At 56.0% G+C, this 137,290-nt stretch overlaps 8 protein-coding genes across 16 annotated transcripts; 5 read left to right on the top strand and 3 right to left on the bottom strand.

Moving 5' to 3' along the window:
- Positions 1-43,905: 43,905 nt before the first annotated feature.
- On the top strand, positions 43,906-46,010 carry LOC117654397. Its single transcript, XM_034401005.1, has 4 exons — positions 43,906-44,400; positions 44,484-44,630; positions 45,734-45,853; positions 45,912-46,010. Exons 1-4 carry the CDS (start codon positions 43,906-43,908, stop codon positions 46,008-46,010), a joined length of 861 nt encoding a protein of 286 aa, XP_034256896.1.
- A 2,169-nt stretch (positions 46,011-48,179) lies between these two features.
- LOC117638939 (sorting nexin-27) lies at positions 48,180-54,647 on the bottom strand. Its single transcript, XM_034374172.1, has 9 exons — positions 54,256-54,647; positions 53,273-53,504; positions 53,054-53,187; positions 52,824-52,953; positions 51,098-51,275; positions 50,774-51,024; positions 50,556-50,705; positions 50,356-50,484; positions 48,180-50,240 (listed from the first exon to the last, which is right to left on the bottom strand). Exons 1-9 carry the CDS (start codon positions 54,507-54,509, stop codon positions 50,172-50,174), a joined length of 1,527 nt encoding a protein of 508 aa, XP_034230063.1. The 5' UTR covers positions 54,510-54,647; the 3' UTR covers positions 48,180-50,171.
- A 33-nt stretch (positions 54,648-54,680) lies between these two features.
- LOC117638942 (MOB kinase activator 1B-like) lies at positions 54,681-57,316 on the top strand. 2 transcript variants are annotated; one of them, XM_034374174.1, is made up of 7 exons: positions 54,681-54,894; positions 55,013-55,154; positions 55,552-55,581; positions 55,670-55,836; positions 55,918-56,145; positions 56,227-56,390; positions 56,475-57,316. In XM_034374174.1, the coding sequence occupies exons 1-7, from the start codon at positions 54,837-54,839 to the stop codon at positions 56,550-56,552; spliced, it is 867 nt and encodes a 288-aa protein (XP_034230065.1). In that variant the 5' UTR covers positions 54,681-54,836; the 3' UTR covers positions 56,553-57,316. The 2 variants fall into 2 exon arrangements, with proteins under 2 accessions (XP_034230065.1, XP_034230066.1); XM_034374175.1 differs by having other exon boundaries at positions 54,888-54,935.
- Positions 57,317-57,673: 357 nt separating this feature from the next.
- On the top strand, positions 57,674-79,953 carry LOC117638938 (serine/arginine repetitive matrix protein 1). 3 transcript variants are annotated; one of them, XM_034374170.1, is made up of 14 exons: positions 57,674-57,864; positions 71,009-71,098; positions 73,808-73,912; positions 74,056-74,351; positions 74,430-74,526; positions 74,645-74,785; positions 75,023-75,050; positions 75,120-75,274; positions 75,546-75,675; positions 75,752-76,028; positions 77,442-77,693; positions 78,088-78,228; positions 78,580-78,789; positions 79,232-79,953. In XM_034374170.1, the coding sequence occupies exons 4-14, from the start codon at positions 74,145-74,147 to the stop codon at positions 79,370-79,372; spliced, it is 1,779 nt and encodes a 592-aa protein (XP_034230061.1). In that variant the 5' UTR covers positions 57,674-57,864; positions 71,009-71,098; positions 73,808-73,912; positions 74,056-74,144; the 3' UTR covers positions 79,373-79,953. The 3 variants fall into 3 exon arrangements, with proteins under 3 accessions (XP_034230061.1, XP_034230060.1, XP_034230062.1); XM_034374169.1 differs by lacking the exon at positions 73,808-73,912 and having other exon boundaries at positions 57,675-57,864; XM_034374171.1 differs by lacking the exon at positions 73,808-73,912 and having other exon boundaries at positions 57,676-57,864; positions 75,752-75,914.
- On the bottom strand, positions 67,987-71,419 carry LOC117638940. The gene is made up of 4 exons (XM_034374173.1): positions 71,311-71,419; positions 69,657-69,929; positions 69,333-69,488; positions 67,987-68,968 (listed from the first exon to the last, which is right to left on the bottom strand). The coding sequence occupies exons 2-4, from the start codon at positions 69,899-69,901 to the stop codon at positions 68,374-68,376; spliced, it is 996 nt and encodes a 331-aa protein (XP_034230064.1). The 5' UTR covers positions 69,902-69,929; positions 71,311-71,419; the 3' UTR covers positions 67,987-68,373.
- A 736-nt stretch (positions 79,954-80,689) lies between the features above and the next one.
- On the top strand, positions 80,690-83,704 carry LOC117649482. 3 transcript variants are annotated; one of them, XM_034392330.1, is made up of 3 exons: positions 80,690-80,918; positions 82,843-82,950; positions 83,408-83,704. In XM_034392330.1, exons 1-3 carry the CDS (start codon positions 80,894-80,896, stop codon positions 83,635-83,637), a joined length of 363 nt encoding a protein of 120 aa, XP_034248221.1. In that variant the 5' UTR covers positions 80,690-80,893; the 3' UTR covers positions 83,638-83,704. The 3 variants fall into 3 exon arrangements, with proteins under 3 accessions (XP_034248221.1, XP_034248242.1, XP_034248232.1); XM_034392341.1 differs by lacking the exon at positions 80,690-80,918 and adding an exon at positions 82,027-82,216; XM_034392351.1 differs by lacking the exons at positions 82,843-82,950; positions 83,408-83,704 and adding an exon at positions 81,592-81,872.
- A 1,209-nt stretch (positions 83,705-84,913) lies between these two features.
- Positions 84,914-93,246, top strand: LOC117639021 (cystinosin homolog). 4 transcript variants are annotated; one of them, XM_034374332.1, is made up of 11 exons: positions 84,914-85,067; positions 89,651-89,768; positions 89,839-89,932; positions 90,020-90,205; positions 90,279-90,419; positions 90,514-90,613; positions 90,688-90,807; positions 90,887-91,057; positions 91,133-91,250; positions 91,378-91,480; positions 92,384-93,233. In XM_034374332.1, exons 2-11 carry the CDS (start codon positions 89,720-89,722, stop codon positions 92,532-92,534), a joined length of 1,233 nt encoding a protein of 410 aa, XP_034230223.1. In that variant the 5' UTR covers positions 84,914-85,067; positions 89,651-89,719; the 3' UTR covers positions 92,535-93,233. The 4 variants fall into 4 exon arrangements, with proteins under 4 accessions (XP_034230223.1, XP_034230224.1, XP_034230222.1 ...); XM_034374333.1 differs by lacking the exon at positions 84,914-85,067 and adding an exon at positions 85,076-85,349; XM_034374331.1 differs by lacking the exon at positions 84,914-85,067 and adding an exon at positions 89,209-89,446 and having other exon boundaries at positions 92,384-93,246.
- LOC117639020 (probable G-protein coupled receptor CG31760) lies at positions 92,684-114,840 on the bottom strand. The gene is made up of 14 exons (XM_034374329.1): positions 114,736-114,840; positions 114,526-114,648; positions 112,683-112,869; positions 109,242-109,605; positions 108,840-109,002; positions 103,448-103,559; positions 103,185-103,368; positions 102,837-102,990; positions 102,399-102,508; positions 100,566-100,780; positions 98,978-99,116; positions 98,067-98,172; positions 97,332-97,475; positions 92,684-96,978 (listed from the first exon to the last, which is right to left on the bottom strand). The coding sequence occupies exons 2-14, from the start codon at positions 114,628-114,630 to the stop codon at positions 96,583-96,585; spliced, it is 2,379 nt and encodes a 792-aa protein (XP_034230220.1). The 5' UTR covers positions 114,631-114,648; positions 114,736-114,840; the 3' UTR covers positions 92,684-96,582.
- Positions 114,841-137,290: the final 22,450 nt, after the last annotated feature.

The raw sequence follows: 137,290 nt of genomic DNA, 5'->3' as shown, positions 1-137,290 counted from the left end.
GGCCAATTCGCACCTGGCTGGGGGCCCCGATAGCCGCCTAGCCACCCTTTGCCCCTGTAAGAAGGCAACAAGTGCTACAGTGTGCCTCTCCCTCAGGCTCTGGATCCGCCGCTGACAACGGGAGCCGTGCCGTGCCGTGCCGTGCCGTGCCGTGCCGTGCCGTGCCGTGCCGTGCCGTGCGAAAGGCCCGCCTCGTCTCGGGTTCGGTTCGGTTCTGTTCGATCTCGTCCCGACGGGTTGTCGTGCGGCGCGCTGCCTGGCACTGCCGCGGCGCCGCGACGTCACGTGGCGTTTCGCGAGTCCGCGCGTCAAGACAAGCCAAGGTCTTCCCGGCATCATGCACGCACAGCGCATGATGCACTTGAGTGGCGCTGCCGGGCGCTGCCGCTCCAAAAAGAAAAGGAATCCTTTCCGGCCGTGTGACGCGGCGGACCGCACAGTGGGCCAGACGACCGGTGGAGGCGGACAAAACTCTAGACGCGTTTTGAGCTCCAAAGTCGCTAAACAGGCCTCGAAACGTAAGTGTGACCCCACCAATGGATTGCTCTCCGGACGAGGAATCCATTGGTGGGGTCACACGTTCAGTTCGGGTCCTGTTTAGCGACTCTGGAGCTCAAAACGCGCCTAGAGTTTTTTCCGCCTCCACCGGTCTTCTGGCCCACTGTGGGGCGGTGGCGTCACCGTCACGATGTCCTGCTCTCGTTCTCGCGCTCAGGGATTCCTTTTGGAGGACGCCGCGACTTCAGGACGGTCGACGCAGTCCCGCGGGACACGGGTGCAGCCCGGCGGCCCACCTCGCAGGCGCTCGGCCGGACTGCATAGAGTCCTAGAGTGGGAGAGAAACGTCATGCCTGTCCGCGCCTTCTGACAGCGAAATCTGCCATACTTGTCATTTCCGGACCGCTGGTCTTGTTTCCGGCCCGTCTTTTCCGCCGTTTCACTCGGGGAGGCACACGGCAGACGAAATATTGTTTACTTTCGGGTCGTTGGCCTGTCGTGTGACATTAGCGAGTTGCGAAGGTACGTCTTTTCGCCATAATGGTGTTTGAATTCCGGAAAACGGAAACCGGCGCAGCGGTCCGGAAATGACGAGTATGGCAAAGTGCGCGTAGCGTTTTCGCAATTGACTCTTCTCTCCCACTCTAGGACTCTAGGACTGCAGAGTCCGGCAGGACGCAGCGCGATCGGCGTTACAGCTCGCATTACAGTGGCTGCACCAACACTTTATAGCGGAGATTTGCACCATAGTGCAAAAGAGATTAACTGAATTTTCAAAAAGTCACAAAGTCAGCTGCACTACACAATAAATAGAGAACAGGTAATTTTCGCCGTAATGGAGAGTCTGCACTGTAAGCCTTTCAGAGTGCAGGACCGGCGCAGCAGCGCGCCCTGCAGGGCCCTGGCGGCGGCGGGCCGCGGCTCGACGTACACCCCGTGCCCTGTCCTGTTCAACACGCTCTTGGCGCGCAATTTGAAATTTCCCCCAGTCCCGCAACGACCGGCCGTCGCTAAGGGAGGCGCCTAATGGACGCGGCTCGTCGTTAGCCCGGGATTAATCGCCCCGCCCCGCCGCGCCGCGCCCGAGGGGGCCACCACTCTCATTTCAGGCGTACACAAGATTACGGGATTACGGGAAATTTACTAGGGATTACGCGTGAAATTTTCGAAAATTGGTTCGAAAACGTTGAAAAATAGCTCAAAAACGTTGAAAAATGACTATAAACGTTGAAAAATGACTATAAACGTTGAAAGATGACAGAATTTTGTCAAGGATTACGTGATTACGCCATGGATTACCAGAGATTACCAGCCAATTTGTACACAGGATTACGGGGGTGGTGGCCCCTCGGCCGCGCCCCGCCCCGCCGCGCCCCGCCCGCCGCGCCCCGCCGCGCCCCGCCCGCCGCGCCCCGCCGCGCCCGCCGCGCCCCGCCCGCCTCGCCCCGCCCCGCCTCGCCCCGCTCCGCCTCGCCCCGCTCCGCCCCGCCCGCCCTACCCCGCCGCGCCCCGCCCCGCCACGCCCCGCCCGCCCCGCCCCGCCCGCCCCGCCCCTCGCACCGAAGATAAATCCCCCTTTCTCCCGAACGCGGCGAATATTTAGGCGCGTCCGACGCACTGCCAAGAGAGCAAGCACTGCCCGGCCTGGCGCTGCGCGTCCGCGGCGTGTAAATGTATTTGTTCTACCTGATCGCGGAGAAAGCCTGGGAAGCCAATCATCCTCCATGCACGGCCGCGCCTTGCAGCGATAACCCACAAGCCCTGGACGGAAAGTGTGCACGGCCTACACTGTGTGACGCGGGACGCCCCGTGTGCAGGTGTGTGGAAGTGTGTTGTTATGGCTACGCCGGCCTTGCTGCCAGGCAATCAAAGTCATAATGGTCAGCAGGACCATATTTTGGGCAAGACAGGATATCACCCTAGTTTTGGTTGGACGGTGGAGGATGCATCTGTTTTACCTTTAAACCAAATGGTTTAATCACCCAAATTTGAATGACGAAACTCGAAATTGACCCGACTTGAAATTGAGTGATAGAGCGAGCGTTCATCACCAAAATTTGGGCAGGATATTCCTCGCCCAAAATTTTTCATCGTGATTCGGATGCTTTTGTCGTTGCCTGGTACAGTACCCACCCTGATGACTTTTTGACGACTAGCGTCAAACTGATTCCACCGTTTTGATGTGGCTTACTTTGACGCGTTCTCACGGCAGCTTCGGTGCTCCGAGCGACATCCGCAGCAGCGCAGACTGATTCCCAGAGTCGTTTTCGTCGCTTTGTCTCTCTCGAACTCATGGGGCGTGTCGCATGGGTGCGAGGGAAACAGAGGGATGAGAACGACTCTCGGAGTGAGTCGATAGTCGCCGGTTACAACTGACAACGGGAATCGAGGAACGGATTGATTGAGCGAACCGCGTGGTGACGATGCACGTTTCGTGACGAGACTGCGACGTGCCCGCCACCGCCCGCCACAGATCGGATCAAACGTCGAAAATGAAATTTAAAAAAATCACGAAAAATAGGTCTCATTAATTGAGTTACGCACTATAGGTGTCTTTAGAGTGTTCGGAAAGTTTTGTTACGCGGGTTCCAAGCGGCGTCGAAAACAGTAAATAAGTAGTTGAAAAATTGCACGTGACCATACGATACGATTTTTGAATGCCCAATTAATATTATGTGAGATAACGTACAATAATTTTACAAATTTGGAGCTCAAATGCAAAGCATCATGGCAAGTGCGACCGCCTCGATCGGAACGAAAAGACACTCAGAATAGGCCAGGTCAGGACTCTTTCCTCATTTATCGGCATTCATCTGCACTCCGCGATAAACGCGTTACACGCCGCCGTTTCGCGGTCTTCAGAAAAAGACCATGTCGTTGACGACGTTTTCTAATTTTTATTTTTTCCTTTTGCTTTCACAGACGGATGATACTCGTGTGTGTCATCCCGCCGACACACGTCCAGTCCGCGTGCTGGCCGGTTCGGTCTACTCAGTAGACTGATTCCGAGAGTCCTTCTCGTCGCCCTGTCTCTCTCGCACTCGTGCGAGGGAGACACAGCGACGAAAACGACTCTCGGCATCAGTCTGTAGTGTTTCTGACCTCGTCCCATTCCGAACGTGACGACGCAGAGGTCGCAAGATAACGTCAGCCACACGCCTGGCCATGCCGTGTCATGCCGTGCCTGGCCTGGCCCCGAGCCGCCTGCTGCAACAGAGAAGACACTTTATATCCATTTTACTTTTGATGCAGCTGTCGCGTTGCGTAACCATGACGACCATTCCCGCGCCACAGAAACACAGCTTGAAGAAGAGGAAGCAACACTGACTAAAACAAAAACGACAAGAGTTGTATGGTTTGTGATCGATATTTTGCAGAAGGCCTCTCGGTTACCATGCTCAAAGCCTTACGAAGTATTTTGAGCACACATTACTTTGTTATACGAAGAAATAGTTCGTAATTAACGAAGTATTTTATTTGTAAGCGTGTGTATGCTCAAAATACTAACAAACTGCTTTTCTTTGTAAGGCCTAAAATAGTTTGTAAGGTTTTCTCAGTGATATTTGAATGATTTAAGCTACCTGTTATTTCCCTCATTTTTAAAGAAAGCGTTACTTCTTGTCAGCTTGCTTTGCCACAATGCTACTTTGAAACCATCCGACGGTGCACACATTCGGAAGGCACCTTATTTATGGTGTACCGGAAGCCTGCAGTCAGGCAGCCAAAAACAACAGTATCGGTAAATTCGAAAACACACCGCTTCCCTTTCATTAGCGGTCGCGACGCCGACGCTTTCGAGACGCCTCGCTCACTGCACCGCACCCTGGCGGTTAAAACGAGAACTGTTTACCACCTCCCGGCATTCATATCAGCAGATACACAAACAGCAGCCGAGCCGGCGGGTCGCTCGGAAAACGCTCTGCCACGGCTCGGCTGTGCACTGCAAAGAGCGTGGCGGGGCCGCAGCATCGCCCTGGCTGTGTTTACGTGGCGCGCGCCGCATTTAGTCTGGAAACGCTAAGAGCGGAGCTAGCAACACCTGCCCCCTGGGCCACACCCCCGCACAAAGCATGGGTATCAATTCCCCCTCCTCCCCCCTCCCCCTTTTGCACCGCGACTCAAATTGCCGCCGAGGTGCCCGACGAGTCACTTTGCCGGCTTGGCTGCGTGCGACTGAGTCGACTGAGTCACCTCACTCATCACCGCCTTGCTCCGGATTGCCGCCACGGCGCGCCGCGACACTGTAACGCGGCGTTCCTTCATCGAGCTGCCACACGAGAAGGCCTCGTCAGGTAAATGAGGCACATTGTTTACAGAGTGGCGAAGGAATTCAGATGCGAGGGCGTGGACCGTAAACGTTTCGTGAGACTCGGGACGAGCTAGTCCTTGCTGCTCGACAGATATCTCAAGTCTTCTTGGTGATACGGCCGGAGATTGTGTGTGGTGAGGCGGAGACTCGGTGTGAGCCGAAACCCCAAAGCTTAACCGGCTTTAAAACTTCGATGGGCGTCTTCGGAGCCTGTGCACGACCGCGGCGGCTTGGCCCGTGTGACGCCGCTTGGACGCCGCCGGGTTCAAGGACCCTCCGGTCCAGACGGCAGCGCCGTGCTACTACGCTGTGCTACGCCGGGTATTCATCAGCGGCACCAGCTCAACACACAATTCTACCCGTTTCATTCCTGGATCTTGCAGCCACTGGCTGATCCAAAGGCGGCCTTTAAGGGCGAAGTAGCACTTTCTGCCTACTTCCAGGGGCAAGTGTGGCTTTTTGCCTGCCTTTCAGGCGGCTACCTTGAAAGGCTGAGGGGGTCAGTTATCCTTTAGCGCCACCCACTGGATACACGCCTGGCTGATCCCGAACATGGCCGCTGCTTCTCGCACCCCTCCCAGCTTCGTCGCAGTGTGCCGCAAAGAGCGCAGAGAGACAGGCCGCTCGCCGAAAGCCCAGCGAATCCACCTGCTGGCTGTGTGACGTCGTGGCTCGCGGCTCGTTCGAGGAAATGACACTAGAATCCTGGCGGGCGGCCGGCGAACCGGTCCGGCCCGTCCAAGGCAGCCGAGCCGGCGCGGCGAGCAGGCGCTCTACGGTGCACCAGTCCGCGGTCCACTCGCCGGGACGCGAGTCCTGGACACACGCCTTCACCTCCCCCCACTCCCCGCCAGGGTCGCGGTGACGTCACGCCGTGGACCATCAACATCGCGGCAACCTTCAGGCGCCTTGAGCTGAGCACAGCTCCAGCAGAAGCAGCAGGAGGCGTCGACCGCGGTCCGCCCCGGCCTCGCTGGACACACACACACACACACAGCACGTCATCCGCAGCGGAAGTGCCCAGGCCGGCACCTGGCCGGTGCCAGCACCGCGCGTCAGGGCAGGGCGCTGGAGAAATGCCGCACCTGGCTGTCTGTGCGCCCTGCACCCGAAAAAGAGCAGAGCAGGACGACTGGGCACGGACCGCAGTGGTTCAAGGTCGCCAGATAAGGGTCCCCGGGGGGCGGCAGGGGCGGCAGGGGGTCCTTGGGGTGTCGGGGCAGCGGCCGGCCCGGCCCATGGGACGCACGGCGTGGCTGGGATTCCACATGTCCGTCAGGGAGACGGCCCAGACGGCCCTGCAGACTGATCCCCAGAGTCGCTGTCGTCGCTCTGTCTCTCTCGCGCCGATACGGGACGCCCCGTGAGTGCGAGAGAGACAGAGCGACGGCGACGACTCTCGGAATCAGTCTGCAGACGGCCCGCAGCCGGCGGACAGGACAGAGCTGTGGAACGCTGCGAGGCTGTGAATAGGACGGACGTTCGAATCAAGAGGGAATGCCCGCCACGCGGCGCAACGCGGCCTGCCGACAGTGTCCTCGAAACGACGCGAACGTTCAGGGCTCTGCAAGGAGGGAAAGCCCGACGGATTCCTAGCGCAATGTATCCGATTACTGGAGATAAACATCGATTGGCGTTCTTAGGGAAATTCTGGATAATCGAGCTTTCAATTTGCAATGTCGTCGCAGTGCAAGTAAGCGTGAGAGGGATACAAGTGCAGTCGGTTTAGAGGCCCACCACGCCGTGCACCACCACGAAGGGCACCACCATGCCGGGCACCACCACGCCGGGCACCACCACGCCGGGCACCACCACCACGTCGGGCACAACCACGCCGGGCGCCACCATGCCGGGCACCACCACCACGCCGGGCACCACCACCACGCCGGGCGCACCACCACGCCGGGCACCACCACCACGCCGGGCACCACCACCACGCCGGGCGCCACCACGCCGGGACCCACCACGCCGGGCAGCACCACCACGCCGGGCACCACCACCACGCCGGGCACCACCACCACGCCGGGCAGCGTGTCGCGACTCTCACGAACACCGCTCTGCCTGCCGTCCTTACGATCCCGCCCAAGCCGAGGTAGAGCCAGAGAAAGCTCCGAGCGCAGTAAAAAACAAAACGCGAGACGTGAAAAACGCGCAGCCGTGAACGGGAGTTGAACCCATGTCCCGCGGGGGATTGCGCCTTCAGGCTGAGCGCGCTGCACGCTGCACATCAAGGGACACCCTCAATTTGCTTCTACTGAGAAACGACGTGCAGTCGAACCATGCCAGGCCGGCGAGAAATCCGGCTAAGAAAGTTTACTGGCGAAAAAGGTAAGCGGGGCTAATTCGCCGTAGGCCAATTCGCAGGGCGTGTGGACTCTCGAACATTGCCTGCCCTCCTTACGACCGCTGCATAACCATCCTGAGCCATGTAAAAAAACGCGGCTGAAAAGCCAGCCGTGAGTTGAACATGTCGGGGGATTGCGCCTTCAGTGCTGAGCCTACTCAAGGGACCGCGCTCAATTGCTTCTACTGGAAAGCTGCAGTCGTCAGTCTGGCGAGCAAACCTCTAACACCAAACATCAGTAAAACTGGTCAAGTTAGTCGCTGAGCACCTGGTAGTATACCTTCGCTTTGCTGACACTCATACGTCCGCCCAACCATGCTCGCGCAACTTTGAACCAGCGATACGAACCATTGTATTCGCTCGACAGGCCTGCCACGCCGCGGGCTCGGGCCTCCTCGGGCCTTGCGCGTCCTCGCCCTGGCTCCCTCTCCCCATACTCCTGCGCTCGATCTCGCGGGACGCTTTCGTACCCGGGCGTAATTAGGCGGGTCGAAAGGGGGGGGGGCGAATGTTTGAAAAGTTGCCTACCTTCAAGGAGCCTGTGTCTGATAGGTAATTTTTAGGGACGTGGTTTGGGGAGGGGGGGCTAAATTCAAAACAACGTTACAGAAAATTGAGGGGTTGTTACAAAGTTGAAGAGGATTCAATCGGACCCAGTAAGGGCAGTACTTTTGGCCCCTTCGGGGGCCAAAGGGGGGGGGCGATCGCGCCCCCCTAATTACGCGCCTGTTTCGTAAGGGGGGACATCGGATCGAACTTAGGCTGAGGGCTGACGCTGCACATCAAGGGACACCCTCAATTTGCTTCTACTGAGAAACGACGTGCAGTCGAACCTGCAAGTACTGTGCGACGCAAATCCATCATAATACCGAGAAATTTGTTTGTAGTAAAAGTAAGCTGGTCATAAGTTAGTCGCTTGAGACCACCATGGGTTAGTGATTACCTTCGCTTTGCTGTCACACTCACCTTTTTCTTACGTACCTGCTCATCAACCTCACTGAGGCTCATGCTTGACAAAACCGTTGTTGAAAGTCCAGCCTTGAATGTTGAACGACGAAGCTCAGTTGAAGATGTGAGAGTGTGCGCATCTTGACAGTGTGCTTGGGTAGCCACGCCGCGGGGGCGTGCTTGCTTGGCTTGCTTGGCTTGCTTGCGGTGGCGCTTGGCGTCGTCCGTGCGGTTCCCTGGCGGTTCCCTGGCGGTTCCCCATACTCCGCTTTGCGCTCCGATTTTGCTCGCGAGCCTTGACACAATCCCTCGCTTGCCTCGCCTCATCCCCCCCGACCGCCGCGCTACGCCGCGCTACGCCATGCTACGCCACGCGCCTCCACGCCAAGCCGGCCGGCCACCTTCGCGGCTTCGCGGCACTCCCACACTGCGCTCCGTCTCTCTCGCACCTGCGCGGGACTACGCGGGACGCGCCGTGAGAGCGAGAGAGACAGAGCGACGCGTCCTTGGCGAGGAGTGATGATGTCGAACAATGTCGAGGAGCCCGCCTAACGTCTCCGGTCAATATTGGCACGTCGGCCGCGGCGCGAATCCGCCGCGCGTCCGGCACACTGTGCAAGCACTGTGCCGAACGGCGTCGCCCGTCTCTCTCGCACTCACGGCCGTCCCGGTCCGTCCCGCTGGAGTGCGAGAGAGACAGGGCGACGAGGCGCCGTCATTCGGAATCGGCGTCCAGTCTGTGCGCACCGCGGACTGGTTCTTGCATCGTTTGTCGCGAGGAGCACGCGATGCTCACGTGATGAGTTGAGTCGACCAGGTTAGGCTGGGCTGGCGTCTTTCAGCGCGCCCATGGCGGCGAGCGAGGAAGGTGTCCGAACGCCCCAGTGCATTCGGCAGTGGCCGGCGTCCGCTCTAGCGCGCCCATGGCGGCGAGCGAGGAAGGTGTCCGAACGCCGTGCATTCGGCAGTGTGCCGTCCCGCTGCCTCTCGCACTCAGGAGCGCGCCCATGGCCAGGAGAATCCGACCCGTGCATTGGCTCGTCCTTACTCATGAGCGCTCCATGGCGGCGAGCGAGGAAGGTGTCCGAACGCCCCAGTGCATTCGGCAGTGTGCCGTCCCGCTGCCCCTCTCGCACTCATGGAGCGCGCCATGGGGCGCCATGGGGCGCCGTGGGGGTGCGAGGGAAACAGCAGACTGATTCCGAGAGTCGTTTTCGTCGCTCCGTCTCTCTCGCCCCTATGCGGGACGACCCACGAGTGCGAGAGAGACGGAGAGGCGAAAACGACTCTCGGAATCAGTCTGCAGAGCGGGCAGTGGATTCGCTGGACTGCCAAAGCAGCCGAAGGCACGCCGTTCACTTAGCACGTTGGCGGAGTCCCCCATGAATACTGCGCGTTTTCGCCGCTCTGTCTCTCTCGCACTCGCGGGGCGTTGCGCATGCGTGCGAGAGAGACAGAGAACGGAATGAGACAAGGATGAGTCACGGTCCGGTCTTGTTTACGTTGTGCCTGCATGCTGCTGCCGAATGGGAATGTGTGGCGGCCGTTCCTTGTTATCAGTCACGTGGTCGCGGCGTCGCGTCGCGAGCCTCGCCACAAAGCGCGCCTCGGCCTCGTCGCTCTGTCTCTCTCGCACTCATGGGGCGTCGCCTGGGAGTGCGAGAGAGACAGAGCGACGACTGCGCGGAATCAGCTTGCGGGGTATGAGATGTCGAAGATGACGGCGTCGCTGACGAGCAGCGGGGAGTCCATTTTCGCGCGACGCCGTGAGTCAGCCCGCCGACAGTGCAAGAAATGCAAGAAAAAGGATTAAACAATGCATCATTTAATCCTGCATTTTATCCTGGAGTTTATTTTTACGCATGCATACTGCTTACTGTGTGACGTTGTTGACTATGGATTCATTCGCGCCGAGTCAGAACCCATTCAAACTCGAATCCAGGACGCCCGGAATGCAAAGCACTGAAAGTGAAGCAACCAACGGCGTTCTTGGTTCGGACACTCGAAAACAGTGCGACTGCGCATTCCAGGTGCGAGGTAGCGACCGACCGAACTTCGCATGCCCAGAAGCCGACTCGGTTCTTCTCCTTGTTCTCTGCACTTCCGGGCCAGAGAATCAAACGTATAATATACGCTCAATTCAACTCGAATTCCAGGGACCCCCCAGTGACTGCTGCACTGTGAGTGCGGCCAGCCGCTGCGGCGTCTGGCTTCGGGTTCGTGACTCACTTCGAAAAATGTGCCGACCGCGCATTCCCAGTGATAGCGAGTAGCGACCGACCGGAAGCCTTCCAGTGGCCCCGCAAGCCGACTCCGAGTGGTGCTTTCGTCGCTCTGTCTCTCTCGCACTCACGGGGCGAGTCGGAGGGGTGCGAACGAGACGGCGCGTCGCAGACTGGACAGGACGACGACGCCGTGGCGGTACTACGTGGCGGCAGGCTTGGCGCGAAACAGGCAGCACCTCCTCACTGCCTCACTCGGCGCGTCATGGAGTCGGGGAGCGCACTCCGATCTGGGACCGTGACGTGGATTCAAGCCCTCGCTTTCGTTCGCACCAGTCTGCCTGTCTCTCTCGCACACCCTGCGTGAGATAGAGAGAGAGAGAGAGAGAGAGAGAGAGAGACGGTATTCCAGGAAAGTAATTGGCGGCCCACGCGACGCACCTCGCGCACAATGAGCTGCCGATGGTTTCGCCAAGCTGGCGAGTTCAAATGAGGCAATCGGAGTCGGGGGGCGGGGCGGGGCGGCCGCGGCGGGGGCGCTAATGCGAAAGGAGAGGCCGCCCCCGCCGCGGCGCCTGCTGGCACACTGGCCACACTTGGGCGGCTGCTGACGACGGCGACATCCTCGCACGTCGCACGGGGGCCCCGCGGAGATACATTGTTTTCCGTCCGGCCGGCCGACGACTCCACAATGCCACAACGCGCGCTTTGCAGCGCTGCTGACTGATTCCGAGAGTCCGCCGTCTCTCTCGCGCCCAGAGCGGACGCCCCTTGAGTGCGAGGGAGACAGCGCGGCGAGGACGACTCTCGGAGTGAGTCTGCATGCAGGCCGCGGGCTTTCAGCGCGTCCGCCACAATGCGAGCGTGACAGTCACTGCCTGCGTGGGGGTGTGCTGCACAGTGTGCTGCACAGTGTGCTGCAGCACAGTGTGCTGCACAGTGTGCTGCCTGAACGTCTTGAATGCATGGGAGGCGCGACGCCCGCTTCCAGAAGGCTGATGCCGACGCTCTCGTCGCACTGCCTCTCTCGCACCCTTGAGGCACGCTCCATGAGTGCGGGAGAGACAGAGCGACGAGAGCGGTGTTTGAAATCAATCTGCCGGACGCGTCCAACCGACAGCGCCAGGATGGACATCGCAGACACCATCGATGCCTTTCGACGCGTCAAATTTCATTCAAAGCTCTGTTTGGTTTTGCGGTGCGCTGGCCAGCAGGCTTTGGTCGTCGCTCTGTCTCTCTCGCACTCGAGAGGCCTTCGGTCCGGAGCAGGGGTGCGAGAGCGTGCCAGCTCTAGAGAGACGGAACGCCGAGCGCTGTGCCGTTCGGAATCAGATTGCTGATGGCACTCCTGGTTCGCGTCGGGGTTGTGTCTGTCTAGTAGAGCGGCGCGGCAAGCCAATACACCAGGGGGCGATGATCTGGGCGACGATACAAGCTCTATTTAGTTAAGCTCACGCCGTCGCGAGGGGGCGAGAGCGAGGGGGCGAGGGGGCGAGGGCGTGGGCCGAGGGATGCAAAAGTGAGGTTATATTCTAATGCTGGAACGTCAGAATACTGCTCACAGCAACCTTAAGGTAGACTAAAACTACAGAGAGCATGCAGAGAGTCTTTTGCGACTCAAATTTTTGCCGCTATGGGATCATAACCTCACTTTTGGAAGTATAAAGACTCCCCCCACTCCGCCCAGATCCATCCACGCTCTCACGCCCTCGCCCCCTCGCTCTCGCTTCGCGACGGCGTGAGCTTAAGGCCAGGGACAGGTGAAAAAATGAAGAAGTTTGGTGAAATTGAATGAAATGAGTTCTGGGTGGAAAATGGTCCTTTGGACCTTCCTCTTTCAGGATCTGTCGGGACTTCGACTATCCGGGACCTGGAAGTGCTTAAAATACATCTTTTCGCACACTCCTGCATTTACGTCACTTTAGTAAAATTGTCCGTTTTGCCATCAAGGGGGAGGGGGGGGGGTTTTAGCGAAAATCTTGCCATTTTCAAAATGAACCCCACTGTCATAATTTGTTGGGAATATGAAATCATACTTCAGAGACTAAGATTTGATTTTTGAAGGCATATGCTAGGTCTTGAACCCAGTGAATGTCTTTTTGGACTGTTTTGGCTTTATTTAGCCGTATCTTGAACAATCCTCTTGCGCATACTATTTTGACGTAAAAGGCTTATCTTCACATTTTGCACTTCTTCGATTCATTTTAAAAAGATTCCAGCATGCCTAGTTCAAAATTTCCATTATATTAGTAATCACATGCTTTTTTCATCTAAGAAGTCACTAAAACTTGTCTATTTTGTACATTGTTGATCAATTTAAGTGAAATGCATGCTTTAGAAGCTTGCCAATGATAATGTAATGGACATTTTCAGTTGTGCGTGCTGGGATCTTTTAAAAATGAATCGAAGAAGTGAAAAATATCCAGGTCAACCTTTTACGACAAAATAGCATGCGCAAGGAGATTTTTTTGGCTGAAAATCCATTAAAATCTGTCACCAAACTTTAAACGACCTTTTCTCCGAAGACATTTTTTTAACATTTGAATGGTCCTGTGCGCATACAGTTTGAAGTGTCGTCAATGATATTTTTTCCACTGACTCAGTAGGTTATTGCGAGGAAACGCAAGTGACAGTTTTTGTATATTCCACCCAGAAGTATGGTTTTGGATATCGGTTTTTACAAAAAAAGGGAAAATCTTTGGTTTTTGAAAAATATCAAAATTGAAAAGTTGGTATTTTGCTATCAGTGCCGGAAACTAAAATCTGTCACTTGCGTTTGTTCTTTGGACTTAGACGAACAAAAAAATATGTCGGTCAGGTCAATAACCCAAAATGGGAAACGCACAGGAATTTTTTAACAAACACTTAAAAAATTATAAAAAAGCCTGTATCTCAGGAACCGCTTGATATTATGGGATGGGATTTAGGGTGAAATAGTTTATCATCAAGAGTAAGATTTTGACAGAAAATAAGAAGTTTTGGACCAGCAGTTTCTGAGATCATTTTTTCACCTGTCCCTGGCCTTAACTAAATAGAGCTACACTGCGATGGCAAGGGGTGTGAGGAGCTCGGCGATCATGGTGCTGGCGGACGCGAGCGCGAAGCGCGGATCCAGCAGGAGGCAAAAGGACCATTGCCCCCCAGCCCCAGCCCCCGACAGCCGCCAGAGTTAGGCAAAACGCCTCACTTTGACCCCGTAAGCAGGCAGAAAGTGCCCCTTCCCGCCCCTGAGCCCGAATGCTGGGAACGCAAACTTTTTGGCGCGACGGCGGAAACGCACGAGTCACGTTAGCGTGCGTGATTTCGATTTTCCGGGGCGATCTCTCCCTGACGGCCACAGACGCGTTCGTCTCATGGCGGGGCTGTCCGGTTCCCCAAACATTTCTCACAGGAGGAACACTTACCAAATCGAGGCGCGTTCCGGGAACAACAATTTTTTTGTGCGCAGCGAATGCAGGTCTGTCTCTCTCGCACTCGTGGGGCGTCCCGCATGGTTCCGCATGGGTGCGAGAGAGACGGAGCGACTAGACGCGGCGCGGAACCGCTCGGCAGCACACAGGTGGGCGGCGGCACGCCGGCGGCACGCGGAAGGCTCGGACGATCACCTTGGCCGCTTGGCCTCTCTCGCAAAACGGCAAAAGAGAGACGGGGAAGTGGAGTGAGGTCGCGCGAACCGGGCAATGCCCTCCGAAAAAAAAATTGTATACATCTAGGCAGGCCAGTGCGCATAGGGAAGACGAGGCGACTGAATGTCCACACCAGGGTTGTTAACGTTACTTTAAAGAGTAAAGACTTTACCAGCGTTACCGTTACCTTTCCTGTAACGATAACGGTAACGCGTTACTTTTTTAGAAATGAGTAAAGTAACGACGTTACGTTACCCAAAAAGGAGTAACGCGGTAACGGCGTTACCGTTACCGTGAGGCATCAAAAAGAGTTCCAAATCTTTTTTTTCTCCCTTTCTCTCCCTGCTGTGGTCAGCTCATTTGCCAAGGCGCTCAATCTGTTTCTGAGAGCAACAAATAAGCGTCCACACTCAGAAAAAAAAATCTTTTACACCTCACTTTTTTGAGTGTAGACGCTTTTTTGTTGCTTCAGAAACAGATTTAGCGATGCATCACTTAAAAAAGAGGTCACATCGGCCATGAATTGGCTTTGGAGAAGTGGGCAGAAGTTTACATTAAAACATGTTAAACATTTAAAATTTTTCTGTCTTAAATTTTATTTTAAAATAAGTGGCAATATTGGGAGAAGTAGGTGCAGAATATATACATTAGAACGGGTTTAAACATCAAAATTTTTCTGTCTTTACTTTAATTTTAAAATAATCCTAATTCACCCCATCAATTTTTAAACCCGGGAAAATTGTGTCTTTTAAGGAATTTAGGAATTTTAAGTAACGATAACGGCGTTACTGCGTACCTGTAACGGTAACGCGTTACTTTTTCAAAAGTCGGTAAAGTAACGACGTTACCGTTCCTCAAACCCGAAGTAACGGTAACGGTAACGCGTTACCTTTAAAAGTAACGTTAAATGAGTCACGGTCCGGTCTTGTTTACGTTGTGCCTGCATGCTGCTGCCGAATGGGAATGTGTGGCGGCCGTTCCTTGTTATCAGTCACGTGGTCGCGGCGTCGCGAGCCTCGCCACAAAGCGCGCCTCGGCCTCGTCGCTCTGTCTCTCTCGCACTCATGGGGCGTCGCCTGGGAGTGCGAGAGAGACAGAGCGACGACCGCGCGGAATCAGCTTGCGGGGTATGAGATGTCGAAGATGACGGCGTCGCTGACGAGCAGCGGGGAGTCCATTTTCGCGCGACGCCGTGAGTCAGCCCGCCGACAGTGCAAGAAATGCAAGAAAAAGGATTAAACAATGCATTATTTAATCCTGCATTTTATCCTGGAGTTATTTTTACGCATGCATACTGCATTCTGTGTGACGTTGTTGACTATGGATTCATTCGCGCCGAGTCAGAACCCATTCAAACTCGAATCCAGGGACGCCCGGTGACTGCTGCACTGTGAGTGCGGCCAGCCGCTGCGGCGTCTGGCTTCGGGTTCGTGACTCACTTCGAAAAATGTGCCGACCGCGCATTCCCAGTGATAGCGAGTAGCGACCGACCGGAAGCCTTCCAGTGGCCCCGCAAGCCGACTCCGAGTGGTGCTTTCGTCGCTCTGTCTCTCTCGCACTCACGGGGCCACACTGAGAATCCAAACGCTATGAGTATAGCGTCAATTGGTGCAATGTAAAAGCATTGCACATGAAGTGCAATGCCTCCCATTTCCCATGCATTAGCATAGGGCCTTTTCGGGAAGCATTGCACCAAAGGTGCAATATGGCTGTGGCATTGCACGTATGGTGCGATATCACAGCGCATTGCACCATACGTGCTATACTCATAGCGTTTGGAATCTCAGTGCAGTCGGAGGGGTGCGAACAGCGATGCAGTGGTAAAAAAAAAGGTTTGGGAGCGCTCCCGTTTGGGAGCGCTTCAATGCGAGCGCTCCCATTGGCCTCAATAGGCCTGAAAAGGTAGGGGTTTCTGCACGGCAGGAAGGAAAGCCTGTTGTCTAGCAGCGATTTTCGAGGCGGATGGCCTTGACACTCCTTCTAACGCAATGACCTTTCACCTGGTACGGGCTGCAAGAAACTACGGACGCTCCCTGTCATCCGTGGTGTCTTGTCCCCAGGACAAACAGGCGGCGTTATGGGAAGTTGCCAAAATTGTGGCTCCTTTTGGCTCCTAAAAAAATGAAAAAAATATCTCGTTCTAAATTTTTTTTAGTATTTTTCCTGTATTCTAGGGGTCATTCTAAACGCATTTCCGAAGGAGGCCAGGATTTTCTCGCACTTCGATTTTTCCCCTATACTTTACATGGGGGAATGGCACGGAAGTTACGAAAATGTGCATGGCACGGAAGTTACATCATCAAACAAACCGCGAAAACGGACCAACCCGTTCACCAAATCGAACAGGTGTCTCGCCTAAAGTTTAAAAGACGTGAAAGCGCAAAATGGCCAGGTGGACTGAAGTCGGTAGGTCGAGTAGCAAGCTCGCTATTGATGACACGGAATGTTACACACAAACCTGACACATGCCGGATTTTTACCTTCGATGGTCTAGCCAGCCGGAATGGAGCCCTCCAGCGAAAATCCACCTACCGCGCTGGAAAGAGGAAACCGTGCTGCTGATTCTGGACGCTGAGCCGAACTTTTCCCGCTACAGGTTCGGCGCTGAGGCGCGAAACTAAAGCTGACGATGTTTGAAAACCAGTACACGGTGGACATTTTTTCATCCAATAAAGCAGGAGGTGAGAGTCACTGGAAGAAATTGCTATCCAAGGGTGTCATAAAGGGTTGCCAACGGAACAAAAGGCTGTTCGCGGATTTGCTCTCCGACAAATAGTTCAGGAGATTTTCGCCTTGGAACACGGACTTTTTGGACAATGGACAGCACGGAAGTTACATTTTGCCCAGTTTTAGCCTATTTTGACAGGGAAATGCTTGACCTGCATACTCGGTTAGTGGGTGGGATAGCAGGGGAGATGAAGCCCAGTCATAGGAATCAAACCGCAGGTCAATACGTCGAAAAATAAGGAAACTGTGGCCCAAAGACACAAAAGGACCCACAATTTTGGCAACTTCCCTTATGTGTTTGCGCTTCGACATCGTCAGCTCGCTGAGGCGTACTCGCGAGTTTGGTTACCAAAAAACACTTGTTTTGACAACAATCAGGTGGCTCGCAGCGGGAGCGCACGGGAGCGGTCGACCCTCTGGGAGCGCTCCCACATGCGCTCCCGCTGGAAAAAAAAGGTGTGGGAGCGGTCGGGACCAAAAAAAAAGGTGTGGGAGCGGCGCTCCCATGCGCTCCCGCACCACTACATCACTGGGTGCGAACGAGACGGCGCGTCGCAGACTGGACAGGACGACGACGCCGTGGCGGTACGTGGCGGCAGGCTTGGCGCCAAAAAGGCAACACCTCCTCACTCTGACTCACTCGGCGCGTCATGGAGTCGGGGAGCGCACTCCGCTCTGGGGCCGTGACGTTGATTCAAGCCCTGGCTTTCGTTCGCACCTCGTGGAGTCTGCCTGTCTCTCTCGCACACCCTGCGTGAGATAGAGAGAGAGAGAGAGAGAGAGAGAGAGAGAGAGAGAGAGAGAGAGAGAGAGAGAGAGAGAGAGAGAGAGAGACGGTATTCCAGGAAAGTAATTGGCGGCCCACGCGACGCACCTCGCGCACAATGAGCTGCCGATGGTTTCGCCAAGCTGGCGAGTTCAAATGAGGCAATCGGAGTCGGGGGGCGGGGCGGGGCGGGGCGGGCGCGGCGGGGGCGCTAATGCGAAAGGAGAGGCCGCCCCCGCCGCGGCGCCTGCTGGCACACTGGCCACACTTGGGCGGCTGCTGACGACGGCGACATCCTCGCACGTCGCACGGGGGCCCGCGGAGATACACTGTTTTCCGTCCGGCCGGCCGACGACTCCACAATGCCACAACGCGCGCTTTGCAGCGCTGCTGACTGATTCCGAGAGTCCGCCGTCCCTCTCGCGCCCAGAGCGGACGCCCCTTGAGTGCGAGGGAGACAGCGCGGCGAGGACGACTCTCGGAGTGAGTCTGCATGCAGGCCGCGGGCTTTCAGCGCGTCCGCCACAATGCGAGCGTGACAGTCACTGCCTGCGTGGGGGTGTGCTGCACAGTGTGCTGCACAGTGAGCTGCACAGTGTGCTGCCTGAACGTCTTGAATGCATGGGAGGCGCGACGCCCGCTTCCAGAAGGCTGATGCCGACGCTCTCGTCGCACTGCCTCTCTCGCACCCTTGCGGCACGCTCCATGAGTGCGGGAGAGACAGAGCGACGAGAGCGGTGTTTGGAATCAATCTGCAGGACGCGTCCAACCGACAGCGCCGGGATGGACATCGCAAACATCATCGATGCCTTTCGACGCGTCAAATTTCATTCAAAGCTCTGTTCGGAATCAGACTGCTGATGGCACTCCTGGTTCGCGTCGGGGTTGTGTCTGTCTAGTAGAGCGGCAAGCCAATACACCAGGAGGCGACGATCTGGGCGACGATACACTGCGATGGCAAGGAGGAGCTCGGCGATCATGGTGCTGGCGGACGCGAGCGCGAAGCGCGGATCCAGCAGGAGGCAAAAGGACCATTGCCCCCCACCCCCAGCCCCAGCCCCCGACAGCCGCCAGAGTTAGGCAAAACGCCTCACTTTGACCCCGTAAGCAGGCAGACAGTGCTATGTATGCCCCCCCCCTTCCCGCCCCTGAGCCCGAATGCTGGGAACGCAAACTTTTTGGCGCGACGGCGGAAACGCACGAGTCACGTTAGCGTGCGTGATTTCGATTTTCCGGGGCGATCTCTCACTGACGGCCACAGACGCGTTCGTCTCATGGCGGGGCTGTCCGGTTCCCCAAACATTTCTCACAGGAGGAACACTTACCAAATCGAGGCGCGTTCCGGGAACAACAATTTTTTTGTGCGCAGCGAATGCCCTCGCCGTCGGGCCGCGGCAGCAGGTCTGTCTCTCTCGCACTCGTCCCGCATGGTTCCGCATGGGTGCGAGAGAGACGGAGCGACTAGACGCGGCGCGGAACCGCTCGGCAGCACACAGGTGGACGGCGGCACGCCGGCGGCACGCGGAAGGCTCGGACGATCACCTTGGCCGCCTTGGCCTGCTCTGGCAAATCGGCACAGAGAGAGACGGGGAAGTGGAGTGAGGTCGCGCGAACCGGACAATGCCCTCCGGAAAAAAAATTGTATACATCTAGGCAGGGCAGCGCGCATAGGAAGACGGCAGAACAAGGCGACTGAATGTCCACACCACACTACGCAAACCCATTTGTAGCGACACTCCAAATGTCTCTCGAGGAAATTTCCCATTATACGAAGGAAATTGCGCAAAGCGTTTTGAATGCTGTTTTCCTTTATATCCACTTTACAGTTTCTACAGATGCCTCCATCTAAAATACTAAGAATGTCATCTGTGTCTTACAAACTTTTTTGCGCAAGTGTTAAACGGATAACTATGTTTGTAGCAGGCCGATGACCTAATCCGTAACAGGCACTTGTTTGTACTACGGCTATCTGAGTAGGCCAGCAGCAACGGAACACATGAGCTTACATTGTTCTGCAAATTCAACAGCAAACTCAGGAGGGAGCTTACTTGTACACCCCACTGCTTTCTTCACAGTAAAATACTGACCAATCGGTTTAACTAGCCACTTCTTACCGTGAGAGTCTTGGTGTGTGATGCTGAGTTGAGTCTCTCTGACCAAGAATAGGAACGACTGATCCCTATACACAGACATAAATGACTTTAAAATTAGTGCATAATGGTCAACATCATATTTTGTTCAAGAAAAAGTGTCATACCATTGTTCTTGAAATAGATTGACACAGATGACACTATCAGTATGTTCTTGCAGCTATGAAACGATAAAAGAAGTCCCTTCACTTTTGTCCGCTGAGAATGTTTCTCAGCGGGTGTTAAGGTAGGTTAGTCGGCACACAGCACACGGCACACATCGTTGAGATGTTTTTGGCGCTTCCAGACGTGTCAACGCCCGCAGCGCACCTCCGCGTTCTCTTTGCTCTATTTGGTTCATGCTTCAGCAGAAATTTATCCGAGGCTGCAGTTAAAAGTTTTGAAACGAAGTAAAAGAACGAACACGCAAACACGCAAAACCACTAAGCTAGAAACAACAATACATCGGCAAACAAAAACAAACGGACGGAAGTGCCAACACTACGCAACGAACAACCTGCAGGTGTTACGATTATTTTGCATTGTCATGGAAGATCAATATTCTCCGTAAGAACTCCAGAATTAAACTCCGAAAGAGATTCGGAAACGCTATTTTTTTCGCGGGAGCTTTGCTTTGCCTGCCGCCCTTGCTCCAGCACCGCCAACATCGGCGTGTAGCGCCTTCTAGCCCTTAGTGGTAATGGTAATGGTGAGGTAGGCCGGCGGCCCTTAATGGTAATGGTAATGCCCCGACGCGCAACGCACCTGCGTGGAGACGGTGGTCTACCTTGCCCCTGTGGTCCTCCAGGCGCGTGGTATAGGCCGCCGTCTCCACGCCGGTGCGTTGCGCGTCGGGGCGTTGGCCTACCTCACAGGCGCTACAGTCGACGAGCCCGCAGCCCCCTCGTCTCTCTCGCACCCCCACGGCCCACGCCATGAGTGCGAGAGAGACAGAGTCGGCCGAAGCCAGCGGCAGGTGGGCGAAACAAGGAAGGAACTGTGGCAAAGCGAGCCTCTCTCTCTCTCTCTCTCTCTCTCTCTCTCTCTCTCTCTCTCTCTCTCTCTCTCTCTCTCTCTCTCTCTCTCTCTCTCTCTCTCTCTCTCTCTCTCTCTTACTCCTGCGCACCGTGTGGGTAGTGAGTGCAGATCATAAATCTGGCTACAGGAACCAGCAAACACCCCCGAGCTTGACGAGCCGCTTCGTGTTGCTTGCAGATTCCGCCCTCCGGCGCATTGTAATGTTGCCCTGCAATTTTTGTCCACGGTTCGCTAAATTCTCCCTCCCTCCCTCCCTTCCTTGCTTCCCTCCCTCCCTCCCTCCCTTGCTTCCCTCCCTCCTCCCTCCCTCTCTTCCTTCCCTCCCCCCTCCCTCCCTTGCTTCCCTCCCTCCCTCCCTCCCTCTCTTCCTTCCCTCCCTCCCTCCCTCCCTCCCTCTTTCCTTCCCTCCCTTTCGCCCCTCCCCCCCTCCCCATGGCATTCCAGTGCGTCTGTCCCCGCGGCCGCCTTGGCCGCCCGTCCCGTCCGCGGCGCGGCTGATTCGGCTCAATGACTTTTCAATGACTTTCGCCACAGCGCCACAGCAGCGCCGCGTCCCGGCCGCTGCGGCTCATTCCGACGACACAGTGCCTCGCCGCGCTGCCTCTCTCGCTCGCACCGCGCCGGGGGGCCCCGCGCGTGCGAGAGGGACAGAGCGACAACAGCGCGAAGATCGCGGAGCGAGTGGCGGCCGGTCACGCGGCCACACTCGTGGAAGGCACGCTTGTGAACGCGGGGCAGCGCGTGTCGCGGTGCCTGTCCACCCGGAGGGGTCTTTTCCTGGGCCACCCGAGGACCGCGCTTAAATGAAACATTTCTGCCAAGAGCATCCCCTCCGCCCGAAAGCAATTCCCTGTTCCGTCCTACAGCGTTAGCCTGCAAGTCGGCGGCCACCAACACGAGCGTGAGTGAGACGTCCCCCCGAGGGACTCGGTGGACTCGGCCGGCACGGCGATAGAGACACCGCACCTCCGGCACCGCTCCGACAAGTGCACCATCCACTCGACGAGCTTGACGGCGGCTGTAGACCACTCGACGAGCTTGACGGCGGCTGTAGACTGAGAGTCGTTTTCGTTGCTCTGTCTCTCTCACACTCATGGGGCGTGTCGTGTCGGTGGGACGGAGACAGGGCGACGAGAACGACTCTCGGAATCAGTCTGCTGCACTGTAGGCCTTGCGGCGAGGCGGTGGATGCTGCGGATGCTGCGCGCGGTCTGTGATCACTCCCATGACGCCATGTTGCCGGCCCATGTGAGACTCTCGTGTTTGTTGGCGGCGCGCCACACCACGCCACGCCACGCCACACCACGCCGCGCCACGCCACGCCACGCCACGCCACGCCACGCCACGCCGCGCCGCGCCACGCCGCGCCACACCACGCCACGCCACGCCACGCCACGCCTCGCCACGCCTCCCCACGCCACGCCACGCCACGGCGTAGATAGCAGAGCGCCCGGCGGCGGCGTGGCGACTGCATGCCAGGGGCGGCGCCCGCGCCGAGTCTGCAGAATGCAAAGAATGCAACAGTGCAACAAGTCATCTTCATGCAACTACGTGTTGCTCAAACGCCGTCCTCTGGCTGCGACACTGGATAGAGGCAGGCAGCCAGGCGGATCTGGCAGGCCGAGCCGAACCCAAACGGCAAGTCGCAACAATTGCACGGTGTACACACACTGCACCGTACTCCGTTTCGTTTGCATCCATCGGCTGCTGTGCCGCCTTTTGGAGCGGCCGGTGCGTACACTGTGTCCGAGCTTGGAGTAATACTGTGGGGAGTCCTAACTGGCGCGGCGGTGGGCCGAGCTGTCCTGACGAATGCTAGAGAGAGAAAACCACTCGGCCGGAAAGGCACTCCGTGAAACCGACCGAATTCATCGATGCTGATTACATCCCGTCCATCTCCTTCGCCTTCTAAATCCATTTTTCAAAACCAGAACTTTCTAAGTTGACCCAGTCAGGAGCTATATGGTGGCAAAGTTCAGAAACTATCTCTTTCTCTCTCTACGATTCGCCGGACACCTAGTACCACGCACAGAAACGCCCTGAACTCCGAAACGGTATGGGTTAGCTCCAATCTGTTTGCATCCCGTAAATCCTCACTCTTTTTGTGACAAGATGAGCTATTGGGAAAGTCTCTAAGTTGAAAATCAAGCCTTCAGGGCGTTGGCAAACAGAAAGGTGCAGCTCTAGTTAGGACTCCCTAACAGTATTACTCCAAGGTCCGAGCCTTGCTGCAGCAGCGGGCTGATCACCGCCTCGTCGCTCCGTCTCTCTCGCACTCCTATCGCAGGGCCCGCGAGTGCGAGAGGGACGGAGCACGGGGGCGCTTCGGATTCGGCCCGCTGGACCACGCGGTGGCCGAGCCGCGCGCCACGACGCTCAAGTGCACTGCAAGGCGAGGGATAGGGGGGGGCTGTGAGCGACTCGCATTCCTCGCGGCCTATCTACTTGTGAAACTCGTCAGTCCGGCTTGAATGGGAGGACTCCAGAGGGGGGGGGGGCGACACGCTGGGCGTCGCCTCGCGCGCGCTCTGAACCAAAAAGTGAACAGGAACAGGAGAAGTCGATGGCACGTCGGAATGGACTGGACGCAGCCGATGCAGCCTCGCGGCTTTACGGGCCAGTCTGATTCCGAGCAGCGCCTTCGTCGCTCTGTCTCTCTCGCACTCATGGGGCGCCCCGCGAGGGTGCGACAGGGACAGAGCGACAAGCAGTGCGCGGAGTCTGATTTCGAACACATCTTCCCCGCCGCGTCCCTTAGGGGCGCGCGACAGAGACAGAGCGACGACAGCACAGTTCGGGATCGGTCGGAGCTCGTTGGCCCTGCCACGTGCAGCTAGCGCGTGTCGCGTGGGAGATCTGCGACTGAGGCCAAGCTAGGGTTGGTCGAATCGATTTCGATTTAAATCGAAAATCGATTCAAGTGGTCGATTTTCGATCGAAATCGTAATCGATTTGACGTGTCGATTTAATCGAAAAAATCGATTTAGGCGATCGATTTTCGATTTTCCTTAAATTTGCGCTATTTTCGCTTATTTGGCGCTCTCAGAGAATTGAAACTGCGGTGATTTTGGTGAAATTGAAGACTAGGAATCATTTACCACCAAGTTCAAGATGTAATCATTCAAAAACAAGGCCGTTCAAGTAATCGTGCTGCTGTGCGTGCGGAGAACATTGCAAATTACCTCAAATCCTGGCTGGTTATTGTATTAGAGGACCCGCACGTTTAGAAAGCCGCCAACAAATTAAACCCCCATTTTTACGCATTTTAGAGGCACGATTGTAAAGTAACCGAGATAGCTGTTCTGACCCCAATGAAACACTATGTTCTTTCCAGGAACATAGAGCTTCAAATAAAAGATTTGTATGGCTTCCTAAGGCATACACCGTGTAAAGTTGCAAAGAAGTCGACAAGGGCATACTTTTACCTTCTTTACCGTCCTATACATTCTGACCAGGATTGTGAAGAGTGTCTCCCACAAGCAGAGTATCTAATCTGAGCCGCAGGCATTTAAAAACACAATTTACTAAGAAAGGCAGAATCGAAAATCGAAAGTTGAAAAATCGATTCATCACGTTAAAAAATCGATTTTGGGAAAAATCGATTATCTTGTAACGATTCGTGAATCGACGAATCGAAAATCGATTCGAGTGGCGAAAATTACAACCCTAGGCCAAGCTAACTGAAACAGCAGTGAAGAGCGCTGCCTCCGCTCAGCTGCCAGGCGCTTACAGGACGACTCCACGCTCCACGCCCCCAGCACCGACGAAACCTCACATCAATTTACACGGTGAAAACGGTTCCTGGTTTTCCCAGGAACCCCCTGGAAATCGCCTATGTCTTCGCCATAGGGCTCCTGGGAAAACCAGGTACCGTTTTTACCGTGTACGGGCCAGTAAGCTCGGGTGTCTCCTGCATTCTAGATCTGAACACTGTCTCGCCCCGCCGCCCTGCAGCCGACTGACTCCAAGAGTCGTTTTCTGTCTCTCTCGCTCTCATGGGGCGCCCCGTGCGGGTGCGAGAGAGACAGAGCGACGACATCGACTGTCGGAATCAGTCTGCGCAGTCCGGGGAGCTTTGTTCGACGGCCACCCTGATATCTGTTATCGCAGGAATGCCGTGGACCCCAGTGGAGTGGAGGCCAGAGTCAACGCAGCCAGCCAGCCAGCCAGCCGGGGGCGATTCGTCCAGCCAGCCAGACAGACAGACAGTCAGCAAGCCGAGGGGGTAACCACTCGCGTAATACTCTGTACACAAAAACCGTGTATTACGCGTAATACACGTGATCGTAATACCATTTTTGGGTCAAATGTGCCAAATTTTGGTATTTTACGGCCGTAATACACGTGTAATACACCCGTAATACAGCGTAATACCGAGTAGTCTGTACACGATTTCTTGAAGTGTTTACCCCCTCGCAGCAAGCCAGTCAGTCAGTCAGCCAGCCAACGGTTCGGTTGCAATATCTCTGCCCGCCAAAAAATGCATACATCGCGAATGTGCAGTGCCCCAGCAAGTTCCTCCGGCGTAGTGCACCTCGAAAAGAGAGGCCCTCTGGAGAACGCTTCAGAAAGCGGCCGGAGCCGGGAGGAGTACCTGCAGTGTACCTGCAGTGTAAGCACGGAACTGGCAAGTATGCTAGCCCCGGGCCCTCGCTCATTTGGTCAAAATTGAACCGAGACGCCGTTGCCGGCGATTCTTACTCTAAGCCGGCGGCACGCTGCGTCTTCGAAAAAGCCAACACGGAGCCAGCCTGTAGACTCCTCATGATTCGGAACAGAGCTTCGTCGCTCTGTCTCTCTCGCACTCGCGTGGCGTTGCCTGGGAGTGCGAGAGAGACAGGACCATGTCCTTCCCTCGGCCATCAACGCGCCGCACCGCGCCGCGGCGAATCGCGCGCCAAATCGCCTCGACTAAAAGCGCGGAGAAAATGGAAATAATCAAGAGCCGTGCCTCTGCCTTTCACTCGGGGCACCTGTCTCTCTCGCACTCGCGGGGCGTCGCGTAAAGGTGCGAGAGAGACAGAGCGACGAACGTCGGCCGCGGCAAATGAACCGAGTACGAGTTTATGTACGGGTTGTGCGCGGGGATCGGGGCTGGGCTGGGACGCAACGGTCTTGTCCAGGAAGAGGACGCGCTGGCGGTCGCGGTGCCGCACCGGCTCTACGCCTGTTCGCGCACAAGGCCTTCCCTCGCGAAGACTCACTGACTCACGCTGTGCGCTGAGGCGGGGCGGCTCGTCAAATTTCACGAACGGGTTTGTCATTTCCGGCGAGGCAGCGGCCCGGCTGAACGGAAGCGCCGATCGAGCAAAGACGAGTGTTTTGATAAAGGCAGCTTCGCTTTCGCAGAAAGCTCGGGGACGCCGCCGACGCCGACGCCGCCGGACGGGACGGCCTGACTAATGAATGACTCACTTCGGCGACGGCTGGAGACGCGCTCGCTGAAACTCGCCTCAAAAAAGCTGGTATGCCAGCTCTCGGAATTCCAGTCCACTGTGGACAATTTACACTCGTGACCGTGACACTCACTTAATCTATATTTATTTCCAGTGTTCTCCGTCCTCTTCTTATAGAGTTCATTGAGTAATTGAGCGAAAGAAAGGGAGTTATCATCGTCATAATCACCACTCACTCGCGCAGGCTCCCCACCCCTTTTCCCTTTTAGGCATTAAAGTATGAAGTTGAGGCGTGTCAGACACCGCAAGGCGCTGCAGCAGGATGTTACGCAAAGAGTGTCGTCTTGTCATTGTTGTCGCGTCCCGTGCTAACGACTCTACGCATCCCTGGGTCCCTGGCAGTCCCCGGCAGTCCCCGGCAGGCCCTGGGTGCATCGCCGGTGGGCGACGCTATGCGCGGACACTGCAAAAAGTACAACAGAAAACCACACTGTGAAACCAAGTGTGGTGAACTCCGCACAAGGATACCAAGTGTGGTGAACTCCGCACAAGGATACCAAGTGTGGTGAACTCCGCACATTGAAACCAAGTGTGGTGAACTCCGCACAGTGAAACCAAGTGTGGTGAACTCCACACAGTGAAACCAAGTGTGGTGAACTCCGCACATGTAAACCAAGTGTGGTGAACTCCGCACAGTGAAACCAAGTGTGGTGAACTCCGCACAGTGAAACCAAGTGTGGTGAACTCCGCACAGTGAAACCAAGTGTGGTGAACTCCGCACAAGGATACCAAGTGTGGTGAACTCCGCACAGTGAAACCAAGTGTGGTGAACTCCGCACAAGGATACCAAGTGTGGTCAACTCCGCACATTGAAACCAAGTGTGGTGAACTCCGCACCGAGGGGGAAATCACTCTTAAAACCTGCGACCCGACTATTACGTCTATGACACTCTATTACGCCCCAAATTTAGAGGGATTTAGCTGAAAACAGACCAAAAACCCCCTAAAATAGATCAAATTTGGAGAATTTCGGCTATTACGCTACTATTACGCACACTATTACGCATGCTATTACGGACAGGGTGACCCGACTATTACGCGAGTGCTTTCCCCCTCGCTCCGCACAGTGAAACCAAGTGTGGTGAACTCCGCTAATGAAACCAAAGTGCAGCTACTCCACGATTTGACAGTGTCGTTGCAGGTGTGCTCTTGAGCTGGCGCTGACACCGACTTCTCAGGGTCCCGTCGCAACTCAAGGTGCCTGATAGCTGTGTTTCCATTAGGAAGGACGGCGAAGTTGGCACACGCCCTCAAAAGATAACGCTAATTTTTGTGTGATTTTTCACTGTAAGTCAGTACTGTCTGCTTTGTTGATGTTTCAAAACTAAGGCGGAACATGAAGCTTCAAGAGAGGCGTTTAGATAGGAGGGGTTATGCTCTTGTACGCCCCAAGGCGCCAGCAAGCTTGAAGGGTGTAACGTTACGCTTTTGTTTTACCCGTGTTGGCGAATGATTTGTAACGGCACAACTAACCACCACGCCGCGGTGCGTGCGACCGCTGCCCTGCACACGGCAGTGCTCTCGCGTGCGTGCCGTGCCTTGGCGTGCGTTGGCGTGCCTTGGCGTGCGTGCCTCCCGGTGACGCAACACGTGCGTGCCGCGTGCGGTAGGGCCAGCAGACTGATTCCGAGAGTCGTTTTCGTCGCTCCGTCTCTCTCGCGATCATGGAGCGTCCCGTACAGGGATGCGAGAGGGGCGGAGCGGACTCTCGGAATCAGTGTGCTGTTCCTGCCAGTGCAGCGGGCATCACGCAGCGCCAGCGCAGCCGCACTGGCGGCAACGCCTTGCCGTGCTGGGGGTGTACACTGGCTGTACGACGCACTTGTTGAGCAAAGCGACGGACTATCCGCGATCGTGGACCGCGGAAGGGCGGCGGAAGGACGGCCTGGAAGACGGCGGGCGCGGATGCAGGAAGGGAGAGAAAGGCACAGTGGGCCAGAAGACCGGTAGCGGCCAAGACTCTACACGCGTTGTGAGAGAGTCCCTTTTAGCCACTCTGGAGCTCAAAACGCGCCTAGAGCTTCGTCCGCCTCCACCGGTCCTCTTGCCCACTGGGGGGTTGAGGAGGCCCCCCACCCCCCGTGGCTTCTAGATATCCACCTGAAAGGTAGGCAAAACGCCAGTTTGTACCTGTAAGTAGGCTAAAAGTGCTACCTGCCCCCTTTTCCTTCTTCAAAGGCCGCCTCTGGCTCCACCCCTGGGGGGGCGGCTTGGGGGCGGCCGTCGTGGAGGGCGCGGTGGCGGCGGGAAGCCGGAAGGAAAGAAAGGGCGGACGGAAATGTAATGGAAAAGCATCAAAGCCGTTATATTTATCCGTTAGGATCCCATAAAGCGGCCGGAAGTGCGTGAAAACTGTTTTGGCTCTCGGCGAGTGGAGCCAGCCGCGGCCTGGGCGGCCTGGGCGGGCCTGCGCCTCTCTGGGCCTCTCGCTCTCGGCCGCCCCATCCCATCCCCGGCCAACCGCCCATAACCAAAACTAACAATCCGTCGTTACCGAGAGCCAGACCACCCTTGCTGCCGAGCAGCGATTCGTCGCTTTGTCTCTCTCGCACTCACGGGGAGTCCCCGTGAGTGCGACGGAAGCCTGCAGCGCATGCCAAGACGGCCAGGCCGAGGCCCAAGCCGAGGGCCGTGTTGATGCGCCGCCTTCCGTCAAATCTGCATACCCCGCCAGGCAAGCCCTCACAGCTGGGGCAGGGCGGGCCGGGCACTTGGGTGGCGGCCGGGGCGTTTTAAGAGGCCCTTTCGCCCTAGCCCGCCTAGGCTCGCCCTGCAGACGGATTCCGAGGGTCGTCTTCGTCGCTCTGCCTCTCTCGCACTCATGGGGCGTCCCCTGTAGGTGCGACAGAGGCAGAGCGACGAAGACGACCCTCGGAATCAGTGTGCTGGCGGCGGCCTGCGGGGAAGAGCCCTTCCAGACACGCCCCGCGCCGCTCGGCGTGCCGCTCGGCGTGCCGCGTGCCCTTCGGGGGGTCGTGGAGATATGGTGCGGAGGGAGAGTGAGCCCCGCTGGGGTGCCTGTGGCCCGGCCTGTGGCCTGCCCGGCGGTGGCTCTTCTCTCGCACCCTTGCGGGACGCCCCATGAGTGCGAGAGAGACAGAGCGACGCCGCGACGCTGCGGTGGGACTTTTCTAATCCAGGAGACGCATGGCGCGCCATGGTGGTCCGCGGCGCGCTGTCGCATTGTCACCGCCGGCGACGTCGCGACGCCTTACTTAAGGACGGCTCGTTTGTCTGGATCAGGACCCGGGCCGGGATCAGGACCGCCAGGGGGCGGGGCGGGGGCGGGGGCGGGGGCGGGGGCAGGGGCAGGGGCGGGGCGGGGCGGGGGTGGGGCAGGCGGGGCGTGAGGGCGCGGGGCCTCTCGTCCTTCGGACAGGTGTCACAAAAAGCGGGCCGCGTCAGAAGCGGCGCCGCCACTGCAAAATGCGGGCCAAGAGGGCAAAAACCGGGCGGGACTCGCTGAGGTGTTCATCGGCGATCCCGCTGGCAATGGGCCGAACCTCGGCCGAACCCTCGGCCGAACCGGAGTGCGGTGGGGAGGGGGCAAGTCGGTTAGTTACCTGGCCAGCGTGACACACTGTTGCCTATCCCGTGGCTCAGCGACTCTTAAGTCCACATGCAGCGGCCTGATTCCGAGAGTCGTTTTGGTCGCTCTGTGTCTGTCGCACTCATGGGGGGTCTACTTGGAAGGGTGCCTAAGACGGCTTTTCCTTTCCCGGGTTCATGAGGGTCCTCGGCTAAGGCGACCTACCTCAACAAAATCTCCACGTCCCACGCTCTCAAGAAGGAGAAGCGAGGCAGACCCTCTTTAATTCTGGTACAACCTTCGCGATTTCGAAAGCGAAAATTCGAAACAAGGCGAACGGGCATGCAGATTCTCCGCATAGCGGCCGGAATAGAGGCTCTCTCACTCCCTCCGCATCCGACAGCAGCAGCGGACTTCCCGAACGTTGCTGTGCCGCTGCCTGTCTCTCTCGCACCGCACGGGACGCCGCACGGGCGTGAGTGAGGCAGGGCACGGGGCGACGTGTTCGGACCGCCCGCAGCGCTGCGTTTCACATCCCACGGAAACGGCGTGCGCTTCGGCCGGCTTTGGCCGGCTTTGGCAGCAAGCAGTGCAGCGCGCCGCGCGCCGCCTGATCGCATTCATTAGCCTGCGGAGCCGTTCAGGAGACCGGTGCGCCGCTCCTTCTCTCTCGCCCCTACACGCCACTAGACGCCCCACGAGTGCGAGGGAGACGGACGGCGGGCGGTGAAGGCGCACAGTGGGCCAGAAGACCGGTGGAGGCGGCCAAAACTCTCGACGCGTTTTGAGCTCCAGTGTCGCTAAATGAGGCTCGAACCGAACGTGTGACCCCACCGATGGATTGCTCTCCGAACGAGGAATCCGTTGGTGGGGCCACACGTTCGATTCGAGCCCTGTTAAGGAACTTTGGAGCTCAAAACGTGTCTAGAGTTTTGGCCGCCTCCATCGGTCTTCTGGCCCACTGTGAGGCGGCGCCATTAAAATCAATCGGCCGCCTGGATCTGCTGGAAACTGACACACTGCGGAGCGTCTGTCTCTCTCGCACCGCGACGGCACGCCCCGCGAGTGCGAGGGAGAGCGAGCGGCGGAGGCGTCGCTCTGGATCCCCCGTTGGCGCGGCGCGGCTCCGGTCGGAATGGTAGAACTGGAGTAAGAACCGCCGGCCTCGCCTCGCCTCGCCACAGCGCGCTGCAGGCCCATGCCGAGAGTCGCTCCGTCGCCGTCTCGCTCGCACCTGTAGGACAGCCCCTTGAGTGCGAGAGAGACAGAGCGGCGCGAGTCTGCAGCGCGGAGGGAAAAGGAAAAGGATGTCAAATTCATTTGGCCGCCGCTCCGCCGCGGCTGCTCTACGATTCATAAGGGTCGATAGCGGCGATGCTGTCTCTCTCGCTCCCTCACGGAGCGCTCTGTGTGTGCGAGAGAGACAGAGCGACGAGAGCAGCGTGCTCGGAATCAGCCTGCCAGCCTGCTGCTACTGCTACTTTTGCTGCTTCTATGCTGCTGTACTCTTGCTGCTACTTTTGCCGATGCTGCCACTGCTGCGACTTGTCCTGCTGGAATAATTCACGCGTGTGAAAGGAGAGAGCCCCGCGCGTCGCCGCCCTGCGCAGGTCGGAGTGACAGAGTGGACTGAATCCGATAGCGACTTGATTCATCCCTCGAAAGGGAGCAGCAATGCGGCGCGTGTTGAGAAAGTTGTGTCTTGAGTCCCTCAGTGGCCCCGGTGCTGTGTCCCTCGGGGTGTCTCGGGTAGCAGCCTCGGTGGCAGCTCTTGGTGGTGGATCAGGGCCGGCCTCACGGGGGGCACCAAGGGGGGCACCGCCTACCTGCGGGGCAAAGTGTGGCGTTTGCCTACCTTTCAGGCGGCTATACGGAACGAGGCTCGGAACAAGGTGTCTTCTATCCCCCCCTACCCCCCTCAGAGAGGGAGAGGGAGAGAGAGAGAGAGAGAGAGAGAGAGAGAGAGAGAGAGAGAGAGAGAGAGAGAGAGAGAGAATGGATCCGCTTGGTAGCAGTGTGTCGCGCCTCGCAGCATGTGCCTGCACGTTCGCCACTCATGTTCCAGGTACTGGCACACTGGCACACGGGCGCGTCGTTCCCTGGAGGCGTTCTCCGAACAATGCTTCACTGCTGTCTCTCTCGCACTCATGGTGGGCCCCACAGGAGTGCGAGAGAGACAGAGCGACGCAAGCGCTGCTGTTCGGAATCAGGACTACGGCTGCAACGCGAGGATCACGACAACGCCGCGGGTTCGAATCCCCACGCGTCGTGCGCCGCACGCGAGTTTCTTTTGAAGAATGCTGCTAAAGACCGCTAAGAACGTGGCGGTGCGCGGAGCGCGGACAGGTCTACGGACGCGTCTGCGGCCCTCGGGGAGGCCCTCGCGGAGGCCCTCGCCGCCAACGGCCGCCAACGGCCGCCAACGGCGCCAAGGACGCGGCTCAAGACGACTGCGGCACAAGTTTCTCCTGCCGCGGCCATAGCGCCACGGCACGCCACGGCACGGCAAGGCACGGCAAGGCACGGCACGGCACGCACGCCACGCCACGCTCGCGAGGATCCTTTGTCGACGCCGCGATGGTCACGTAATACGTGAACGGCAGCGCCTCATCGGAAGATTGGCATCTTTTTTGGCACGCCTCTCCGCTGGATTGGGCGCCGAGGAATCCGATGCCGAGCAGTGCTTTCGACGCTCCGTCTCTCTCAGTGAGGGCGCCCCGCGGGGGCTGCAAGAGAGACAGAGCGACGACTCTACAAATCGAAGAGTGTAGATAGTATGCTCTAACTGGAGCATGCCTGCAAGCACGCTCTAGCTAGCGCATGCCTGCCAAGCATGCACTAACTAGTGCATACGTACACGCTTCCTGATGCAGAAAACTCCCTATCCCTTATGCAGTAAATGTATGCTTCATTTAGCGTGAACATGGCATGTATGCACTAGTTAGTGCATGCTTGACAGGCACGCGCTACCTAGAGCGTGCTTGCAGGCATGCTCCAGTTAGAGCGTACCATGTACACTCTTTGATTTGTAGACGACGCACCGCTCGCAGTCAGTCGACAGGGACTCGGCGACCAATTTGCCGCGCGCTGTCGCCACGTCATCGGCCCCCCCGATTCAGCCATTCAGCGACGCGGATCGAACGATTGGACGCGACGCGCGGCTGTCCCGGGACGACCATTCCGCCGGAACCGAGGCTTCCGCACGCACACGCGGACTAGGCAACATTTACGAGTGGCTAAACGGGAATAGCGCGCTATTAGTAGAAGACGGTTCGATTTTCGGACAGAGACAGTAGGTAAGATCGAACCATATTGAGCCCGATTGTCGACCTACTCTACAAATCGAAGAGCGTACAATGTATGCTCTAACTGGAGCATGCCTGCAAGCACGCTCTAGGTAGCGCATGCCTGTCAAGCATGCACTAACTAGTGCATACATGCCATGTACACGCTTCCTGATGCAGGCAACTCCCTATCCCTTATGCACTAGATGCATGCTTCAGTTAGCGTGTACATGGCATGTATGCACTAGTAAGCGCATGCTTGACAGGCATGCGCTACCTAGAGCGTGCTTGCAGGCATGCTCCAATTAGAGCATACAATGTACACTCTTCGATTTGTAGAGTATTTATGGAGGTTAGGTTCACACACTCTACGCTGCTCCAAAACTGAACCTGCGCGCAGGTTGAAAATCGGGCTCAAATCTGGTTGGATTCGATCTAGCTAAACCCGGTTCGAAAATTGAACCCCCTTCTAACCGCTTGTAACAAGGCGCATATAGTTCTCCGCAGTGCTGACCCTCCGCAGTGCTGACCCTCCGCAGTGCTGACCCTCCGCAGTGCTGACCCTCCGCAGTGCTGACTCTCCGCCCTCCGCCCGCACCGTCCGAGTCTCGAGTCCGTTCATCTTGTTACTGCATCGCGCCGCATCGCGTGGCCCTCGCGGCACCAGGACGAACTCCCCCGCGCCCTGTGACCCTCCCCCTCCCCTCCCCCTCGCTACGCGCCTCGCCGTCCTTTCAATGGGTTCATGGCTGCCCCATGGCTGCACCACGGCTGCACCATGGCTACACCATACGCCTGCGCGGCCGCGCCGGCCATAGAGTGGGGTAGGTCATAGCGCAACGCGCCAGCGCTCGGCCAAGCCAGCGAGCAGGGCGAAGCGGGGCCCCCATCCCGGCCTCGGCAGCGCAGCGCAGCGAGGCAGCAGCCCGCTCGACACTAGAGTCGGACAACCCAGCAGGCTGACAGGCTGAGTGCAACTCGTTCCATTCCGCTTGTTTGTCCACTTGCGCTCATTCTTCGTTCATTCATTGATTTGTTCGTTTATTCCCGTGTTCAAGGATTCGTTCATTTTTCACAAATTGATTCGTCTCACCTCATGCATTCCGATCAGCTCCTCATTTGTCCAATGTAAGTCATTGGTCGTGTCACTTCATTCATTTTTCGCCCAGTCACTTTATTCATTCAACCACCAGTCATTCATTCATTCATTCATTCATTCATTCATTCATTCATTCATTCATTCATTCATTCATTCATTCATTCATTCATTCATTCATTCATTCATTCATTCATTCAGTGAGCCAGTCAGCCCGTCAGTCAGTCAGTCAGTCAGTCAGTCAGTCAGATATTCATTAATTCATTATTCATCTTTTCCTTACGTTTTTGTTCTTTCATTTGCTCATTCGTTCGTTCCTTCGTTTGTTCGTTCGTGCATTGGACCGCTCACGGGGGCTGTTGACCCGTTCCCCTCCCCCGCGGTGCAGGCTGGCAGTGCCCCAGCCCCGCAGCCCCGCAGCCTTGCCACATGGACTGTGGCTGCTTATGGCGCACGGCCGGCGCGGCTCACGGCCGGAACACGGCGTTGCGTCACTCCGTTTCACTTTCAGGTTCACAGCGTAGTAGCGCAGCGTAGCGCAGCGTAGGGCCGAGGGGCAGCAGCAGCCGCCGGATTCCGAAGGATGGCCTGTCTCTCTTGCACTCATCGGGCCTTCCCTGGGCGGTGTGGGTGCGGGAGAGACAGAAGCCATTCTTCGCAGTCAGGCGGCAGCGTCGTGCGGCCACAGGTGCGAACAGGTGCCAATGGGTGCGACACTCAAAGGCCCGTGGCGCCAGTGGGGCGTGTGTGCGAGACACCCTGTGAGTGTGACAGAGACAGGAAGTCATTCTTCGAAATGAGTCTAAAAATGTGTGGCTGAAAAATGTCGATACGTCCGCCGAAAGGAGGTTCTCACCCAGGTGCGGATCCAGGGAGGGGGAGGACAAGTCCCCCCTTGACACCAAGTCAGCCGCCTGAGAGGTAGACAAAAAGAATGACTTCGACCCTAAGGTAGACAAAAAGTGCTACTTTACCCCTTCCCCCTCAGGCCGCCTTAGGATTCACCACTGTACGCACCATAGAGACAAGCGGAGTCTATGCACCTAGATAAGCGAGTAGATCTAGTGGAGAGTCTCTCCAGACCTAGAGGTGAGTCTCTCTGAACCTAGAGGCGAGTCTCTTTAAACCTAGAGGCAAGTCTCTCCAGAGAGGTGAGTCTCTCTAAACCTAGAGGCGAGTCTCTCTAGTCCTCTGAGCCCCTCTAGCTTGCACTTTACGACACCCCTGCACGCGCCTGCACTGCAGCACGCTAGACACCTCGACCACGGACACAAGCCAAGCCGCGGCGGCAAGACCAGCAAGACCAAGCCGAGCAGTGCGAGCACAATTAGAGCCCCAACGACGTGTGGACTAGCGCGGGAGATGCGGGTCGCGCATGGGGAAAACGAGGGGGGGGGGGCAGTGGCAGTGTCAAAGCCCCTGCGAGCTGAAGGCCCTCGGGGCAGGCCAGGCAGGCCCTCTGCAAGGCCCTCTGCCTCGCCATGCCGTTGATCCGACAGCCATAACGGGGACAGGCACAACGACAAAAAGCATTCAATGGTGCAGTATGCACCCTGGCATTATTGGCAGTGCACCCTTACTGCATGCAATTCATGAGGTAGTTGAGGCCTCAACTACCTCATGCAGGCTCCCGTCCCGGGAGCCTGAAAACCAAATGGACTGCACTCTAAATTTCTTACGGTGAAAGGCTGCACCAACTTATTGTGGTGCGGGGAGATTCTCACAATGTGAAAAGAATTAGACGAAATATCTATAGGGTACAGTGAATTTTCAGAGGTAAGCTACAAAGTCTGCTGCACCAACATAATGTGGAGAATCTTCACCATAACATAACGTGGGGAATCTTCACCATAATATAGCGACTCTTCACCATAAGACGTTCAGATGGGTTTCGTGCCTTACGCCGGGCAGTTGATTTGACTTTGGCTGTTGGTGCGGGACAAGTTTTGCGATGGCCCAATCCGCCGTGAGTGGCCGCAGTGGCCGCAAATGTAAAGGGCCTAAGCCAGGCTTGAAGCCAGGCTTGAAGCCAGGGCGCCGCACACTGACCCAGATCTGACAATGGCTGGACGGCTGGACAGGTGCAACGCATAAGGAGCTGGCCGGACCAATCAAGGGAGACAACGGTGCGGCCGCCAAAGCCCAAGGGAGCCGAGGGAGCCGAGGGGAGCCAATGGGGGACGTGGCCGTGGCACGATGGCGCGCCACGCCCTCGTCTGCGAAGCGCCTGGAGAGATGCTGGCTGAGTACTGCGACATTGCCACTTGCGATTCGTCCAGCGCGGATCCAGAGGGGCACTGCAGGAAATAACCACAACAAAAGTACACAAATTTCTGGCAAATTTTTTATCAGGAATTTAGTGTACTTTTCAAGTACAACAGTTGTTGTACAAAGTACAATGACACCGGCATAAGAAGTGCTGTGCAGTCCAGGGCTCGTTGTGGTTTGTACAATTCTCGTTGTACTTTCTACAATCCCTGTTGTACTTTTATCGTACAGTTTTTGTTGTACTTTTGTTGTACTATCCACACTTTTTCTTGCAGTGGGGATAAGCGGACATTTGCTCTCTCCCCCCTCCTTAGCCCCAAGATAGCCGCCTGAAAGTGGGCAAAAATTCACATTACCACTGTAAGTGGGCAGAAAGTGGTACTTTGGCCCTCCCTCAGGCTGGATCTGGACCACCACTGGGTCCATGCCCACCTGGATTCATCATTGCAAAACACGATCTCACTGAGAGGAGAGGAGTAAGTGGTTTGTTTTGGCTCTGACCGAACAAAAGGCTTGAGAAAGAAAAGTCTGCTTCTGCGCGCAGGGTCCGAGCCTCCTTGCCGTCCGGCGCCGTCCGGTCCTGAGACAGTGCTGGCCGGTGCTGGCCCGGCTGAAAGTTGCAGCACGGTAAATCCGCTCCTTCGCCGCTCCTTGCCCAGCAGCGGGTTGCGACAAAACCCTTTCCGCTCCTCTGGCGGCCAAACTAGGTTCAACACAAAAACAACAACGAGCAGCCGCCGCCGCCGCTACCACTACCGGTGCCTCTGTTGCAAGGCGCTCTTTTCAAATTAATGGAAGAGCTCGAGGACGAAACAACCAGGCGCACACCACACAGCAACAACAGGTCCAGGAACACGTGGTGTGTGTGTGTGTGTGTGTGTGTGTGTGTGTGTGTGTGTGTGTGTCAAGAAGGCCGAGATCTCCGAGGCTAGGCTTGGTCCTCCTCCAAGCTGTGTCCATCCGTGCGGCTGGGCCGACCGGAAGCCGTGCGTTGGTGGAGAGGAGAAGAGATCCCGTCCGCTGGTTTAGCGTCCACCAAGGATGGACTAATATCGACCATCAAGAGCGATGCGACCTCAGTTCGTCTGCGCCGGTCTAGCCGCCCACCAGTCCGTCAGGCTGTCTTGTTAGCTGTCTACGTCTGTCTGTCTGTCTGTCTGTCTGTCTGTCTGTCTGTCTGTCTGTTTGCTGTTTCATTCACCACCATTGGTTTTGAATTAAGCCTTCAACAGTTAAAATTTTAAATTTGAAAACATGAGCCAATTTTTGCATACACGGTCAGTCGACTTGAATGAGAGTCAGCGCGTTAGTTGCAGGAGTCAAGCAGAACGTATTTCAAAGCCTTGGATTGTTTTACTCCTGTCTGTTTAATTATTATTTTTTAATAACTCCCCCAGCGGCCACCCGCTAAAAACGCCGATATATCCAAGGACGCATTCCCACACGCCTTTGTTTTTATGGCTAATGGATTATCCAATCGCCATCCCACCCCCATTCACGACGTAACCGTTTTACGATTTCCCACAAGCTCCTCACACAAACGTATGGGAATTTCTAGAGTTTTATTGCGTTATGTTTCAGAGGGCTTACCAGTGTGTGCGTGAGTGTCTGCGTGGGTGTTGGTCGCCACGGTGCATGCGAGATCTCGTTAAAACAACTAGTTCGTTTCTACGGTTCACATCCACGCCCTGGGCAAAATAATCAGTTCAGGCCAGCTGCGCGCCTGCGTGTGTTAGTGTATTCACAAAGCCCATGAGAATAAAACGCACACTAGTGCGCACGCACACCAACAAACACACAACCCTCTCACACCCTCACATACACAAACTCACACATACCTGCATTCACCCCCCCCCACACACACACACACACAAACACACACGCACACTCACGCACAGACTCTGCATCTCGCGGTTTATGGGCTCCATGGGAAAGTTCCTTAGCCTAGCGCTAAATGCACTGGGTGGGCTGAGGCTGCGTTCGGTGTGGCAGCGGACTGCTGCTGTTCGAATCTCTGCAGGTGCTGCGCAGGTCAGGGGCCACGAGTAAAACTTTACTAAAGAAAGATTCGATGCTAACCTGTTCGAACTCACCGCACCGCGTTTCGATTTGATTTGAAGAAGCTTTCCCGTATGAATTACTCTCGTTTCGAATAACGGGGCGCGACAAGTGGGAAAGCGGAAATCGGAGCAACAACCTTCCTCCAAACTAATGCGGCCCGACGTCCTGACCCTGAAGGCTGCTGGAAGGCCCTTTACCGCGGCACTGCGGCGCGCAACCACTCAAAACTCCGCTTGGCCGCACCGGATGTGCGCAGCTCGCGCGTGCTGCATCTGATTTGTGCTTCCGGGCCCCGGCTTTGGATTTGGGTTGCATCGGGAGCACGCCGTCAAGTCGTTGCGGTCGCAGAGAAAGAGAGACAGGGAACGCGGCGGGCGACGCGCGGGCTGGAGTTGAACAGCGCCAGCCTGGAGACTCTGTCTTTTTCGCCCTTTCGCTCTCATGGAGTGGTGTGCATGGCTGCGACAGAGGGATGCACTAGTCTCAAATATTCTCCATATTACACAAGGTGAAAAGTTCTCTTTGATGGTGCAGCAGCTGACTTTGAAACTTACCTTTGAAACTTTATTGTGCATGTATTTACTCGAATTTCTTCTGTATTCTGGGGAAAATGTCCTACTAGGCCTATAATATTTCGGTGCAGCCTTTCACCGTAAGACATTAAGAGTGTGCCAGAATCGGCCTGCAGGGCCAAGGCAACGTCGTTTCGTCCCGAAACAAAAACCTACAAGAGAGAGAGAGAGAGAGAGAGAGAGAGAGAGAGAGAGAGAGAGAGAGAGAGAGAGAGAGAGAGAGAGAGAGAGAGAGAGAGAGAGGGAGAGAGAGAGAGAAGCCTGGCGGCCCGATTGACCCAACTTTACTGAAAGAGCAGGAAATGGTCGGACGAGCGGCGAGTCGCGGCGAGACGCGGCGTTCCCGCGAGCAAAATCGTGATGTCACCAGGTCCGCTGGGCCCGCTGGGTCGCTTGCCCTGTCCCGGTCCAGCACCACATCCGCACCGGTTTGGTTTGGAAACGAGAGTGGAATAAAAACGATAAAAAGGCCGAAGGAACGCACCAGGAACGCGCCGATTCTGAGGCACTGTCGCTAGGCTGGTAGTCAAAGGTGTAGCGCAGCGCCCGTCAAGACCGTCAAGACGGCGACGAGTTTTGCCGGCGGTGATGGCTGCTGCCGCGCCGCAGACTCGTCGCTCTGTCTCACTCGCACCTCACGGGAAACTCCATGAGTGCGAGAGAGACAGAGCGGCTCTGCTGCGCCGCTGCGCCACAAGACACACGATACGGCCCGCCCTTACGTAACGTCATCGGGCTTGTGTGACACCTGGGAGGGTCCCGGGGGTCCTGGGAGGGGACGTGTCACTCACCTGACTCACCCCCTTCCCCTTCCCCCTCCCCCTTCCCCCTTCCCCTCCCTTCCCCCCCCCCCCTGCACCGCTATGCATCTCTCGGCGCCGCCATTTCCACTCCCTTTATCTCTGTCATTGTGGAATCCTTTGCCCGAGTTCGTCGTTCTTCGGCGTGTTTACGTGTCCTATCTCTGTCTATCGCGGGTAAAAATAGCACCCAATAATGCGATTCACTTTTCGCTTGGAGAGGTGTCTCGGTTTCGGCCTGGCACGCAGAATGTACGCCCGAGCAGCGGCAGCATCACGTGAAGATGTGAGCACCTCGCCAATAATAGGAGTATCATGCACCTTGGGGGATCTAGCGGGGCTGTGGACAGACTGACGCCACCAATCTCTGAGCGTGGATTCGAAACCGAAGTGGAATGCATATTCATCCCCACCGTTGAGTGCAAGGTAGGGTGCATTATTTGTTCCACACGGCTTTGGGAATTCCCTCTTCCCGATGGGTTTTGAAATCCGCTGAAGAAAGTTAGGCTCGTAGTGCAGTCAGGTTAGCAGGTGCGGATCCAGAGACGGGTTGGGGAGGGGAAGGACGTCGCAAAAGCACGCAAAAGTTGCCTGCCTGCACGGGAAAAGTGTGACTTGTTGCCTACCTTTGGGGAGCCCCCGCCCCCCGTCCGCACCTGGTGTTCGAAGTCGCTGATGACGCGCCGCGGGTAATTGCTCCTTGCGTATTGGAATGCGAGAGCGAGATTTGGATTCCCCCTCCTCGCGTCGCCCTGCCCGCTCTGCCCCAGTCGCACCCCCAGGGCCCGCCGCGGCGTGCGAGAGAGACGGAGCGACGAAAGCAGCGGTGTTCGGAACCAGCCGCGCCGCCGCGCCGCCGCTTCCCTGAATGTGCGCCGGATTTAATTGCAGGCCGGACAACGACTGGAATGCAGGAAACCTGCAGGGAACCTGCAGGCCGCGCTGCCGCGCTGCAGCGCTGCTGCACTGCCAAGCAAGCAGCACCGGTCTTTGCAGAGTGGAGTGGAGCGGAGCGGAGCCACCAGGACCACTTTTACGGAAGCGGGCTGCGCGGCGGGGAGCCGGTGCGGCTGGACTCTGGCTGCCCTGTCCGAGATGTCCACGAGGTCTGGCGTGTCATTTACCCTTTGAATAATTAATAAATTCGACTTCGGACCAGACTTGACAAAAGCGTTGGATTCTAACACGGGTTTCAACGAGGGGGCAACCACCTACGATGTTTGGGGACACAAGATTTCGAAAGGCAAGAGGTTTCGTCGGATTTCGTCCATTTTTAAGCCTAAAACCCGCCTGTTTTTGGCCTTTTTGGGAGATTTCGAATTTCCCAGAGATTCCTAGGGCTCCAGGGTACAGAGGATTTCTCGAGTGGATGCCCCCATGGGTTTCAAATTCCGCTGTCGTTGACTCGCTTGCCGTTGGAAACACAAACGTCAAACAAAACGCGCATCTCACGGCGCGCCATTTTGGCATTCCCTCGTTGTCTTCACGGTGATTGATTTGTGGTCCTCAACTCGACTGACTAGATAACGACTTCGGGGGGCGACAACGATACGCTGGCCGTCCTCGACACCACGCTCCGCGCACCGCGCACGTCCAGTGCACGTCCAGGGGCTAAAAAGAGGAATGAATGGAGTCGACGGCATGACGGCATGGGCAAGGCAAAGCCGCCTCGGTCCGAGAGAGAGGGATGGGGGGGGGGGGGGGAGGACTGGGTTGGCAGCGTTACCGCGCGCGCGACACGGGAGAAGGGGGGCCTCCAGCCGACCTCACATTCCTAGCGTTCCAGACACGCCTATTGCCGCGTAGCGCCGCGTGGCTCGCCGAAGCGCCTGTCGGAGTCTCTTTAAAACGGATGCACCTAATGCGCGCAATCACGCGTCACGCGCGGGACGAGCTCCTAGCCTCGCGGCAGGTGCGTACTGCCAGCCCCCTCTGTGAGGCCCTCTGTTAGGCGCACGGAGCGGGCATTCCCTCACACTCCAAGGCCCCAACGAAACGGGATCAAATGAGTAATCTTTGATATGAATTTTAGCGTTTTGAAAATTTTTCCTAAGTTTATCTGATGCGCACTGCACTGATAAAAATTTTGTCATAACTTAGCGACACATTTATCGCTAACTTTTTTAGCGACAAGATTTGTTTTGGAACGAATAGCTTGTTAAACCGTAGTTGTATTGGAACTAAGGGATAATTTCACAACGACTAACTTGTAATAACGCACCAACAATAACACATAAACGACAAGTATTGAAAATCCAAAAGAAATTTTGTAATGTCTGCGACAATATTCATAGAGTACTTTTGTCGCTTAATTTATTTTGCATGGTTTTTTTTTAACAAAAGTAATTTCCCTATTACTTAGAAGAACAAAATAGATGATTATTCATAATATGCTTCAATTGAGTAGATAATTGCAAAGGATGTTGTTTCCACACAAATTGTATCATAAAGAGTGATAACAAGAATTTTGTTCTTCAACGACAAAATGTCGCTTACTAGACTCAACGACATTTGTTTCGCTTTGCTTCATGATGAAATTCTATGTTTTGGAACGACTAAATTTTCACTCTTCTGATTGTTTCAGTACAATCATTTTTTAACAGTGTGCGCGCTTCGGACGTACTGTACTATGCTCGCTCGAAGAAACTCAAAACCAATCCAGATCTGCAGCCTGCGGCGCACACTGAAGCTTGTGCGTTTGTGCGTTTTCAGTGTGGAAGAGGGCGAATTGATTTCGCATCGTGGAGAAAATCTTCACCAACAGACTGGGTGCCGCCCGCAAGACTGCGGTGCGGCCTCTGCGCTGTGCTGCACAGTGCCGTGGCCGTGGAGCCGGTGGAGCCGCGCCGGCAGGGAAGTCCCAGGTCAGGTCCACAACAAGACGGGCGTTCTGGCGGCCCGCTCGCCGCGATCTGGCAACTGTGGGCGCGTTCGCCTCGTCCGCCGCGTCCTGTTGGCCGTGTCGTGTGGCATGGAAGGCAGTGTCGCGCCGCGTCCGCCGAGTCGTCGCGGACCACGGGACCGCCTCGTGACCGACGCCAGCAACGCCAGCACATCATCATACAGTGGCGGTTCGGCCGAGGGGCTGCGGCTCTGCGGGCACACTGCTCTCAATCCCTTTCCGAGTTGGCGCTCCGCGGCTCCAATCCCCAGTACACTGCAGGCGCCTCCACGGGACCCGTCAAAGTTCCGCCCAAAAATTCGCAAAACGGGCGCCAAAAGCACTTTTTAGCCGTTTTATGGGCGCGGATTCGTGTGCGGCTCAGAGGTGCTGGCCTTTTTCAAGGGACACGATGTGGATATGGTTGCGAAAATGATTATTTGCAGCAAATGCAGAATGGAAGCGCCAAGTTGCCAAGATTTTTGGGAAGCGATTTCGAACTGAGTCCCGACTGCGTTCGAATCTTCTCGGACAAGGCCCGTCCCAAGAAGCTATCAAGGTGCCCACATATTAGCCCGCCTATCGGGAATGTTCGAATGTATGAGCCGAAACGGGAAGCCGCCCAGTAACAAGAAGGTCTGTGCGCCCCACGCGTTCAAACGAGCCGCTGGCAAGCGCGCGCCATCTGTTGGCGGGGACGGGAACCACCGCGGGGAAGCTTGAGCTGCGATAGAGCAGTGGCGCCATCTGTCGGCAGAGTGTCGCTGTGCGCACTTCCCTGGTAGGTAGACTGACAGACCCAGCGCCTGTAGAGCGCTAATTCAGAGCCCGCTCGAAAACGGCATCAAAAATACGCACATAAAAGCGCTAGCGCTATCTAAGCGCGTTTTGCGCTTGTTTCGCATATCTTTGAAGCTCTTTTCAGCGGGCACCACGCGACCTCCCTGCCACCCGCCTACCGGTTTCGTGGGGACGGTGTTCTCTGATGGTCTGAGTCGACTTAGAGCCAGTCTGGATCTGTGAGTCAATTTCATATTAAAAATAGAATCAATTACGAAGTTGACAAGATATGGAACCAATGGAATCTCTATTGGAACTCGCATTACAGTGTTAGGACTTCCCTACCAGAGACGGGCAGTTTGACGTGCCTGTTTGCACAGAGGAAAGATATGCATTGTGTGAGACCACAAATTGTGACCATACACAGGAACAACGTGAGAGGTAAAGTAAAGTTGCCCATAGGGCCAGGCACGTTTAGGTTCAGCATCTAAACGAAACAAAGGATAGTGAACCGCTCTGCTGGTGCTGCGCGCCGCCATGAGGCACCGCGCTGACGCCCATGTTAGTGGCCATGTTAGTGACCATGTTAGTGCCCATGTTAGTGACCATGTTAGTGACCATGTTAGTGACCATGTTTGGTGACCATGTTGGTGACCATGTTAGTGCCCATGTTAGTGACCATGTTAGTGACCATGTTAGTGACCATGTTGGTGACCATGTTAGTGCCCATGTTAGTGACCATGTTAGTGACCATGTTAGTGACCATGTTAGTGACCATGTTAGTGACCATGTTAGTGACCATGTTAGTGACCATGTTAGTGACCATGTTAGTGACCATGTTAGTGACCATGTTAGTGACCATGTTAGTGACCACAACGTTGTGGCCATGAGCGCGACTGCAAACGCGTTGCCTTTCCGTGTCGGTTTCACTGCCTGCTTGCAGCGTGTTAGTGACCATGTTAGTGGCCATGTTAGTGACCATGTTAGTGACCATGTTAGTGACCATGTTAGTGACCATGTTAGTGACCATGTTAGTGCCCATGTTAGTGACCATGTTAGTGACCATGTTAGTGACCACAATGTTGTGGCCATGAGCGCGACTGCAAACGCGTTGCCTTTCCGTGTCGGTTTCACTGCCTGCTTGTGCAGCGTGTTAGTGACCATGTTAGTGGCCATGTTAGTGACCATGTTAGTGACCATGTTAGTGACCATGTTAGTGACCATGTTAGTGACCATGTTAGTGACCATGTTAGTGACCATGTTAGTGACCATGTTAGTGACCATGTTAGTGACCATGTTAGTGACCACAATGTTGTGGCCATGAGCGCGACTGCAAACGCGTTGCCTTTCCGTGTCGGTTTCACTGCCTGCTTGCGCAGCGTGGCGCGGCGCTTCCACGCCCGTTTGGGTTCGTGACCCGAACTCAAGCTTGGCGCCTGTGAGGTAGGCCACCACTGGTCCCGCAACACAGCGGCGTGGAGACGGTGGCCTACCTCGCCCCTGCTGCGATGACAGCCTGCGAGGTAGGCCACTCTCTCCGCGCCAGTGTGTTGCGGGACCAGTGGTGGCCTACCTCACAGGCGCTACGGCACTCCTTGGCCTCATGTGTGCAGCCACAACTGTGTGTAGCCACGCAGCCACGCGCGCTGAAGCCTATGAAGCAGCCATTGCTCTACCTGGCGCACGACGGTCAGCGGCGTCAGCGCACAATAGGCCAGGAGACCGCGTTTTGAGCTCCAGAGTCGCTAAACTGCGCTAAACAGGACTCAAACCGAGCGTGTGACCCCACCAATGGATTCCTCGTTCAGAGAGTAATCCATGGGTCCATGGGTGGGGTCACACGTTCTGCTCGAGTTCCATTTAGCGACTCTGAGGCTCAAAACACGTCTAGAATTTTGGCCGCCTCCGCCGGTCTTCTGGCCCACTGTGCAGCGATAGCTTGCCATAGCCTGCACTGTGCCCTACACCTGCAGCCTGCAGCCCCACCGAGGGGTTACCCACTCGGTACTTGGGCGTACACACGATTCCGGATTCCCGCGATTCCTGAACAAATCTTGCATAAAGGGAGAGGTTTTTGAAGATTTTTCTTACCTTTTGAGTGTTTTGTGTCTATTACATATCCCTCTCCATTGAAACTTTTAAGATTTCCGATAAAATTTTGAGCACATTACGAACGATTCCCGGACTGAGTGTACACACGATTCCCGGAGTGGGTAACCCCTCGAGCCCCACGCCACACGGCCATCGGTCCGGGATTTCGCTAAAACGGACTCGACTCAAGCATAATTTGATCGATTCCAGGAGTTTTCAATTTTAAACTAGCTCAAGGCGAGGCCTTCAAAAATACACGCTAGAAAAGTTTTTAACAGGAAAACTTTTATTTCAATATATACTGATAGGATTTGGAAACATTCAATGGGTTTCACAATGCATACCTAAACTTTTACAGCTCAATAAAATATGCAAATTTAAAGATACGTTTACATTATATTGATTTAGTTATTCAGTATGCAGGACAAGTACATTATACAATTGACAGAATTACATTGTGATTTCCTTAGACTACATTTTTCACAGATTGGAGGGATTGCCACTAAATTTATGTTTACATATTGCAATACTGGAATGTTAAGAGCACATTACAACGAGCAGCTGCCATGCTCTACCATGCGTTGATGACAAGAAAAATTACAGGGCAATTTTACAAAATGCAAGGGAATTCTGAAACTTCCAACCCAATGTAGATCTACTTGAGCACATACAATCACTGTCCATATTTCCGTCCTATGAAAGAAGGTTTCTTTTCCTTCATTGCTATTCCCTAGTGAAATGCAGCTTTGAAAGATTTCACAGACTTTCAAATTAAGCAGCAGTGTTGAGGAGAAAAGACACACATTCTCAAAGACACAGTGACACAAGTTTTGTAATACTGAGACAACATGGAAAACAGAAGGGAGCTCTAACTTACATAAGAGAAGTAAGAACTGAAATGTAAAATGTTACTGACCGTGTGACTTGTTTATAGTTTCCTACCTGAGCAATTGACAACATAAAATAGGACAAGAAGCTAACTCGTAGCTCCTTCTGTTGTCAATTTTTTAAAAAAATTCTACATATGTAAGAAAAAAGTAAACTTAAAATTCAGAGTAATGCATGTTCACCCACACAATCAATCTTCCAAATATCACCATCTATATTTTGACATAGTTGATGGGATGAGTTGACTAGTACCAGTCTAGAAGAATTAAATAACCAAGGGACTTGTTTAGCTTTGTACAGCTCAATGCAAGAGAAAAAGAACCTAGAATGATTGGTGAATGCAAAGTCGGTTCACTATAGGTCCTAGAAACAAAGAGGATAATTTACAAATAATGTCTCTTTTGACGAGCATCTTTCTCCACACCTGGACTATAAAACAGAATCAATTTCTCAATCAATCCACACAATCTAAAGGAGCTAAATCACACTTCCAAGGAAACATTCATCATTAGTCAGAGTACTGTAAGGCAACATCCCAGCGATGAAGATTACAAATCGTAAGCTATTAAAACAACAAGAAATGTTTTAGCCACCAGAAATAAATTGAGTCAAGTGCTGCTTTTGTAAAGGATTCTCAGTTAAGAGGAAACAAGAAATGTTCTTGAAACATAGAAGATAAAACTGAACTTAGGAATCCTCAACCTCGCATATATCATGGATCTACTTACTCCAAATGAAAAACATTGGTACAAAACAAACTGAGATGTGGAGAAGATGGTAAAACCGACTACAACCACCCTAGTACAGACACCTTACTACATAGACTTGATGCAATGCTCAAGTAGAATAATGATAATTGGAAAAATAAAAAATAAAACAGCAAATAACATTGTGTGGTCACTTCTGCCAGAAAAGTATCATAAACAATGGCCCTTGTATGTTAATTAAAACATAACTAAGCAACATCAAAGTCTTATTTGTTCAGGATGAAGACAGTGTGTCTTTGAATAAACCATATTGTGATGAAGAAAACCAATTATAGTTAAACTTGTGCAAAATGTGGTAACTTACACTGTACCAAATAAACCTCAAACTCACATGCCGCAACCTGGTATGGCACTGAATTCCTGGCTGCATCATCATGTTTAGATAAATTATCAATTTATTGACGAAACACAAAAGTGAATCTTAATTCTGATCCGTACAGTCTTCACTGATTCACTAAAGAGTCATTTGAATCATTCTTTTCACTAACTGCCACAAAAGAAATTACCATCTGTTTTTCAGAACAAAAAAGATCATATGTCTTTTTCACTTTACAGGTGACAACAGAAACAGAAGCATGATAGCTTTTATACACAAACAGCTGTATAAAAAAAGCACAGTATTGGCACAATTGTGCATGTAAGTGCCAATTTTATCAAAGCCTTGTAAAGAATTGCACTTTATAGCTGCCTTTGGAATAGGTACAAACAAAACAATGATTTAAAAAAGAACAAATGGTGACAAAGCAGCACAAAATTTGCAACCAAAGGTCATTTATCAGAGCTGTGAGAACAAAATGAATGCTTTGCTTTGCACAGCAATACATAAAAGAAACAGTACAAATAAGATACAAAATTTGATTGAGACAGAATAAATATGAAGACTCAATGAAGTACAATTGGCTTTCAGCTCTGTAAGCCCAATTAAGAAGTTCCTTGAGCTGCGATAAGCGCAGCTTTAAACAGGGTAGAGGGCTCTTTGTTTCAATGGATCGTGATGTCTGCAAGAATGAAGTATGGAGTCCTGTTATGAGTATTTGGTACAAAGTCAAAACACCAAGAGCAGAGCTGTCATGGACATATTGATAAAAAGAGAGACAAAAACTATAACAATGTTCCCAATACTTTAATGGTTGTAATAATTATTCCAATAACTATCACATGGTTCACATTTCACTTAGTGAAGAGAAGTTGCCATTAATGCATACAAGAAAAAGTGCACCATTACAATTACTTCAAAGCAAAATTAATTTTTAAAATTGCTTTAAAATAAAAGAAGCCATGGGACTTTACCATAGGTTCTGCCACATTCTAGAGAATTAGATGAGAGATTTCATACATTTTTATATCAAAAGCAGTGCAGAGGGAGAAGACTGTGAGACAAAAATCAAGGTAAAAGACCTACATTTTAGAACAATAATATCATAGACTCTGCATTGTGTTAATAACCACACACATAATAGTTCAAGCCTAAAACAGCCTATTAAACGTGCAATCTGAAAAGTTGGACAAACTCTATAACTTTCAGAGAAGGAACACAGAGAAGGAATGTGGTACTCAGAGTTGATAGAATACTTCTGTTTCAATGACACAGCACTGTCATGATGCTGTCTCGATTATATACTGTAATAACAAACAAAAATTAAAGCTAAATATCAATGAAAATGCTGATTGATCAGTTCTACTTTCTTGGGAGAAATTAATTTATTGATTGCCTATAAATGGAATTGGACTGGCTTGTCTTGCCTCAGCACCAAATGGAAATCAAGTTGTTAGCAAGCAAGCAAGCAACACCATTAGCCTCTCAAACTTGCTCACTCCTCAGCCAAGCCTTAGAGACCCACTTCATGCTTCAGGTAAAAGGTTTCGACTGAGGGATAACCATGTAAAAGTGATAGCATCAGATTCTACCAGAGCATACTTTCAAGCCTGGAGTTGAACATACTTATACTAAAAAAAATGATTAAATGAAAATCATACAATTTCCTAAACAAGACTACAAGGCTAAAATATTCAGGGATAAAAGGAGATAAAAATAAATATCTACTAACAAAAAATTATCTAAAGCCATTGTTATGATTCGTTTGACCATAACTCATCTACAAGACTGAATAAAAAGTAGAACAGCAGAGAATAAAAATAAATATGTTAATGAAAAAAGCATGAATATGAAAAATTCCATGCTATGCTGATGTGCTGAACAAAGCTAAATTCTAGCACAGCCTGGACTCTTTTAAGATGGCACAGAAATTTTGTAAACCCCTCCCTCAGAGTGACTTCTCTTTTACATCTCACTTCACATGGAACTGCGATACAGTATGGACCAATGGGGTGGAAACAGTTGCAAGAAGAAAGAGGATTTCCACTATCAGAGCACTCAACAGGTGTTAATAGAAGAGTTACCAGTTTCACTGTTAAGTTCTTACAAACCTCACAGAATTTTCAGCACTCATGGTCAGATTCATTCAGAAGTGAACAAATATTTGAGTTAATTTGCATATCAAAACATACAAAAAGGAAACAAATAAGCATTCAGAAATATGTTACTGCCTGAATCTGAAATATTCCTTTATGCTTCTCCTCATTTGCTTCTTACAATTTATCGATTTTTTTAAAATATTCCTGACAATGAAGTATTTTTTTAAAACCAGCTACAAGTAAAGTTAAAACCAAAAATTGGAACTACCAACATAAGTCAAATATATGATAAACATCATTAACAGATCAGTTCAGGAAACCCTAAAAAAAATATAACATTTAGAATGAAGTTAACCCTTATTCAACCTTTTCCTTCTAAAATGGTCTCTGATGAAATACAATTGAAACTTCACAGACCAACGTCCGTCTTAACAATATCCAGAAGGATCCAAATATTCAAAAATTCACAGCCTCCAACACAACAATAACAACAATAGCAACAACATTTCAGAGGGCAAGTAGCTAAGGCGTGATGCACTGTGAAATATGTGGGAACTTGATAAACTAATATGAAATAAAGCCAGAGTGGAGGGAGGAGGGAGAAGAAAAAAAAGCTTACTACATGATAGGATTTAGCTATACCTAGGAACTATCACAGATATTGGAACGTAGGGTCTCATTCTCCAGTGTCAGCCCATTTACTCTCTTCTAGTAGTCGATCAAAGCAATCCAACATGAATATGTACTGAAAAAATAAGAAGAGGTTGTTAATATTTCTTCATACGTACATGGTGCAGCTACAACACATAGTGAAAGATAACCTCGAACAAAACAACATATTTAAAGGTATGATCACTTACATAGGGTGTGAAAATTTTCACCCATCGAGGTTTCTTATCTGGGCGTTGATATTGAAAGCAGAATGCCATTGTTTCCTCATCGACTTCCCACTCCTTAATATCAGGCCAGAGAAATTCTACTACCTGAGACTGGGAAAGAAACATGAATTAAGTCGTGGGTGATGAGTAGTAATGAAATTGAAAGCTATTTCCTTTCTTACCTCCAAGACTCCATCCTTTTGGCAAGCATGAAGCTTAAATGAGCCAGTACCCACTGATGCCATTACATGGCCTTCCTTACGGGAATCACAAGGGCAATGTGGGAAAACAATTTCTCCATAACCTGGTAATTCTCTTGCAAGTCTCAAATACTGAAGAGAGAGAAAGTTTAGATCGGTGATAGGTAGAGTCAAGGAGCATGATTAACACAAATTCTAACCTCATTTTTGCGTGAGGAATCCTGTAGAGCTTTTAGCTGATAAAGACGATCCAAAGCTCGCACATGACCTCTGTTGACATCCTCAACTGCTTGCCAGAAGATAAATGTTGTGGCATAGTCATCAGCTGAGAGTGCAAGCTCTCGAGGCAGAGAAAACAGCCATTTTTTAACACACAGGCATGTTGGTGAGGCAGTAGTAAAGTTTTGGATGTATAAATTGTGAGGATATTCAGTTGGCAACAGTTTGCGATCTGTTAAGACAATGTAACAAAGTTAGACACCATAAAAGAATTTGATGTTCCAAGTATTTCATAGCAGACTTACCAAACATGTCTTCTACAGTTTCAAATAAGTAAAAGTATCTTGATGAACTTTTTTGCAAATGAATACGTTCCATTACAGCATGAAACACATCCTCAGCAGTTGCATTTTTAGGCATTGAAACAGTAACAACATTTTTGTCAGGGAGTTGTACTTTCAAATCCACAGGAGATGTATTTCCCTAGAGAGAAGAAAATAGGAAGTTTTAAACCCTAAGGTATCTTACTAATCTTGTATGCACAAGCAGGGAGACCAAATTCTGAATCATACCTAAATTCTTGCTTAGAATACAAAAATTTAGAAACATAAATAGTTTGAACATGAGTTGTTTTGTAAAATGTGTACAGACTTGCAAAAACGAGGGCTACATTAGTAAGAAAGACATTTAGGAACTACAAACCTTTATTTCACAAATCAAAGTAATGAGGAAGAAGGAAAAAGTAAAGAGTATAAACTAGTTGTCAGCATGCATAGTTATGCATAAAAGTGGCATGCGAGTGGATTAAAATCTAAAGGACAAACCTCTGCAGATCTGTTAAAGCTTTATTAGCAAACCAAATAAACTTAGGTACTGAAGCAAAGCCACCTCTATACAGCATACATAATGACAAATATTCAAATACAGTAACTGTTCATTCTAAGCAGATCAGAGCGAAAACAACAGTACAACATAACAAACTCATATTTACAGTACATGGCCACTTGATACAAAAGCAATTGAGTCCAAATGAGAAAAATATTTTGCTTTCCCAAAAATTAATAGCAGTTAGGATTTTCTGTTTTAATGTCAAAGGCATGCGACAAAACCATGATATTTTTCTTGCTTAAGTAAGCAAAGTTAGCATGATTCGGGATCTATAACTGAGAAAAAAAAGAGGATCCTCTTGAAACAAAATGTTTCAGACAATGAAGAAAAATAATTCAGGCAACTTTCAACATTAGTTAACATTAAATAAAACACAAAATCTTTCAAAAGTAATAACAATAATATATTGTTGTAAAAAAGCGAGTCACACAAAACACCAACGTGAAGTCTGTTTAAGGGAGATAGACATGTCAGAAGTAAAAGCTTGCAGAGCAAGATTAAGAAACAGATCACTTGGTATAGTATTACAAAGTGAATGCAGCTTTCCCCAGGTCCATCAAAACTGAGAATTATGAGTGAAAAAAGCCGTGGCATGTCAGGAAAAGCTTGTTTCGTTTCTCAAAGCATCAATTTCTTGGTAAAGATGAGCAGAAATCGAGTGGCATGGGCAGCTGCACTCATCTTCTGCATAGCAAGCTGTAGCAACATCACCGTTGCTTATCGTGCACTCCAATTGCCAGTTTATTGTTGATGAGTCGTCGTAAGGCTCAACCACCTCCCACTTGCGAAAAAACCCATTCACAATTTGTTTTTACAACCAAATACAGGAAATCTTTACTGTGCTTCTTTCTATAGTATTCCCAACAAGTCACCACTTAAAAGGATATGAATTCTGAAAGTGACTGCCAATAGTGGCTAATGAAAATGAGTAGAAAGCAGCTAAGAAAGTTCTCAATCTTAAGCTCAATAGACAGACACAACAAAAGGCATTGGTAGTTAATTTTTTAGGCTTGAAGGAAACAGTAAGAAAGCCGTACAGTCAGTAATTAAAACCAAAAAGCCTTCTAGCACAAAGCAAACATGCCATAAGTTAAGGAAAAAAATGGTTAGCTTAGATGAAATTAATATAAAGTCAGAACTTACCAACTCGTCATCAGTGTCTGCCAAGAACTCTTGAACAATATCACTTTCAGCAATAACTCTCACGGCACATACTTTTTCCAAGTACTGTTCAAGTCCTCTACGCCGAGAATCCAGTTGCTGTTCACTTAAACTAAAATGAGAAATGAAATGGAACATTTATTTCACTGTGTTAGTGCACTAAACAAAACAAAAAAAAGGACTCGAAAAGATAAAACTTGTTAATATCTTACTTGAAGGGCCATTTTCCAGGTAACTTTGGAAAAGCAAATCCAATAAACTCCTTTTTGAGGGCTAAGTGTAGATTGGAAAATTCTCTATACCTTCTTGAGCACAAGTGTCTTCCAGCCATATAAATATTAAAAACCTGAAAATGTTTAAAATTAAAACATACCAGAGCACATAGCATCTGACATTTAAAGTTGCCATTATATTTTTTAATCATAGCTTACCACAAATTTATCTCCATTTTTCTCTACGTAGTGGTAGTCTGGGACAGATATAGGCAATGAGCGTTTCTCACTATAGTCAAAATAATTGTAACCTGCTACCTCTTCAGCTGGCTCTAATCTCTCAGCCTCTTGGGCAGTGACTGATATTACTGTTAAGGTAAGAACATCCCCTCCAGACTTTATTAAATCCACCACCTGCTTGTGGGTGGCACCTTCAACATTTTCTCCATTGCTGAAAAATATTTTAAGAATTCATTACACAATCAGAAATAAAAAGTTGAGGAAGACTTCAAAAGATTATGACACTTAACAGGTCAGGTCAGGGGGGGCCAAAGAATTTGCTCAAGATCTCAAATAAACTTATCAGTACTCAAAGTCCAGAGATCAGTGGTCTGTATAGACTCCTCCCACCTTGAGATATATGTTGGAAAGGAAATAAGATAAGGGGTAACATTTCAAAGGAGGAATAAGGATCAATCCAAAAATTGATACAAGTCAAATTATCAGAAAACTGGCATTGATCAAAAATTTAGAAGGTTATAAAAGAGAAATAATTTTCAGAACATACATCTGTTCCGATTTTCAATGAACAGCTAATAAAGGAAGAACGCCGCTTCTCTGCAAAACTAATTGCTGAATGCAGTCATGTAACTGCAAGCGTACAACAACCCATTCTATTACAAATTGTCCGACGAGAAGTTGGCGATAACTAACCACTAAACAAGGATCCAGACAAAGTTATTGGACATGCCCCTCTGGGCCGCAATGAGAATCGAAGCGTTGGAGGGACTCGGGAAATCAGCAACAAGAAATGATATTTCCGTCAGTAAAAAATGAGAGACATAAACAAACGAGTAAAAGTGTTGGAGGTGGAGGAGGTGTGAGGGCCACCAGAGACACCTGACCAAATCGCCTCTAGCCGCTGGCCGAGGGGGGCTGCAGGCTGGGCCTGGCTGGGCCCTGCAATCGCCAGCAATACTCACACTTGCAAAATGCGGTCCCCTTTGCGCACCCCAGCCCTCTCGGCAGCGCCCCCGTCCAGGACGGCGCTGACATGCTGAAGGGGCGCGTACAGTTCTCCATTGATGCTCCGGAGCTGCCCACCCTCACTGACTTGGCCGCGGACGTTGAAGCCGAATCCCGTTTCAGTCTTTGTAATTGTCACTTCCCTAGGGCCGGAGTGTGTCACTTTATAAGGCTCGTTTGGTGGGCTACTATCCGACCCACTTTCAGCCATGTTTGACAGCAGATGTTCGATGCGCCCCAGGGCTGCGGGGCTCACAGAGGAGCGGGGCTGATCGTTCGCTCGGGTCGTGGTCGTTCGCTCGGCGGCGGCGGGGTCGTTGTCGCTCGTGTCGTGTATGACAACTTTATCAGTCAGTAGTCACAGCCTGTCAATAGTCATCGGTTATTCACAGTTTTAGGACTATTCGTTCGCAATTTTGTCTTTCCAAGCAAATTAATCGCCCTTTTCAGCGACCTATCTCGCAAAACATGAAACCCTGTTCCGCAGACGACAAGCTTTGCTAGCGCGCGTTGCGCGTTCGGTCGTGGAATCATTGGAATGCTGGGTAGTCCGGGCTGTCCGGGCGCCTGCGCACCATTCGCAGAACGCCTCCCAGGTGAGCAACCAAAGCACAACAGAAAATTCCAGAACAGCTGGGTGATGTTATTGTATTTTAAGCTAGATTTCTGCAAACAGTTGTAGAAATCTCGCTCTCAAGTGTTGTGTCCCTACAGATATGAATGATTCTTCAAGTTATGGCAACGTTGTGTCTACAATGATTGAAAAGTTTAACACCATTTACTCCAAAAATACCCCTGAGAATGGGTACCCACAAATGTATACAGAGGATCACTATGCAAGCGACAACCGACCAAGGTTCGTAAAGCTCTTTTCTGAGTTTAGTTGATTCTGCTTGTTATGCCTTCATCCGACTCCTTACTCTCGCTGTAGAACTTAACTTGGCTCTTTGTTCTCTACAGAGTATGGTTAGGCCCCATCATTCATTTGATCCATTGTTATTGTTTTGTCCGCATACCTTTCGACTGCCCATAAACTTTAATTTGTTCTTTATTATCTGCTTCAGAACTTCACATTTGCTGCCATGTGTTCCTTTTGACCTCTAGTATTTTCCTTTTGATGCTCAGTTATAAATTTTAATGGCAAAAAAATAACAAAACGCTTGTTTGTGCACATTTGACATCTCTTTTTTTTTTAAATCATGACTTGGTCTCCCGTTCATTCTGATTTTATCATGTTCTTGTCTGTGTTGCAGAGAAAATGGAATGGAAGACTGCGGACCAGGGTAAGCCACTATTTTTAATAACTTCGTGCTATTTGAAAATTTTGTTTACTTCTGGTTGTTTCATTACATATGGGTATCCTCTTTGCAGTGTAAACCGATCCACCAAAACCTTCAAGCCAAAGAAAAGTCTTCCAGATGAGAGCTACCAGTGTGATTTGATGAAATATTCTTCTGATACTCTTGGTTCTGGTGACCTGAGATTGGCTGTTCAACTACCTGAGGGAGGAGATCTTAATGAATGGGTGGCTTCAAACAGTAAGCATTGTCATAGTTCTTTGATCTTTTGTCTCATGTATTGTTGTTGTTCGTGAGACCCTAACATTTGTTTCCTTACAGCGGTAGATTTTTCCAATCAGATCAACATGCTCTATGGAACACTGACAGAGTTTTGTACAGAGGATGGGTGTCCAATCATGTCTGCTGGACCAAAGTATGAGTACCACTGGGCTGATGGCCACACTGTGAAGAAACCCATCAAGTGCTCTGCTCCAAAGTACATTGATTACTTGATGACATGGGTGCAGGATCAGTTAGATGATGCCTCATTGTTTCCATCAAAAAGAGGTGTGTTTAGTTTCAAACCACATAAATGGCAACTATTTTCTCTTAGCACCATGTATAATAATTTTGTTCTGTTCCATTCAGGAATACCTTTTCCTAAGAATTTTCTCTCAATCGCCAAGACAATTCTCCGGCGTCTTTTCAGAGTGTATGCTCATGTATACCATGAACATTTTTTGGATGTTCTGCAACTTGGTGAAGTTGCTCATTTAAACACCTCTTTCAAGCACTTCATTATTTTTGTAAACGTAAGTTAAATAATTTTCAGTGTGTCAAAACATCAGTATGTTCCTTTTGAACTGGAATAATCCTGTACTTGTTATTTATTTCAGGAGTTCAGCCTCATTGATAAGAGAGAACTCGCACCTTTGCAAGAGCTTTGCGACAAGTATGTGAACAAAGATGACTGAAACACTTCAAGAGCAGAGGCATCCGCTTCATATTTATCTTGCGAAGTGATATGTGCTATGTGCTGAATGTAAAGTCCGTCCAGTGTATATCTGTCAGGAGATGTATACATCAAATAATTTTTGCAATGTTATATTTGTATGACTTTGATAAATTTAAATATTTTTACTGCCCTTAAATTCAGCTTGATTGTTTTGTATGGCAGACTGATTCTTTTTTATTCTATTGTGAAATTTAATTTTATTGTTGAAACATTAATACAGTTTTATATGTAATTTTAGTGTTAGTGAAATAATAAATTTGCTGTTTATTGTTAACAGTGTTTGTTTCAATTAAACCTATATAATTTATTGTGTTTTTAACTCTTGCTGTACTGTGACATGTGGCCAAATCTCCTTTACCATATTTGTAAAACTATTTTGTAAGTTTTGATGAGCCCTTCCTAGTGCATAATCTTTTATGTAATATGTAAGAGGCTTGTTGGTCACTCATGTTTTTGTACTCCTGTACAACAGTGTATCAATTTTACTGTCTTGTGTGAATATCAATTTACAAATTGCATTTTAATTGGAGCATTTCAGAAGAGATAGAACAGACTACATAATGCGTTTCCTCATGAGACCCTTACTTGCCATTCCTGTTAAGAAGTTACAACCATTTTGAAGCATGTCTGTATTAGGTATTAGAAGGAACAGTTTTACCATAATCACCTAATGTAAATGTCTTAAATATACCGCGTTTAAAATAAAGATGCATCAATCCAGAACTCGCTTTTGCGTTTGTCTCTTGGGACCTGTTTAAAAGACCATGACCGCAGTGCTCGGCGTGTGCGCTCGCAGTGGCGGCCCGGGGGGTAGGGCCGGAGGGCCGGAGGGTAGGGCGCCGGGCCGGAGGGTAGGGCGCCGGGCGTCTGGCCGCGCAGGACGCAGGAGAGGCGGCACGGCGGCGGCTCGGCTGGCACTGGCGACTGGCGGGGGCTCGGCCTCGGCCTGCTCCCTGCTCGGCTTGGCCAGGCTGGGCCGCCCAGCCGCCCCAGCCCCAAGACACCGCGCCGCGCGCTGAGCGCCTCGCGGCCGAGACGAGACGGCGAGCGCGGTGGCGCGGTTCGGTTCTGCTTCTGCTCGCGGCCCAGGCAGGCCGAGGCAGGCCCAGTCCGCGGTGCGGTCCAGTCCGCCGACGACCACCTCGCAGTGCGGTTCGCTCCGATCGCGCCGTCCGGTTCGCGGCACTCGCGCTGCACTTGGAGACGCTGGGAGAGATCGCGACCGCCGCCCTCTGGATTTACGCGTCCTGCCGCCCCAGCTGTGCCCGGAGGTAAGCGAGCGTCCCGGCCGCCCGCCCTGGGGGAAGGCCTAGGAAGGCCTGGGCTGCAGCAGGGCAGGCACGACGTCCTGGGGGAAGCCCTCTGCGGGCTACGCTTGCGTGCTGCACGCGTTGACGTCCTGGGACGCTGGGGGAAGTCCTCCACTGGACTGGACCAGGCGACGCACGACGTCCAGGGACAACTCGGCGGCCAGCACTGGACTCCTGGACCAAGATTGTAATTGGGAATTTTTTTCCGTCACTCGGACGGCGTCCAATTAGGCCGCGGGAAGTGGTCGTCGTCGCAGGGAAGTCCTCCATCTCTTAACACAACGGCCCTTGTCCTCCAAAAAACGAATTATTTCATGACACGGCGCATGCCCACCCAGTTTTCTTGACATGTGTACGCGCGGGCCGAGGACGCTGTCTCGAAAGCGAACAGCGAATGGGATTACGGGTCGGGCTGCCACCGGGCCGCGGGCCGCGGGTGGCGCCAAGTAGACCACCAGTCACGTGTGAAGTGGCCGACGGGCCGACGGGGCGGGGGCAGGGGGCGGGGGCGAGGCGCCGCTAATTTCGGAAACGCCAACAAACACGCCGACTTTCCGATCCGATCGGGCGGCCGACCGCGGTGACAAGCGGGCCGGGACCACGCCGCGCGCCGCCAGGGCGTCGTGGCCGCGCTGGCGGTCCTGGTCGACGTCCTAGGTGTCCAGGCCGTGCTGGCCGCCCTGGCCGACGTCCTAGCTGTACTGGTTGTGCTGGCCGTGCGAGCCGTTCTAGCTGTCTCAGATGCACCAGTAGTGCTGGCGGTCCTAGCCGTCCTGGGTGTGCTGGCCGTGCGAGCCGTTCTAGCTGTCTCAGACGCACCAGTAGTGCTGGCGGTCCTAGCGTCCTGGGTGTGCTGGCCATGCTGCCCGGCGGGGGCCGACTGCCGCTTGGGTGCGAGTGATAGGAACAATGCACGGGGCGCCGCGCCGCGGGTCGCCGTTTATCGGCCGGGCTTTACGAGACCCTCGACGGGGGCGGCACGGCGGCACGACGGGGGCCTTGGTGACCAGGTCCGCGACACCGCGTGTACCTGGCCAGACCTGGCCCTGCTCGGCCTCGGCGCGCTTTACCTTCGACCCAGTGAGCGCGCGGCTCGGCGCGCGGCCACCAGGTGGGCAGAGGCGGGCGGGCCGGGGGCGGCGGCGGGGCGGGGGCGGGGCGGGGGCGCCTGGGCGTGAGGCTGCACGGCTGCGCTGCGCCCAGCTGCGTGCCGAGCCGAGCCGACGTCCGCGACGCGCCGCGCCAGCCGTTTCACGCGCGGAGCCGAGCCGGAGTTAGGCCCCTCGTAGTCTACGGAAGTTGCCCACGCCTCGCAGCGCGCAGCCTCGGCGCCGCGCCGCCCTGCCCCTCCGCCCACACGCTGCCCCCGCGCCCCGCCCGCCACGCCCCCCGCGCCGGCCATGCGTTATTCTTTGCCGTAGTGTGTTGGCATCCCGGGCGACGCGACGCGACGCGCTCAAGTGAGACGGAGAGCCGTCCGAAAGCCATCCGAATGCCGTCCGAAAGCCCGCGGCGACCCGAGGGGAAGGCGGAGGGGAGGGGTAATGACTATGTGAACCCCGATGACAGCGAGACGACGGCGGCCTGCACTGCGCGCTTTGAAACCCCGGCCCCGCCCCGCCCCGGCGCGGCACGGCACGGCACGTCGCGTTGAACCGCGTGCGCCGCACGTGCACGCGACGAGTGGCTGGATTTCGCTAAAGCGTGACGCGTCGCTTCGCCGGCCGGTGGCGCGATGCGGCGCGATGCGTGCTGGGCCGTGCCTTGTCGCCGCGCGCGTGACCAAAGGGGCAAACAAAAATCCTTCCTCGATACTCACCACTCACCGCACGTCCGACGGCCCGGCCCGGCCGAGGGGTGTCCGTGGCGCCCGGCCCAGCGCGCCCAGCGCCACACCCAGGGCGCGTCGTCGCCGCGAGGCCGCGGTTCCAAGTTCGAATACCGCCAGCGGATTCCACATATTTTCGCCCACTGCCCCGCCACGTCACTGACCTAGACCGGTAAGCCGAGCCCCAAAGGAGCCGCCGCGGCGCGCCCGGCATACCGCCCTGCGCGCCCTGCCCAGCCCTGCCCTGCTCACGTGGAAAGGGTTTACATTTCGTTCAACGGGGCGGCCGGGCCGCTCTATTTCGGAAGATGTGCCAAGGTCCTTAACCGGGAGGCGCGGGGCGGCGCGGGGCCTCGCCGTCACGGTGGCGGGGAAGGCCGCCGGCCAGGGTCAAGACCGCCCTGCCCTGCCCTGCCCCTGTCTCGCTCGTCAGCCCCGTCACGTCAGCCGACTGCCTCGCGGTGTGTCAGTGTGTCTCGCTCGCACCCATGCGGGACTGTCCGTGAGTGCGAGAGAGACGGCGCGACGAATGTTGCCGTTCGCGGGAAGAGCAGGCGACAACTCGGACGAGCAGAGCCGGGCAGCAGACCGAGTCCGAGAGTCGCTTTCGTCGCTCTGTCTCTCTCGCACCTAAATGGACGCCCCACGATTGTGAGAGAGACAGAGCGACGAAAACGACTCTCGGACCTCTGCAGGAGGACCCCTGCCGCTGGCTTCGCTCCTTACTCAACGGGCACCTGCCGAGTGACGTCACCGCGTCCTCGCCGCGCCGTGCGACGCTGTGCGGTGTGCCTGCCGGGCCTGCCATGCCGCCCGCGATGTTTACTCCGGATTTTAGCGCCGCGGATCGCGCTGCCCGCCTCGCCGTCTGTCGCTATTCTCGCTTTGTTTTCGCCCCGACGCCCAGAATACAGAGGGACTCATCTGCCGGCCGCGGGCCGCGAGGGCGGGGGGCCGGCGAGGCGGAGGCTGTCCAAACACGACCAGCGCGCTATTGGTTTTAGTCCGACGTGTCACCTTCAGTCAAACCGAGCCGAACCGAACCGCACGTGGTTCCACGAACGGCAGCGGCCGGCCGCTCCGGCAGCCCCGCCAGCCTACGCCGGCAAGGCCTGCAGGCCGCCTGTCTCTCCGTCTCCCTCGCACCCCTCCGGGACGCCCCGCGAGTGCGAGGGAGACGCGGCGACGAAAGCTCGGCTCGGAATGAGCCTCTCCCGCTTGCACTGGCCAAGGTGCGCCGCGAGTCGCTTTCGGACTGCAGGGAGCGGCCCAAACGGCTCTGCATGGGCGGAACGGCGGAACGGGGGACGGGGCGCCTACGCCATTCCAAGGGAGCGCGGACGCCTCGCCGCCTCGCCTCTGTCTCTCTCGCGCCCCGACGGAACGCCCGAGAGTGCGAGGGAGACAGAGCGACCCTTCGGTACCCTTCGGCCTGCTGCAGGCGGCTGCAGGGCACGGAGTGGGCGGGGAGGCGGTGGGCGCAGGTAGAGCCCTGGAGGGGCACCGGCACCGGAACGCGATCGCTGGAAGAAGACCGAGAAAATGTTCTCCACTCACTCAAAGCAGCGAGACTGGCGGGTCGAGCGCCTGCGAGGTAGGCCGACCTGTTACGCAGGCGTGCAAGACGCACCGGCCGGCTGCCTACCCGCCAGGCGTTCCAGAGCGTTCGACGCCCCGCGCCCGCGGCCTGCCCTGCCCAGACGGTCGTCGACACGCGTTTGCTCACGACACTGGAAGGGCAGAGATACAAGGGTAGAGCGCGAAAAGTCGATCGGCGAGCAGAGCGCCTGGGAGGTAGGCCGTCCTGTTACACAGGCGAGCGCGGCGGGCAGGCCCACCCTGCAGGCGCTCCGGAGCGCGGGGTGCCCAATTCCGCTGCGTGTGCTTCTCGCTCTGTCTCTCTCGCACTCGTGGAGTGTGCCGTAGGGGTGCGAGAGAGACAGAGCGCTGAGTGCCGAGTGCGGGTGGCGGATTCGGGGCCTGGTGCCCGGTCGGGTTCGCGTCCTTGCCCTGTCCAGACGGCCGCCGCCACGCGCCTGTGCACGGCGCGACGTGTTTCTGGGGAACTGGGTGACTCGCTGCTCGCGCGGCCTCCCGCCCCGGCCCCCCCGCCCCCCCCGCCCCGCCCCGCCCGCCGCCCCGCCCGCCCCGCCCCCCGCCCCGCCCCGCCCCGCCCCGCCCCGCCCCGCCCCGCCCCGCGCACCCGCTACACCGGACGCGGCGCGCCTCCACCGCCAGAGTGAATGTGTAACCGAAACGCGCGCCATCTGTCGCTGCAGCCTGAGTCGTGATTCGAGCGCCTTTTTTCGCGTGTGACTCCCTCGACTCCCTCGACTCCCTCGACTCTCTCTGCCCTCGCATTGTCACCGCGCGCTCCGCCCCGCCCGCGCCGCGCCGGCCGGTGCCACTGCCTGGCGCTGCCCACCGGGACGACCGGGACTGGGCAGCCCGTTGGTCGCGGTGGCTGCACTTCTTGGCGCGCGCTGCGAGTCGGCTTCGACGCTCTGTCTCTCTCTTACCTGCAAGCAGCGCCCCATGAGTGCGAGAGAGACAGAGCGATGAAAACGCCTCGCTGCCTCGTCGCGAGCGTCGCGAGCGTCGCGAGCCAAACGTGTACCGCGCGGGGGCGGGGCGTTCTGAGAAATCGCATGAAATCCGCCTTCAATACGGGAGGCCGCGGACTGGTTCAGAAAGGTGACGTCGTCGCTCTGTCTCTCTCGCACTCATGGGGTGCCCTGACGACGTGCGAGAGAGACAGAGCACCGTTCGGAATGAGGCAGCGGCAGCGCGGCGGTTTCACAGGGATTGCACTGGCGGCGTCCCTCCGTCACCGCCACGCCGCACGCCGCGTTGGCCGCGCGCTGCCAACCTGACGCAGCACTGATCTCATGGACGGCGCCACCGGGGAGGACGACGACGACGGCTGGCAGCACTGGGGCGCCGCGGGGCGCGGGGGGCGTTGAGGAAGGCCGGCAGGCCGTTGGGAGGCGTCCAAAGCAACCGTGTGCCGGCGCGGCCTGCCGGTGCAGGTGCGCGTCGTCGGCGCCTTCCTGTCCTGCCGCACGCCCTTCTCCGCCGCGGAGCCCCGAGGCGGGTCTTCGCGCGGCCCCCGCGCCCTGCAGGGCGTGCAGGGCGGCCTCGGGGACGCGGGGTGCCCCGGCAGGCAGGCCGGCCGGCCAGGCCCAGGGGGACGTTGGGGGCGGCGGGCGCCGCGCCGCTGGTTATTTGTGGACGGAGTAATAACCAGGGCCTTGGGACCTTGTCGCCGGGGGGCTCACCCGCCGGGTGAAGAAAGACCACGGCGGCGGCGGGGAGGTCGCGGTGCACTCTGCAGTCTACGACAAACAAAAACAAGCGAAAAAGAAGAACAGGACGCATTCAAGTGGGTCACGGGTATGGCGCTCTTTTTATTGGGTCACCTCCATTCTCCATTGGCGCCCGGACGGGGCGGCCTGGACTCTCGCACTCGCGCCTCGCGCAACGCCCCTCTTGTTATTGTGGCGTTCACTCGGCGACTTGATTGGGCGCGGACACGAGACGCCACGCCGCCACGCCGCACGGGTGCAACAAGGAGCCGCGCCGCCAGGCAGCCAGCCAGGCAGCCGCCAGCACGCGCGCTCTACAATACGTGTAATTTCGAGCAAATGAGCCATCAACGCCCGGGGCGGGGCGCAGCAGCGCAGCCACCAGCGCAGCCAGCGCAGCCACGATGCCGTGTGTCAGTGGGAGGGGAGGGGAGGGAGGCGGTCACACCGCAAATCGTCATCGCGGTGCAGCGCGCGGCGGAATCGGCGCGTTGATCGTTTCCTCGCCGAATGCAGGCAGACTGTCGTCGTTCGCCGCGGTTGCTTCCGAACAGCGCTCCGTCGCTCCGTCTCTCTCGCGGCCGCGCGGCACGCAGCGGCACGCAGCGGCACGCAGCGGCACGGCCCACGAGTGCGACAGAGACGGAGCGACGCCAGCGATGTGCGCGGAATGAGTCGGCCGCGGAGCGCCGCGGAGCCGCCCACACGATCGGCAATCGGCCGAATAGATTCACGACGACACTCGCGTCGTCGCCTTCGCCTGCTTCGCCTTTCCCTTCCAGACGACACGGCGCGGCGCGGGGCGTTCAAGTCCGCGGCCGCTGCCGGCCGCTGCCGGGCTGCCCATCCGGCCGCCTGCCCCTCAGTGCCCCTCCCACCTGGCTCCCTGACTCCCTGACTCACGCACGCGGCTCGCACGCGGCTCGCGGACCCACATTCGGGCCCCGCGGCCTGCAGGTGCCTCCCGGTGCCTCTGCTGGCTAGGCTGATTACGAACACTGCTCCATCGGTCTCTCTCTCTCTCTCTCTCTCTCTCTCTCTCTCTCCTTTCTCTCTCACCGCTGTAGACCGCCCAATGGGTGCGAGAGCGACAGAGCGACGAAGGCAGCGTTCGGAGTCAGCCCGCTCCGCTGGCCGGGCCGGGCCCTCTCGAAACCTCATTGAAATCCAGCATGATGGCACGCATGCCGTATGGGATTGGCGGTGATCGGCTCCGGGGCGGCGTGCCCGGCGTGCCCGGCGTGCCGCGGCGGGGACGGGCTGCGCGCGGCGCGCGGCGCGGTGAAGGCCGGGCAGGCCGAGCTGGCAGCGACTTGGCGTCGCCAAGTATGGGCATCAGGCACGGAGCGCCCCGCCGCCCGCCGCGCCGCACCGCGCCTTGCGACGCCGCGCCGCCGTCCTCAGGGCCTCGACGTGGACCCCCAGGCCTCCGGGCCTCCAGGCCTCCAGGCCAAGACCCGCGCGGCGGCCCCGCCCCGCCTGCCCCGCCCGGCCCGCCAGCGCGCTTGATATTCAAGCGACATTGCCGGGCGGTTCTTTTTTACAGCTTTCAATCAGCGCTCTGTGCCGCTCTGCTCTGTCCTCGGCCGACTGTGACTGACATAACCTGCTGCGGCCGGCCGCGCCGCTCTCGACTCTTTGACGCGCACCTGTTGCTTTCGGCGCGTCCGCCGCCGGCCCCGGAGCAACGGCCTTGGCGACAGTGCCACCAGGGCCCGAGGACGCCGACGAACGAGCCCTTTGCCGATCGGCAGCCCGGTGCGGCCGCGGCGAGGCCGGCAAGGCGCGACGCCGCCAACGCGACGGCCTCTCTGTTTGTCAGCGTTAGCGAGGCCTTCCCAAGTTTGTCATCGGTTTGTCAGCGTTAGCGAGGCCTCTCTTCGTTTGTCAGCTTCAGCGAGGCCTCTCTAAAGTTTGTCAGCGTTAGCGGGGCCTCTCTAAATTTTGTCAGTGTTAGCGAGGCCTCCTCTCGTTTGTTTCGAGACCTTTCTTCGTTTGTCAGCTTCGGCGAGGTCTCCCTAAGTTTGCCAGCATCCGTCGAGGCCTCTCTAAGTTTGTCAGCGTTAGCGGCGGCCTGTCTAAAAGTTTGTCAGCGACGTCTCTCAGCGACGTCCTTGGCGCAGCCTCTCCTTTCTGTTCGACCCTTGAGTCATTTCGGGGCTCTTTGTGACCACTGTGAAACCGAATGTGCGCGCGGCGCGGACGGCGAGTGCTTTCCGTCGAACTAGCCGACGCGGCCGCCACGGCCGACCACGGCCCGGGAAGCAAGCGAAGCAAGCCGAGTAGCTTTGAGTGGCGCTTTTCCTAGCCCCGTTTTCAGCGCGCGGCAAACAGACCAACAGGCGCAGCCTGGCGCAGCCCTGGACCCGTTTCCGCTTCCCTAACGGCTAGCAGACTCGTTCCGAGAGTCGTTGTCGTCGCTCTGTCTCTCTCGCACCTACACGAGATGCCCCACGAGTGCGAGAGAGACAGAGCGACGAAAACGACTCTCGGAATCAGTCTGCTGCTTCAAGTGCGTCGTGGCTGGCCGCCGCGGGGCGCCATGCCGAGTGCCTTGCTATGAAAACCTCGCGGCGCCCGGCGGACTTGCTGACCCACGCGCGGTGCAGGCCGTCGCCCTGTCTCTCTCGCACCCATTGGGTGCGCCGAATGGGCTAGAGAGAGAGAGAGAGAGGCAGAACGACGAAGCGCCTGCAGGCAGGCGGAATTTGGGTCCGGTATTGTGATGCCCAGGCCCACACAGAGGCACACGCGGGCGCGGCGGCGCGGCCCGGCCGGCCTGGCGGCAGCACGAACGCTATTGGCAGGCAAATTGGGCAGGATGGCGTGAGCGGAGTGGAGCGGAGTGGCCGCCTCGGGAACCTCGGCAACGACAAGCAGTTTGGCGTGTCGGGATGTGCGGGGCAGCACTTCACGTTTCAGCTTTGCGTTTTCGTTTTGGGTGTCCGGGTGCGTCAGCGCCTGCGAAGTCGCGGGTAGGCAACACCGCAACACGCGCGCGTGTAACGGGCTGGCCCACCCCGCCGGGCGCTCTCCAGCGCCACCGCGCACCGTCGCTGTCTCTCTCGCACCCTTACGGAACGGTCCATGAGTGCGAGAGGGACGGATCGGCAGAGCCACTGCTCGGAATCAGCCGCACTTTCTGATTCGCAAGGCCGATTGCGGCGCCCCTTTTCGGTCGCCGTCCTCCGCCATGCAGGGCAAGACTGATCCCGAGAGTCGCTTTCGTCGCTCTGTCTCCCTCGCACCTTTCCGGAGCGCCCACGAGTGCGAGAGAGACAGAGCGACGAGGACGACTCTCGGAGTCGGCCTGCAGGTCCTCGTTGCGTACTCGGTGGCTGCATGCCGCACGGCGGCAAGCCTTATTGGGACCGGACCGCCGTGCAGGGCGGCGTCGCCCCGCCGCCTCGGTGGGCCTTCCCTCTCCGCTCGCCCGTGCAATACCTCGGGGCAAAAACAAAACACACAAAAACTCGCGCTACCTTGCCGGGACTCGAACCCGCGACCCGCGCCCGAATAAATCCGCCCTGATCATCCCGGCCTGGTGCGAATAAAGCGCGCGGCCGCCCAGCCGAGTCGTTCCGAAAAACCGCGCCGTCGCTCCGTCTCTCTCGCACTCGTGGATCGTGCCGCAGGGCCGCAGGGCCGCAGGGCCGCAGGGCCGCCGGGGTGCGAGAGAGACGGAGCGACGGCGGTCTGCTGGCGGGAAGGCGCCGCGAGTCCCGCGAGTCCGCGCACCTGACTGCACGGAAATAGACCCGTCCGGCCGCCCTGCCCCCGTCCTGCCGGCGGCGCGTTCACTGTCCCACAGACCGCGGCGGCGTGGCGTGGCGGGGCGTGGTGGGGCGTGGCGCACCCAGCGCACCATCCAGCCCACGTAAATCTCATCGACGCGCGTTCGAGTACCACTGGGGCGCCACCAATTTCCTCCCCCCCTCCTTCTTCTCTTCTTCCATTGCGAAATGACCGTGTTGTTCGGGGTGGTCGTAAAGTCGCCGCGGCCGCGGCCAGTGCACACGTCCTGCCGCCCACCAAACCTCGCCTCGCCTCGCCTCACCCCACCCCGCCACGCCTCGCCCCGCCCCGCCCCGCCTCGCCCCGCCCCGCCCCGCCCCGCCTCGCCCGCCTCGCCGTGCTCGGCGGCAATCTGGTTCGGCAGCCACACCGGAAATGCAGAATGCCGACAGTCCGCCGTCCTGGCGGGGGCGCCGCGCCGCGCCGCGCTCGGTGTGCCGCATGTCGGTCGCCAATCGGAACGCCATTGCTGCGATGTGCTAGTGTGCCGACGAGCCGCGACAAACTAGGACCGATTCCCGGAACGCCGTGGCGGCAGGCTGACTCCGCACGGGGCGCCCCGCCAGTGCGAGAGAGAGAGCACGACGATGCGCGGAGTCGGTCGGCGGCGCGGCGCGACAAGCAGTGTGGCGGTGGTGCGGGGGTGGTTCGCCTTCGGCCCCAAAAAGGAATGGCATGGTCTCGTCATAAACAGGCCGGCAGCGACACTGCGGCGAGGCGGGCGAGGCGCGGCACTGACTCACATTCTTTCCACGGACGCCGCCTCTCTCGCACTCGCGGCGCGTTCCGTGCAGTCCCGTGCGGGTGCGAGAGAGACGGAAAGACGAAGGGCTGCCCCAGTCCAAGCCAGGCCGATGCATACGCGTCGCGGTTAAGTCGGTTCCGCGGCGGCGCGGCCAGGCGGCGACCCAGGCGGCATGTGCCGTTGGGGCACGCGCCACTCTAAATGTCGCGGCGAGGCGGACAGACAGACAGACAGAGAGGACCAGGACCTCCGCATTGTGCTCGCCGCAGCCTTCTCTCTGTTTCGCGGACCAAGCGGTAGTCGTGCCGCTCCCTCGGACATCCGATTGTTAGAACTGATTTCGAGTTTCACCCTGTCCAGGGCTCAGAATTGTGTCGTTTCTAGTTGCAAATGAAAAAAGCAACAAAAAATACGTATTTACTATCAAAAATTTACTTGTAAAAATTTATTTTAAAAAGGCGTTTGCGATCATCTTTAAAACATTTAAAACTTTAAAACAGGAGGCATTCATTATCAACTACTTCTTTTGCATGTATCACATTAAACGTACGTCAGAAACTCCTTAACTAGATATATATAAATTACAAAGACGTCATACTGAGACCTAAAACCCAGAAAAAGCGCAGGTACCACTTGTGCACGTGCATGAAGTCTATCTGCCGTGAGTCTTATCTAACTTGTCTAATTTGTATGGAATGAGAGGGCGCTCGTTGGGGCGATGCAGGACCTGTTGGACCCGGGCAGCAGGTAGCGATCACAGAGAAGGAGCCATGGTATGGTGGGTGTGGGCGCACAAGTCACAAGTCCTCGATGGTCACCTTGATGTCTGGCAGCGCGCTGGCGACGGCGGAAAACAGTCCTTTACAAAACAACGACCAGTCATCGCCGGGGTGGTCGGACGACACCTGGTGGTGGAGGTGGAGGGTCACGGACTGGAGGCAGGGGTCCATCAACCGGCACAGCGCCACCGCACTGCCGGCGCTCTTCCGGAGCTCCCAGAACGCGTCCGGGCCCTTGGCCTTGAGGACCAGCGACAGGTGCTCCACGGCCACGACGGGCTGCTCCAGAGTCTCGAAGATGTCCGCGTCGACGGGGTGCACGTCCAGGTCCAGCTGCCGGAGCGCCACGGCGCCGTGCACCAGGTCGGCGACGAAGCGCTCGGGGAGGCGGTGCTCGACGCGCAGGTCCTGCAGCACCAGCTCCCGGAGCTTGGGGTGCGGCCCGGCGAGCTCCCCGTCGTACTTGTCGCGCGCGCACCGCGGCACCTTGATCTCGGCGGTCATCATGTCCTCGAAGGTGGCTCGGTGCGAGCGGCAGCGCAGGCGCAGCCGCAGCACTCGGAGTTCGCGCTGCCGGTACAGGAAGGGGGCCACGTGCTTCCAGAAGAGTTCGCTGCAACCCAACAAGGCGGGGGGTTACTCGGTGCGCGGCGCCGCAACGCCGCAAGGACGTGGATCCAGAAGGCCTGACGGAGGGGCCAAGCTGCGCTGTTTGTCCAATGGCAGGGGATTTCCGGAGGCCAAAGGGTGGCAAAAGGGCTGCTGCCTTTTCCCGTTAAATCAATGGGCGAGTGCAGGGGGCGAGGGGCACCCCTACCCTAGCCCTTACCTTCAGACGGCGACGTCGCCTGAAAAGCAGGCAAAACTTCGCACTTCCTCCACCTATTAGGCAACTTTCGCTACATGGTCCCCGCAAGTCCCTCTGGATCCGCCACTGTCTCGAAGTCCGCCCTCGACTCCCGGCCGGCGACACCTACCTGTAACACGCGCAGTCCAAGACGCGGACAGAGGCGCCGCTGCGGCGGAGGGCGGACTGCAGCAGGGGGCCGGGGTCGGAGGGGCCCAGCACCTCCAGCGACGCGGCCACGGGGGCGTGCAGGAGCGCGCGGGCCAGGGTGCGCGCCCGGTCGGTCCTGGGAGAGAACGGAGATTAGAAACAAGCCTGCACCACGCGTTCGTCATCTTCGCCCAAAACTTTGTGCTCGGTCTACAAAAAGGCAAGCCAAAAAAAATATCTACAAACGAAAATTTTCGCCAAAGCTTGATGTTTCTTGAAGGCATTAGCCAGTGAGCGCACTTACTGCAACATGATCCGCTTGAAGGCCCCGGAGGTGTCGATGACGAACCGGACGCCGGCCCAGGAGGCCGGGTGGCGGGCGACGCGCCGCCAGCTCTGGCACACGAGAGGCAGCACGTCTAGCAGCGTGGGGCCGTCGGTCACCAGGCCGAAGATCTGCGCCAGCACCTCGTCCGGCAGCGCCGGCGCCTCGGAGCGCGCCTCGCTCGCCTCACTCGCCTCGGGCCCGGGCACACGTTCAGACTTCATGGCGGTGGCGGTCGGGTTCTTGGTGGATCTGAGACCAATTTTCCAAATCAAGTCCAATTTCAAATCAAGTACCTTGTTGTTAGCGAAGGTGTAGGGAGAAGGGAGAGAGGGCAAGGAGGAAGGGGGAAGGGGAGAAAGGGGGAGAAAGGGGGAGGGGAGGGGAAAGGGGGAGGGCGAGGGGAGAGGGGAAGGGGAGAAAGGTTGAGGGGGAAGGGGGAAGGGGGTAGGGGGTAGGGAAGGGGAAGAGAGAACAGACGAGGGAAGAAGGTGGAGAGGGAAAGGGGGAGGGGGAGAAGGTGTTTCATCAATCTTGAATCTTGGTGACCCTCTCCTCAAACGTAGACAAACTGCGAGCAAAACCAACCCCCAAAGGCAACGGGCACGGATGGCTGCACCACCGGCACCAAGTAGCAGGTTGCGCAAAAGCCCCAGACAGCTTCAGAGAATGCAGTTCCGCAAGGACACTGCTCCTCGCAGGCCAGAGCGGCCAGTCGGATGACCGTCGCCTCGAATCCCATTGTGAAACCCCACTGGCAAAACCAAATTATAAATGAAATCCATCAATGTGTGTCAAGCATCCTTCTTTTTAAAAGATGTCAACTTGAAAAAGATGCCTATTAAAAAAAATAATTGAGTGGAGATACTACTGATAATATTGCATTTTTTTCAAATAGGGTCCCTATGTCTAAAGTCTTGACAGATGTGAAGTGCTGCTTTGTAATCAGCAAAATTAAGAGTCGAACACCTTGCTGCAAAGTCAGCAAATACCTTCTAAAAGTAACGTAAAGTATTTTCTACGCAAACTGATGATAGGACATGTTTCACTTCCTTGGCTCATATACAAAAAACAGTGACGTATTATACCCAAGCCAAGGAAGTGAAAAATGACCAGACCAAAAGTTTTGGGTTTCCGTTGAAATACTTTGCGTAGGAGACTTTTTGAAGATACGACTAATTTAACGTTTCTCTTCAACTTGAATTTGGACAATGTTATGCCTTTCAAACTATGCAAATTTCCAAATAATACTGATGTTGATGAACCTCCTCTTCATACATCACTTTTGAATTGAACACATTACTCATTGTTTCTTTCTTTTAAATTTGCAGGTGGCATGAGTCTGGTTACGGAGATTCTCACCGGCTGAGTTGAAAGAGACAACAACACTGACCTCAGCGGCATGGACAATAACAACCTTGGTACGTTTCAATAATCTAATAATTTCTTTGAAATGACTTTACGATTACATTCACATGCACGCATGGCTGAATCAGGGGTTGGAAATGGCACAGTCAAGTCGGCCAGAACGGCACGCCGTCCGCAGCGAAGGCAAGCGAAGGCATGGCTTGCCGAGGCCACTCGGCCGACTGGGCCGACCCGACTGGGCCCTTTCCACCCACCCCTGCTTTACCTGCACACTTTGTAAAAATCTAATAGGACTAATTTTGTACAGAAAAGTTCTTTTATTCCTTTTCTTGCGCGAATTAACTGTAGCCGATTGACGCCACTCACTTTGTAGTCCCAGTGTAGTCGCTCTGTAGTTCCAGCTCCAGCGTGTGGACACGTGTGGCTTCCTCTTTCCGCTCTGCTCTAGCGCCGCGCCGCACTGTTAGTTGCTGCCGCTGCCTCCGCTGCACCGGCCGACCCGAGCGGTCACCGCAACGACGACAACAACAACAACAACTCCACGAAGGCGGTGTGTCACAATCAATTTCGGCCAGGTGGGCGTCGTCAGAGGGCGCCGCGCCGCCGTCCCGCGGCCACCCTGCAGCCACCCGCGGACGCCGGCCGCCTCCGGACGGCGCTGTCTCTCTCGCACTCATGGAGCGCATCGTCAAGGTGCGAGAGAGACGGCGACAAAGCCCAGGGCGGCAGGGCCTGCCCTATCCTGTTGTCGAGTGGCGACCGCGAATGTCAGATTAAAGCCCGGGGGAGGCGCTCGAAATAGCACCGTGAATCAGTGGGGCAGTGAGTCTGTCCGGCCGGCCGCCGCGGTCCGCGCGTCCCGTCCGCCAGTCTGTTTGTTTGCCAGTGTGCCAGTGCCGGGCCGGGGGTGGCGGTCAGGCGGTGCTTGGCGGTGCTCGGGCGCCGCTGGGTGCGACTCGAACGGTGCTGTGCTCGGTGCTCGCTGTCACCACGCCGCCGTGCTCGCACGCCTGGCGTCCACTCCATGAGCAGCTGAGCAAGGGTTGAAATGCGGATGGGATGCCTACTTCCTGGGGCAATGTGGGACTTCGCGTTTCAGGCGGCTTTGCCCACGACGCCACCCCCTGGATCCGCCCCTTACCATGCGCCTCATGAAAGCAGGCTAGTTTCGAACAACGGCGCCTTCGTCGCTCTGTCTCTCTCGCACTCATGGGGCGTCGCGTAGAATACGAGGGAGACGGAGCGGTGAAACCCTGTGTCCAGGATCAGTGGACTGATTCAGAGGGTCGTTTCCGTCGCTCCACCTCTGTCGCGCCGACACGGGACGCCCCGTGAGAGCGAGGGTGACAGAGGGAGGAAAACGTCTCTTAGAATCAGTCTGCAGACTAGCGCCATGCCACTGCAGCGCCCCGCCCCGCCCCGCCCCGCCATTGCGGTGTAGCGGACGTGCGGACTGTGCGGACCCACCCTCAGCCCGCCTGCGCCCGCCCCCGCCGCGACGCAACTCTTGGCCGGCTTGCTGGCTTGGGGCCGCCCTGCCAGGCCCTGCCACGACGCCCACGCAGGTCGCAGGCTGCGTGGCCGCCGCTTGTTTTTCTGGCGTTTCCGAACGCGTCGCGCGGCGGCTTGGCGGCGGCGTTCCAACGCCTTGCAGCTTGCAAACAACGACCCGGTGCAGCGGGCTGCTTCCGAACTGCGCTTCCTCTCTCGCACTCGTGGGTTTTGCGAAGGGTGCGAGAGAGACAGCGACAAACCGCGGTTCGGACTCTCTCTGCTGCAGAATAATGCGGGTTGAATGAACCCCCCGAGCCCCCGCTTGTGATTGGCCGGCAGTGCCAGGGCAGTGCCAGCAGCTTGCAACCTACTTCCCTCCCCTTTGCGCCGCTCCGCGCGCTGCGCCCTCTTGGCAGCCCGCTTGGCCGCGGCGCCAGCCAGCACCCAGCAGACTGATTCCGAGAGTCGCTTTCGTCGCTCTGTCTCTCTCGCATCTACACGCGACGCCTCATGAGTGCGAGCGAGACAGAGCGACTCTCGGAATCAGTCTGCAGCCTAGAGAGCGATGTGTCTGGCCGGCCAGCCAGTGTCTGCACCCTGTGTTATGACCCGGCCGCTGCGCGCACGCACGCACTCACACACTCGCACCGCACTTGACTAATTGCCCGTGTGTTCGTCTTCCTCGGGGTTCCTGTACACTCATTCCGACTTGCCCCCCGGCCCTCCCCGCATGCGTCCCGAACTACCCCGAACAGCCGGCCGCCGGAGCGAGCGCCTGACGAGCACCGGGTAGGCAACCCAACGCACGGGGCCGTGCTGCGCTCAGGCGTCCGCGCGGCGTTCCGTTCCGACACTCACTCTCAGAGTCGCGCGGAGAGTCGTTTTCGTCGCTCAGGCTCTCCAGCACTCATATGGCGTCCCGTAGAGGTGCGAGAGAGGCAGAGCGAGGACAGCACTCTTCGGACTCCGCCAGCAGACTGCTTCCGAGAGTCGTTTTCGTCGCTCTGTTCCTATCGCACTCATGGAGTGTTTCGAGGTGCGAGAGGGACAGAGCGACGAAAACGACTGTCGGAATCGGTCTGCCGCTGCAGCGCCCCTTTGCGTTCTGAACGTCCTCCTGTGCCTTCCACCCTCCTTGAAGTAGTCCCGACGAGTCCCCAGTCGCACCAGTGGGCCTCCCTCACCCTCGGCCGACGTGGAGTCCAGCCCGGCGTGGCTTTGCGCGAAACGCCCGACTCACGGCATGGTCCGTTCGGTTGGCTCCCCAGGATCTGCCCCCTTCGCCACCGCCACTTAGGGTCGAGTCCGTCCACGTTGCGGGGGTCCTTGTAGCAGAGGTGCGCCGGGGCAGCAGCCTCCAGTGCCGCGACAAGGTAAAGGCGGAGACAAAGTGAGTGACGTCATAGAGGCAGGCAGGTCAATGAAATCTCTTTGAAAACAACGCGAGTGTTGTGTGTGTGTGTGAGAGAGAGAGAGAGACTGACTGCTCCCGGTGCTGACGGCGTGCTCCTTGCAGACAACCTCCTCGACGACCTCCAGTCTTCGGTGGGCCGCGTCAACGGCTTGCCGAGCAGCGCCGTCAGCGGCGTCGCGCACAACAGCACCATGACGTCGACGGGGTACCGGGAGGTGAGCCGCACCATGACGACCCAGGCCACGGGGCAGCTGCCCAGCACCACCCGCGAGTACCAGATCGAGTACCTGTCGCCCGCCAACTCCACCACGGTGCCGGAGGAGCGCGCCTCCTCGCCCAGCGTCTTCAACTCGCTGTCGGCCGTGCCCGGCGCCTACAACTCGGCCACCGAGTACTCGGTAGGTCCCCGGCGCAGGGAGGAGCGCGGCACACTGTAAAGACTAGCGACTAACGCCGTGTCTGTGTTCCTCCCTCAGAGTGGCGTGGACCGCCACGGCAACGCCACGTCCGCCTACAAGACCATGTCCTACGAGTACAAGAGCAGCACGGGCTCCTCGAACAACGCCAACGCAGGTGAGCGAGCCGAGCAGTGCTCCGTCGCTCTGTCTCTGTCGCACCCGTAACGCCACTAGTAACGCCCCATGAGTGCGAGAGAGACAGTGACGATGACAATGGCCGTGGTGATCCGCAGCGCTGCTCCGCGAGACGGCGGACACGCTGAGCCAGGCGCGCGCCATCACGGACCTCGGCCAGAACAACATCGCCGAGCTGGATACGCTGCTGGACGACCTCAACTCGGCGCAGCGGGCGGGCTTCAACCGCGAGTACCAGAGTGAGTACACAGCACACCCCAGTGCCGCCTCAGTGCCGGATCTAGAGCCACCCTGAGGGAAAGGGGGGGGGGTCAAAGTAGCACTTTTTGCTCGCATGCTGTGGCAGAGTGTTGCTTGCCTACCTCTCCGGCGGCTATCTACGGGCCGGTTGTCCTATTACCCTCCACTGGAGTCGCGCGTTGCACAGCGTGTCCGTTCAGTGTGAACCCGCTCACTGTATGTCGTTGTTGTTGCAGTTACGACCACCACCAGCCGCGACGGATAGTAAGTACCGCCGCCCCTGCAGTAGTTTGAGGACGCGGCCGGATTGCTCCAACTGCTTTTGCTCCGCAGCAGCGACCCCCGGCCGGCCCAGCACATCAGCCGCTCGGCGCAGCGGTCCTCGCAGCGCTCGTACAGCGAGCAGCGCTACGGGTCCGTCAACAAGGACAGGCAGTCGCCCAGCCCCGGCCCCAACCGCCACCCCGTGTCCTCCAGCCTCGACAGGGGTGAGTAGGGCCTCTCCCTCCAACGCAGACGGAGCGCGCCACGAGTGCGAGAGAGACAGAGCGACAAAGGCGCTGTCATCACTCCGCGGCCGCCTGATTCCGTTGGACCGTTTCGTCGCTCTGTCTCTCTCGCACCCGTGAGGAACGCCCCATGAGTGCGACAGAGACAGAGCGAGGAGACGCTCCTTCGGAGTCAGGCGGCAGGGCCTCCAGTGCGGCGAGTTTGAGAAGCGAGGACGTGACGCTGTGTGTTCGTTCCGTTTGTCTGCAGGCATCACCTCCGGCATGTCCAGGGAGGTGTACTCCAGCTCCAGCAGAACGACGTCGCCGTCCCCGGCCAGGAGGGAGATCCCGCCCAGCCCCTCGCTGGGCAGGGAGGTCGTCTCGCACCACGTCTACCGGTAACGGCCGCTCCGTCCTCGGAGTCCCAGGTTCGACTCCCAGCCGCGTAAACTCACTTTCCCTCTCTTCCCGCAGGTCTTACGACTCGCGCGGCACCGCGGGGTCCACGTCGACGTCCTCCACGACGCGCTACCGCGACGCCTCGCCACCCAGGGACCGCGTGCGGCCGGCGTCGCCGTCCATGGCGCCGCTGGCGGGCGTGGGGCTGCCCGACTACCCCGTCACAGGGGCCGCCAAGGTGTCCACGCTGGTCCGCGAGTACGAGCGCAGGGCCAGCCGCGAGGAGCAGGAGGCGGCGCTCAGCCTCCGGAGGTCGCCCTCCCCCGCGCGCTCCCCGGTGCCCCGGCGGAAGGTTTGGGACGCGTGGACGCGTGCTGTGTGGTTTGGCCTGGTTTGCCCCGGTTTGCCCCGGTTTGCCCCGGTTTGCCCCGGTTTGCCCCGGTTTGCCCCCCGCCCTCTGCCCCGTGTGTCGTGTGCCGTGTGCCGCAGAGCGATTCGCAAGAGTCGTTTCGTCACTCTGCGTGCGGCTGGCGCACAGTGGGTTAGAAGACCGGAGCAGTCGTACAAAGCTCTAGACGCGTTTTGAGCTCCAGATTCGTTAAACAGGACTCGAACGGTGCGACCCCACCAATGGATTGCTCGTTCGGAGAGCAATCCATTGGTGGAATCACACGTTTAGCTCGAGTCCATTTTAGCGACTCTGGAGCTCAAAACGCATCTAGAGTTGGCCGCCTCCACCGGTCGTCTGGCCCACTGTGTGGCGGCGGCGTTGGCGTTCCAACGCCTTGCAACTTGCAAACAACGACCCGGCACAGCGAGCTCATTCGGAACTGCGCTTTCGTCGCTCTGTCTCTCTCGCAATCATGGGCCTCTCCATGAGGGTGCGAGAGAGACAGAGAAACAAACCGCTCTCTGGATCGCTCGGCTGATGCTGCCGTCCTGGTCTTCCCTCGACAAAGGGCGCCGTGTCGCCGCGCGCGGCCAAGGCGGACAAAGCACGCCAGTGTTCCGCACTGTAACTTTCGCCCCTGCACTGCACACACGCCTCTACGGCAGTGCACCGACTGCAACGCCGCGCTTGTTTGTGTTTCGCGTGATGCGTTTTGCGTGAGCGGTGTGAGTGCCTTTTTGTGCGTGTGTGTGTGTGTGTGTGCGCGCGCGCGCGTGCGTGTGCACTGCACACACCCCTCTACGGCAGTTGCACCGACTGCAACGCCGCGCTTGTTTGTGTTTCGCGTAATGCGTTTTGCGTGAGTGGTGTGAGTGCCTTTGTGTGTGAGTGCGTGTGTGTGTGCGTTGACATGTGTCGCTGGGCGCAAAGAGGACATGAAAGGCGTTGGTCGGGCCACACAGCTCGGACTCCCGCGTCGCCTGGTAGACCCCGGTCCGCCGAGCGCGCCCTCGCCGGGAGCCCCTCGCTCTCGCTCGCACTCGTCGATGGCTACGCAAGGTGTTAGTGTGTCACTGGTTGCTGCAGGCTGATTCCGAGAGCCCTTTACGTCGCTCTGTCCAAGGGCGGATCCAGAGACGGGTTCATGGGGAGGGGGTGCCGCAAAAGTTGCCTACTTACAGAGGCAAGGTGCGGCTTTTGCCTACCTTTCAGGCGGCAACCTCCTCCCTGGATCCACGCCTTGCTCCATCTCTATCGTACTCATCGGGCATCCCCCCGTGTAGGCACGAGAGGCACAGAGCGACGAAAACGACCCTCGGAATCAGTCTGCCGGGTCACTCAGCACTGACCTCCCCTTCCCTCTGCGCGCGGCAGGTGATGTCCTCGACGACGACCTACAACTACAGCTCGACGAGCGCCAACCACGTGGACCCGCCGCGCACGCCGCCGCCGCACCGCTCGCCGTCGCCGGTGTCGTTCCCCATGCCGCCGGAGCCGCTGTCCGGCTACGCGTACCGCCGCGACGAGTCGGCCAGCTACACCAACACCAGCAACACCAGGCAGCGGTCGCGGTCCCGGTCGCCGCCGCCGCAGCCCTTCCCCGTCCGCAACGTGCACACCTACCAGGTACACTGGGAAACCGGTGCAGTGGTGCACCCACCGCCAAAACCTGGCCTAGTTGCTGGACTCGGAGCCACGCACAGTGGACCGGCAGACCGGTGCAGCGGTACACCCATCGCCAAAACCTGGCCTAGTTGCTGGACTCGAAGCCACGCACAGTGGACCGGCAGACGGCACTGACGGCCAAAACTCTAGACGCGTGTTGAGCTCCAGAGTCGCTAAACAGGACTCGAATCAAACGTGTGATCCCACCTGTGGCTTCCTCGTTCGGAGAGCAATCCATTGGTGGGGTCACACGTTCGGTTCGAGTACCATTTAGCGACTCAGGAGCTCAAAGCGCGTCCGGGCTTTTGGCGCGGGGTTGTGCCGCACTCACGGCGTGCCATCGTTGGGCTTGCAGATCGACAGGGTGGACCGCTCGTTCCGCGAGCCCGTGCTGCAGCCGCGCCCCTTCCCGACGCCCTCGCCGACGCCGCAGGAGGACCAGCGGCCGCCCAAGGAGCTCAACGAGCTCATGTCCTCCTTCACCGAGACCGACATGGTGAGTGAGAGCGCGCCGAGAGCGTTCTGCAGCAGGTTCATTCCGCACAGCGTTCCATCGCCCTGCCTCTCGCAAGTTATTCGCGGCAATGCCGTTGCCAAGTTTCCTCTCAGATTTGTGCTCTGAGAATGCCAAAGTTCGGCACTCCGGCGCCCCGGCACGCCACATCTTGGCGTTCTCAGAGGGCGATCCACGGCCAGAAGGCCACCAAAACGGGGCGCCACTCGAACTTACCACACTGGATTTAAAGTGTTTGCCGAGAAGCAGCGAGCGATGAAACGTTGTCCGGAATCAGAGTAAAATGTTCTCGCCATCACGCCCCCTCACCCCGTTCCCGCTCGTCGTCCGCAGGGCCACACCAGCGTCCGGCAGCACGCCCTGGACCTGGAGCAGCGCGCCCAGCGGCAGCAGGTGCAGCAGCCGGCGCGCGGGCCGCCCACGCCGCCGCCCGTGCGCAAGGAGGAGCAGCTGGTGTCCAGGAACGTGGCCGGGCCGCCCGTGTACTACCCGCCCGGCGTCGAGATGTTCACCACCAGGGAGGAGTCCTCGGCCCAGAGCGCGGTGAGTGGCGGCAGTGGCGGCGCTGCCTCCAGTGGAACTAGCTTTGCTGCCAAGCCGGTGGCAAGTTGGCTCGCCACAAATTTGGCAAAACCGTTTTGAATGCCATAAATTGACAGGCCGGGCCCTGAAATGCTCCTCAGGCATTATGGGCGGTCGAAGCACCAAATATTGGTTAGCTAATGAAGATTCCAGGTCAAAGCTTGCGAATTTTTGGTACTCAAAACAGCTTGCTGTATTCGTGCTCTGCTGCCTGCCGGGGCAAGGGCAAGGGCGGATCCGGAGACGGGTTTAGAGGGGAACAGGGCGATGTCTCGCAAGTTGCCCCCCTCCAGGCGCCAAGTGCGGTGTGTTGCCTACCTTCCAGGCAGCCTCGCCGCCCTCTGGGGGATGACGCCCAATCCCCCTCCTGAATCCACGAATCTGAACTCGAATGGTGTTGCAGGGCGGCGGCTACAAGGGCAAGGCCAAGGCCAAGTACGAGTACAAGATGAAGCAGCGCAGCAAGGAGTCCAGCAAGACCGGCAAGGCGGTGGTGCCCGTGTGCCTGCCGCTCTGCTGCGCCATGCCCTGCACCATCATGTGAGCGTCCTCGTCCTCGTCCCCCACGACGTCCTCAAGGACGTCCCCAAGGACGTGGCCGTCAACCGCGACTCCGAGTGCGTCCGCGTGCCGTGCCGCGTGCCGTGGCGACGTGCTAACATTAACATTAAGGACTAGACTGGAGAGTGAGAGAAGTGAGCTCCGGAACCTCTTCGACGGAGGAGCTGAGTAAATGGAGCAGTCCGCGACCCTCGAGCCTCGTCTGCCAAAATCACGAGTTCGTGCCATTTCGTGATTTGTGGATAGACCGAAGGGCTGGTTTTGTAGAAGTATTTATTTTTGAGATCAGTCAGTGTTGACGTGCATTATTATTTTTTCATCGACATTCTACCGCCTTGCTGCACATTATTGTATCACGTACTAATGTTTCCGATTTGACTTAATTTAGACTTAGTTCGTCTGTGGATTGTTGTTCGTGTCATCTGTCTAAGCTAGAGCTTTTTTCGTGTGTACAAAAAAGATTGAAGTGCCAAACTGTACGTACAACGATAACTTGCCATGTGTACCTATGTATTATCTCACTCCGTCTTTTATTAACTGATTAAACTTTTACAAAAAAATCTCTATTTTTCTTTTTTGCTGAGTGTGTTATTTTTATTTTTTGTGCTTGTCTCACGAACGCTCGGGCTCGCTGCGGAAACGTGTTGAGCTACAAGTAGATAAACCATGGTCAGAAGCAAAAGCCACAACAGCAGGGAAAATAAAAATAAAACTGAAAGAGGCATAACCAGCACCCGCCAAAAACAAATCTCACAAGAAAAGCAAACAGTTCAGAGGGCGTCTCATAGACAGACACTACAGTGCAACTCATCCGGCACTTGAAATTCAAATGCAACTTGTGTCAGCGTTTCCTTATCTGCCAAACGTCGGCGGACCCGGGGTCAGGTTTGTTTCGGTTTTGCGGCAGGTCGTGGTTCAGGCCGGATTTGCCGGCGGGCCTCTGTGTGCGCGTGTATGTGTCTGCGCATGCCCGTGTGTGTATGTGTCTGTATGTGTGCGCGCGCATGTGTGCGTGTCTGTGTGTATCTGTCTGTGTCTGTGTGTATCTGTGTCTGTGTCTGAGTGCGCTTGGCCCGGTTATCGCCACCTGTGTTGTGGGAGGACCCGGCGTGGCGCTTCCTCGGCCGGCACGGCGGCACACCGACGCGGACCTACCACCGCGCCGGCCAGGACTGCCAGGACTGCCAGGACGGCCAGGACTGCCAGGACTGCCAGGACTGCCAGGACTGCCAGGACTGCCAGGACTGCCAGGACTGCCAGGACGGCCAGGACTGCCAGGACTGCCAGGACTGCCAGGACTGCCAGGACTGCCAGGACTGCCAGGACTGCCAGGACGGCCAGGACGGCCAGGACGGCCAGGACTGCCAGGACGGCCAGGACAGCCAGGACGGCCAGGACTGCCAGGAGGCGCGACGCGGCGGGAAGGACAAGGAGGACGCGAAGGACACGTGGCCGGTCAAGGACTCGGCGACCACACCCACGCCATGCTGTCCTGCGACGAGCGATGCCAAGCGGACCTGTTGCACTACGTGAGTAGCGACGTCGGGGCTTCCTTGGCGGCCGCGGCCCAGAGGTATCCAGAGGCGGCAACCTGGGGGTGGCTGGGGGTGGTACTCCCCTCGGTACTCCCCCCCCCCCTCACCTGCCCCTGGATCCGCCGCCAGTGGAGCTCGGCGGCCAATACGTTCAAGAATACGAGTCACCGGGATTAGTGAAGAAGCTAGTTTCTCCCGGCCGGCGGCGCGGCGGGCGGGACGGGACGACGCCAGCCATGGCCTTAGCGGCGCGCTAGGACCCAGGTCCTAGGGCGCCGGGCGGGCACGCTGGCACACTGGCTTATCCGCCGATAAGGGCAAGGTTGCACCGATTACGTCGATGGACTCGTTTGGCCCATTAACGGTGCGGCGAGGATGGCACAGTGGGCCAGAGGACCGGCGCCGGCGGCTAAAACTCTAGACGCGTTATGAGCTGCTCCAGAGTCGCTAAACAGGACTCGAACCAAGCGTGTGACGCCCCACCTCGTTCGGAGAGCAATCCATTGGGGTCACTCGTTCGGTTTGAGTCCCATTCAGCGGCTCTGGAGCTCGAAACGCGTCCGAGATTTTGGCCGCCTCCACCGGTCTTCTGGCCCACTGTGGGTGGGTGACAAAGTGCGAGTCCTGACCGGCCGGTTCTTTGACGCGCTGCTCGCGCGGTGCGCAGGTGGTGGTCTACTGGGTGCTGCTGCTGCCGGTGTGGCTGGCCGGGCTGCTGCTCATGCTGGCCCTGCTGCTGGTGGGGCACTCCTACCGCCGCTGGCCCGTGGCGGTGGGCGGCACGCTCATCGGCGCCGCCGCGGCGCTCACGACGTACGGCCTGTGGGTGGCGGCGTGGTCCACGTGGAGCCTGGAGCACGAGAAGGTGCGCGCGTCGCAGCCCGGCGGCGGCTTCCTCAACCGCATGCTCTGACGCGGCCACTCCGCGCCCTCGCCCCGAGCCTCGCCCTCGCGCCCGAAGCCACGCCGCGCGAGACTCTGCCCGCGGATGGCGGCCACGACGGCGGCCTGCCCTGGCGCGGCTGGCGCTGCCGGCCGGGCCGCGCGGTCCGAGGGGCCCCGAATCCTGCAGTGGGCAGTGGCGGCCCGGGGCCGGGGCAGACTTTATCGAGGCGGCCGGCTGCTGGGACCGCGAGTGTCCGCCGTGCCGCCTCGTCGAACGCGCCCCGTGCGCCCTGCGCACTGCATCTCCTCGACGCGGACGCGCCGCCGTGGAGGCTGCCCGTCGAAGCCCCTCCAGTGCCTCGGCGGGACTAGCCACACCAGCAGCACCATGATCGCCAGCCCAACAAGTGAGTCCGCCGCACCGCCGCCTGGCCCGCCGCCCGACGCACGGCAGTGGCCGCTGGGAGGCCTACCTCCACGGCGCCCTGCCGCCCTGCCACGCGCCACGGCGGCCAGCCGTCTCGCCTGAGCGCTAGCCGGCGCTAGCCAGAGCCACGCCGAGTGAAGACAAGGGTTTCGCTTTCAACGCAGGGTAATCCTGCCTCGTAGCTCGTTGTGGACCAACCCCACCAAACCTAATCGGAGCCAATAAACACGCTGGCGACGGCCCCAGAACGTGCCAATGCCCCCGTTGTGTAAACACACGCACACACATACACTCACAGGCACACTCACACACACATGCGTACGCACTCACACGCCTTCATGAACCCACATGCACACATGCATACACGCACACATGCGCACGCCGTGATCTTTGTTTACTTTATGTTTGACCGGCGCGCGTTATCACTGCCATTGACCCTGGCGCGGGCCGCTCGGTGCACTGCTTGTCCGTCCCACCGTGCTGCCGGTGCTGCCGGTCCCGAGCCAGGGCCACATCTCATTCGCATTCCCGCTGCGCCCTGGCGATATCTCTGCCTGCCTCCGACGGCCTCGACCGCTCGGCCTCTGCAACCCGCCTGACCCGCAGGTGCCGCCGCCGTCGACAACGCCACCAGGACCTGGAGCCACGGCTCGGCCGCAGTCCCGGACGACGCGCTGCCCGCCGGGCTCGACGCCGAGCTCTTCCTGAGCGACGGTGAGTGAGTTAGTGAGTTCACACGTTATTATGCTTTTGGGCTAGACGTGCCAATCCGAGCGTGCCGCGATGATTGGTCGTTCGCCTCGCCCCGCGAACGGCGCCGCGGCGGACTGGTTCCGAACGCCTCGCCGCTCTGTCTCCCTCGCACTCCTACGGAACGCCCCGCGAGTGCGAGAGAGACAGAGCGGATGAGTCGGCAGTGCCGGTGGCAAGGTCACCGCCGCCACCGCGCCGAATTCGCGCATCAGGTGTCGCGTCAGTGCGCCGCGTCCGCCAGTGCTCGCCGTGCTCGCGGTGCCCGGCGGCCAGAAACACCAAACAGCACACTGGAGCGTTGTTGCAATTTTTGGGGCACGTTTATGAGGCCCATCCCACGCGGCATGACTTGCGATTCAATCTCGCTGCCACGAGTTGTTTTTATTTCTTTTCATTTGAAATGATGATATTTCTGCAGCGTGGTCGCGGCGCCACTACTGGCAGGCGCTGCTGCTGCTATCGGTGGGGCTGTCCGTGCTGCTGGGGGCCTTCGTGTTCCTGCTGGCCGCGCTGTCGGCGCGACACGGCCGCCACGGCTGCACGGCCGGCACGGCGGGCGCGGCCGCCGCCACCCTCAGCTCCCTGGTGCTCGTCGTGCTGCTCATCTGCACGCGGACCGTGGCCGTCGACGCCCCGAAGTACGCGTAGCACGCGTAGTGCTCGTGATGGACACGAGCGTCGACTCGGCGGCCAGGCTCGCGTCCTGGGTCACGGCGGCGGCCAGGGCGGCGGCCGCGCGCTCGGCTGCCCGGTCGGCCGCGGCGACGGTGCCGCCCGGCGCGGGGAGCCGCCACGACCCCAAGCACGCCGAGCACGCCGGGCACTCCAAGCAGGCCGCCACGGCGGAGACGGACCCGCCCTCGGTCTCCAAGGAGCAGAGCCTCATGGCCCTCGCCGCGGTCTGCTCCACCTGACTGTGGGGCAGTGGCGACGGTGCGTCACTGGCATCCATTCTGAATGTTTTGTGTCGCGCTTTTTAGATAAGACTTGAGCGTTTATTTGTACTGTTACCTATAAGAAAGTAATCATCGTTAGATCTTTAGATCACCTTTTAGATAAAATAATGAAAAATAAAGACACGTAGAGAGGAGCGAGATTGAAAATCTGATGAGCCCCGCAACTCACACCCAGCCATTGAAAAGTCATGGCGTGTACAACTATCTTGCAACATCGGCAGGGCTGCTAGCGACCACGCTAGTGATCACGCCGGCGCGGCGTGCCGAAGGGACCCATAAATTTCGAGTTTATGGCGCTGCTGCCCTCCGTGGACTCGTCGTGGACTTCGGGTCACCGAGGAATGCAGCGCCCGGAGTGCGTCACGGCCTTCTGGATCAGCTTATCGGCCGACGGCCAGCATCGGCCAGCATTTTATTTGCCCAGGGCCGGGGGGCTTTCCTCCTCATGGGAGCGTGTAGTGGGGGCGGGGCGGGGCGGGGCAGGGCGGGGCGGGGCGGGGCGGGGCGGGGCGGGGCGGAGTGGGGTGAGGTGGTGGGGCGGGGCGGGGAAGTCCAGTCGGGGCAGCGGGATCGAGCAGACTGATTCCGAGAGTCGCTTTCGTCGCTCTGCCTCGCTCGCACATACAAGAAACGCCCCATGAGCGCGAGAGAGACAGAGCGACGAAAACGACTCTCGGATTCAGTCTCCAGGACCGGTGTCACGAGGCCCGTCGGCCGGTGAGGCTGCAGGTCAGCCGGGCCGCGTGCCGCTCTGCAAGTAATCCCAAACAGAATGCGTTGTCTCTCTCGCACTCACGTGCCGTCGCTTCGGGCCCTGTGAGTGAGAAAGAACGACAAAGCACTACTCGGAACCGGCCTTCTGGCCACGCCGCACCACGCCGCGCCGCGCCGCGCCACGCGGCGACGCCGCCGCGGGTACGGCGGGTGGTTCCGTCGGACCGTGCCGCCGTGCCGCCAGTTGACACGGAGCGTCGCGCCGGGTCGGCGTCAACCAGGCAGAGCGTCGCGCGAGAACGTCCGCAGTGCGTTGTCGTGCACCACCCCGTCGTCGTCGTCGACGTCGTCCGCGCGCCGTGCGTGTCTTCCAGTGTGTCGGCGCCGTGAGAAGGAAAAGTGGCAGCGGTTAGTGCCCCGCGAGTTGTTTCCCAACGCGGGCGCTTCTCTGGAGTGCGCTGGGGTGCAGTGTAACGACAGTGTCACGACAGTGTAACGCGGTGGCGCCAAGCGAGTTTTACTATTTTTCGGCGCGGCGTTTCCTTGGTTCGGTTTGCCACGGTTTCCCGCTCCCGGCGTGACGCTACACTGCTGACTCGGGGCGTGACCACTGCCAGTGTACGCCACCGAGCCCGAAGTGCCTCGAAGACGTAATCGGCCGGAATGCTGATTGGAATGCGCACCACACTGGTAAAGCTAGTGTTTTACACCGCGTGGTGTAACATTGCGCTTGAGCATGCTGGTCGCACACAGTGGAAACTTAACTGGGGGCGAGACTGGGGGAATAGGGAATTCCCAAGATGGGTACCTCTCGATGGGGGAGGACAATGACTTGGAACTAGATTGACTGTCCGTAAACTGTTGGAGCTCAGAGGAAATCATGGACTGTTATGCGTCTTTCAAGGTTTTTGGTGACTTTTTCGACTTATTTGAGGATGCAGCAAACAGAATGTTGGCGATTTCTCCCAAAAAATGAATAGAAATGACTTTTCTCTACCTTTTTTTAGTGGAGCGGCTTTTTGACCTCTAATGAAACTTTTTACTGAAAGTTTGACTTCTCCGGGCCTCAGACAATGACTTGATGAAGTGGCAAGTGGCACCCCCTCGGGGATTCCCTATACATTTTGTAGACTGGAGGATTACATGAAAAACGATGACTTTCCATTGAAACTTTCGAGATTTTCGTTCAAATTTTGAGCGATTTCCGAGCCCAGGCTGATTGTAAACACGCGATTCCCGGAGTGGGCAACCCTCTCGAGGGCTACTGAAGTACAGTGGAGCGTGACGTAAAGGCAAGCTCACACTTGACACTTCGAGACGACGCGACAGCGAGATTACGGTGCGCTCGTAAACGCGGCTAATCTTTTAGTTACGGATTCCGCTGAATCTGAAAGCCCCATTGAGCCCGGTGACATCATGGCCCGCAAGGCCCGCAAGCAGCACTCACGCAGCGAGCACTCGAGGCGGAATGGGATAGGGAGAGAGACTCGACTCGGTCGAAGAAAACGAGGAAAACAGAGTGCTGCCGCGGTTTAATGCAAATCCACCGGCAAGTATCCTTGCCATTCCAGTGGCGCTCCGTTTTGAATGCCAAAATTTGCCCTTCCGGCCCGGATTGCCCTCGGAGAATGCTAAAATTTGGCACCCTAGCGGCAAGGAACGCCAAATTTGGGCACGGAAATCGGAGCGCCACTGGAGTGGCAAGGAGACTTGCCAGTGGGTTTGCTCGCATGCTCGCTTGCAGTGTTGGCGGTTTAGTTGGCACAGGTGCGAGGCGCTGTCATTCCCCGGCCGGCCGCGTGCAGCCGCCGTCGCCGCCGTCGCTCTGTCTCTGTCGCACTCATGGCGCGCCCCGTGCGGGTGCGAGAGAGACAGAGAGAGCGACGGAACGGTTCCTTCGGAAGCAGGCGGCAGCTCGAGGCGCTCGGAGCGGAGCGGAGCGGAGGTCAGCGGGTTTCGGGGTCGTTCGGCTTCCGTCCCGGATTGAACTGAACGGCTGGACGGGTTCCACGCCGCGGGCCCCGCCCCACCCCGCCCCACCCCGCCTCGCCCCGCCCCGCCCCGCCCCGCCCCGCACGCGCGCACTGCACTGCAGGTCTTTGAAAGGCCACCACGTCGACATCTTGCCGCGCATGCTGCGCATTGTGTTCTCGACGGCGTCCTCGTTCGCCACCTCGAACCGCGCCGTGTGCACTACGACACTGTAGACTGAGAGTCGTTTACGTCGCTCTGTCTCTCTCGCGCTCATGGGACTTCCTGTTTAAGTGCGAGAGAGACAGCGCGACGAGAATGACTCTCGGAATCGGTCTGCTGCCACACTGCTGGCGGCTGCACTGCACAGTCACCCAGTCACACAGTGCATTGCACTCGTCACCAGCTGAGTCAGGGGCAGCGCGCGCGCCGGCCGCCCGGTCCTTCCCTCCTCCTTCGCCTGGAGTCTGAACAGTGCACTGCCGCCTGATTGATTCCGAGGGACCGTTTCGTCGCTGTGTCTCTCTCGCTTCCCACGGGACGCCCCACGGCCCGCGAGTGCGGTACACTCTAAATGTCTTACGAAGACATTTTCCATAATACGAAGGAAATGGCGCAAGCATAATACGAAGGTGGCTTTTCTTCGTATTACGAAGGTTTTTCTTTGTATCTTACAATGAAAAAGCTAAAAAGATTCGTATTACGAAGGAATATTGCTTCGTATTATGCTTGCGCCGATTTCACTGTAACATACGAATAACATAGGGCAAATTTCATTGTAAGACATTTAGAGTGTAGAGACCGGAGCTGAACCGGGCGGGGCGGCGAGTTCAGTCAGAGAGAAACCATTCCTGGTACTGCACTGTAATCTCGTCCCGATAAACGAGTACGTCGGGCCGTCCAGACGCGCGGCTCTGTTTGGCTTATCTGCCCTCATTCAACGGAAGGGGTGGGGGAGGGTTGCATCGCCTGCACTTCTGTCAAGGCGCACCCCTTACAGAAATGGATCACGTCGTTGTTGGGTGCTAAAAGTGGGTGATAAAGTGTGTCAAAAAAGGGGTTCTCACGGTACCTCCTAGATGCACCACTAAAAGGTGTCTAGCCGCACACACCCTTTTAACCGCGAGAAAGGGGTCCAAAAGGGGGTCTGAGGTGGGTTCCAAAGAAAGTGCCAAAAGTGTGTGTGGGGCATGCTCCGCGTAGGCGAAGCGACGCTGTAGTCGGGATTCGATCCTCGGACCTTTCTGTTATGAGACCTCCACTTTACACCTGAGCCATAGCGCTTCTCCTGTCAGAGGGTCCGCGCGCCGCCCATATGCTTCTACAAGTCTGGACTTGCCAGGCTTGTTTTCCTTGCCGGGCGCGTATCCGAAAACGAAAAAAGAAGAGTATTGCGACATCGCTCCCCCCCCCCCCTTCCTTTCCCCAGGTCCAGGTCCGCGGTTTCTTTCTCCAGTTACAGAAACAATAATTCGCGCGAATATGAAAATTTACGATAGACCTGAGGCTAGAACCAGATTCTAATTATAGAACGCCATCCTCTCATAGAAACCAGGACTTTGCAGGACTTGGAAAGCCGCGACATCGTGACCGTCACTCCTCTGAATAGCAACTTGGTGGCGTGCATGGAGAGTCATCACCTGCGCCGTTCTGCATCGCGTCAAAGGCACCCCTTTTTGGACCCCCTTCGCGTGAAGAAAAGGGGTCCACGTCCGTTGGAGGACCCCCTGAGCTTGAGCAGCAAAAAGGGGGTACTGAAAAGGGCCCCTCGTCTCTTTGAGAGGAGAAAACGGGGTCACGAAGGGGTTCAAATGAACGAAGAGGGTCGCAGTGGGTGATTTTGGTCAAAAGGGGTATGAAAAGGGGCGAAAAAGTGGTCCGCAGTACCACTTATCGACCACCTTCCACAAATCCATTTCTGTAAGGGACTGCACACGCGCGGCCGGGCTTGCACGGATATTGGCCGCCGAAGTTGATCGTCCGATCGTTTTTCTCAGTGCGTTCTGCTGTCCTGTCTCTCTCGCACCCCTGACGGACGCCCCATGAGTGCGAGAGAGACAGGACGACGAACCGACCGAACCGCGTCATCACAACCGCCTGCGGTTCGTTCGGTACGAACCACCTCGAAATTGAATGAACCCTGAGAGTACTCTTTGCCAAGTTTACCAACAGTGTCAGTGTCCTCTTTACCGCCTGATCCCGACCCGCAGGGTCCTTTCGTCGCTCTTTCTCTGCCGCACTGGAGGTGGATCCCCGAGAGGTGCCATAGAGACAGCGTAGAAACGATTTTCGGATCGGGGCGGTGGACTTGAAGTGACTTGAGGACGAAAGACCGTTCGGTTTGAAACTGGCGCCCGATGTGCCAAACGCTGCATGCTGCATCTCTCAATCTTCATGTTTCATTAGGGGCAATAAATGTCCATTGAACGTCGTTTTACTGATCGTTTCTCTCGATTTTTGAAGCATCCTTTGTCTAGTTCGTTTGTCTCAATTTCCAGAAGGTTCACTGTGACTTCTTCCAATGTACGTCGGCTTGTTGGCAAACGTGTTTGTGGGAGGGGGAGGGGGAGGGGAGTCCGCAGCCTGCAGCTGTCGTCTGCTAGCCGCGCCGCGTCTTTTTGTAAATGTGTCAAAGGATGTCCTAAACATTGACACGCCCGGGGCATGTGGCTTGAGCATGCCTTAGCGGGCAGGGCAGCGGCGCCTTGACATCCGCCTGGAGCAAACGTGAATCGAAACGGCTCTCTAAAATGCCGCTGCGGTTTGTTGTCATGATTCGGAAATGTCACCGCACAGTGGCGGCACCCGCTCTCTAGGTTAGTTACATAAGACTTTTCGATTATATTCCGATGATTGACAAATTCTCAGGCGTCCCACCTCCTTGTTTTCAATTTTAAGAAGAAATTACAGGATGACAAGTATATTCATTCATGCTGAGCTGAAATGTTTCTTGTCCATCTGGAGCGACTTTGGTCAGACTCGAAACTGTACGTTTAACATTGCTTTTTTCTCTTTTTCAGGAAGAACTTTAGTGTTGCAGCTGAACAGGGTTTATTTTTTGTAAATTTTTGCCTTATTTGGGACCAGTCATGGCAATGCTTCTGCCTCAGGTGTTCATTACCATCGTTCTGTTGTGGGGTACGCATTTAAGTTCAATTTTTGTGGATGACAGTCAACAGCATTTTCCAGCCACGGACTTTTGTTTCAGGTGCTCAAGCACAAACATGCAACTTATTGATTGACCCACAAGATCTAACAGTTGTTGTTGAGGAACCAGTAACATTCAAACTTTCATTATCCAAGTTAGTACGGTATCTTTTATCATCAGCTTTGAAAATTTTGTTAAATTTAAAGTTTAATTTTGTATGTCTTGATCTCTTGATCTGTAGCTGTGCACTGACTGAAGACATCAACGTCAAGTTTGCATTCTCATATGCCGATATAGTGCGAGCGGAGCCATGTGAAGTGGACATACCCGCCAATGCTTCTCAGGGCTTTAGTGAGGTCATCAAAGTGTTTGGACTTTCTCCTGGCCATGTAGAGATCAGCACTAATGTTTCATCCCCAGCCATAAAGTATGTACCGTAAGTGTGCTTTTTGCTCAACTATCTACTTTCAATAAATTAATGTGTTCCTCATGTCTCACAGCACTGATAATGCATTTGTTAAAGTGGCATCAGAATACTCTGACGTGATTGCCATAGCTAGCACAGTTATTGGGTGGATTTATTTTGTTGTTTGGTCAATTTCATTCTATCCCCAAGTTTATGAAAACTGGAAACGCAAAAGGTTGTATTTTTGTTCATATCAAGTTTGAAACTTTGTTGCTTAAATTGTTACTTAAATTTGTGGTTTAACATATTGTTTCACTTTGCATTTGCAGTGTGGTTGGCCTCAATTTTGACTTTGTTGCACTAAACCTCATCGGATTCTCCCTTTATTCAATATTTAACTGTGGGCTGTATTGGATACCTGCCATACAGGTCTGTTTTTTGTGTGAATTATTGTTTAAAATTACCAAGTAATTCATGATATCCATGCTTATTTTATGTTTCAGGAACAATACCTTGCTCGACACATGCACAGTTCTATACCCGTTCTTCCCAATGACATTTTTTTCTCTGTTCATGCTGTGCTTCTCACTTTAATTACTATCATTCAATGTTTTATGTACGAGGTATGATCCTTCTTAATTTATTATGGTTGTCCTAGTTGTCTGGTAACTTACATTGATTGATTCAATTCTACTGTTTCAGCGAGGTGGTCAAACCGTGTCCATTGTGGCCAAGTGCATTCAAGGAGTATTTTTCTGTTTCCTCTTTATTTCCTTGCTGTGTTCTGTTTTTGGAGTCTTATCGTGGCTGGATTTCCTGTACTACTGCTCCTATGTTAAGCTTACCATTACGCTTATTAAATACGTTCCTCAGGTATTGTATTTTGGGTGATACTTAAGTGATGCTCTCTGAAGTCATGAATGTTATTAATTATAATGTTGTTTCTAGGGTTATATGAATTATCAACGTAAAAGTACTGTTGGTTGGAGCATAGGAAATATTTTATGCGACTTCACTGGCGGTGTTTTCAGTGTCCTTCAAATGGTGCTTGATGCTTACAACTTCAGTAAGTTCTCTTTTCTTGTTCTAACTTGTAAAACACAATTTTCATCTTAAAAAAAGAAAGAAAGAAAACAAAAACTGTTGCTTACATAAAGTTTTTTTTTTTTTTGTGTTCTTTTCTTTTTGCACAGACGATTGGTCATCAATCTTTGGCTCTCCGACCAAGTTTGGACTGGGACTGTTTTCAGTCTTGTTTGATATCTTTTTCATGGTTCAGCACTATATTCTGTACAGGTACGTGCACTGCTTCTTATTGACCCCTTTGTTTCATTCCTTTTGTTGGTATCATTATGACCTTTCTGCATGCTGTAAAGTTAAATGTTGTGGTAGAAACATAACTAATTTTGTAGAAGTAGTGATTCTAAGTATTGGTGGGTATGTTCTTGATGTTGGGATATCAGAGATTTAGATTAGAAGAAAAATTATCTCTTGTAAACTATTAGAACAGTTTTTGCCAAAATACATAATCTGTTAATCAGCATGCTTGAGCGCATACTCTTGATTTGTAAATTGAGACAACAGCACATTTTTCACTTAATTTTTATTTCAGAACCGCATCTTCCAAGCCATATGACGTTTCTACTTATATGTGATAATCAAGAGACATAAGACTTCGCTTTCCAGTATTTTTACATTTCATGCATGGTGTAGATTGTAGCAGCATGGTCATTTTAGTTCTATTCCGCCAACCACCCAGTAGCTTATAAAACAAACATTGTAGTGTTATCAAAGACTTTTCAAGCAAAACAACAACTGTTTCATTTCTATATGTGGCTTCCATGTTTTCCATTAACTATTCTTTCCCTGTTTGTCAGAAATGATTTTACTCTGTATTTTGATCATTTTTTCCCAACTGAAGTTAGCTTAGAGGGAAAAAATGATAACATGTGATAATATCTGTTATAATTTTTTTGCACCCATTTTTGTGCACTTTATATCACTTTTGCAAAAATGCAAATAAATATTTTTTGAGTATCATAAACCTATTTGAACTTTCAGCCATTTTTATCTCCTCTCCTGGAAAAATACCAAATTGCTCATATATCATATATGGACACCTTTCTTTAAATGTTCACATATGGTATTTTATTTTATTTGTATTATTTCAACTACTGATTTGGAAAGGTGTTTTTACAGAAACCAAGAGCCAGTTAATGATTATGAAAGACTTGATGGGAATGACTCTCCTGGACCACCACCTGATTCCACCTCAAAAGAAGCACTGGATGGAGAAATAACTCATCAGGATGCTTCAACAGAAGTCGCCCCCAATGAATTTGTTACGTGAAAGGAGGCACCAAATGGTTGAGTACTTCTTGTCTGTACTGTGACAATATTGTGATGCATTCACATGTTAAGACTCGTGTGAAGAAAATCCGTAACTCACAGTTGATGTGATAGGACCATGGGAGGGGATCAACTGAGACGAACAAACAATTTGTGATCTTTGGGGATGTGGAAATCACCATAGCAACTATTTTATTTTTCTAATAACACGACTGCACCGCAGGACAGAAGTCCAGTGGTTGGACATATCACACCAAACTAATTTCTACACATCTTTATTAGAATTTAAGTTACATGCTTCTCATTTGTTGTTTGCTGGTGAAAGCACACTGATTTCACAAGCGTGCAACCCTATGTACTGCTTTTAATTTTAGTAAATTCAATTTTATCCATGCATCCTCAAATATGTTAAGCTTCACAGACACAGTGGTGTCAGCATTACAGTAGGATTGTGCTTCATTCTCAGATCAAGTTCTATTCTATAGCTGCTGACTTCATGTTCTACATGCAAACCCAACTAATGTTATCACCACTCTGTCTTCATCTATGAAGAGAATGTAACGAATTTTTCCAACATATTATTTACATTTGAGTTGTATGGGTTAATTTTTATCTTTGCAAGCTGGACAAGGCAAATAATAATACACAATTGCAAATATGCCTATGCATTATCAACCAAATATATAAGAGAATAGAATGCTCCGTGTCTTTAATTTTTCTAGGTTTTTGATGACTACAAACTTTTATTTATCAGGGCTTTTACGTGCAGTCATCGCTTTCTCGTAAATATAAGTATGAATTTTTCCATATTCCATTGATTTGGGTTAAAAGTATTGCCAGTTCAGACAGCTGATTTAATTACTGCTCTGTAAAATTTAGTGCTGGTTTGTTATTCCTATTCTTTGATGAATTTGGGGCTTACTCTAGGGTTACTTTATTACTTGTATTGCTCCTCTCTATCCACTTTATGGGACATGAAACCAGTCCTTACATAAACACATATAACTTGAATAGTGAAACTACTCAATTAAGTTTCATCTCTGTTGAAGGAAGGGAGATAATTTCATGGCACTTCAAAATTTTGTTTTCAGAGAACCAGTGAAATGTTGAAGGAAGTATGGGGCTCAGTACTTTTTCCTGCATGCATCTCCCTTAATTCACAGGATGACTAAAGACTACAATAAAAATTGAACTTGTAATAAACGTGTATATGAATATGATAGAGATCTAAATAAGCTACGCAAACATGATAGGATTATATTGATATCATAGGTTTAATGCTAATAAGACGAAATGACTCATCTGTATTGGCCGATGAGTGGTGCTCACCGTTAAATCGATCGCCATGCGTGTAGGTAGTGTTCCTCTACAAAGCGTTCCTACTAAATGATGCTTTGCAAAGTAAGCTTGAGTTATTTGAAAGAGATTATTACGCTACAAATAATTGGATTAATAGATTAAAATGTTAAGTTTAGCTGACTGTTCATTTTCATAAAATGTGGTTTCAAAAGTTCCCCTTTGGCAAGAACCCAAATTCATTTTTCTGCCTGTTTTGCACTGTTATTTCATTTCAAGCATTAATTTCATCAGTATAGTGTGCCCTCATCTCACTGGTAATTTAACCGCAGGTGATAAGCTGACAGTCACTGGCGTAGGTCAAATATCATCCTAAACAAGAAAGTCAATAGGTTGTTAGTTACATTCTAGTGCTTCAATTCTGGCATAAGATTTGCATTCCTCCTGTTCAATGGTTGATTCAACACTGGCAGATTTGTCCCTCAAAAGTAAAAACCAGATGGAAATAAGTTTTGATACATAAATCAACATATGAGATTTCTTGGACCAAAATTAAAATTAAAACAAATATTGAGGCTAAGTGGCAAATTATACTGTCTTTGTTTCAAGGGGCAGTAAATTTATCTTTAACCCTTTTGCTTTGAAAATGCACCCACTTGTATTGCAAATGCAATAACTTTCTAGTTACCACTGTTATCAGATTTTTTTTCAGCTCTTCCTTTGGGAGATTTTGTTTTCTCAGATGTACAATTGGGAAGAAGTTCCTCATCTTTCTGGATTTAATCCTTAATGTCTCAATAAGCCTTTCATAAAACATTTAACATGTTTAACATGTCCTACTGCTTGATGGTAAAGTCAGTTAACACATGAAAATGGTTTGTGATAAGCAACAAAAGAAAAGTTATTTTTGTAGCTTTGAGTGAAATCTTCACCAAAGTGCTATAGGAGCTAGCAGAATTAGGCCGTGAGAATTCTTCCCGTCTGAGTTACATTTTCTTCCAACAGTTTGGTCCCAAGTGGTGCATTTGTGCATTTCATCCTAATATAAAAAATATTAGCTGAACGATTAGAAGAAGCATAGCATTCTCTTTTTTAAAAATCACTTATGATTCAAACAGCATTGTTTAATGGGTTCTTTTTTAAAGAATTCTTTTTTAAACATTGGAAAAATCCTTATTTGGTCTTTCAATTGACCACAATGATCACTGGATGCAATACTTAAAATAATACGGAAATCACTTTTAAATCTCTGTATCACAGCTTTGGGTAGCTTAATTAACTTACTCTCATAAACAAAAGTTTACTTCAGAGTCAATAAGTTAATCTTCTTTAAATACAATTTTTGTATATTTTGTCGTTGCGACCCCCCCTCACTGTGAAGTAAGTCAATCTTAAATTCTAAATCAATAGAAAAATGATGACAGATTCATTCTACATGTTGGGCTCACAATAAGACACTAAAGTTAAGGGAGAAGATAACAAGGTCAGAAGCAGACCTACACACCATATTAATGTCACACATGACTACTTTCTTATCAACTTATTTTTAGGGCTAAGGTGTCTGTACACTGTACAGTTCTACCTAGCAATTATCCCAGAGTAGGGATACCTTCAGCTTTTTAGTTTATGACTTAAAATTTGATACTGGTGCATCTCACCTTCTTTCAGTCTTTCATTCCACACATCACCCCCCCTCCATGACTAACACAGGTATATTTTTTTAAACATTTTGAAAACGAAAAAAAGGGACTTTCAGGAGTGTTTTCCTGTATTTCCGAGGGCATGTCTTAGCTTTTATAGTTGGAGCGCTTCATGCGCCATGCACCCCAACAAGTACCCCCTTTGCGCTTCGCAAACATAAAAAAGACACCCTGTGTAGTCGCATCTCACTTCTTGTTTGTTTGGCACCAGCGGATTTGTCACCTTACTTCTACATCAATCTTAAACTCCAATCTCGAAAATATTGGCACAATTTATTTTATGCACACGTTATTTGATGAACTATTTACAAATGTTCCTTTCCGATGGGAAGCTTCAATTCTCAATAGTGAGGAAAAGTGGTTTGCAATGCCCCATGGTTCATTCACCATTCACCTCTAAAGCCCAGCAAACATGAAGAGCATATCTATGAACGCAGTAAGAAAGCAAGTCGCATTGTTTCGGGGCAACCCAATTTAGAAGAATCGTTCCATTCTCTCGCAAAACAATGCATCTGAAAAAAGAAGAGAGCAAGCAGTTCCTTCTAATACTTTGCGACAGACACAGTCAAATCTATAGAGATTACAAATAACATTAATTAATCCGAAATATCCTTCTCATTCCAAGAGACAGAGTCTGTTGCACACAATGCAGCTTCTCTGCCTCTGCCCGCGTCGCTCAGCAGGGCCGTACCTCCAATGCTTCAAGTCGGGTAACTCTCTTTTCCCTCCGACGCTCGGCTCGCTCCTCTCGACAATCTAGAAAAAGCCTGTTCCTTCCAAGTTACGGATGTGAAGCCAACCCAAGGCCGTGAGTTAGAACCCCTAACTTGAACTTGAACTTGTCATCTCTTCCGGAAGGGGGCGCGCTGCGACTCACACCATGCTGGAGACGTAGGTGAGGCGGTACTGCAGCGTCTCCTCGTCGTCGCGCTCGAGGCCGTGGCCGTGGCCGTGGCCCTGGCCGTGGCCCTGGCCGTGGCCCTGGCCGTGGCCGAGGCCGCGCCCCCCGCCGGCTGCGTGTCACAACCACACTTCCTCACTATTGACCTCTAGTCACACCCGGTCCAGCCGCTCCGCCCTGTCGCCGACGCTGCCGCTGCCCAGGGCCAGGCCCAGGGCCTCGGCCGAGGCGGCGGGCGAGGTGCTGGACGCCAGGGACTCGTCCCCCATGGAGTTGCGGCCGCGGAACAGGCCGCCGTTGTTGCCGGCCCTCTCGGCCTTGTCGGCGAGGCTGCCGGGCTGCGGCGCCGAGAAGGCGGAGAAGGCCGAGGCCGCCGCCGTGGTGGTGCGGATGGACGCGCCGCCCTGGCCGCCCTGCGGCGACTGCAGCGTCACCGCCGTGGCCTGGCTGAAGTAGCCGCCCGGCTTGGGCTTGAGGTGCCGGTTGTGCACCTCCATGGCCACGATCTTGGAGAACTCGATCTGCGCCGCCAGCTTCTGGATCTCCTCCTGGGGGAACCGGAACGAGGATCGTCAGGGGAGGGGCAGGGGCGAACAGTGGGCCGGAAGACCGGTGGAGGCGGCCAAAATTCTAGACGCGTTTTGAGTTCCAGAGTCGCTAAATGGGACTCGAACCGAACGTGTTAGGGTTGCTCTCCGAACGAGGAATCCAATGGTGGGGTCACACATTCGGTTCGAGTCCTGTTCAGCGACTCTGGAGCTCAAAACGCGTCGAGTGTTTTTGCCGCCTCCACCGCTCTTCTGACCCACTGTGGGTGGACCCACTGTGGGGCGGGCGGATACATAAAAGAATGGCAACCGCGTCTGATTGCGGCGCCGAGGCCGAGGCCGGGTCGACTGACCTTGAGCTCCTCGTTCTCCTGGTAGAGGTCCGCCGTCTCCTCGGGGACCAGGCCGATGCCGTTCAAGGAGAAGGACGCCGTGACGCCCCTGGCGCGCGCGCGGTTGTCCCACTGGTCGCCCTGGCCGCGCAGCACGCGCACCACCTGCAGGAGAAGGAGGAGGTCTGTCTCTGTCGCACTCGTGGAGCTCGCCGCAAGGGTGCGAGAGAGACAGAGCGAAAAACCGCTCGCTCTTCTGGATCGCTCGGCAGCCAGGGCGAGACAGAGAGGCAGAGCGCCCGCCGACTCGAGGGCTGCAACCCGCGGCGCACGGCTGCCCGGCGGGCTGGCCTACCTCGCCGCTCGCAGGCGTTCCACGTTCCGCCCTGTCGGGCGATTCCGCCGCCCGCACTCCTCGTTCTGTCTCTCTCGCACTCGTGGAGTGTATCGCAGGGGTGCGAGGGAGACAGAGAGAGGACTGCGGGCGGCGAAATCGCTCCACAGTGGGCCAGACGACTGGTGGAGGCGGTCAAAGTCCCGGACGCGTTTTGAGCTCCAGAGTCGCTAAGCAGGACTCGAACCGAATGTGTGACCCCACCAATGGGCTTCTCGTTCGGAGAGCAATCCGTTGGTGGGGTAACACGTTCGGTTCGAGTACTGTTTAGCGACTCTTGAGCTCAAAATGCGTCTAGAGTTTGGGCCGCCGGCGCCGGTCTTCTGGCAAATCCGCTGTGCGCTCCACTGCATGAGCCTCACCTTGGGCGCGAAGACGAGTCCCACGGTGACCGACGTGCTGAGCTGCGTGCGGATGAAGCCCAGCAGGTACTTGATGTCCGGGCCGGCGTGCGGGAAGATGAAGAGGCTGCAAACAGTGTGCCGGGTGAGCCTCGCGCGCCTCGCGCCGCAGCGCTACAAGACCCACTCGCACCAGAGGAAGGGGGCGCGAACAGGGAAGTTGTGTTTCGATGCTTCCGGGAACCCGGCTGGCCTCCGGTCTCCTCCCCGCGGGCTGTTTTGTTTTCCGCTTGAGTCCGATGAACGCTTTCAGGTTAATTAGCCATGCGCGAAGTTAGGTGGGTCTAAAAGCGGGCTGGCCTTCTTACCACGAGGGGGTTTCAACTCTTGATAACCGCCTAGAGCAGACTGATTGCGAGCACTGCTCTCGTCGGTCTATCCCTCTCGCACCCTTATGGACACCCCATGAGTGCGAGAGAGGCAGACCGACGAGAGTAGTGGTCGGAATCAATCTGCGGTTATACGCGCGTGTGGCAGTTGCAAGTGTGGCAAGTGCCGAGTTTGCGCCACGCCAAGCATTAGAGGCTCTGTGGAGGCGTTGAGGCTGCAAACTCCGCACGTCTAAGAGTCGAGAATTAGTCTGCGCCCAGGAAGTGTGGAGTTCTCCTACACTGGGTTTGACAGTGTACGCTCATGCCTTACGGAGTAATACGCGAGTGAAAAAACCCTCGCCCCGCCATCTGGCGCGGAATGAAAAACAAAGTGTGCGGGGGAGGAAAAGGATCGGCCTCCCTTCGCAGCTTCGCAGCCCGGCGGCACGCTGTGGGCACACGCCAGCCACGCCGGCCACGCCGGCCACGCCAGCGCCAGGCGGCGTCTGACACATTTCAAGCCGCGCCAAACGGGAAATGGGAAAGAGCGCGCGAGCTTACTGGAAGGCGACCATGGTGGTGTTGACGATGGCGATGTTGTAGATGGCGTAGCTGATGAGGCGCGCCTCGTTGTACAGGGACTCGGCGTTGCGCACGTTGTAGCAGACTTTGATGCCCCACAGCAGGAACAGCACCTCGCCTGCAACGCGTGGGGAAAGCTGTTAGCGACACTCTAGGACTCCAGGACGTGTAGGACTTGCAGCCCACAAAAAAAAACTTTCTTGTGGTGATTGAATTTGTTCGATAGGCAAGACTCGATAGCTGCAATCGAAAAGTCGATACCTGCAACCACAAGTCGGTTGCTACTACACTACCGGACACTTATAAGAAGGACAACTAAGCTGGAGTTCACTGTCATGTCCTCTTGTGTCTGGCTAGCAACACCAGCTGCTGGTTGTACTTATCGACTTTCTCATCGCAGCCATCGAATCTAGCCTATCGAACAACGTTAATCACGGTTAATCACCACCTCAAAGTTTTTTTTTTTTTGCCGTGAGCGAAAGGACCCAACAAACGAAAACGTGGGCGTTGGTGGAATCGGCCGGCCATGCGAGGGGGTCGCGTTTCCCTCGATATCCGGCCGCCACAGCGCCGACGGCAAGCCGACGGCCAACGGCCAGCCGCGCCAAGCCGCGCCAAGCGAGCGATGCTGGAGTCCAGAGTCCCGGCCGGACTCCAGGCCGGACTCCACTGCCTCGTATCGTTTCCGTTCAATCACCCCCACCGCCCGCTCCGCCCCGCCCGCCCCGCTGCCGGCCGGCCTCGGGCGTTTTTGGCAGAGAGTGCCTCTCGCTCCCCCGGACTCACCGCCCTCTTCTGCGTCGTTTGCGACATGCCCCGATGATCGATTCCCAACTTTATTTATTTACGTTTTTCCCTCGCTCTTATTCTTGCACCCAGAGGGCCCCGGGCCGGTTAGTTGAAGGGCTAGGGGCGGGAGGGAAGGAGAGGGGGGTGGGGGAACATTCCGTCCGCAGCTGACTGGCATTTTTCAGCCGAGTCAGCCGAGTAACTGACGGGCGTGGAGGGAGGGGAGGGGAGGGAGGGGAGGGGCGCGGCGAGGGAGACTCTCAAGCCTCTCCAGATTCCAGACGGCTTTGAGTGGGGCGGACGGGACGGGGCCTCGTCCATGTGCAGGACGGCCTCTTACATGCCGGACAACAAAAAAAAATAACAACAACGAATCCAGATAATTGGCGATATTGGCTGGATTTACCCGTATATCGGTGCTGCCTGGCCTGCAGGTGGAGAGTCCACTTACTGATGGCCAGGCAGCAGTCCCACCAGTTGCTCTGGCTACACTGTGAAACCAAGTGAGGAGAACTCTACACTCGAAATGCTGAAAAGCGGAGTTTGCAGTCTCCACAACTTGGAAGTGCAGAGTTTGTAGTCTCCGCAAAAGTGTGAAGTTGTCCACGTTTGTTCCATGCCAAGAGCTCCGTGCGCTACTCCGCGCGCTTGAAGTGTCAAGACAGCAAACTCCGCGCGTCCAAGCCGCACCAAGGAAGCGTGGACGAGTTCTCCACACTCGGTTTGACAGTGCGGCTTTTCGATGTGTCGGTGCCGCAGTCTTGCAGTGTATACTCACCGATGGACAGGCTGTGGTCCCACCAGTTGTACTGGCACTGCTTGAAGGCCAGCCCCGCCGAGTCCCGGATCACCTCGGCCTGCGGCGGCATGCTGAGCGTCCAGGCGCCCAGGAAGATGAGCATGACGAGCAGGATGGGGAACATCCACTGCAGCAGCTGCTTGTCCGTCAGCTTGACCTTGTGCGCGGACTTGACGCGGTACGTTAGCGACACCCTGCAGGACGGGGAGGGTCATTCGGCAGCTCCACACAAAACCCAAAGATGGTAAAATTTCCATAATCGAGGGCAGTATTCGTTTTACCGCCTTTCCAAGTGTGGTACAAAAATTACCACCCATTGAAGGCGGTAAATTACCACCTTCCACAGTTTTATCGCCTTGAATGTTCCGTTTGGAGGGAAATTTAAGGCGGTACAGCGGTGAAAGGTGGTAATTTTACCGCCTCTAATGGGCGGTAATTTTTGTACCACACTTGGAAGGCGGTAAAACGAATACCGCCTTCGTTACCGCGGTTTGCGCCTCGCGGTTTGAGGCCCATGGTTTGTGGTTAATGGTTTACGGTTCATCGTTTGCGGTTCGTGGCCCGCACTTCAAGGTTCGCCCTTACAGAAATGGATTTGTGGAAGGTGGTCGATAAGTGGTACTGCGGACCACTTTTTCGCCCCTTTTCATACCCCTTTTGACCAAAATCACCCACTGCGACCCTCTTCGTTCATTTGAACCCCTTCGTGACCCCGTTTTCTCCTCTCAAAGAGACGAGGGGCCCTTTTCAGTACCCCCTTTTTGCTGCTCAAGCTCAGGGGGTCCTCCAACGGACGTGGACCCCTTTTCTTCACGCGAAGGGGGTCCAAAAAGGGGTGCCTTTGACGCGATGCAGAACGGCGCAGGTGATGACTCTCCATGCACGCCACCAAGTTGCTATTCAGAGGAGTGACGGTCACGATGTCGCGGCTTTCCAAGTCCTGCAAAGTCCTGGTTTCTATGAGAGGATGGCGTTCTATAATTAGAATCTGGTTCTAGCCTCAGGTCTATCGTAAATTTTCATATTCGCGCGAATTATTGTTTCTGTAACTGGAGAAAGAAACCGCGGACCTGGACCTGGGGAAAGGAAGGGGGGGGGGGGGGGAGCGATGTCGCAATACTCTTCTTTTTTCGTTTTCGGATACGCGCCCGGCAAGGAAAACAAGCCTGGCAAGTCCAGACTTGTAGAAGCATATGGGCGGCGCGCGGACCCTCTGACAGGAGAAGCGCTATGGCTCAGGTGTAAAGTGGAGGTCTCATAACAGAAAGGTCCGAGGATCGAATCCCGACTACAGCGTCGCTTCGCCTACGCGGAGCATGCCCCACACACACTTTTGGCACTTTCTTTGGAACCCACCTCAGACCCCCTTTTGGACCCCTTTCTCGCGGTTAAAAGGGTGTGTGCGGCTAGACACCTTTTAGTGGTGCATCTAGGAGGTACCGTGAGAACCCCTTTTTTGACACACTTTATCACCCACTTTTAGCACCCAACAACGACGTGATCCATTTCTGTAAGGGCGCGCTTCGCGGTTGGCGCCTCGCGCTTTGCGGCTCGCGCTTCGAGCTTCCCGGTTCGTGGTGCGCGGTGGTCCGTGCTCCATGGCCGTGAGGAGCTGCGCGCTTGGAGAATCCGCGCGACGTCGCCGCATAAATTATTCAGGGCGCGAAATTGAAACTGGATTGATTGCACGCGGTTCTCCAGCATGGCTGGCAGGCAGGATTTGCCCGCCCCGCCCCGCCCCGCCCCGCCTCACCGGAACGATTCAAGAAGTTGGCGAGCGCCGCCGGGCAGGTGTATACACAGTGTACTCACCGCCACGTCTTCATGAGCAGGGCGGTGTAGGTGATGCAGAAGCCCAGGTGCCGCGTCCACTTGGTGGCGATGCACGAGTACAGGTCCAGCACGGGGAAGATGGCGGCCAGCTGGCAACCCAATCATTCACTGTGGCTCACTTCTATTGCGACCACGTCGTCGCACAGTGCGCGCCAGAAGACCGGTGGAGGTGGCAAAAATTCTGGACGCGTTTTGAGCTCCAGAGTCGCAAAACAGGACTATAACCGAACGTGTGACCGGGAGCTCTCCGAATGAGGAATCCATCGGTGGGGTCACGAGCTCGACTTGAGTCCCGCTTAGCGACTCTGGAGCTCTGGAGCTCAAAACGCGTCTCGAATTTTGGCCGCCACCACCGGCCTTCTGGCAAATCCACTGTGCGCCGGCCGTTGGCATGGCCGTTCGGGCCGTTGGCGTTACCTCGAGGTACATCATGGCGCAGCCCAGCAGCGTGATGGCCAGGAAGATGGGGGAGGCCACCTTGAACACCTTGATGCGCCGGTTGTGGAACACGTAGGCCGCCAGCGCCAGCACCATGACCACGCAGCACACGGACACCACCAGCAGGCTGATTCTGCGGCAGCGATTTGACAGTGCAGCGCCCACCTCCGTCGCTCTGTCTCTCTCGCACTCATAGGGCGCATCTTATAGGAGCGAGAGAGACAGAGCGACGGGAACGACTCTGGGAATCAGTCTATGCGGCTTCACGACGGCCAGGCCGTCCATGCCAAGTTCGGCGTGCGCGCTGCTGCAAGGCTGCGCTCCTACCTGAAGGGCCAGTTGTAGTTGGCGAGGCAGGGGTCGGGGCCGCGACACGTGTCACAGCCGGGCGCGCACTTGAGGCACTGGAACAGCGAGAGGGGCGCGCGCCGCCCCGCCTGGTGGGCCTGGTGCTGGGGCCCCGGCTGCTGGCCCTCTTGGATCTGTTGCTCCTCGTACTCCTGCCACGCCTCTGCGGGGGAAAAAAGGGGAGGGTTGAAAGAGTGAACCGGGAGGGTAAAAAAGGAGAGAGAGAGTTCCTTTTTACTCACGCTCCACCACGGTGCCGTTGAAAATGCCTTTGTTTTTGGGGCTGTAGAAGCCGGGCCTGCACCTGCAGTAGTAGCTCCCCCTCGCCCAGCCCGCGCCGGGAATGTGGACGCACTGCAAGCAAAGCGGGAGAGTCAACTCCACTGCGAAGGGCTGCAGAGGCCGGGCCCTAGGCCGGCCGGACTGGGAGCCTCTTCGCCTCGGAGGTCGTCTAGACCGTCAACGTCTCCACCTCGGTCCGCCCAGCAGACTGATTCCGAGGGTGGTTTTCGTCGCTCTGTCTGTCTCGCACCCATAAGGAACGCCCCACGAGTGCGAGAGAGACAGAGCGACGAAAACCACCCTCTCGGAATCAGTCTGCTGCCTCGCTCCAGTCTCGCACCGTCTCCGGACCGGCGAACTGTTGCCCGCATTTGCACAGCCAACGCAAATTTCCTGGCGGCGGCGCGCAGCCACGCCACACCGTGCCACGCCACACCGTGCCGCGCCACGCCACGCCACGCCACGCCGTGCCACGCCACGCCGTGCCACGCCGTGCCACGCCACGCCGTGCCACGCCACGCCACGCCGTGCCACGCCACGCCGTGCCACGCCACGCCTAGCAACGGCGCTCTCCGTTTCGCCCGAACGGGTAGCTACACCGGGAGTCGGTGGAGTGCTGTTCGGTGTAGATAGGTCGAGATAGGTTCAAGGGCCCGGGGCCCCGGGGCACCTTGGTCTGGGCCGCCGCTCGATCGGCGCGCTCAGTGCGAAAGCACGGCGGAGTCGCAGCCTGCCGGGCCGGGCTGGCGCCTCGGCTGTGGCGCCCGGAGAGCCGAGTGAAAACTTGGACGAGTTCTGCAGATTCGATGCTGTGATGGCGGCGCGGCGCGGTGCGGCGCGGCCCAACAAGTTGAAGTGATTCATGGCGGGGAGGGGGAGTCTGATTGGCGCCGGCAAGCCTAGCAGACTGAGAGCCGTTTCCGTCGCTCTGCCTCTCTCGCACCCATACGGGACGCACCATGAGTGCGAGAGAGACAGAGCGACGGAAACGACTCCCGGAGTCAGGGTGCAGCGCCGGGGCTCAGCCGGCTGATGCCGAACAGCCGCCCTGTCTCTCTCGCACTCGTGGGGCGACGCCGGGCGACGTGAAGGGCCGCGAGAGAGTGGCAGGACGATGGGGAACCAGCCTCAAACTGGCTGGCCACTACTCGAGCCGCCTGTCGTTTTCGCCGTCTTCCAACTGCTTCCAACTGCCTCGGCCTCGACATGGCCCGACATGGCCTCGGCCCCTCGGACAGGCGCGGCGCGGTGCCGCCAACTCGACCAGGGTCGCCAGGGTCCAGGACGGCCGCCGCCAAGGGGGAACTTGTTTGCGCCCTACAGTTTGAAATGTCCCGTTGGCTCAGTGGGCTGAGGTGTCAGTTGTTGTCACGGAGCAAGATCCTGCTTCGATTCCCAGGCACTTGTCTATTTTCATCAGCGAAGCGGCTTCGTGGCTCAGTGGGCTGGAGGTGAATATCACCACGAAGAATGCGCGGGTTCGATTCCGAGGATAATAATTCTTTTCCCGCTGATTAACACCTTGAGTCCGGTTCCATCATTGTGAGTGAGAGCTCTTCCTTCTGCGAATGGTGCGGTGGCTCAGTGGATGAGAGTGTCGGCCGCCTACCAAGGATTCTACGTTCGAATCCTAGGCAACTTCATTTTCATCAGTTTGCCGCCGAATCTCGCACCATCAGTGCGAGTTTCGGGCAGCCCCTTAGCAAGCGGCTCCGTGGCTCACTGGGCTGAGGTGTCGACAACCACGGGGAGGCCCTGGGTTCGATTCCAGGGTGCGCGAATCTTTTCCTGAGTCTACTTCCCAAATCCTGTACAATGACACTAAGATTGAATGGCGGCAGCAGATGTGACACCGTAGCTCAGTTGGTAGAGCAATGGACAGGCAGGTGGTGGCACAAGAGGACTTGGGTTCAACTCCCAGGCAAGGCGAGAGAGAGGAAGGCGCTGGCACTAGAGGACTTGGGTTCAACTCCCAGGCAAGGCGAGAGAGAGGAAGGCGCTGGCACAAGAGGACTTGGGTTCAACTCCCAGGCAAGGCGAGAGAGAGGAAGGCGCTGGCACTAGAGGACTTGGGTTCAACTCCCAGGCAAGGCGAGAGAGAGGAAGGCGCTGGCACAAGAGGACTTGGGTTCAACTCCCAGGCAAGGCGAGAGAGAGGAAGGAACTGGCAATATAAAACCTGGGTCCAACCCCCAGGTAAAGCAGCCAGTTGGGAGAGGAAAAGATCCCTAAGTGCAACGGGAGAAAAAGTGATAAGAGAAGATCCGGAAGGCAGGCAAATTGATGAAAATATGAGGCAGGACGAAAACATACAAATGAGGAGGGCAAAACATATTATTATTTTACCATGTGCCTATAATATGTAATACATCATTAATAATCAAATTTTTGTCGATAGAGAGAAGAAACTCAGAGGAAGAAATTATTTTCATTTAATGATGACTGAATTTGTGTTCCGTGTACATATGAAATCGATATAACGACATCATTTACAAAACTTCATGCCACATTTTAAGTTTCGTCTTCCACAATTTTCTGGGATCGACTGTTGACTTGCAATTTGCCTTGGATTTAAACCCAAGTGCTTTTATTGTCGGGTTCTTTCTCTTGACTTGCCTGGGAGTCGAACCCAAGTCCTTCTGGTACCAGTCTCTTCATTGACTTGCCTGGGAGTTGAACCCAAGTCCTCTTGTGCCAGCGCCTTCCTCTCTCTCGCCTTGCCTGGGAGTTGAACCCAAGTCCTCTTGTGCCAGCGCCTTCCTCTCTCTCGCCTTGCCTGGGAGTTGAACCCAAGTCCTCTTGTGCCAGCGCCTTCCTCTCTCTCGCCTTGCCTGGGAGTTGAACCCAAGCCCTCCTTGTGCCAGCGCCTTCCTCTCTCGCCTTGCCTGGGAGTTGAACCCAAGTCCTCTTGTGCCAGCGCCTTCCTCTCTCTCGCCTTGCCTGGGAGTTGAACCCAAGTCCTCTAGTGCCAGCGCCTTCCTCTCTCTCGCCTTGCCTGGGAGTTGAACCCAAGCCCTCCTTGTGCCACCACCTGCCTGTCCATCGCTCGACCAACTGAGCTACGGTGACACATAGACTCGAGCCATCCAATCTTAGTGTCATAGTACAGGATTTGGGAAGTAAACTCAGGAAAAGATTCGCGCACCCAGGAATCGAACCGAGGGCCTCCGCGTGGTGGTCGACACCTCAGCCCACTGAGCCACGGAGCCGCTTGCTGAGGGGCTGCCCGAAACTCGCACTGATGGTGCAAGATTCAGCGGCAAACTAATGAAAATGCAAGAACCTGGGATTCGAACCCAGAACCCTTGGAAGGCGACCGACACTCTAACCCACTGAGCCACCACACCATCTGCAGAACGAAGGGCTCTAACTCACAATGATGGAACCGGACTCAAGGCTCCCATCAGAGAAAAGAACTATTATCCTGGGCATCGAACCCACGCATTCCTCGTGGCGACCTTCACCGCAGTCCACTGAGCCACGAAGGCGCTTGTCACTATATGTCCAGAGACTCGTACTGATGGTCCGGATTGGGCGGTAGAGTGATGAAAAATTGTGTGCCTGGGAATCGAACCCAGATCTTTCTGGTAGCGAGCGTCATCTTGCCCACGGAGCCACCGGCGCCGTCAGGTGTGCTGGGCCGGCTGGGCCCAGCCTGCTGAAGCGGTTAACTAAAGAAAACATTCAAGCGCCTTAGAATCGTACCCAAATGGACCGCACCCCGTGGCAGCCGACACATCGGCCAACTGAGCCAACGAGCCTCTTGAGTGCAGTCCACCCCAAACTTACAGTGATGGCGCCGGCTTTGGCCGATAAACCAACGAAAGGATTAGGGCGCCTGGGAGTTGAACCCATGACGTGCTCGCCAACGCCCCACCCCTGTGAGCCACCGGGACACAGCAGTTTAGTCCAAACTTACTCTGATGGTACCGCATTCAGAGTGGTACGTAGAGGATTCAAACGCCAGGGAATCGAACCAAGATCTTCCTCGCAACAGCCGCCACCTCAGCCCAGCCAAGAACACTTTCAATTTTTCTCAGTGAACGTAAAAAGAAGCAGAGTTGCCCTCATCGGCGCCTGTGGGTTGCCTACATTCAGGTCCCAAGGGGTCATGACCGGTCTCACCCCCCCCCCCCCCCCCCCCTTCTGGGTACGCCCCTCGCCGCAAGTTTACAAGCACGAGGCACAACTTAGCCCCTCCGACGTGCGACCCCCCCGCCCCAGGCCACCCTGCCTCGCTCTGCCTCGCCTTGCCGCGGGCTGGCTGGCTGGCTGGCTGGCTGGCTGGCTGGCTGGGCTGGCTGCGTCGGCGAAGCGATAGCGGCCTGCGAGATTGCACCAGAAAAGCATCACCGATGGCGGCGTCGCTTAAGGCTGGCGAGAGTGGCGCCCTGCTCACCACCCTGCAAACTCCGCCCTCCAACATCTGCTCCGCGAGCCCTGCAGGCCTTCCCTACGACACTGAAACCAAGTGTTGACACCGCTCCTGGAACGGTGCAAAAGAGGAGAACTCCACCCAAGACGTGTTGACACTGCAAAAATCGGCACTTCACTCTACCAAAAATGTCCTGTAAATGCCGTTAATTTATTACCAGTTTTCACTGTAGGCCAATTCACAGCGCTTACTGTGATCTGCTCACGGGATTCACTGTGATCTTGTTCGCGGTGTTCACTGTGATCTGGTCCCCAGTAAACACTGTGAGTTTGACGCCGCTGAGCACCGAAGTACTGCAAATCAGGCTCCAATTCACGGCGTTTACTGTGGCCAGATCACAGTGAACACTGTAACCGAGATCACAGTGAACGACGTGAACTAGTTCACAGCAAACGCCGTGTATTGAAAAACAGCAAACATTGGTAATAAATTAACGGCGTTGACAGGACATTTTTTGTAGAGTGTTCCAAGTGCGCACACTGAACATTCCACAGCTCCCGAGGGGGTAACGACTGGTAAATTTCGTGTCAGCCGGATTACGGATTACCCCGGATTACCCTGGATTATCCCCAAATTACCTCCGGATTCCAACCAAAATAATCCTGGATTACCCCGGATTACCCCGGATTACCCCGAATTACCTCCCAATTTGCTGTCAGCCGGATTCCAGAAGTCGTTACCCCCTCGACAGCTCCGCATTTCGAGTGTAGAGTTCTTCTCCACGCTTGGTTCCACAAAGAAGACCTACTCTGTGTACCCGTCCCCGCCAGCAGACGGACTCGGGGAGTCGTTTTCGTCGCTCTGTCTCTCTCGCACCCAGGCGGGACGCCCCACGAGTGCGAGAGAGACAGAGCGACGAAAACGACTGCAGGCCGACGGGCCGGCCCTCCGCGAAGCCCGGCGCAGCGCCGCCCTACCTGCGTGGTCACGTTGTCGCACTTGTGGGTGCCGTGGAACACCGCCACCTGGTGCTGCTCCGCCGCGCCGCGCCGCGCCCACCCCGGCACGCGCGGGCTGGGCTCGCACTGGTTCACCTCCAGCGAGGACAGGTCCACGTCCAGGCTGAGGAAGCCCTTGGTCCTGCGGGCAGAAAGCACCGAGCGTGGCCGTGAGGACCGTCGCATCCAACAGGATTGTCGAATAAATAAAATGAATATTGAAAAGCTGACACGAGTCGGAGCAGGCTGACTCCGAGCACTGCTTTGGTCGCTGTCTCTCTCGCACCCTCACGGGACGCCCCACGAGTGCGAGGGAGACGGAGCGACGAGAACAGCGCTCGAAATGAGCATGCAGCTGGCGCCGGGCGCCGGGGCACTCACATGTGGCGGTTGGTGGGCGCGACGGGCACGCTGTAGGACAGCAGCCAGCGCCGGTTGGAGCACGAGAAGTAGGGGAAGGTCCACCAGCCCTTGTAGCTGACGTTGGCCGGCGAGTCGACGAACTTGGGGGAGCGCAGCGTGGGCGACGTGGCGGCGTCCTCGTACCAGGGCAGGTCTGCCGGGTCGGCGGGCAGGCTGGCCGGGTGCGTGCGCGACGGCCCCGACATGGACAGACCCTCGCCGTCGTACTTCCACTCCACCATGTTGAGCACGTCCCCGTTGGAGGCGTTGAGCGTCAGGATCCTGGCCGCCAGCACGTGGCGCTCCGACAGCAGCAGGGCCTTGGTGACGGCGTCCAGGAGCCCTGCGGGACGAGCGGGGCGCAGGGTTAGGGGGCCTCGAAGCTCCGAGTGGAAGTGGCTGCCAGCGGACGGATTTTCGTGGGACGTTTTCGTCGCTCTGTCTCTCCCGCGCCTCGAGGGGACGCCTCATGGGTGCGAGAGAGGCAGAGCGACGAAAACGACTCTCGGAAACAGTCTGCAGCGTGATTGATGCGCCGAGAAGCCAAGAAACACACGGAACAAGAAAAGCCCGCGAGGTGCCGGGAGATACTCGCTTGTTGGCGCGTTGGCGGGCCACTTTGAACCCCCCTCCCCCTCCCCTCCACGCCCGGCGAGGAACACAAGCTGGCGCGCATTTCGCGAGATAACAAGGGATTATATAAACTTGATCAGCGGCGCGCCCTGCCCCACCCCGCCGCGCCGCGTGCGTACAGGTGCAAGGCCACTCGGCGGCTCCCGTTTTAATTATAACGTAATTCCAGTCTCATTAAAAGTACAGGCGAGTACAGGCGATTACAGAGGCGAGTACAACAGAGTACAACCGGCTTGCGGCCGAGTACAAAAGAGCACAACCAACTTGCGGCCGAGTAGAACCGAGAACCGCCGAGAACAACCACGGCCGAGTGCAACTGAACTGAGAACAACCGGGTACAAAAAACTGCGGCTGAAAACTACCGAGTACAATCGAGTACAACCGAGTACCGAGTACAACCTAGTACCGAGTACAACCTAGTACCGAGTACAACCTAGTACCGGGTACAACCGATTACAAACGAGCACAACCGAGTACATCCGGGCATAAAGTCCGTCTCTCCGAAAATAATGCGCCGTCCTGGCGACTGGAATGCGGTTCGCGCCCCGTTTTATTGGACTGATGAAGCAGCGGGGCGTGGCGGACAGGCGGCGGAGGGGAGGGGAAGAGAGGGGATGGAGGGGAGGGGGAGGCAGGTGGGCTCGACACGGCAGCGCGGCCGCCAGCACAGCCATACGGCCCGCCCCGCCGCGCCCTCGACCAGCCTCTCCGCCCTCTCGGCCTTGCTCGGCCAGGACAATAACAATCCAACAAGCTCACCAGCTTTGCCCCCTTCATCTCGTCGGATGAGATTCCCAGTGGCGAAGGCTTTGCCGCGCCCTGCCCTCCCCAGCGCCTCTTCGCCCGGTGCCCCCCCCCCCTTTCCTGTGTGCCCCTCCCCCGCGCCCCTTCCAGCAGCACCCCTTTTCCAGCCGCGTTCCCGGCCCGGTTCTTCCCGCTGGCGGGCTCCGGACTGCCCCCCCGAGGGCCCCGCAGGGCCCCGCGTGCCAAAGCCCACAGGGCTCAAAGCCACATACACGTCCGGGGCGTGCGGCCCCGCCCCCCTGGCCCCCCTGGCCCCCCTGGCTCCCCTGGCCCCCCTGGCCAGCCCTGCGGCCCCGCCCCTTCCCCCTTTCGCCCTGCAGGGCCGCCTGTTTTCATTAGATAAGCCAATCAGGCAGATGCTGCTGCAGCGCGCCGCTGCTCGCCCAGCCTCGCGCCCAGCGCACCAAGCTCGCCACACAATGCAAATAATCAAAGCCGGTTTGCCGGGCCGCCTCGCCTCCTGCAAGACTGTAATCATCGGCCACCCAGCAAGCTGAGAGTCGTTTTCGTCGCCCCGTCTCTCTCGCACCTAAGGGACGCCCCATGAATGCGAGAGAGACAGAGCGACGACTCTCGAAACCAGTCTTGCAGCACTGCGCCACACTGCGCGCCTCACAGCCGTCCCCCAAAGGAGGCTGGTTCCGAACAGCAGTGCTGTCGTCGCTCTGTCTCTCTCGCACTCACGGGACTACGGCACGTTCCATACAGGAGCGGCGAAGGCACTCTTCAGCCTGCTGGCCGTAATGGACGCGGGGGCCATCAGCTAATTCGCGGCGCCCGCCCCGGGCCACCCGGGCCACCCCTACACTGTAGTCCAGGGCGGCGCGGCCAGCCCTCCAACCACGGCAACGGATGGCCGCACGCACAAGGCGGCACGCACAGGGCGGCGCGCAAGGCACGCAGCGCGGCGTCACGCAGAGCTTGGCCCGGAACGTGCTGCGCCGAAAGTTAGAGGCGTGGCGCGCTGTTGTCGCATGACGAGGGAGAGTAGAGTAACCTCCCCCTTCCCCCTTCCGCACACACCCCGGGCCTGACCGGGCCTGTTGCACGCTCACCTCAGAAGGAGGGGGCCTCGTGCCGAGCCTCGTGCGGCCTGGGCCTGAGTGGTGCAGGTCGGAACCGCCTTGACAGACCGCACGGGCACAGACGCACTAACTCCCTCTCTGGTCTCTCAGTCATTCAGCCACTCGCCCCTTCTCTCTGCCCCCCTCTCTCCGCCCTCTCTCTCCTCTCTCTCTCTCTCTCTCACACACACACACACACACACACACACACAAACCCCCCCCCACACACACACGTACACACGCACACACACAAAAAAGCAAACAAGCCAGCAAACAAAAAACAAACAAATTGGAACCCGTGAAAAACGGGTCCCTCTTCAAATCCAATTTCATGCCAATTTCGACTTTTCCGGTCGCTGCGCCGATAAGATGACCGACCGATCGCACGAACGTCATCGAGTCGAGCATCGAGTGGAAAACCTTGGTTCCGAGGCCGACGGACTACAATTGGTAAAGCACACTAGGAAATAGAGATGCAAATTTTCCGGAAACTTTCAAAGGGTCGGGAAAAACCCGGAAAAGTTGAAAAAAAAAAACCCAGAAAATTTGAAAAAAAGGAAAAATTGGAAATATTAGTTTTAAGGCACTATGAACATGAAACCTACTACTTTTGTGCTTTGTTACAACTTAACTTATACTGACAACCCGAGATTCACAACAGCAAGCTCAAAAAAACGCACGAGAAGGAATCATAACAGGGTATAAGTAGTATGAGTGCACTGAGAACCGTGTTCACATAGGGATAAAGGTATGCTTTTAGCCTACTTTCAGGCGAAATGCCCGACTTTTTGCCTACTTTTCAGGCTGAATCTTTCCAATTTTTCCGAGGCCAGGGAAAAAAACCGAAAAAAACACTGTTTTTTTTCAATGTTTCCGGAAACTTTCCAGGCATTTTCAACCCCACTAGGAAAAGGCTTACCGGCGTGGTGGGCCACGCCCAGGTCCTTGAGGACGAGGGCCGCCATGTCGGCCTTCTGGCGCACCGGGTCGTAGCGGCGCGGGTCCACGGCGGCGGACAGCGACCGGAAGTGCTGGTTGGCGAGGCACAGCGCGCCCAGGCTGCCCGTCGACACATCGTGCACCAGCTGCAGCGCGTCCTCGCTATCCTGGGCCGGACAAGCAGAACATACGGCGTGAGTGAGGGCTGGGCGCTAGAGGAAAAAACACTGTGTTCTGGGAAGAAGAGTGGTGTTCGACAGGCTAGATTCGAAAGATACAACCGATGATCCGGTACCCACAAAGGTGGTAGCCACGACAGAATATCTGTACGAGGACAACCGACGGTGGGGTTTGTTGTTGTCGCGCGAGTGCCTGGCTCGACCTATGGCTGGCCTTCGGTCGTTTCGGATATATTCGATTTCAGTGGTCAAATTATTGGCCTATCGAACAGCGTTGATCACCTGGACGAAGTCTTCGTTTTCGTGGGGGAGCGCCGAAGGCATTAACCAGTTCCTCCCCTCGTCCGGGCCCCGTCGACGAGCCTCGTTAGCCGCCAGCCGGATCTAGGGGCGGTCTGGGGGAGGGGGGAGCGGCGCTCCCTCCCCCTCCCTGTATCCGCCCCTGCATCCCGCCGCCGCCGTTGCGCCCACCTGGCGGCCCGGCGGCCCGGCCCCGCGAGCTCCTTGGGCCCTGCAGCCCTGCCTTGCCTCCAGCCCCGCGAGCTGATTTGTTACCGCCACACTGTTCTGGACCGCACCCTCCGCGCCGCCTTGCCGCCGCCGAGCCAGTGCGACGCCGTGCGGCTCGTTCCGGAAAACTTTGCGCGCGGAACTTGGCGAGCGGGGCAGCGGGGGGCAGCGCGGGGCCGCCGTGGCCGAGGAAGGAGAAAAGAGTTCGGGCAGCAACACGGCCTTGGTCTCCTTGGCCGCGAAGGGCGGCCCGGACAAGGCCCGGGCAAGGCCCCGGCGCCACGCGCGCGGCCCGCAGCTCGGGGCAGCACGGAAGAAAGAACGCACCGGGGGCTGAAGGAAGCGGAGGGCTAAATGGGGTAATGCATCGGCTAAAGGGTTCAGGGACGCGGAGTAGAGAGGCGGAGTCCAGTTTCGCCGGAAAGCAGAGCAGCAGGTTACGCAGGGCTGCTCTCGGCTGCTGCAGACTGATTCCGAGAGTCGTTTTCGTCGCTCTGTCTCTCTCGCACCTACACGGGGCGCACCCTGAGTGCAAGGAAAACAGGGAGCGATGTAGCCTTCTCTCGGGATCAGTCCGCTGGCGTCGGGCGGGGAACGGCGGCCTTGGCCTGGCGGGGCGGGGCGGGGCGGGGCGGGGTGGGGCGGGGTGGGGCGGGGCGGGGCGGGCGGGCGGGGCGCTCTGCTCGGCGGGAAGCGCGGCGGCGGCGTGGCAGTGCTCATGGAGCGGCAAGCGTGAAATGAAAAACTGGTTTTCGCTGCGCGACGCGGTCGAGAAAATGAAGCGCCTTCATCATCCCGCCCCGCCCAGCGGCCCGCTCCGCGGCCCCGTCTGCTGCATGGAGCACTTCTTGAGCTCATTCCGAGGCTCCGCGGCGCCAGAGTCCACAGCGCCGCCGCGCCGCCGCGCCGCCCAGCAGACCGTGAGTCCGCGTGGTGGACGACGGGGCGGGGGCGGGCGGGGGTTGTTTTCAAAGTAGGCTTACTGGCGTCTGGAAGCCAACAGGGAAGCTGGTGGGCGGCGCGGCCGTTGCCAAGTCCAGGAAACAGCGGCGCTGTACCGGCTTCGAGTGCGGCCGCCTGCCGCCCGCCCACGCCCGCCCACCACGCTGCACTTTGCAGCACTTTGGCGCTTACCTTTCTCGTCAAAGCGTCGAGCGCGGCCGCACCGGGCCAGGATAGGACCCTGGATAGAACCAGCAGCGCCCCCACCACCACCCACGGCACCCTCCCCGGCCCCATGGCGCCGCCTCATTGGGCCTGCAACAGAAAATGGAATGACACGGGTTCGAATCCCGCCGCCGGCCGGACTCTTTTTTGACACTTTTCCGCCACTTTCGGACTCACCTCACGTGTCGCCGCCGCGCGGGGAAGCGCTGGGGGCTTCATTCAGGCGGGTCGGCTGGTGGCCGCACTGCAGGGCACTGCAGACGGCGGAGCGGGGCCGGGTAGGGTGGGGTGGGGCGGGGCGGGGCGAGGTGGGGCGGGGTGGGGCAGTCGTCTCAGGTGGCCAACGTGTCCTCCTGCCCGCCTCCTCTCCGCGCCACCTGCCAAACACCAAAACAACACAACACATCACGACGACGCCTCAATGATTTGGACACGGGGGAGGTTTCCGGGCGTCCCGGTGTCTGGAGGCTGACTCCGAGAGAGTGGGAGGTCTCTCACACTCACGGGGCGCCCCGGAGGGGGTGCGAGAGAGATAGACCGACGAGACGCCTCGCTCGGAATCAGCCGTCTGATTCCGAGCACTGCTTTCGTCGCTCTGTCTCTCTCGCACTCATGGGGCGGTCCGCAGGGGTGCGAGAGAGACAGAGCGGCGAAGCAGTGTTCGGAATCAGACGGCTGGCCACAACGCTGCGGCCACACACGCACAGTTTCGTCGGGTGAGCTTGGCTGCTGCCCTCCGAGCGCAACGCTCGCGTGTGGAAGAGTCATAGAGGGTGGCTGTTAGCGCCTGTGGGGCAGGCCACAGGCCCGACGCGCAACAACGGTGGCCTACCTTGCCCTGTCGCCTCACAGGGGCAAGGTTGCACTCCCGGCGCGTGGCCTGCCTCACAGGCGCTGGCTGCTGAACCTTCAAGCGAATGCAGTTTGCACTTCTAAGCGCCCTGAGTTACGTAATCCCGTTTTTAGTACCAAAAGTCCAAAGTTCCCCAAGACGATCACGAGAAACTTGCTGTCCAGAAATGCTGAAACGTTAGGATCTAACGTTAACGATATCCGGGTTCGCCAGCCAGCAGCAGTCGCGTGATGGGCAAGCCCGGCGCTAAGTCAGGTCAGAAGACCGGTGGAGTCAGCCAAAACTCTAGACGCGTTTTGAACTCCAGCTAGTCGCTAATTAGGACTCGAATCGAACGTGTGACCCCCAATGGATTCCTCCTTCGGAGAGCAATCCATTGGTGGGGTCACACGTTCGGTTCGAGCCCTGTTCAGCAACTCTGGAGCTCAAAACGCGCGCGCGCGAAACTGTCCGATGCAGCTTTCCGGACTGTCCGCCATCCACATTACGGGCTGTCCGCTACGGCCGGTTTTCGGACTCAATCTTTTTTACAAGGGGCCTAGAATTTTGGCTGCCTCCACCGGTCTTCTGACCCACTGTGCGGTGCTTGGCTGTTCGCTTGAAGTGATTCCAGGGGAGGCTCCACAGCTGGTCCAGGGACGGACAAAGCAGCACTTTTTGCCCACAAAATGTCGGCAAAGTGTGGCTTTTTGCCTACCTCTGGCTATCTGGGGGCCGAGGGGGCACCGACTGTCCTTTTGCCACCCCTCGGGATCCACGTGGCGTACGCCTGAGCGTTCCTGCAAACACGCTCGAGGGGAGGCGGGGCCTCGTTCGGGGCGGACAGGACACCGCCACGCACGCTGTTTTGGCTGCCGTGGCCGCTTTGGTCGTTTTGGCCGCTTTGACGTCCGACGCAGCCACCCGACACAACCATGTAGTTTTTGTGCATAGTTTTTGCGTAAAATAGAGCATTGCGCCGGCACGCATTTAATGCGCGACTTTATGCACAACGACGAACATTTTCGTGCTTGGCTACGCACGAATTTACGTAAAATAAAACTTTCTTCAATTTCGTGCATGAATGCACAAAAAACAAGTAAGTAATTTACGCATGGAGTTATCGCAAAAGGGGACAGTGACTCGGGACAAAGGACGAGCAGGAGCATCAGTGTGATTGCGTCGTCTCTCCGTCTCTCTCACACTCATGGGGCCTGGTGGGGTCGTTGAATAACGGACTTCCTTTTATCCCTGCCTCGCCTCGGCGTCTGATTGCTGCCGCCGCGCATCCGCTGCGTGGAAGACGGTGCTGGCCGTGTTCGTTGGCGCGACATCCTTGGTGTGGAATCCTCCACGTGTCAAGGTTAGCCAGAAAGTCATACTCGGTACTTGCACTTGACACTCAGACGACGGGCCGGCACTTGTCCCAATTGAATGACAAGTGGTCACAATTGGCGCACATTGTTGCAAATGATGCAATGCGCAGAATGCCCGGCCGTCTCTGCGCAGGCCCGAATTTGACGGGTACTTATAGAGCCGCGCCGGGGAGCCCGGGTCAGTCGTGTCCCAGCCACAGTCCAGTGAAGTGCAGTGCGTTCGAGTGAAGCCCTGAGAAGCCAACCTGCCCTGTCGTCTAATAAACATCTTACTAGTGAGTAAAGTGTTTACTGTCGAGAACCCTAAGTGCCCCTAGGACTGGCCCTTGTACTGAGACTGCAAGCAACCAACATCGAACTCAGACAAGGAAACCCAGCCATCACAGTGGTGTCAGGTGTTTTCTGACAGTGGACGGACAGGGCACGGTTTCTCCAGCCTGGCAGGGCCCGGCACGCACGACAGACGGAACGACCCGGGACAGCAGCACTGATGGACTTCAACGGGACTGACCTACGAAGACTGCTGTCGCAATACCCGCTGGACGCCAAGAGAGAGTACCCTCGTTTTGCCGTGATTCAACTAGAGAAGATTAGAAGTGATTTCCCTCGTTTACAACTGTTTCAATTCGTCGAGGGCATCAACTATTTACTGACGCGTCTCCACACCCACGCCGAGAAAAGCTGGACCCGAGGCAACTACAAGGAAACCCTCCTGACCGCTGGCAAGTCTTACAACGGCCAATACGTAACTTGCAGGCCGCCCACATCTGCTTTTCGTGGCGACACGGGCGGACATACTTAACAGCGAACACAAGGCCGAAGAAGTTTCGTCCCAGGCAACGTGAATTAGAACAAGAACAACGGCGTCTGGAACAAGCTCGGCGACAGCGTGAAGAAGAGGAACAGACAGAAGAAAGGTTGAAGAAGCTGCAGCAGGCCGAACTAGAGGCCGCAAGGATACGAGCTGAAGAAAACAACCAGCTCGCCACCGAAGATACCTCATACAGCAGCACCAGTTACAACATCAGTGAATTTCTGGCTCGTTTCGATGCAAGGCAGGAGCACCAGGATCTAGAGCGACGGCTCCGGATCGCATTGCAAAAGTCATTTGAACATAAGCAGGAGCACACCGAAGAACAACAGCCAACGACCGAAGAGGAAAGGTAAGCAAGACAGCTGGCATGCGAACTTGCCCTGCAAGCTAACCAGCAGGCAGGCAGCAGAGGCACTCCGCATCAAGAAGGAACAACACCGGAAGAAGCTAAACCAGACCAAGTAAGAACGGCAACAGAAAGGACCACAGCCTCGACAAATGGAAGGAGCCATTTCCAACGCAGCATGCATCGACTCCATCGACATCTACTCCGGCGACGGGGACCCTACCCCAATTGCCGAGTGGCTTCAAGGAGTTGAAGATGCAGCCAATTTGGCGCAATGGAGCGACACCCAAAAATGCCAGGTAGCTCGCCTCAGGCTCAGGTATTCTGCACGGGCCTTATTGGCCTGTTCGCAAGACCCGGACAGGCTGTGTGACTGGAAAGAATTCAAGGATTCAAGGAGCAGGAAACATCTATCTCCCTCTCCACATCTGGTCGACACGGGAGCAAGATTGCCCTGATTCTGCAAAAGTGTACTAAAGAATACACGACTGAACGGGCACACTACTACAAAAACTGTTGAGAGTCCAGGTACACAAGGACCATACGCTCGCTGATCTGATCCACATCGCAACCCCTGAAGAAACACAGCAAGCGGCAAACAGCGACGCACCGGACCAATCGCTGGCGGCGCTCCAATCATCGGACACTCCGGTCCGAGACAACAGGAGACACTACAATTACAATCAGGTAGGGCATTTCCAGCGAGAGTGCCGTGCAGCCACGCGGCAGCAGCCACCACGCCGCCAGGGCTACCTGCCTGCAAGAGGCCGCGGCGGGCAAGCGGTACAGTGGCAGCGAGGCAGCGAGCCCGCGCTGGGAGCAACGCGGGAGAAGTGCCAGCCCGCGCTGGCAGGATCAACGCCCGCGCTCAAGTGGGCAGCAGCGCGACCGCTCAATTAACCCCAGCTGGCAAGCCGGACGGGGCCAGCGCAGCCAAGGCCAAGGACAGCGCAACGGCCATTTCCAACGGCGAGTCACTTTCTCTCAAGGTCGCCAGGACAGCTGGCGCCAGCAGGGAAACGGAAACGGAACGCGGTATGCGCCGCGGCCATGTTTCCAAAAACAGTACCAGCGGCGCTAGACGAAGACAGCAGACAAGATCGGGACGGAAACCAAGCCACGATTGCCGCAGCCAGCGACCCGGACACTCAAAACACAGGTGCAAATTTGGTGCGACTCAAGGTAAATGAACAAAATTATTGGTTCCTAGTCGACGCGGGAGCAGAAGTCTCTCTGATCTTGCAAAAGTGTGTAAAATAATACACGCCTAAAAATGTCCGTAATGTGAAATCCGTAACAGGGTCGTTAGTACCAATCTTGGGTGAAGCTCACTTAGAGGTAATTAGAGGCAGACACTCTCTCCCTTTCACATTTCTCGTGGCCTCTAACGAGCTTGCCATCAGTGCGGATGCACTCATTGGAATTGATTTTCTAACTTACCACAAGTGCAAAATTGATTTGGACAAGAAAACTTTGAAGTGCCCCGGTGGATTTTCGGCACAACAACACCCAGTCAAAAAGGGCTTTGAGAACAAACTCGGAAACGTCACTTTTAGAGCAGCAACTGGAGCGCTGTAAGATGGCTCACCGATATGCAAAATGAAGACCTCCGTTATCAGCGACGGCCCGGAAAAGCGCACGGAGCGCGGGCCAGTCGAAAAATTCACAGCACGGTTCACCGAGAGGACAGAGATCCCGGCATACACAGAAGCACTGCTAACGGCCACAACTAACGCACCGGCCGGAAAAGAGTACATGATTGCGATGGAAACTCTTTCGAACCACTGCGCGGTAGGAAGACTGTTGGCGACAGTCCAGGGCAGCCACACGGTGCCGCTGCTACTTCTCAACCCAACGGACCGGCCAGCACTGTACCAAAAGGGCCAAACAGTGGCCACGCTCGACGCGGCGCGCCGAGCCATGCCGGGCAGGCGCGCGGCGCCAATTAAGCCAATTAACACATCGCGCCAGTGCCCCGCCACCCAGGCCTCTGCCGCGCTCGCGGCACAGTTAATTCCCGCAGATGAGACCCGACGCCTGGCCACTCCGGCCCCCGCCGCGCTGGCAGTACAGTGCATTTCCGCGGGTATGACTCAGCACGAGGACAACGCCCCGCGGAGCGCCGGCACAGTAGCAGGGGTCCCGCCTCACTCGCCGCTGGCGGCGCGAGCAATGACCGCCGGCTTAATCGGCAGCCCAACGGACTCCCGCACACGACAAGTTGCCTACCCACAGGTGCTTGCCAGCTACATCCAGACAGCACCAGCGGCCACTAGCGGCCACCAGCACGGGCACGCCGCCTCAACAGACACACCGGACGGCACCCTTGTTTCAGCAATAAGTAGAGACAGAGAATATTGCCAAGAAGACGACTCGTACGGGCTGCTACCACTGGACCTCATAAAGCCCGAGACGGAAACGGAAGGAACGAAGACGGCGAGGGAATTGATCGAGCATCTTCCGCTACCGCACCTGCAGGTAACAGTAGCAAAGGAACTACGCACCATACTATTGGAATTCCAAGAACTATTCGACTTAAAACAGCTCATTGGCGCCCCCAATTTTCGAGTGAGGATCCAACTCAAAACACCGGAAGACCAGGCAATTCGAGTACGTCAACACCCACTAGCGGATACACACATCGAATTCCTCAAGACAGAGAGGAAGAAAATGGAAGAGTTAGGAGTAGTTAAAGCCTCCACCTCTGATTTTAACCTACCAATACTTTGCGTCAAGAAGGCCACACCACCAGGACAGCCACCTAAGTACAGGTGGGTCCTGGATGCCCGGCAGGTAAATCTCGCACTCAACGACAGTATCTACGTTGAAATCCCACGCATCCATGATGCACTAGAAAGTTTGGCTTTCAGCGAGTATTTCACTACTCTGGATCTGAGCAACGCTTTCATCCTTAAGATTCACCCAGCAGACACGCACAAATTGGCTTTCACAGTTCCTACAGTGGGAAAAATGGAACTGTGTAGGCTACCACAAGGGCTGAAAAGCTCATCATTCCAGTTTCAGCTCTATGTCAACAAAGTTTTGACTGGCCTAATTGGCTCTCGCGTGGCCTGCTACCAAGATGACATCATCACTAACAGCCGGACAGACAGGCGGTCGGTGTCGCAGAGCAGCCCGTGTAGGCTCGTGCAGCAGCGGATAGGGCACGGGTAGTCCACCTCCCCGAGATACTCCATGGCGACCCCCTCCTGGTTTTGCCGTTGCCAGTCGACCCGTCCCGTGGGTGGCCTGTTGGCCAGTACGTCGGCGTATGTGCGTAAGTGGGAAGACCTGGCTCCGGCGTGCATCTCGGTGCTGTGGCAGATAATACAAGATTAAAATAGAAGTGAGGCGAGGGCGCGTAACATACATAAAAGCATGCTGCCTAGTGTAGCGTTGCGTGGGGACGTCATGGTCGGGTCAGTATTCCGGTGTCCCGAGGAGTCGTGCGGCCTTCACGCGCATCTCGGCCATGTCGTCCACCTGGATGCGGTCCGATGTCCAGTCCATAGGCCTGTCCATAGTTTCATCATCCGTAGCTCGTATCGTAGGTCTGCTTGTCGTCCTGGGCGACGGCTTGGGTGACCAGAATCGGCGTCGCGGAGCTTCCGTCTCATATTGGTTCCTGGTAGGCGGTGGCGCTTGCGAGAGTGATGCTTGCGGGAGGGCGATGACCGTGGATGCAGGTTTGCTGCGTCCTCTGCAGCACCAACAGTAGATCATCGTGACCAGGATAATCAGCAGTGACAGTATTACGATGATGGTCGTTCCGATTCCTAAAGGCCGTGTCAGCAACCATTGTGCTGTGGACAGCTCGAATTTATTGCTTTCTGCAATCATGCTTTGGAGCTGTCCCAGGTTTAGTGCCTTCGCCAAATTCTGGCTGGACGTGTCCTTCAAGGCTTTGCTCATTTCCTTGATGACCTGTCCCTTGGGTCTGTCCCATACAGCTTCCGTACTGATTCCTGTGATGGGCGGAACGACGACAGTTTCCTCCAGGTTTTCCGTTGAGTGGAATGTGGCGCCGCTGTATAGAGTGGCGTCACGAATTGTTGCAATCGTATTAGGAGGCAAGTGCAGTACCCCTGTCAGTGCGGGGAGGTCTGCGTACTGTTTTCCCAGTTTATGCTCCAGGGGCCTTCCTTGCGCGTCGGAGAGGTAGAGTTTTGCAGGTGAGCCTAAGGGGAAGGCCCAGCTTGTTCCGTGTGCGAAACCCACGAATCTGTCGGCCGGTTTTTGTATGAACCTTGGTTCACAGTATTTGCCGACCATTTCAAGAAAGAAGAGACACATCCCTGTCATCATGTATACAGCTGCGCCACAGGTCCCAGGAGTAAGCAGTACGCTATTACCTAAACGCGAGGACACGGTGCCCAAACGACCGTTCGGACACAAGGTGGAAGACGAACCAGTGATACTCGTCTCCAGACCTTTGGAAACACCAGACGAGGAGCCAGCAGGACAAATCAACAGGATGACGACACCCAACCTCTCCAACCTAGCAGACCCGGCAGTCTGGAATCCAGCTTTCAACCCAGGGGACCCCAGCGGTCTATGGCCCATTGACATGGACCAGAACGGAACAGATGCGATCGACATAAGCAGCACCCCGAGGCGGAACAAACGTAGTCTCCCCGAATTAATAACCGGCATCATCACCACCGCCATGAACAGAACAGACTTGGACAATGGAGGTTTGATCTCCAGCGTCATCAAGCAATCCACGCTCTGGAAAAGAGGCATGCTAAATGCAGTCGGAACAGTCGGTAATTGGCTGTTTGGCACGATGGACGATGAGGATCGCAAACGGATTAACGATGAAATGTAACGTTTAGGCAGTCAGACGCAATTATTGACAAGGATCAAGAATGAATTTGCGTCCAAACTGAACCTAACAGTCAAGACTATACTGGAACATAACATTCAAATAAGGAAGCTCATCAAGCTAGCGGCCACGGACTACGCATCTGCACGCACGTCCGACATCACTTTCAGCTCACTGATGCGTAACACACACGCAACAATCGCCACCCTTAGAGCAGAAGTCTTTGCTTTCATGACAGCGTGGGAACTAGCCGTCACGGAAGGAACCCTCACATCCACCTTCATTAAGCCACGAAAGCTACTGCAAATAGCACTCGGGCTAGAAGAACAGGTGAAGGAACATGGACTAACCCTTCCAATCAAGCCAACTCTGGCCAACATCCATGTGTACTATGGAGCTATTACCACCCAAGCATACCTGACGAAGGACTCCTTCACTCTTTTTCTACACTTCCCGCTCGTCATGAAGAATAAGGTTTTCACGCTTTACAAGGCGATACCTTGGCCAGCACCCATACAAAATTCCAAGAACTACCAGTTCTATCAGCCTGAAACGGACTTCATCGGGATTAATGACAACCTGGACGCCCACGTGCTACTTACTACAGACGACGTCGACAAATATCGACACTCAGAAATAACGGTCTGCAGCCCAACTGTCGCGATGCACGGAAAGCAGGGCTCTTGTTCCATGGCGCTACTCACTTCCGACGAGGAAATGGTCGGCAAATACTGTGAACCAAGGTTCATACAAAAGCCGGCCGACAGATTCGCGGGTTTCGCACACGGAACAAGCTGGGCCTTCTCCTTAGGCTCACCTGCAAAACTCTTCGACGCGCAAGGAAGGCCACTGGAGCATAAACTGGGAAAACAGTACGCAGACCTCCCCGCATTGACAGGGGTACTGCACTTGCCTCCTAATACGATTGCAACAATTCGTGACGCCACTCTATACAGCGGCGCCACATTCCACTCAACGGAAAACCTGGAGGAAACTGTCGTCGTTCCGTCCATCACAGGAATCAGTAAGGAAGCTGTATGGGACAGACCCAAGGGACAGGTCATCAAGGAAATGGGCAAAGCTAGCTTGATGAGCTTCTTTATTTGAATGTCATGTTCCAGTATAGTCTTGACTGTTAGATTCAGTTTGGACGCAAATTCATTCTTGATCCTTGTCAATAATTGCGTCTGACTGCCTAAACGTTACATTTCATCGTTAACCCGTTTGCGATCCTCATCGTCCATCGTGCCAAACAGCCAATTACCGACTGTTCCGACTGCATTTAGCATGCCTCTTTTCCAGAGCGTGGATTGCTTGATGACGCTGGAGATCAAACCTCCATTGTCCAAGTCTGTTCTGTTCATGGCGGTGGTGATGATGCCGGTTATTAATTCGGGGAGACTACGTTTGTTCCGCCTCGGGGTGCTGCTTATGTCGATCGCATCTGTTCCGTTCTGGTCCATGTCAATGGGCCATAGACCGCTGGGGTCCCCTGGGTTGAAAGCTGGATTCCAGACTGCCGGGTCTGCTAGGTTGGGGAGGTTGGGTGTCGTCATCCTGTTGATTTGTCCTGCTGGCTCCTCGTCTGGTGTTTCCAAAGGTCTGGAGACGAGTATCACTGGTTCGTCTTCCACCCTGTGTCCGAACGGTCGTTTGGGCACCGTGTCCTCGCGTTTAGGTAATAGCGTACTGCTCACTCCTGGGACCTGTGGCGCAGCTGTATACATGATGACAGGGATGTGTCTCTTCTTTCTTGAAATGGTCGGCAAATACTGTGAACCAAGGTTCATACAAAAACCGGCCGACAGATTCGTGGGTTTCGCACACGGAACAAGCTGGGCCTTCCCCTTAGGCTCACCTGCAAAACTCTACCTCTCCGACGCGCAAGGAAGGCCCCTGGAGCATAAACTGGGAAAACAGTACGCAGACCTCCCCGCACTGACAGGGGTACTGCACTTGCCTCCTAATACGATTGCAACAATTCGTGACGCCACTCTATACAGCGGCGCCACATTCCACTTAACGGAAAACCTGGAGGAAACTGTCGTCGTTCCGCCCATCACAGGAATCAGTACGGAAGCTGTATGGGACAGACCCAAGGGACAGGTCATCAAGGAAATGAGCAAAGCCTTGAAGGACACGTCCAGCCAGAATTTGGCGAAGGCACTAAACCTGGGACAGCTCCAAAGCATGATTGCAGAAAGCAATAAATTCGAGCTGTCCACAGCACAATGGTTGCTGACACGGCCTTTAGGAATCGGAACGACCATCATCGTAATACTGTCACTGCTGATTATCCTGGTCATGATGATCTATTGTTGGTGCTGCAGAGGACGCAGCAAACCTGCATCCACGGTCATCGCCCTCCCGCAAGCATCACTCTCGCAAGCGCCACCGCCTACCAGGAACCAATATGAGACGGAAGCTCCGCGACGCCGATTCTGGTCACCCAAGCCGTCGCCCAGGACGACAAGCAGACCTACGACACGAGCTACGGATGATGAAACTACGGACAGGCCTATGGACTGGACATCGGACCGCATCCAGGTGGACGACATGGCCGAGATGCGCGTGAAGGCCGCACGACTCCTCGGGACACCGGAATACTGACCCAACCATGACGTCCCCACGCAACGCTGCACTACGCAGCATGCCTTTATGTATGTTACTCGCCCACGCCCTACTTCTATCTTAATCTTGTATTATCTGCCACAGCACCGAGATGCACGCCGGAGCCAGGTCCGCCCACGTACGCACATACGCCGACGTACTGGCCAACAGGCCACCCACGGGACGGGTCGACTGGCAACGGCAAAACCAGGAGGGGGTCGCCATGGAGTATCTCGGGGAGGTGGACTACCCGTGCCCTATCCGCTGCTGCACGAGCCTACACGGGCTGCTCTGCGACACCGACCGCCTGTCTGTCCGGCGCAATTACGGGCCGGACGTCCTGGAGAGGTTGCATCAGCTCTTCCTACCGCCCCACCCGCGTCCATGGCAGCTGACGGAGGTCCCCGTCGGTTACCTCCTGAGCGACTGCATCCGACAACACCGGCGCTATCAGAGACTTTCCACCATCTGTCTCCTAGTGGACGGCGAGGCATGGCAGACTTTCCCCGGATTCTAAAACACACGGCAACCCCCTTCTTGAGCACGGCAACGTTCCCTATCCTAGAAATGTTAAGCTAGCAGCCAAACGAATGATTGGCCGCTGTTCGGGCCACACGGGTACATTTTGCTTTGATGGCGTCTTGCCAGGCACCTTGCCATACATGTTTAATTGTAGCTTCATGCAGACACCCTGTCGTGCCGAGCACGGGACCCGTGTCACAAGCAGGATGTCTGCACACTGTAACCTCTAGTTTTAAGATTTATTTGTTATGTAGCTCTCAGAGGCAGTAATTGACGGGTGCCGACCTGCGGTCGCCACCCTAGTAGGAGGCGGGGGGATGATGTGGAATCCTCCACTTGTCAAGGTTAGCTAGAAAGTCTTACTCGGTACTTGCACTACTCACTCAGACGGAAGGCGGCAATTAATGGCTAAATAGCTCAATTGGCAGAAGTGGTCACAATTAATGCACATTGTCGCAAATGTTGCGATGTGCGAAATGAGCAGCCATCTGCACATCCGCCAAACGAGCGGGTACTTATACACCCGCACCGGGAGGACCGGGCCAGTCGTGTCAGAGCAGTGAACGAGTGAGGTACCCAGTGTGACCAAGCTAGTGCTACAAGCCCTGAGAGCCGCCTGCCCTGTCTGCACCGAAATAAACACCAGAACTTGTAAGTAGAGTGTTTTCTCACTGTCAAGAACCCTTTGTGCCCCTAAGACCGGCCCCTGTACTGTGGATAGCGCGCACTGACCACCATACCCAGACAGGGAAGCCACGCGTCACACTATATATTACTTTGTATTACTTTATATTACACATATATTACCTATATTATATTACTGTGCTGCTCCACCGCGTCACCCACCACGCTGCAGGCTGAACACAGCTCTCATCGCACGCATCGTCCCTCTCTCATTCATGTGCCGGTGGGTAAGGGCGCGAGAGAGACAGAGCGACGAAAGTACAGCTCGGATTCAGCGACGACGTCGACCCCTTGCCGTCGGGGGCGCCGTCCGCTTTGAGTGCTCTGAGCGTCTCGCCGGTAACGATTCCCCGACTCCTACAATCGGACGCAGACAACCCCTTCTTTGGCGTGCGGCAGCGTGGGGTGGCGTGGTGTGTCGAGGCGGTGCGTGGCGTGGTGTGGCGTGGCGTGCTGTGGCGTGCCGTTGCGTGGCGTGCCGTGGGGTGGCGTGGTGTGGCGTGGCGTGCTGTGGCGTGCCGTGGTGTGGCGTGCCGTGGGGTGGCGTGGTGTGGCGTGGCGTGGTGTGTCGAGGCGGTGCGTGGCGTGGCGTGGTGTGTCGAGGCGGTGCATGGTGTGGCGTGGTGTGGCGTGGCGTAGCGTGGCGTGGCGTGGTGTGGCGTGGCGTGCCGTGGCGGGGCGTGCCATGGCGTGGCGTGGTGTGGCGTGGCGTGGTGTGGCGTGGCGTGGTGTCGCGTGGTGTGTCGAGGCGGTGCGTGGTGTGGCGTGGCGTGGCGTGGTGTGGCGTGTTGTGGCGTGGCGTGGTGTGGCGTGGTGTGGCGTGGCGTGGCGTGGCGTGGTGTGGCGTGGTGTGGCGTGGCGTGGCGTGGTGTGGCGTGGCGTGCCGTGGCGTGGCGTGCCATGGGGTGGCGTGGTGTGGCGTGGCGTGGTGTGGCGTGCCGTGGCGGTCGCCCCTTTGCGGCGACACCTTCCATTCGATGAGTTTGGCCAGCAAGGTCCGCCCTCGCCCGCCGCCTCTCCTACACTGGTATCGACCCCGCGGCAACATTTTGGGCGCTGGGGCGGCGTGGCGCGGCGTGGCGCGTTGGAGCACCCTGTTGCTGAGCCCGCAACTTCCAATGACGGCGATGACAAAAATTATATCACACCACTCCACTATGCTGCGGCGGCGCTCCGAAAGGTTCTTCTTTTTCGCCGATCGTCCTCTTAATCATCAACGCGCCGCCTCGAGTCCTCGGCACCTGGGCCAAGGCGCCCCCCCCCCTTCCACTTCCAGGACGCCTCGCCTCGCCGACCCACTGATAACCTCGTTATATCCGGCATGCCGGAAAAACGTACCTCGCCGCTCCGCCGCGACGGGCCGGCCGAGAGGCCGAAGAGGCCCGCCGACCTGAAAGGGGAGGGACTCCTCTTTTTTTCTCTCTCACCATTATTCTTATTTCGGAGCCAAACCTAAAAGTGGAATTCATTTGCATGAATTTGTTTTGTCGGGAGGAAGCCCGGCCGGCGCGGCGGCCCGTGACAGCTTTGCGACGGACAAAAGGACTGGCGCCGGACACGGCGCCGCGGCCCGTCGATTTGGAAGAGGAAAAAGGGGAAAGGGGGCTCTCGTGGCTCAAAGGGGCGTGCCGGCCGTGCCGCGCGATGCCAACGCCGCACCGCGCCGCACCGTCTCGAGGACCATTTTCCCACTCCAAATTGGTGGTGCGCCGAGTGCCGAGCTGTGCCGTGGCGTGCCTTGCCGTGCCGTGCCGTGCCACGACGCCGAGTGCCCCGACGTGCCGCGCCGCCGGATGAAACCCGAACCACATGCAGCGCACGGGCCTCACGGCTGCTTCTGTTTTGGCTCCGGTTCGTCGAGTCGCGTTTGCATAATAACGAAACAACAGAAAAAGAAAAGGCCTCGTTCTTTTCCTTCCGGACGAAAAAAAGACGCAAAGTCATCAATAAGAAAGCGCACGGTGGAGGAAGTAACGGGATTTCCTCTATCCGAAGCGGGACCGCGGAACCAGTGGCGGATCCAGGGCCGGCATGAGAAGAAGGCCGAGAGGTAGGCCAACAGTCACAGTTCACCCCCGTAAGTAGACAACCCCTACAACATCGACCTCCTTTGAACCCGTCTCTGGACCCACGCCTGATTCTGCCCCTATCCTCTCCCTGGACCCACGACCACGAGGACCTTCAAAGAGGACCAGTGACGAACGCCCGACGCGCTTCCTGCCTCCTGATCGCGGCGCTGCTCGCCGCTTGCTTGCTGATTTTGTCTCTTGCCGCTTGCCGATTGTTGCTCTTGCTGCTTGCTCATTGTTACTCTGACCTCTTGCTGATTGTCGTTCTTGCTGCTTGCTGGTGTCTCTTGCCACTTGCTGATTTTTACTCTTGCCAACTTGCTGGTTGTTGTTGCTGCTTGCTGATTGCGTATCTTCCCACTTGCTAATTGTTGCTCTTGCCTCTCGCTGATTGTTGCTCTTTCCACTTGCTGATTGTTGCTCTTTCCGCTTGCTGATCGTTGCTCTTCCCACTTGCTGTTGCTCTTGCTGCTTGCCACTTTCTGATTGCTAGCTGATTGTTGCCCTTGCTTCTTGTTGCTCTTGCTGCTTGCCACTTTCTGATTGCTAGCTGATTGTTGCCCTTGCTTCTTGTTGCTCTTGCTGCTTGCCAATTGCTGGTTTTGGGCCCTGTTTCTTGTTGCCTGCGGGATTGCGGGCTGTTTGCTCCTTGATGCCGGCTTCCCTTGGATCTTGCTGCTTGCGCTGACGCCGACAGTGCCACCATCGCCGCCAATCAGAGCTGTGCCCTGGGTCCGGAAGTCCGGATGTCCGGACAGGGGCGGAACACACACCACAAAGCCCATCCCGATTTCTGACACAAAGCGCCATGCCATGGCCATGCCACGCACGGAGTGCCCCGGGGCGAGTGGCCACGCTCCTTGGCGTGGCGTGGCCTGGCGCTCTTGGAAGCCGAGACCCTGGTGGGTGAGCCCGTGCGACCGAGACCCTAACTCCTCGAATGAATCCTGGCCACCCACACACCCACACGCCGCCGTCCCGTCCCAGCAGCAGGCTGATTCCGAACAGTGGCCTCGTCGCTCTGTCCCTCTCGCACTCACTGGGCGTCCCGAAAGGCCCGAGAGGGGCCCAAAGGGGTGCGAGGGAGACAGAGGGACGAGCAACGGTTCGGAAGGTCGCTGCGGCGTCGCCGGCGGCGGCCGGGGCTGGCGAGGCGATCCGCGTCCTTGTCCTGGAGAGGGTACCGCGTGCCTGCGAGCCCAGCCTGCCAGCCCAGCCTGCGCTGCCGCCCCTGGGCCCCCTTTCTGCCCTATCTGCTATCGGGTCGATGGCTGAGGCGACGGGGCGCATTGCTAAGTAAGTAAACTGGGACCTCAAATCGATGGGGCGGGGGCGCAACAACTCCAGGACCCTCGGCCCCTCGCCCCTCCGCGTAATTGGTTCCAACGAGCATCAATTGCGGCGGCCTGCCGGTGCCGCGGACGGCGCTGCCAAGGAATGTCCGCGGAATAAACGCCGCGCGACGAACTGGGCCGTGTTTTTCCACCCAGACCAAAATGCCACTTACAAAACAACATGTCCGTTGCCTCAATGGCCTCGAATTTCAAAAGCCTTTTACAAGTCCGGTTCGCATTGTTGGCCGCAGCCGTTAAATTAGACCACGTTCAGTAAATACAAATAAGTGAGCCGTAAACGGAGTCAATCGTAAATAGCAGCTGCTAAATCAAACTACAAATCTTGATTAAACTATACGGAAGATTAAGATTCCTTCCAAAATTGTAATTGTTTGTGGTCGCGTAGCACAGCCAGGCCTTGGCCATGGGATGGGGCCGTGACGCACGTCCATCCGTTCCACTTCGTTTCGTTTCCTCCCTCTGGTGGAGCACTAATTTTGCCCGATTCGCAGGGGCGCGTCGCCACGGCCACGGTCTCTGTCGTCCCTGTCTCCGTCGCAATCTACAAAGAGCAGCACGCGAGGCCGGGGATTGCTTCCGGACCCTACCTGCAGGCCCTGGCCTGGCCCTGGGGGAACTGAACCTGCAGGACGAGCGGCCCGACCAGCAGGGCCAGCAGCGTCACCTGGAGCAGGACCAGCAGGACCTGGAGGAGGACCAGCAGGACCCGGAGCAGGACCAGCAGGACCTGGAGCAGGACCAGCAGGACCTGGAGCAGGACCAGCAGGACCTGGAGCACGACCAGCAGGACCTGGAGCAGGACCAGCAGGACCTGGAGGAGGACCAGCAGGACCCGGAGCAGGACCAGCAGGACCTGGAGCAGGACCAGCAGGACCTGGAGCAGGACCAGCAGGACCTGGAGCACGACCAGCAGGACCTGGAGCAGGACCAGCAGGACCTGGAGGAGGACCAGCAGGACCCGGAGCAGGACCAGCAGGACCTGGAGCAGAACCAGCAGGACCAGGAGCAGGACCAGTAGGGCCTGGAGCAGGACCAGCAGGACCTGGAGCAGGACCAGTAGGGCCTGGAGCAGGACCAGCAGGACCTGGAGCAGGGCCAGCAGGACCAGCAGCAGGACCTGGAGGAGCCGCACGAAGTGCAGAAGGGCCAGTAGGACCTGCAGGACCTGAAGGACCTGAAGGACCCGGAGCAGGATTCCAGGCAGCAGCACCGCCTTCCGCTCATATTGCACGAGCCGAGCGCGCGTCAAAGCGTGAAGCGCCCTAGCACCCCGGGCAGTGGCAAGGAGGGGCAAGGAGAGGCGGGGGGGGGGGGGGGGGGGGGAGAGGAGGAGGAGGAGGAGGAGGAGGCAGTATTAGCCCCATCTTTGCCGAGGCGCCTCGCAAAGTTGCGTGTTTGTCTCTCCGCGAGGCGACGCGTGTACCGACACTGTGTTGACCAAACAAACGTGGTGCGGTACGTTATGGCACGTGCTGTAAAGGAGCATTCCCGGCGTTGAAGCGAATTTCGCCGAGAGCCCAGCCCGTGCACTGTAAAAACAGATTCGCCTCACGCCTCCAAAGCGAGAAAATCACATGAAACACGTAATGGCAGCCCTCTATGCTAGTCAAGCAAGCCTTCCGTGAGGCTGCGGGCTGATTCCTAAAGTCACTTTCGCCGCTCTGCCTCTCTCGCACTCATGGGGCGTTCCGTGTCGATTTGGTGTCGATGCGAGAGAGGCAGAGCGACGAACACGACTCTCGGGGATCGGCCAACTGCAGCCTGTTCTATCCCCGCTGATGCCGCGCGGTGGTTCCACGTTCCCGTGGGGTTCCATTTTCTATCCGACTGGCTCTTCTATCCGCGTCTCTATCCTCCGCACCCAGCAATGTCATGCAGCCAAACTGGCTCGCGGTGCCTGGCACGCAGTGGTACGCGGTGGCACGCAGCGGCGCAGACCGGCAGACTGATTTGGCAGGCGTCTCTGAAAGCACTGTCCGTCCGGAGGCCGGAGTCACTCTGCGCGGCGAGCTATTCACTGCCGTGCATTCAAAATTGACCGTCCACCGCGACGCGCGTCTCTCCAACGGAATGGCGCGGCGAGTCCACCCCACCGCAACAACACCGGGCGAAAAAAAAAACCGAAAAAACGTCGAAAAACGACGAAAAGTGACGAAAAACGACGAGTAGTCAAAGATGAAAATCGTGTGAATGAAGCAAGCGGCACGGGACGCGAAGCGCGAAGCCCTGGCCGCCTGCGCCACGCCGCTCTCCACGATATCGCTGCGTTCACGTCGCGTGATGGGCCATTCGTCAGGAATGGCGGTGATTTACTCGCATACGATCTAGTGGTGTGTTCGTGCCAGCCTTTCCCTTCACGCTCTCTCCCTTATAAACGCATTCACAGGCGGGCATGCAGACAGACAGACAGGCAGGCAGACTGACAGGCAGACGGACAAAAAACCACACACACATGCACTGTCTGTCTGTCTGTCTGTCTGTGTGTGTGTCTCTCTCTCTCTCTCTTCTCTCTCTCTCTCTCTCTCTCTCTCTCACACACACACACACACACACACACACACACACGAGCGACGAACGTGGTTTGACGTGAAGCCAGTCCCGTACAATGGCCGCCTAAGCAGAGCGGCATGCGGAGGCATGCGGGGTGTAGTGGGCGGGGCAAAAGGGGGAGGGGGGGGGGCTGGACCGGACGCCCTTCTTTACCGCCTCCATTTCGGGCCATTTCCTGGCCGCCGCTGCGTTACTCACCGACCGACCGCCATAGCAGTAGGGGCAGAGAGATGTTATTCGAAAAGGAGCGGGAAAGAGAAAGAAACTTTTACGCTGCAGGCGCGACCTCCCCGACGTCCTCCCCCTCCCCCTTTTCGGCCACCCGGCTTTAGTTGTCCCTTTTGTCGGCACACTGCGCTGCACGGGTGATCACAAGCCGGCCAGCAGCCTTTCAAAAAAAGAAAAAATTAAACAAAGAGGAGAAAAGGCTGTGGGTAGTTTGGTGAATCGCATCGACGCCGGACAAAGGCAGGACACAAAGAACGGCACGAAGGAGCAGGACGAGAAAAGTAAGTCGAAACAGGCGAATGAAGCAGCCGGCAGGTAAACGATGCAGATTTGGTCCGGTGGGCACGCTCTCGTATTCATGAGGGAAGGGCTTGGGGCGAGGCTAGGGGCGGAGGCGTTACGCAGGCCGACGCACGGCAAGCGGGCAGGGCTTGGGGCGAGGCTAGGGGCAAAGGCGTTACGCAGGCGGGCTGGGCTAGGCCCTCGGCTAGGCCCTCGGCTAGGCCCTCGGCTAGGCCCTCGGCTAGGCCCTCGGCTAGGCCCTCGGCTAGGCCCTCGGCTAGGCCCTCGGCTAGGCCCTCGGCTAGGCCCTCGGCTAGGCCCTCGGCTAGGCCCTCGGCTAGGCCCTCGGCTAGGCCCTCGGCTAGGCCCTCGGCTAGGCCCTCGGCTAGGCCCTCGGCTAGGCCCTCGGCTAGGCCCTCGGCTAGGCCGGCCAGCCGGCAGGGCGGTTGCATATTGGATTTATTTTCCTCCAGCCGAGCGGAGCAGCCCTTGCATGACGGCGTGTCAGCTGCAGGTAGCGGGCAAGCCCAGGGCAAGCCCAGGGCAAGCCGGCCGCCCCCGAGCCCAGCAGGCCGCTTCCGAGAAACGCTTTCGTCGCTCTGTCTGCCTCGCACCTACACGGGGCGCCCCAGGAGTGCGAGAGAGTAAAACAGAACGAGGGAAACGACTCTCTGAATCAGCAGGCACGCCGATGCGGCGAGCACGATACACACAGTAGGCGGAACGCCCTGAAGGTGAAAACAAACAAACAAACAAAAAACCACATTGAAAACAACAACGACAAAAAACCTATCAAGTAAAATTCGGGGAACGCGGGGCCGAAGTACGACGACGCCGCACCGAGTCCTTTGAACAAGCAATCAACGATTTCCCTTCCCGACCGCAGCCCTCACGGCCCCTCACGGCCCTTCCTGGCTCGAGTCCGGGCTCCACCCAGGAGCGGCAAACAAGACGCGGATGAGCGCGCCCGCACACACACACACGCATACACACACACAGACACACACAGACAGACACCACACACACACACACACACGAACGCACGCGGGCGTGGTTGCGTGCACATGCAAACATGCGCGCACACACACACACACACACAAGCGCCAAACGCTCGCATGAACGGCCGCCTAAATGCGGTCAAATGAGCACGTCCCTGGGACGCAGCGCGTCTCGAGCGGTGGGGCCCATGGCGGGGCCCATGGCGGGGCCCATGGCGGGGCCTCATGGCGGGGCCCATGGCGGGGCCCAGGGCGGGGCCTCATGGCGGGGCCTCATGGCGGGGCCTCATGGCGGGGCCTCATGGCGGGGCCTCATGGCGGGGCCCATGGCGGGGCCTCATGGCGGGGCCCAGGCCCAAGCCCCCCGCAGCGCAGCAAACAAGTGGTTCCTGAAGGGACTCGGGGACCCCGGCGGCGCTGGCGGGCGAGTCGCAAGGCAAGCCGCCGCCGAGACCCCTCCCCCTCCCCCTCTCCCCGCCCCAGGAAGGTGGTGGTCGAGGTGGTCGTCACGGCTGGCGAGTAGCCAAAGCCTAGGAAGGCCGCCGCCGCCCGGCCGGCCGAGCCAGTCCGCATGTGCGGCGTGCGGCCCACAGCAGAGCGAGCAGAGCGAGCAGAGCGAGCAGAGCGCCCGGCGAGGGCCGGGTAGGCAACGCGCCCAGCAGGGCTGCACCGCGGGCCGGCCCAGCCCGAGACTCGCAGGCGCTCTCCGTGCACTGCGAACATCCGACGAAGACGAAGCTCACACCAACAAACGTCACACTTGTGGAGCCATGCTTGGCCTAGTACACACTTACAGATGCGTCCTTGGTCAAGAAAGTACACACACTTAAAAATGCATATTTGGCAAGTGCAGACTCACGAAGTGCAGGCTTGGCCCCGTAACTCCATGCGACGCATGTAAATTGTAAGAGTGTATTTGACCAAGAATGCATTTGGAACAGTGCGCGCACGCACATTTTAAATTGTACTTGTACAATTTATGCATTAGAAAGTGTGCACATCGAGGTATGCCGTTGTAACTGTCCACTTGGCCAATAAGTATGCACTATGCACTTGTAAGTAGGGACGGGCGATTTCCAAATTTTAGTATCGCGATTGCGATTTCTCATATATCGCGATTTCGTGCGATTAATCGCAAAATCGCAAAAGTCGCAAGAATCGCAAAAATCGCAAGAATCGCAAAATCGCAAACAAACGCAATACTTAAACTACCCATTATGGCACAAAATCTTTTTAAAAAGTGCCAAAACAGATTCCTGAGTGGTCAAATGGCAGGCTTGCGGCACCGACAACACGCGTCAGCTGCGTTCGGTGCAGTGGTCGCGAAATCCATGCACGGTGCGATTTTTGCGATTTAGCGATTTTTTGCGATTTTGCGCTTAATCGCCGAGGTTCTAAAACCAAAATCACGTCGCGATTTTTCGAAAAAATCGCATCGCACCTGCGATTAATCGCAAAATCGCCCGTCCCTACTTGTAAGTGCGTGCTAGGCCAATTCATAAGCGCGTACTGGCCACGAATGCATTTCAAAGTGTGCACTGTGCATTGAGGTGCCCATTTGTGACAGTGTACTTGTTACGCAGTTAGGTTCGTACTCGGTAACGAGGGCGAGCGGCTGGGCCGGCGAGGCGCGTCCCGGTCCCGGTCCCGGGTCGCAGCATCGCAGTCGGCAGACGGCTTGACTGGAGCGGAACACGAGAGCACGCCATCAGGCGGGAGGAAAAGCCGGGCGGGGCGGGGCGGGCGAGGGGAGTTTGGCCGGGCTCGTCTCTGAAACGCAATACCCTGCCGCTCAAGTAAGGAGTACAATCCGCAGGGGGCTTGGCGCGGACCGGCCGGCTTCCCTTCCATTGGCTGCCTGCCCGGCGGCTGCTTGCCTGTTCGGCAGGACAAGGCCCCCGCGGACCATGGCAGTTTCCAAAGTACTGCGGGGCTGTCGGGCGAGTGGGCCAGTCAGTCTCCCTCCGTCGGGAAGTCAAGTCAGAGTCTATGAAGTCAGTCGAGTAAGTCGGGGTCAGTCAAAGTCAGTCGAGTCAGAGTAAGTCCTCTGCAAAGCCGGTGGTGAGTTTACTTGTCACAAAATTGGCAAGCCGTTTTGAATGTCAAAAATTTGGCAAGCTTGTCCCGGGAATATCCCCTAGCTCGCCAAAATTTGGGAAGCTTTTGAAGATTTCCAACCAAAGCTAGCCAAATTTTGGCAGACAAACTTACCACCGGCTTTGCAATGTCAAAGTCAAAATCGGTAAGAACTCAGTAAAAAGTCAGCAGTGTCGGTCAGAGTCAGTCAGACTTTGAAATTCAGTGAAAGTCAGCCAAAGTGATTCATGGTCAGTTACCTATAGTAAAGGTGAGCCAAATTCAGTGGTCAGTCAGTCATAGTCAGTAAAGTCATTCAAAGTCAGCCAGAGTTAGTCAAAGTCACAGCCGTGCAGTCAATCAGTCATAGCCAAAGTCAGTCAAAGTCATAGCCATGGTCAGTCAAAGTCATAGCCATTGCCAGTCAATCATGGTAGTCCACGGCCAGTCAGAATCAAATTCAGCCGGAGTGTGCGTGAGAGTGCGTGAGCGGTCGCGGTGATAATCCCGACGGTAGAGTGCGCGGTAATCCGACGCGCAGCATGCCTCGGCAATGCCTCCACGCTGCTCCCTGCCCCGCACCCCCTAGGGACTGATTCCGAGAGTCGTTTTCATCGCTCTGTCTCTCTCACGGCAACGCCCCGTGAGCGCGAGAGAGACAGAGCCGGATGAAACAGCCTACTTGGAATCAGGCTGCGCGGTAACACTCCGCGCCCCAAGCGCGCCGCGACTGCCGTTCCCAAAGAACGCATTTCCTCACGTGGAGTTGATGGCTCCACGCGAGGGACGGCGAAACGTGGGCGCGGTGCCCTGGCGGTGCCGCCCGCGCCTACCGCGCAGCGCGCACTTTGCGTGAGCGGGAATCTCCAAGTCCGCGGTGGGTTCAAAGCGACGCCCGTCTCCCCCCCTCCCCCCTCTCCTCTCTTTTCCCCTCCCCTCTCTCCTCTCTCTCTCTCTCTCTCTCTCTCTCTCTCTCTCCACGTGCGTGTTTTTTGCTCTTCTAGCTCGTTTCATTCGGAGCCAAATCGAGCTCCGGCTCGTGCTGCAGCCGAATGGGCTTACTGATGAAAGCGGCAACACGGGGACACGGCCAGGCCGAGGCGTGGCGGGGCGGGGCGGGGGGGGGCGGGGCGGGCGGGGGGGGGCGGGGCGGGGGGGGGGGGCG

Source organism: Thrips palmi, unplaced genomic scaffold (assembly GCF_012932325.1).
Source record: "Thrips palmi isolate BJ-2018 unplaced genomic scaffold, TpBJ-2018v1 HiC_scaffold_10, whole genome shotgun sequence".
Lineage (NCBI taxonomy): Eukaryota > Metazoa > Arthropoda > Insecta > Thysanoptera > Thripidae > Thrips > Thrips palmi.
Note: the sequence above shows the minus strand (reverse complement) of the source record. Positions and strands in the feature narration are given on the sequence as shown.

What these genes read in the sequence shown, in the direction of transcription:
- LOC117654397 (XM_034401005.1), top strand. Translation starts at nt 43,906, where the DNA reads ATGTTAGTGACCATGTTAGTGCCCATGTTAGTGACCATGTTAGTGACC. An exon ending in GTGACCATGTTAGTGACCAT is followed by an intron (nt 44,401 to 44,483) that starts GTTAGTGACCAC and finishes CTGCTTGTGCAG; the next exon opens with CGTGTTAGTGACCATGTTAG. An exon ending in TTATTCAGTATGCAGGACAA is followed by an intron (nt 45,854 to 45,911) that starts GTACATTATACA and finishes CATTTTTCACAG; the next exon opens with ATTGGAGGGATTGCCACTAA.
- LOC117638939 (XM_034374172.1), bottom strand. Translation starts at nt 54,509, where the DNA reads ATGGCTGAAAGTGGGTCGGATAGTAGCCCACCAAACGAGCCTTATAAA. An exon ending in ATTCCTCACGCAAAAATGAG is followed by an intron (nt 50,706 to 50,773) that starts GTTAGAATTTGT and finishes CTCTCTCTTCAG; the next exon opens with TATTTGAGACTTGCAAGAGA. An exon ending in AAAAGGATGGAGTCTTGGAG is followed by an intron (nt 50,485 to 50,555) that starts GTAAGAAAGGAA and finishes TTTCTTTCCCAG; the next exon opens with TCTCAGGTAGTAGAATTTCT.
- LOC117638942 (XM_034374174.1), top strand. Translation starts at nt 54,837, where the DNA reads ATGCTGGGTAGTCCGGGCTGTCCGGGCGCCTGCGCACCATTCGCAGAA. An exon ending in ATTCGCAGAACGCCTCCCAG is followed by an intron (nt 54,895 to 55,012) that starts GTGAGCAACCAA and finishes GTGTCCCTACAG; the next exon opens with ATATGAATGATTCTTCAAGT. An exon ending in ATGGAAGACTGCGGACCAGG is followed by an intron (nt 55,582 to 55,669) that starts GTAAGCCACTAT and finishes TCCTCTTTGCAG; the next exon opens with TGTAAACCGATCCACCAAAA.
- LOC117638940 (XM_034374173.1), bottom strand. Translation starts at nt 69,901, where the DNA reads ATGAAGTCTGAACGTGTGCCCGGGCCCGAGGCGAGTGAGGCGAGCGAG. An exon ending in TTCAAGCGGATCATGTTGCA is followed by an intron (nt 69,489 to 69,656) that starts GTAAGTGCGCTC and finishes GTTCTCTCCCAG; the next exon opens with GACCGACCGGGCGCGCACCC. An exon ending in TTGGACTGCGCGTGTTACAG is followed by an intron (nt 68,969 to 69,332) that starts GTAGGTGTCGCC and finishes GTTGGGTTGCAG; the next exon opens with CGAACTCTTCTGGAAGCACG.
- LOC117638938 (XM_034374169.1), top strand. An exon ending in CCCCGGTGCCCCGGCGGAAG is followed by an intron (nt 76,029 to 77,441) that starts GTTTGGGACGCG and finishes TGCGCGCGGCAG; the next exon opens with GTGATGTCCTCGACGACGAC. An exon ending in AGTCCTCGGCCCAGAGCGCG is followed by an intron (nt 78,790 to 79,231) that starts GTGAGTGGCGGC and finishes ATGGTGTTGCAG; the next exon opens with GGCGGCGGCTACAAGGGCAA.
- LOC117649482 (XM_034392330.1), top strand. Translation starts at nt 80,894, where the DNA reads ATGCCAAGCGGACCTGTTGCACTAC. An exon ending in AAGCGGACCTGTTGCACTAC is followed by an intron (nt 80,919 to 82,842) that starts GTGAGTAGCGAC and finishes CCTGACCCGCAG; the next exon opens with GTGCCGCCGCCGTCGACAAC. An exon ending in CGAGCTCTTCCTGAGCGACG is followed by an intron (nt 82,951 to 83,407) that starts GTGAGTGAGTTA and finishes ATATTTCTGCAG; the next exon opens with CGTGGTCGCGGCGCCACTAC.
- LOC117639021 (XM_034374331.1), top strand. Translation starts at nt 89,720, where the DNA reads ATGGCAATGCTTCTGCCTCAGGTGTTCATTACCATCGTTCTGTTGTGG. An exon ending in GAAAACTGGAAACGCAAAAG is followed by an intron (nt 90,420 to 90,513) that starts GTTGTATTTTTG and finishes TTGCATTTGCAG; the next exon opens with TGTGGTTGGCCTCAATTTTG. An exon ending in TTCAATGTTTTATGTACGAG is followed by an intron (nt 90,808 to 90,886) that starts GTATGATCCTTC and finishes CTACTGTTTCAG; the next exon opens with CGAGGTGGTCAAACCGTGTC.
- LOC117639020 (XM_034374329.1), bottom strand. Translation starts at nt 114,630, where the DNA reads ATGGGGCCGGGGAGGGTGCCGTGGGTGGTGGTGGGGGCGCTGCTGGTT. An exon ending in CAACGGCACCGTGGTGGAGC is followed by an intron (nt 103,369 to 103,447) that starts GTGAGTAAAAAG and finishes TTTCCCCCGCAG; the next exon opens with AGGCGTGGCAGGAGTACGAG. An exon ending in AACTACAACTGGCCCTTCAG is followed by an intron (nt 102,991 to 103,184) that starts GTAGGAGCGCAG and finishes TCGCTGCCGCAG; the next exon opens with AATCAGCCTGCTGGTGGTGT.